The sequence below is a fragment of the Quercus robur genome, chromosome 8, assembly GCF_932294415.1.
Source record: "Quercus robur chromosome 8, dhQueRobu3.1, whole genome shotgun sequence".
NCBI classification, from domain to species: Eukaryota; Viridiplantae; Streptophyta; class Magnoliopsida; order Fagales; family Fagaceae; genus Quercus; species Quercus robur.
Window position 1 is genome coordinate 56558980 of NC_065541.1, and position 119172 is coordinate 56678151.

The window sequence follows — 119172 nt, forward strand, 5'->3', positions numbered from 1 at the left end:
AGGCTACCTTGGTCAAAGCTATGCTACACTCCGTTGAATGGTAACTGCATCAATGGCACACAAGAAAGTAAAGTGGGGAGACTCGAGATAGGAGACAGAAAAATGGCAAAGGAGCCACGTGATAGCCAAAGGAAAAATAAGCTTATCACGGGTCGTCGTATCCTTATAGACATCTATAAGGGAGAGTATAAAGTGAGAAGGAAAGTCAATAGAAAGATTCATAATGAGGGATAACAAAAGCGAGCACGAAGCTCTGTGATAGTGTTATAGTGTGACAAAGGATAAAGAATAAATGTCATCACCATATTAGAGTATGGCCCAAAGGCTATCAGTGAAGTGTGAAATGTCCATTTTTGCTCAAGGTCTGGATTGCATCCAACAAAGATTATAGGCCCCAAAAGTACCTCCTGCAAAGATAAGTTAGCACAAAAGATGGCCCATCACACACATTAAGTGCTTAAATTAATAAATGTCTGGAAACAAGAGAAACTTCTAGTGGTAAACAAGAGAAACGTCTAGCGGTAGATGTCTAGAAAATTAATAAATGTATTCGCATAGTAAAAATTATGCATTTCCTCCTTAATCGGTAAATATAAAAGTGGGCCCATTATAACAAGTACACAAGAGGAAAATGGTCAAGCAGTGAATATGATAAAGCTCCAGTGATAACATTTGATTAGTTAATAAATGTGTTTACATAATAAAAATCGTATATTTTCCTCATTATTATTAACTCAACATGATGGAAAACTTCCATAGTATCCAAGACATTATGACCTTCATTATAATAGGAATAAACAAGGATTACAGGCTTCATAATTACAAGTGAAAGAAGAAAAATTAGGATTGAATGAAGGGAGAGAAAGAGTGTCCATCTAGTGCAACAAATGTTTAAACAAGATCTCTATGTGCCATATTATGTCCATAATGATAAATATATGTGTATAGTAAGTAGTGGGAGTGACTTTATGGAAAGTATGAGTGAATATATGGAATAATTGAAGAGAGATGGTGTGGTGTTTACCCATTTTCGGGTATGGTGTAAAAAGGGGCTATTTATGACTATTTTAAGGTGCTAGGATTTTTTGAGGAGATGAAATGGGATATTTATGGGTAAGTATCCATGAGTATTTATGGATCAAAATTTGATTTATGAACTAAATGACTAATTTATAAGCTGAAAATAACATGATGGGTGAGGAATTTTATGATAAGATATTGTTGTCTTTATGAGTTGATGGTAGTTCCTTTTATAGTGAAGCTTAAGGGATTGATTAGCAAAATTTAGAAGGGACCAGGTCTGATAGTAGCAGAATCCTACAATATCTCATTTGAGATTTGGCCCAAAATGGTGAGACTTGCTTTTAAAGCGTTTTGCTTCTTTGGGTAGTTTCAGCTGGAGGCTAAGATGCTCCTAATCTAGGCATTAAATGCTGGGATTTGGAGGTTAATTTCGTCCAATGGGATTAGAGCATGTATTAGGACTAGAGATCTTGCTTGCTGCAACTAGAATTAGAGCTCAAGAGGGCTGGTTGACACTCCAAGCCAAGTGTCAACCATTGATGCCTTTGCTGGGAGCTTCTGCTAGACACTCTCTTATGCCCTCCAAACCACTTTTCCCTAATTTCCCCCTTTTTGGATTTATGGACTTGGTTCATGAATCAATCACATACAATTTTAGTAAGGAAATAAACTATTTAGTTGAGAATTTCATGAGCTTGGAGGTCTTGGTTATGGCTTCCTTTCCCCTTTGACCAAAACTTGGAGAGGGGGTAGAAAATGAGATCACCTTAGCTCTTATATGTCAGCCCCTAGCCCTTGAGTCTTGTCATAATCAATAGGCTTCAGTTGATGAAATTAAGAAGTAGCTAGCCCCAGCTGTCTCAATTGCTAGAGTACTTCCGCTAGATACTTTCGTTGGGTACTTCCGCTGGGACATGTTTTAGTGATTCTCTTCACTTGGGCTTGCATTCCGCTCCTTGAGTCCTAAAAAATGGACAAGGTTACTATGTGTTGCCATAGATTTTCATCCCACATGAGCTTTGGTTGTTAGTAAAATTGAATACGCTTCAAGGCTTCAATACTCATAATCGGTTTTGGATATTAATTCCCATGGGCTTTAAATAATAGTCTATATAGTTTAATATTTGATATCAATTTGATTACTTTAAAATACTTAATGGATAATATTCGCCATATTCTCATGGGTTTTTAATAGATAATAATAAAGGGCTTGTAGGATGAATAATTACCATGAGTTTTGGAAATAAATGTTATGAATGTTGTGATATAAGATAAATAGTGACCATGAGTTCTTATATAAATTCCATGGGTTTATAATTTGGTATGAAATAAATAAATATTATGGGTTTAAGATAAATAATCATAACTTTCCACGGGCTTTTTGATAAGATGATTGCCATGGGTTTTGAGAATAGATAATTGTCATAGATTCCATGAGTTTTTAATATTATATTAATAGATTTAAGAACTTGAAGCATTTTTCATCATTGGACTTTAAGTGAAATACTTATGATATAGTATTTTGCCAAATATTGATAATTTTGAACTTTTCACTAAATAGTGCCAAGTAGCTAACTCGGGCTTTTAATAGTGCCAACGTAAATTGAGTTTTTGATATTGCCAATAAGAATTGAGCTTTTAATATTGCCAATGAGAATTGAGCTTTTAATATTGCCAATGAGAATTGAGCTTTTGATATTGTCAATGTGAATTAGACTTTTAATATTGCCAATAAGAATCAAGTTTTGATATTGCTAATGTGAATTAGGATTTTAATATTGCCAATTAGAATTGGGTTTTTGATATTGCTAATGAGAATTGAGATTTTAATGTTGCCAATGAAAATTGGACTTTAAATGTTGCCAATGAAAATTGAGCTTTTGATATATTGTCAATGTAAATTGAGCTTTTGATAAATAATTTGCCATAAGCTTGAACCATGGGCTTTGATTATGGGATTTGAATTCCATTGATAAATTGCTATAGGTTTAAACCATGGGTTTCGATTATGGATTTGAATTAAATTGATAAAATTATTTTGTCATGGATTTGAATAATGGGCTTTTGAAATATTGCCAAGTATAAGTAGTAGTCTTGGGCTTTAAAAAGAATAGGATGAGTGCATTAGGCTCGTAGGGCCGGTTTTCATATTATCTAAATAATGATAATGAAATTGGATAAGACATAAGTTTTTTAGGCTTTTTTGTGATAGTTTATATCATGCCCAATTTAGATAATGAGATATGAAATATTTGTAAGCCAATGGGATGAGAAATGTTCATGGAGGCCCAAAATAATTTATGAGCAATATTTTGATATTTTTTGGTGAATAAATAAATATGATTAAATAAGATTGAGGCATGTGGCATGAATGAAAAAATTGTACCTCAACAAAAAGTAAATAAAGAGAACCAAAAATAAATAAATAAATAAATAAATCAACAATGAAAAAAAGGGGGGGGCTCACAGGTTTGGTTATTGCTTAGCACCACTTAAACCATGGTTTTGTATTATGGCGTGGAACCAGTTGGCCACTAATGAGACATGTCGCTACTTGAGCCCAAAAAAAATGACACAAGCCATGGACCGAAAGGGGCTGGGTACCCCCAGAAAAAAAAAAAAAAAAAAAAAAAAAAAAAAAAAAAAAAAAAAAAAAAAAAAAAAAAAAAGCGTTATAAACAATATTAGAGGGACCAGTTAGGTTGACAATATATTAGTAGCCCTAATGGAAAAATCTAAAACTTCCTTCATAATTCAGGTTGGCTATTGATTATTGCTTCTACTACCATCTTAGACTTGACATCAAGTTGCATGTAAATAACATTACTGAATAGCTCGTCTCTTCTCAAAGCCAAAATTTTGTCGATTCAGGGAGAGTTGAAGTTGATTTAATTGTACTTGAGCTTTAATGGTTCTCCAGTCTGCTCCCAAGCAAGCCTACCCTCTCAAACATGCTGCATCAACATAAATTTTGACATCATGGAGAGTGGAGAGTGGAGATCTAGATCCATCATACAATACATGCACTGACACACGTCAAGGCTATGTGACAAAATTAAATTGTGATTGGTGAAACATCATTTTATATAGAAACGAGTGATGAAGGAATCTGTTGCAACATAGAAACGAGGTCAGGATTTTTTTTTGGGCTATAAAGCTAGATATGGGTCCCGAATTATCAATGATGCGGTTGGCTTTCTTGAAGAGTTTTGTCTCATAAATAAGAAGTGGGTCTGTAAACCACACCATCAAATAAGTGTTGAAAATATATCAAAAAATAAAGTTTGATTTAATAAAATAATATCTCAAATAATTAGCAAAAAGTTTAGAATAATCTCAACCTCATAGTGACAATGCTATTGAATAATGTTGCGGTAAATGTTGATTCGTGCTACCAGAATAAAATTCGGTGCAAACGACTTTCTTGACCAAAGTCACCGAACAACTCCCCCATAATTCGACTATAGCATCAACTTTCATGATAGACGCACTTTTACTCACAAATGTTTAAGACAACCTTCTAAGTTCTAATGCCTTGCCTTTTCTTTAATCAAATAAATATAAATAGTAGAAAAAGAAATATTTGGGGAGAGAAAGAGAACAAAAACTGTATGCCTAGAAATGGAGAGCAAAAGAAGAAAAAAATCTAATACAACAAACTATTACATAACTACTTTGTCACAATTGTGATGCAATAGAATGTGAATGGTAAAGAAAAAATTGTCAATCCATATATAAGTGATAGACAATCATTCATAGTTTGACACGTTAAAAATTTGTGGAATAGTTTGTGGTCCTAGAGCCACTCATAAAAGAAATCTAACAAGAAAGTGTATTCTAATGAGGGTATTATATAAGCCACTAATAACAATAATAGTCATTGGTTAGTATTACCCATAAATAACCAACCATTAATTTACTTAGAAATACCCAATGGCTAGAAAAGTGAATATATATAAATATAAAAGTTGATCATGATTGAGAGTCGACTAAGCTGCACTTATTAATTACAATGAAAATGAGGGGTAATCTGGACCACTTCTTGATTAGGCGGATTTGAAAATTGCAACCCCCTGGGACTTGGAGCATCTCCATATATTCAAGTGGTTGCAATTTCTTGCTTCTTATTTTGATCAAAAAAATAAGAAGCAAGAAATTGCAACCACTTGAATAAATGGAGATTGCAGATTGATCGTGGAGCCATAGTTTTGAAACCCGGACCGGACCGTACGGTCCGACCGGAAAACCCTCAAACCGCTCATTTTTACGGTTCTTTAAGCTTCAAGAACCGTTCTATAGAAAAAAACAGGGAACCGTGCGAACCGCGGTCAGACCTCACGGTTCTGAGAACCGTGAACGGTTCTCGCGGTTCTCACGGTTCCTTTTTTTTTTTCATCAAATACCAGCTGAAATGCACTTTGGACTTTTTTCAGATCTGGAACCAGTGAGGGAAAAAAAAACAAACTGAGAAGAATAAGATTACAAAGTACGGACTATGCAAAGTTGAAGCAGTAAGCTAGCAACCCAGCACAGATCGTCAGTTACGGCCTTCATCTTCGTCTTCAGCTTCTATTTCTTCTTCTTTCTTCTTTTTCTCCTTCTTCTCTTTCTTCTTTCCGTCTCCACTTCTGTGGTTTCTGAGTTTCTCACACTTCTCTCTGTTTTACTTTTTGCTGCAAAGAGAGAAAAACTAAAGGATCGGACTAAAGGATAAAAGGAAAAAACTGAAGTGTAAATTAGTGAGGTTAGGTGAGGTAGGTGTGATATTTAATTGGGAGTGTATTTATTAATTAATATTTTTATTTCTTTGTACTTCTTAGACCTAGATACCCACGTTACTTTACAGCTCATATGTTTGCATGCTAATCCTAGAAAACCACAACACTGGCACCAGATTTGAACCGAAAAAGAAAAAAAACAAATGGACTAATTATATAAGTACCAAATATATAAATATAATAATAAACCAACCTCACTACAATTTTATTAAGTGTCCTTCTAATATCTATATTATTACAATATTACTATCACGAATTTAACTAAACAACATATAAATAAATAAAGAAATATTATATCTATGTGTGTTTAGGATATAATATTTTTTATTTGTTTTGTGAAAATTATGATATGAAAAAATACATTTAAAAGATAGATTTTTATATTTAATTGGGTTATTTAATTTAATTTTTCTATTTATACTAATTTAATATATTTATTTATATTTAAATAATTATTAAATTAATTATGACGTCATCACGGTTCGACCCCGGTTCAACCTCGGTTCGACCTTAAAAACCTTGAACCTCTCCCTTTTACGGTTCAATAAACGGTCCGGGTCTGAAAACCTTGCGTGGAGCACGGCAAGGCCGACCTTTTCTTCTCTTTGAGATTCAACTATCTTCTCATTTGAAAAGATTGATTGTGAACCTTGAACTATTTAATTGTTTGAAAAGATATTGTTGAGCACTAAATTATAAAAGAACCTAACTTAAAGGGGGGAAAAAAGAACCCAAGTAAGCCTTACCAAAAAAAGGAAAAAAAAAAAAAAAAAAAACCCAAGTAAGCTGAGGTGAAACTAGTCTCATAATTTTTATTACAAACTAGTTGTAATTAAATCTTAAGAATGTAAACACATGCAATACAATATTTAAATTTTCAAAATATATAGCTATGCTAATATTTACTGTAAGAGTCGTAATTATTGACTACAATCAAATTTGTAACCAAACTTTCTCCTCGCAAAATAGGAAAGAAATAAGGAACATCACGTTGGTAGTCTCTTTCTTCCAAACACTTCTTTGGGAGACCGCCACCATCAAATAAGTGTTGAAAATATATCAATAAATAAAGTTTGATTTAATAAAATAATATCTCAAATAATTAGCAAAAAATTTAGAATAATCTCAACCTCATTGTGACAATGCTATTGAATCATGTTGCGGAAGTATTATCCCTAAATGTTGATTTGTGCCACCAGAACAAAATTCGGTGTAAATGACTTTCTTGACCAAACAACTCCCCATAATTTGACTATAGCATCGACTTTCGTGATAGATGTACTATTACTCACAAATGTTTAAGACAACCTTCTAAGTTCTAATGCCTTGCCTTTTCTTTAATCAAATAAACATAAATGGTAGAAAAAGAAATATTTGGGGAGAGAAAGAGAACAAAAACTGTATGTCTAGAAATGGAGAGCAAAAGAAGAAAAAAATCTAATACAACAAACTATCACATAACTTCTTTGTCACAATTGTGATGCAGTAGAATGTGAATAATAAAGAAAAATATGGTGGATCCATATAAAAGTAATAAACAATCATTCATAGTCTGACACGTTAAAAATTTGTGGAATAGTTTGTGGCCCTAGAGCCACTCATGAAAGAAATCTAACAAGAAAGTGTATTCTGATGAGGGTATTATATAAGCCACTAATAACAATAATAGTCCATGGTTAGTATTACCCATAAATAACCAACCATTAATTTACTTAGAAATACCCAATGGCGAGAAAAGTGAATATATATATATATATATATATATACACATATATATAAAAGTTGATCATGATTGAGAGATGACTAAGCTGCACTTATTAATTACAATGAAAATGAGGGGGTAATTTGGACCACTTCTTGATTAGGCGAATTTGAAAATTGCAACCCCCCGAGACTTGGAGCATCTCCATTTATTCAAGTGTGTTAGGACATGTGATTTGATGTTAGGAACATATGTAAATTTAGAATTGACTAATCCTTTGACAAAACGCACTTTACTTGTAATTGAGTAGATCCAAGATGTGTTTAATGCTTCAAGGAACAAGGTTTCAAGTTCAAGTGTTAAAGTCATGCGAGTCTATCCAAGAAACAAATGAAGAATGCTTGATTTTAAAACTCGACAGCTAGCATTTATCGAGGTTTAAAAAACTGCTGAAGCCCAAAACTCGATAGCTAGCTCGATAGATACCCTATCTGTCGAGGTTTATGAAAAACAAACTTTCAGTTTTGTTTTGCATCACATCTGTGTGTATATGTTTGGGCTTTCTTTTTTCACAACCCTAAACATATATAAGGATTATTTTAAGGATCGTCAAAGGTTGCGCAAGTGTGAAGCAAAGTGGTGTTCATGCAAATTGTGATCGGAGATAGAATTTTCCCTAGATTATCTTTCTCTTGAAGAAGTTGTTGTGTTTGTACACCTTAGGGTTTTGTGACCAAGAAACTTAAAGAAGCTGTTGTGTTTGTACACCCTATTTGTCATGATCTTTATCATGTGATGAATTGAAGAACTTTGCAGCCAACATCTTTCTCAAGTTGGTGATTAATTCGCGTACTGGGATCCGCGCATATATTGGCTAGTCACGTATTAGGAGCCGTGCATTGAAAGGAGAGATTGTTACTATAGAACAAGTCCAATTGGGTATTGGGATAAGGGTTCAACTGTAGGTTGGTATAAGGTACTAGAATTCCTTTACTTGTAACCATTTGTTTTGATAATAGTGGATTCTCGGGAGTGGTGACTTCAAAATCACCCAGTAGAGTTTTTACTGTGTAGGTTTTCCCCATTCGTAAACAAATCACTGTGTTAATTTAATTTTCGCTACACTTTAGTTAATTGGTGATTTGTTTGTGCTACCACACATTTTGCATGTTAATTGAATTAATTAATTAACTTGGCTAAATCAATTGGTTAATTTATCACAAGGAGTCAATGCATTCTTGGCCTATCAAAGTGGTTGCAATTTCTTAATCGTGGAGCACGGCAAGGCTGACCTTTTCTTCTCTTTGAGATTCAACTATCTTCTCATTTGAAAAGATTGATTGTGAACCTTGAACTATTTAATTGTTTGAATAGATATTGTTGAGCAATAAATTATAAAAGAACCTAACTTAAAGGGGGAAAAAAGAACCCAAGTAAGCCTTATCAAAAAAATAAGAAAAAAAAAACCCAAGTAAGCCAAGGTGAAACTAGTCTCACAATTTTCATTACAAACTAGTTGTAATTAAATCTTAAGAATATAAAAAACATGCAATACAATATTTAAATTTTCAAAATATATAGCTATGCAAATATTTATTGTAAGAGTCGTAATTATTGACTACAATCAAATTTGTAACCAAACTTTCTCCTTGCAAAATAGGAAAGAAATAAAGAACATCATGTTGGTAGCCTCTTTCTTCCAAACACTTCTTTGGGTTCTTCACTAGAACATTGCTACGTAAGACAGAGAGTAGAGAAAAGACAAATGAGAAAGAAGCAAAGAAAAGGCAATAAATGAGAGGAAGAAGAGTAAAAAGTAAAGTAGTAGTACCTGACAATATGACATGGATAGGAGAAACAAGTAAAAGAGAAAAGTTAAAAAAGCAAATGCAGCATAACATTGTTCCACTCGAAATTCAAGTTTTGGCAGGAATTGGCCAAAACAGTTCGGAATGGCTGGAATGCACCGAAATTCACTGGAATTGAAGCAGAGGTGGAACAAGGGGGTTTAGTGTGCCAGTTTCATGACTGGAATGGAATATTTCGCTTGTTCTAGTTGGAACGGAACGAAATTCACAACAATGATAAATACTGAAAAAAACGTCTAAAAATCCTAATTCGCACTAATTATGCGATTAGGTGACAAAATACTAAAATTTACCAAAAATGACAAAATTGAGTTAAATGCAAAATCATAAACTACTGACCTTAAGGGTCGTCTCAAAATAGACAGGGCCTTATTCTGACTTTTAAACTAAAAGTTATTAAGAAAAAACAAATATTACTATAAATAGCCAAAACACTATTTTCGAGGCCTTAATGAAAGAATTTGCCTTAATTTTGGCGACATGTATGGCATCATGAATCTAGATTAGAATGTCGTTTCCCTTCAACTTGCCACATTTAATACAATTTCGACACTGTCATCTCGATAGCCCATACTTTTTGTCCTTCAATTTGTTGTAGGTACCAACAGGAAATCTCTCCTTTCTAAGATAGACCAACACTAAATCACCAACATTGAAGATCTTCTCACACCTCTTCTTATCAACAACTTCTTTGCACTTAGCATTAATTTGTAGCTTCAAGTTTCTACCTCACCTCCTCTTGCATGGCTTGAATACGGTCAGCCATATTCTCTACTGCTTGACTCACTCCTGGAAGCGCAAGTAAAGGTACCAAGTTCAAAGTGTGTTTTGTGGGCACGCAATAGACAGTGGCAAATGGAGATTTATCAATTCTTCTGTTGACTGAACTGTTGTAAGCAAACTCTGCTTAGGACATTGCAAGATCCTACTACTTGGGCTTCTCGCCTGAGATACATAGGATCAGATTCCCTAAAGTGCAATTAACCACTTCTATCTAGTCGTCAGTTTAAGGATGACTGGTGCTGCTACAATTCAAGGAAGTGTTAAAACACTTCCACAAAGTCCGCCAGAAGTAACTAATGAACTTGGTATCTCGGTCAGAGGTGATGGACTTTGGCACTCCATGCAAACACACAACTTCTTTAAAGAATAGATTGGCCACTCGAGTAGCATCTAAAGTCTTCTTGATGAGCTTTCATTGAAATTTTGGAATGGGTTTTCACTTAAATGTGTTTAAATCCTCATACATTGTATTACATTAACATTATAATGATATTGTCATGCATTTAGATGTGTGCTATATGTTTGTGTGCTGATACGTTTGGATTGGGCTGAGCCCATGAGGCAATTTCTTTTGCATGTCACATGTTCATGCATTTTCCATGCATACGTACTTCTTTTCAATATACTTGATATATTTGAAACTGCTTGGGACTTTTCTGATTGTCATTCATTCTCTCCCTCTCTGTTAGTTTACGTTAGTCGTGTCTACGGCACCTAAGCGTAAATCCACTCCAACTCGAAATCCTCTTTATTCCGGTGCTTCTTCTTCGTCTGATCTTACTCTATCTCATATTCGGTTTCGTGATGATGATGCCTTTAAGGCATTTTCGGAGAATTTTTCTAGATGAGGCATTCATTCAAAACGCCAAGTCATTTTTAGAGACTTTGCTGACACCGACCTTCCCTCTGTCATTCACAGTAGGGGATGGGAGTCACAATGTGACGTCCCGGTCACCTATCCTCTCGTGCTTATCTAGGAGTTCTACTCCAACATGAACGGGATTGATCGGTCAGTACCTCTTTTCTTCACTCGTGTTCGAGGTACGCGCATTCCTATCACACCCCAGCTGGTTACGGATGTGCTTCGGGTCCCTAGGATAGAGTTTCCTGACTATCCTATTTGTGAGCATCTGAGGACTGTGTCCAGGGATGAGCTCATGTCTGCTTTTTATGAGCGCCCTACTGCTTGGGGTAAGCGTCTTTTTACACCATGTCGACCTTTTGCTAAAGGTCCTAGATTCATGAACATAGTGATGACTTTTGTTTTGCATCCACTCTCTCACTATAACTCCGTCACAAAGCCTCGTGCTTGATTTTTTTTTTTTTTATCACTTCTTGAGCATCTTACCATAGATTTCCCTTCTTATTTCATTTTGTCTATTATAGATGTTCATCTAGATTCGGCGTCCCGTGATAAGCTCATCTTTCCTTCCGCTATCACAAGGATCTTACGCCATTTTTCCACGCCATTTTTCCGTTCCTTTTCCCTCTTACAACCATTTTAACGTCATGTGTGCCATAGATTCCGCTACCATTAAATGTAGCGAGGTCCAGCTTCGGTCGCGGCAGTCAGATTCAGTAGCTCTTTCCTCACATTTAGCTCCATCCCGTTCTGCTCCATCCATATCGGCTCCTCCTTCTTCTTCGGGCGATGTGTCTTTAGGAGATATCATGGCGCAGTTGCAGCGCATATATGCTTGCCTAGATACATTCTCTACGGAATTGTATCAGGTGAACATTCGTGTCGGTCGTATTGCACGACGACAGGCGTCCATGGGTGGTTTTGCTCCTGAGGCTACTCCTTCACCACCTTCTCCGGTGGTTTCTGATTCTGAGAATGAGGATGATGATGATGGTGATGATGATGATGCTTCGAATGATGCTGATGGAGATGCTAGCTCTACCGATGAGATGTCTACTTGACACTCTTACCCTTTGTCATTCGTGACAAAAAGGGGGAGTAGTTTTGGTATGAGAGTAGTCTATCTTAGGGGGAGAATTAGTATAGGACCATTTTGTTAGGGGGAGTGTTAATACATTTTGAGGGATGTAGTAAGGATAATATGTATCTTTTCTTTTCTTTTCTTTTCTTTCTTTTTAGATGCATTATTCTTGTACATGAGGTCTTGTGACCATTTATAGACATACATTGTACTTATCTCTTTTTTTATATTGATGTGTGTTTTTCTTTCACCTACCCCTTCATGTGTTGTTTCTTTTCTCCCTTTATACACATGTTTCTTATACTTGTATACAATCTATTACTTTTGTTTCACACAAAGATGCATTGATGGGTTTTGTTTAAAGTGTTTCAGAAATACAGGTTGTCAAAGTTTACTTGCCATAAACTCTCTTCTTGCAAAGTTTTTCAAGAGTTTGTGTTATGATAGATTTTATTGTATTCAACAAGTAAATATGAGTTGAGTGATTTATGACTTCTCTCATATGTTCATTTGTTTGTTGTGGTTTTGTCACAGATTGCCAAAGGGGGAGATTGTTAGGACACAGGTGTTTCACATGTTAAGAACATATGTCATGATTTTATGTAATTGGCTTATCCTTTGACAAAATGCACTTTACTTGTATTTGGGTAGATTTAGGATGTCTTTAAATACTTCAAGAAATCTTGTTTCAAGATCAAGTGTTAAAGCCTTCAAGTCTGTCCAAGAAAACAAGTTCAGAGTGCAAAATCATTAAAACTCGACAGCTGCATCTATCGAGCTTAAGGAAGCTATTCTACATTCTCGACAGCTGCTCGATACCTGCTATTTGTCGAGATTTAAGATTCTCAGAATTCCAATCTGATTTTCTTGGGATCCGTGAATGTGTCTTTGGGCTTTCTTTTCTCCACCCTAGACATATAAAAGGATCAGTTTAAGGGCCGTCAAAGAGTTCACAAGTTGCACAAGTTTTGAGCAAACTTTGTTCAAGCAAATTGTGACCGAAGACGAAGTTCTTGACCTAGTTCATCTCTTTCTCTTGAAGAAGTTGTTGTGTATGTGCACTATAGGGTTTTGTGACCAAGCATCTTCTTGATCTTCATCATGTGGATGAACTGAAGAACTTTGCAACCAACAACCTTCTTAGTTGGTGATTGAAGTCGCGTACTGGGATTCGCGCAATTGGTTAGTCACGTACTGGGAGTCGTGCATCTAAAAGGGAAACTGTTACTATAGAACAAGTCCAATTGGGTATTGGGGTAAGGTTTCAATTGTAAGTTGGTAAGGTACTTGGATTCCTTTACTTGTAATCGCTTGTTGTGATAATAGTAGAGTTTCGGGAGTGGTGACCTAAAAATCACCCGGTGGGGTTTTTGCCGTTAGGTTTTCCCCATTCGTAAACAAATCACCATGTTATTTATTTTCCGCTGCATATTTAGTTTGTTAGTGATTTGTTTGTGCTACCATGCGTTTGCGTGATAAATTAATTAATTAATTAATTAATTTTTATCACAAAGGGTCATTCAGTTTGTGACTTATCAATTCACACTGCACTGTAGCTCATTCACCTAGTCACACTATAGCTCATATATATATATATATATATATATATATTTATAATTAAAAAAAGGCAAAAATACTACTTTCGTCCCTACATTTTCACCCAATTTTCACTTTGGTCCTTACTTTTTTATTTTACCATTTTTAGTCCCTAAAATGAAAAATATGTTTTATTTTACTCCTTACCATCATCTCACTAATAGAAATTATCTACGTGACAAACGGAGTGCACTATTGGTATATTAAAAGCTAACATGGCCATTAAAATAATAATAATAAATTTTATTTGGCATTAAAAAAAATACCACGTCAACATCGATCTAAAAAAAAATTATTTATCAATTTTAACTAAATTAAAAATAAACAATAGAATTAAAAACCAAAAATTATATAAATTAAAATCTAATTGTATCTTGAACAAAAACACCAAGAACACAGATTTAAATACAAGAAAAACATATTCCTTTTCAGTCTCCTTTTCATTAAACCCACACAATCTCATCCTCTCTCAATCTCTCTTTTCCTCTCTCACATAGCCCGATCCCCTCTCTCACATAGCTCGATCCCAACCATCTTATTTTCCTCTCTCACTCTCACCGAGCCAATCCCAACCATGGCCAAAAGTCAATCACCTTCTCTACCTCGTCCTCTCAAACCCACATCCTAGGCAAACACGAGCAAGAAGAAAGCAGTGGTGGCTAAGAGAGGAGGTGGTTTTGTTGTCAGGTGAGGTTGATTTCGTTTAGGTTTGATAGTTTCGAATCTGAGGTTGGAGGTGATTTGGTTTCAGCTCTAAGGTTTGGATATGAGGTTTGTCTTTAGTTTCCCATAAAGTATAAGAAAATTTGGGTCTTGAGTTTTGTGTTTGGGGGCCAAAAATCTGGGTTTGATTTTTGTGTTTGATGTTTTGGTGGTGTGGGGGTTTGAAATATAGGTTCGAATCTAGGTTTGAATTTAATTTTTTGAATCTAGGTTTGAATTTAATTTTTTGGGTTTTAAATTTGCTGGGTTTGTGTTTTTGTTCAAATGTTTAATGTGTTCAAGTTTAATTTATCAATTTTATCTGGGTTTGTCAAGAATGTTGGAATGAATTCTAATTCTGGGTTTCGACTCTAAGGTTCAAATTTTTTGGGTTTTAAATTTTCTTTTCATCTTTAATTTCTTGTTCATGTTTAATCTGACGTGGATTTGAAGTTTAATTTTGTGTTCTTATTTTTTGGGTTTGTGACTTTTGGTGTTTAATTTTGTGTTCTTAAAACTAGGTTGGTGTTCTTGTTGTTCTTGTTAAAGGTACACTTAGATCTCAATTCATGTGACTTTTAGTTTTTAATTTTGTTTTTAATTTTTTTTATTTAGTTAAAATGGTAATTTAAAAAAAAAAAAAGATGCTAACATGACATTTTTTTAATGCAAAATAATTTTTTTTTTAATTTTAATGGCCACGTCAGCTTTTAATATGCCAACAGTGCACTCCATCTACCACGTAGACAATTTCCGTTAGTGAGATGACAGTATGAACTAAAACAGACGCATTTTTCATTTTAGGGACTAAAAAGGGTAAAATAAAAAAGTAGGGACTAAAGTGGGAATGAGGTAAAAATGTAGGAACAAAAATAGTATTTCCGCCTAAAAAAAATTTATTTTATTGTGTTGTTTATATTATTTTATTGTGTTGAAAACTAAAATAAAACCACTTATATTAGGTGTTTTGTAAAGTGGGAAGGTAAAATAAATAAAGTAACTTTTTTGTGGAAAAATATTGCAAAATTTATGGCTCTACCAATATGGATGCATATGATAAAGAATTTATAGTAGCTACACAGGTGGGAGGATACAACCCATGAACTCCCCTTACCATCAATCATGGACACTAGTACGATTGAGGAGACTAAAGGTTTGTTGCAATTTCCTCCGGTATTAATCATGGGGAAATTATTGGGTAGTCTTAGAGCAATGCTTCGGTCTCTCACATGATGGTGGACCAGACTACATAATAATTTGCCTAATCATAAACCTATGAGCTGTGGGAAGGTGCTTATAATGCAAGAGTAATTTCTAAATATATTATTTAGCAAAAAAATAAGAATTCTAAATATACTAGTGCGTTGTGACACCATGAAAAGGAAAAAAAAATTGAAAGGGTAAATTACCATTTGGTCCATAATGTTTACTTTATAGGTTAAAATGATTTCTAACCATTCAAATATGCCAGTTTAGTTCCTAACTTTTTGATATTATGTCAAAATAGTCAACGATTTTAATTTAAAAATAAAATAACAAAGAAAATATTTGGAGTTAGTTTATTTTCAAACTTAAAATTTGAAACTTATTTTCTTTGTTTTCTCAGGAATGCAAACAACGAGGGAAACATGTCCATGGTGTAAAGCTGAAAAATGATTTAAAAAAAAGTTAATGGAGAGTGGTGAGCATCTGAAACAGCAAGCTCAAAAAGAAGGAAAGGATAAAAATATGATTAAATGACAGGGAGGAAAATCTTAATTAAACGCTAAGGGTAAAAAAAGAAGAGGAATGATCGTATCCAACCGGTACATAAACGAATAAAATGTCTGGATGCCATCATCACGGTCACACTAGCCAGTAGCCACAAGATGCTTATAAATTATAACAGGAAACCTTTCAGTAAACACAGCTAGTACCACCGGCAAGGTCTTTGATCAAAAAAAGAGAGAGATATTTCACTATCGAGACTACTAAGGCAAAGCAATTCGTGCGGCAAAATGGTGAAGGTTGAGGTCACTATCATTTCAAAGGAAACAATGAAACCATCTTCACCAACATTGCACCATCTGAAACCATACAAATTCACCCTCTTTGATTAGGTCACTCCTGCAACTTACGTTCCCACAGTCTTCTTCTACCCCATGAGTACTAATCTCAACCTCGACATGTCCCAAATTATTGCACAGCTTAAAAAATCCCTTTCAGATACCCTCAATATCTTTTATCCATTTTCTGGGAGCATAAAAAACAACCTTTTTATCCATGATTTCTACACGGGTGTTCCCGTTTCGGAAGCTCGTGTTAATTGTTCCATGTTTGAGTTCCTTAAGCACCAAGAAAAAGACTTACTGGCCCTATTCGTTCCGTATCGTGCCTTTTGCAAGGAAACAGATACTACTATAGGTCAAGTAGCTATTCAACTGAATATCTTTGTTTGTGGTGGAAGCTCACATAAGATTGGAGATGCAACAACATCGAGTGCTTTCCTTCATTCTTGGGCTGCCACTTTTACTGGGTTTCCGGAAGAAGTTATACATCCAAATTTCTGTGAGGGATCAACCATGTTTCCACCTAGAGATTCACTTCCTCATAAGTATATAGATACAATGGATAACTTATGGTTCAAAGAAGGTGATTATGTTACAAGAAGGTTTGTGTTCCATGACAAAGCAATAGCCACCCTAAGAGCCAAAGCAAAAAGTGAATTAGTTCCTAAACCTACACGCATTGAGGCACTAACTTGTTTCATTTGGAAACATTGCATGGCAGCTTCTAAAGGCATATCAGCGGGTTTGAAAAAGACATCCATGGCTATGCTGGTCCAAGCGGTGAACTTAAGGACACGAATGAAGCCTCGCTTGTCAGATGCTTCTATTGGAAATATATTTTGGTGGGCACCTGCAGCAGTTGATTTGACTATGGAAGAGAGAGAGTTGCATGAATTGGTGGACCTTGTAAACGCCGCCATCACAGGGTTTGATACCGATTTTGAGGAAAATTTGCAAGGAAATGAAGGGTTTTTGGCTTTCTCTGATTACTTTAACCAGTTAGAATAAATGTTTTCTGCAGAAATAAAACCAGATGTTTGGGCGTTTACATGCTGGCTTAGGAGTACTTGATTTTGATTGGGGGAAGCCATTTTGGATTGGTATCATGGGGAAAGTTGGTTCTGCATTCAGAAATTTAACAATGTTCGGTGAAACCCCATGCGGTATTGGGATTGAGGCATGGTTGACCATGGATGAGAAAGAAATGGCTATATTGGAGAATGATCCTGAATTTCTTGCATTTGCTTCTCTAAATCCTAGCATTTTACTCCCTCTTTAAAATCTTTGGATGTATTTATGTTTGATGCCCAAGATAAGTAAAATAGAATTGGTTGATGGTAGTGTATGAAAATAAATCATTAATAAATTGGTTTATCAGCGCTATACTCTTGATACAAATTAGGGCTTTGACAGTGTTCACATGTTTACACTATTGAATCTAAAAGGGTGTGTGCCCTGTTGAAGGTGAAGTAATAATTAGCCTTAAAATCATAGGAGTACTTGTAAGGCATTTTGCTCAGTATGTAAGTTTAAAGAATTCTCGCACGTATTGAAATTCTTCTCCTTTTTTATTTTTATAATTGTAATTCCTTTTCTGAATCAAATGTATGGAATTCCTTAAGTTGTAATAAGAATTTATATAAGTGCAGTTCATCCACATATATTTTGTTGTGATTCAATTTTTCTAGTCAGAATGACAGCATTTGTCACAGTGATTCGCTATACACAATGCGTGGATAAATCTAGAAATTTGCTATGATTTTGTCTCCATTAAGTATTTGTGAGTTGAAAGCTTATCAAGGTATCAACAACCCGAGATCCATGCTTACAATCCTAATATTTCTTAAATAACCCCTAATGCATGGTAATAAGACAGTAAAATTTTTACATCTGTTAGCCTCCTCATTTATTAGTGCCTTGAGTACAACTTTGTTATGATTTCAGTGTTCTACATGGATTTAGTGTAAGTTTAATTATGTATTTGTAAGTTCTTGAGTACTCTCCTCTTGCAAGCTGGTTTTTAAGGATGACATCTACTCATGAGTTTGTGGAGTATTATGATTAGACAGCAAACCAACTAAGCATTTAGCATCTAGCTCTACACTAAAAGATGTTTGATGTTGAGATACAAAGGCAAGTAAGAGGCCATATTGGAGAGCATGACGTTCAGCTTTGATGCTGGAGGAGTGGCCGAGAAACTGAGAGGATCCTTTTAGTTGAATAATGTCTTTTTTTTTTGTTTTACTCACTTTAATGTCTTTATATATATTTTTAAGCCATCTCTGGTTAGAAATTTATGCCATGCCTTTGTTAAACATATTGGGAAAAAGATATAAAATAAAATAAAATAAAAAATCAAGCACTGCGTTGTTGATTGGGATGGGCTTAATTTTTTTGACTAAAGAGTCCATTACAACAATCACTTATACAAACTCAGAGTCAGAGCAACCCAGTGAAAATGAGCTTCAGATTCAGGGATTGAGACACGTACATTTTCTGACTATATGTTTATGGTGCGCTATTTTTATTGATATTGCTGGTGCATGTGGATCATGTTGCTTTTAGCACTACTGGAGCTGTCGAAGGAACCAATTTTTATTGCAACTGGGAAACTTGTCAATCTTAGTGAACAACAGCTTGTTGATTGCGATAACACCGTTAGCTACTTAGTTCTAACTTTTAATCTCATTTCGATTCATCCTCAAGTTAAAAGCCTTCTTGTATATCTTCACATTGTGCTAAGAAATCAAAAATCTTGGGAGTTTTTTGTTTTTTCTTTAATCAATCATTATATAAAAATAAAAATTATTGATTTGCAGGCATTATATATATGCCCTTAATGATCTCAGATAACTTTTAGATAGATGCTTATAAATAAAATAAAAGAAAAAGAAAAAGAAAAAAGAGCAATCTCCTTATGGTAATATGGTCTAAATTGAGTTATTACAATACCCATATATAATGATTCCAAATAAGTTTTGCTTTTACATAGGGTATTATGTTAACTTAAGCCCAACCTCATCACTGCGGGGCAGCCCCGTCGAGAGCAATGAGTTGCCTCGCTTGGAACTGCTGTGGGCTTGGGAACTCACTGGCAAAGGACAAGCTTGAAAACATTATTCAAGCACAAGATCCCCTTATTGTTTTTTTGTCAGAGACCTGGTCTGAGAGAAAACAATTAGAAAAGATACGGTGTAAGATTTGTTAGGACATATGTGATTCAATGTTAAGAACATATGCCACTATTTTATGTAATTAGTTAATCCTTTGACAAAACGCACTTTACTTGTAATTAGGTAGATCTAGGATGTGTTTAACGATTCAAGAAATAAGGTTTCAAGTTCAAGTGTTAAAACCATGCAAGTCTGTCCAAGAATTAAGTGTGAAAGTGCTACTCATTAAAGCTCAACAGCTAGCATCTATCGAGGTTTAAAAAGCTGTGAAGCCCACGCCTCAACAGCTAGCTCCATCTATCGAGGTTTATGAAACTCAGTTTTTCAGGACTGTTTTTCATCCAATCCATGATTATATGTTTGGACTTTCTTTTCTCACAACCTGAAACATATATAAGGATTATTTTAAGAGCCATAAAAGGTTAGACAAGTTGCACAAGAGCACAATTGCACAAGTGCACAATTGCACAAGTGTGAAAAAGAGTGTAACCGGAAAACCTAGTTTGCCCTAGTTCTTAAAGAAGCTGCTGTATTTGTACATCATAGGGTTTTGTGACCAAGCAACTTCATGATCTTCATCATGTGATAAACTGAAGAACTTTACAGCCAACAACCTTCTCTAGTTAGTGATTGAAGTCGCGTACTGAGATCCGCGTAATTAGTTAGTCACGTACTGAGAGCCATGCATTGAAAGGAGAGATTGTCACTACTAAACAAGTCCAATTGGGTATTGGGGTAGGAGTTCAATTGTAGGTTGGTATAAGGTACTGAGATTCCTTTACTTGTAACTGCTTATTTTGATAATAGTAGATTCTCGAGAGTAGTGACCTTAAAATTACCCGGTGGGGTTTTTGCCATGTAGGTTTTCCCCATTCGTAAACAAATCATCATGTCAATTTAATTTCTGCTGTATACTTAGTTTAATTGATAATTTTTTTGTGCTACCACACGCTTTGCATGTTAATTTGATTAATTAATAAACTTGGCTAATTAATCAATTAATTTATCATAAGGGGTCAATACGTTTTTGGCCTATCAAGATTAAATACGTAGGCCTGTTTACTATTCCTAGTCAAGGTAGGGATGGCGGATTGGCTCTTTGGAAATTGGATGTTACGGTGTGGGTTGACAGCTTCTCAAAGTATCATATAGACGCAATAGTGAATGGAACGACGACTTAACCTTAGCGCTTTACCAGTTTTTATGGAGAACCAAATACTAGTTACAGGGAGGAAGCTTGGAGTATGCTACGTATGTTACGATCCAAACTACACTTGCTGTGGTGTTGTATAGGTGACTTTAACGAAATATTACAGACTGAAGAGAAGAGAGGAGGTAGAATTAGACCACATGCTCAAATGCAAGATTTTCGTGATGTATTGGATTTTTGTAGTTTTATGGATCTCGGTTTCACTGGACCAGAATTTACTTGGCATAGTAGGAGACACAGACATCTAATTTGGGAAGGCTAGACAAGGGTGTGGCCAACTATGATTGGTTAGCAAAATTCTCAACTGCTATAGTTCGCCATCTTAATTGTTTCTCATCAGACCATCGCCCCATTAAGGTGGTCTTTGATCCCAATAGTGAGTCACAACATTGGTTTCGACGGCCTTTTCGTTTCAAAGAGATGTGGTTAGCAAACATGGGATGCAGTGATACGATTCTAAGAGCTTGGGAAACTCAACATGAAGGTACTCTAATGTTCAAGGTGTCTAAGAAACTCAAGAAGTGCAAAAAGATGCTTAAGTCATTGAGCAAAGACCAGTTCAATAATGTAAAGAGACAGATTGCCATGAAGAAGGAGTTGCTTTGGAAAGCTAAAGAAGAAGCGGCCAAGGGTGGGAATTATGGGGTTGTTAGTCAACTTCAGAGAGAGCTTAATGTTTTACTTGATAAAGAAAGTAGAATGTGGCGGCAAAGAGCAAGAACACAGTTGGTGGTGAAAGGAGATAAAAACACTAGTTATTTTCATGGAGTGGCTACTTAAAGGAAGAGAAAGAACTTTATTAAAGGTATAAAAGATGCTGAAGGGGCTTGGCAGAGATATGAAGGTGTTGTTTCCGGCATATTTGTGGAGTTCTATACCAGATTGTTTACCCAATCAAATCCCCATGAGCTTGACCGAGTTCTTGAAGGAGTAAAAAGGGTAGTTACAGCAGACATAAATGCCGAGTTGGTGAAGCCATACACTATGGAAGAAATTGATATAGCTATCAAGCAAATGGCTCCTTTGAAGGCCCCAGGACTAGATGGAATGCCTCCTCTCTTCTATCAATCCTTTTGGCAAAATATCGGTCCGGAAGTGTCAGAAGCTGTCCTTTCTTGCCTAAATTTCGGTACTCTCCTTAAATCCATAAATCACACTTTTATTACCTTGATTCCCAAAGTGAAAATCCTGAAACTGTTTCGGAGTTTAGACCTATCAGTCTATGCAATGTGATTTACAAAATTATTAGCAAAGTTATTGCAAACCGTCTTAAACCCTTTCTAAATTCTATAGTTTCAGAAGCTCAAAGTGCTTTCACTACTGATAGACTTATCACGGATAATATTTTGATTGCTTTTGAGTTCTTGCATTATATGAAAACCCAAAGCTCGAGAAGGGAGGGTTTTATAGCATTAAAGCTTGATATGAGCAAAGCCTATGACAGAGTGGAGTGGAGTTTTCTAGAAAAAATTATGTTACAAATGGGGTTTCAAGATTCTTGGGTGGCCATGGTCATGCAGTGTGTTTCCACAGTGACTTATTCCTTATTGTTGAATGGTGAACGAAAAGGGCTTATTAGACCATCAAGAGGCTTGAGGCAAGGTGATCACCTTTCCCCTTTCTCTTTTTGTTTTATGCGGAAGGGCTAGATGCTCTTCTCAACAAAGCAGCAGATAATGGGGAGATTAGGGGTTTATCTTTATGTCATCATGGTCCAAAGATTACTCACCTCTTTTTTGCAGACGATTGCCTTCTATTTTGCAGGTCTAATAAAGCAGAATGTTAAAAAATCCAACAACTACTTGATTGGTATGAGGCTGCTTCTGGCCGGTTGGTAAACAAGGACAAAACCACTCTTTTCTTTACCTGAAATACACCGGAGAAGGTCCAACAAGAAATCAAGGTCTTGCTATGGGTACCGGCCATCAAGCATTATGAAAAATATTTGGGCTTGCCATCTTTTGTGGGAAGACAGAAAAAAGCATGCTTCAATCAGATTAAAGAGCGGATTTGGGCCAAAATGCATAGATGGAAGGAAAAACTACTTTCTCAAATAGGGAAGGAAGTCATGATTAAGGCAGTGATTCAATCCATTCCTACCTATTTGATGAGTGTGTTCCGGTTGCCTATGGGTTTGATCAAGGATATTGAGGCAATGATCCACAAATTTTGGTGGGGAAGCCAAGAAATTCAAGGAAAATGCAAAGGGTGAAGTAGAGTACTTTATGCTCACTGAAGTCTCTAGGGGACATGGGTTCGGGACCTTAGACAATTTAATGATGCACTTCTTGGAAAACAGGTGTGGAGACTCTACCATGAGAAGGATACACTACTGTATAAAGTGTTTAAACCGAAATATTTTCCATCAAGTAGCATTCTGGATGCTGCTAACAATCCTCGGAGTTCCTTTGCTTGGAGAAGTATCTTACAAGCAAGGGAGGTCATCCTAAAGGGCGCACGTTGGAGAATAGGAGATGGAGCATCCATTAACATTTGGAAACACCGCTGGTTGGACTCCTCAGGGGGTGGTCAGATTGTATCTCTCCAACTTGATTCATCACTGATCACAATAAAGGATCTTTTCATTCCTCACACAAAAATATGGAACAAGGAGCTTATTAATCAAAATTTTTTACCATGGGAGGCAGAGAGCATTCAAAGTATCCTAGTTAGCTTCTACCCGATGGAAGATTTGCTTATTTGGCCTCGAACCACGGATGGGAGCTATTCAATTAAGAGCGCCTACTAGTTGCTATCTGATGAGAACAGAACTTCCCAACGTAGTTCGTCCAATACAGAGGGTTGCAAGCCTTTTTGGAATAGTATTTGGAAGTTGAAGGTTCCAAACAAAGTCAAGCATTTTACATGGAGAGCTTCAAATGAGTTGTTACCTACCAAATGCAATCTGTTTACACAACATATACTTTCTGACAATGTCTGCAGTTTATGTGAAGAGCACCCCGAGGATACAATCCACTGTCTTTGGTTGTGTGATTTGGTCAAATGTATTTGGCTCTCGGATCCTATATTTAGTCTCCCTCGAACAAAAATGTTTAGAAGTTTTGGTGATTTGGTATCAGCTGTACTGTTCGATACAAGTCCAGCCACTGCTGCTTTGTTTTCCATGGTCACTTAGAGTATTTGGATTAGAAGAAACAAATTAAGGGAGAAGCAACAGGTTTGGTGAAAAGGTTTGAACCAAGCTTGTAATTGCTGTAACAATGGAGGTTTTACAGTAAACACTCAAAGAGACAGAGAGAAAATTAGAGAGAAAATATTAGAGAGAGACAAAGAGAGCGTTGGAACTTTCTGGAGAAAATACTCACTGCACTGTTCATTACACACTCAGATCTTTATATATACAGCCCAAGCTTATGGTAACTACCTAACTAACAAGCCTTAAAATACGGAGTTGATCCGTAAAGAGCGGAGCTTAATCAGGGATAAATAACAGACTTAACACCTAATCAAAGCTAGACTGTCACTTAACAAACTCATACAAAACGACAACGTTTAGACATAATTACAGAAAACTCATCAGCACTTAAATAGAACGACATCGTTTGCTTAAGTGTATTAAAGACACATTCCTAGCCGTTGGATGATGCTCTGAGATTGCTCTGTAATTACTCTGTATTCTGCACTGGGTTTTGTATTCTCTTAACATCCCCCCTCAAACTCGAGGTGGAATGAGCCAAGAGTTTGCCACGAAGAAGCAAGAAGGAAGGACCAGGCAACGGCTTAGTGAAAATATCAGCAAAGTTATCACGGCCAAAGATGAATTTGATGCCCAAATCACGACGAAGTACACAGCCCCTGACATAATGATAGTCGACTTCAATGTGCTTGGTTCTTGAATGGAAAACAGGATTAGAAGCCAAAGCAATGGCAAAATTATTGTCACACCAGAGAATAGGAATGTGAGGCAAGAAGAGTTTGAGCTCTCGGAACAAAGTGCGAAGCCAAGCCAATTCTGCAGCAGTGGAAGCCAAGGCACGGTACTCAGCCTCTGTGGAAGACCGTGAGACAGTGGGCTGCTTCTTTGAAGACCAAGATATGGGACTTGAACCAAGAAAGACCAACATTCCTGTAGTGGATTTACGATCTGTTGGGTCACCAGCCCAGTCCGCGTCAGAGAAAGTAGAGAAGGTAAGAGGACCAGGAGCAAAATGAATACCAAAGTGTAAAGTCCCTCTCACATAGCGTAGAACACGCTTAGCAGCTTCCAAATGAGAAGTTTTAGGATGTTGCAGAAACTGGCATAGCTGGTGCACACTGAAAGATAAATCTGGGCGTGTGAAAGTCAAGTATTGGAGAGCACCCACCAAACTCCTGTACTCAGAAGGATCAGGCAAAGCAGTACCATCAAAAGGAGTTAGACGGGAGTTGGGGCAGCTGGGAGTTTTTGTGGGCTTGGAATTCTCCATCTTAAACCTGTGGAGGACATCAGAGGCATATTTGGATTGGCACAAAGTGAGGCCAAACCTGGTAGGCAAGATTTGAATGCCCAAGAAATAAGAGAGAGCCCCTAAATCCTTAAGTTCAAAAGCAGTGCTGAGAGCAGTGACAAGATGATCAACCTGTGAAGTGGAATTGCCAGTGATGATGATATCATCAACATACAAAAGGAGGTAGATGATGGTCTGATGAGAATGAAAGACAAATAATGAAGAATCAGCTATAGAAGCCACAAAACCAAGGTGTAGAAGTTGAGAAGTGAATCTGTCAAACCAAGCCCTTGGAGCTTGCTTTAAGCCATATAAAGACTTGTGTAACCGGCATACATGGTGAGGAAACTGAGCATCCACATACCCCGGAGGCTGCTGCATATAAACCTCCTCTTTCAGAAAGCCATGGAGGAAGGCATTTGAGACATCAAGTTGCCTTAGAGACCAATGGAAGCTCACTGCAATGGCCAAGACAAGTCTCACTGTGGCTGGCTTAACAACAGGACTAAATGTCTCAGTATAGTCTATACCAGCCTGTTGATGAAAGCCCTTTGCAACTAGCCTTGCTTTATAACGAGCAATGGAACCATCACTATGCAATTTCAGCTTATAGACCCATTTACACCCTACCAAATTGATACCAGGAGCAGCAGGTACAAGTGACCAAGTGTGTTGCCTTTGTAAGGCTGAAAACTCCTCATCCATAGCCTTAACCCATTGAGGAAGCTTAGAGGCAACCTTGTATGAGGGAGGTTCAGTAGAAGTGTAGTCAATCACTGCCTTATAACACAGTTTAGGCTTGGAAATCCCATTCTTTGATCTGGTGGTCATAGGATGGGTATTGATAGGAATCAGAACATTGGAAGATGAGGTAGGATGAGAAGAATGAGCTGAAACAGGTGAAAGAGGTGGTGAAAGGTCTAAAGTAGGAGTAGGAATAGATATGGATGGTGAGGGAGAATGAGGAATAGAGATAGAATCATTAATATGAGCAGGGGGAGTAGGATTAGGAACAGGTGGAGAGTGTATGGGACTAGAGATAGGAGGAGATTGAACATCCTGGGAAGAGGAAGATTGTGAGGGTGAGGTATGACTAGAAAAAGGACCTAGAATAGAAGGCTGATTGGAAGAGTGTAAGTACAAAAGATTAGACAGCGAAATTTCTGATTTTGGAGGATTAGGAATTGAAACAGAAGATGTAACAGAAGTAAAAGGGAACTTGGCTTCATTAAACGAAACATGCCTGCAGGTATACAACTTCTTAGTGAGTAAATCAAGACATAAGTAGCCCTTTGACATTGTGGAATAGCCTAAGAAGAGACATTCTGTAGTCCTATGCTCTAGTTTGTGTTTAGTGTATGGTCTAAGAAAAGGGTAACAAGCACAGCCAAAAATTTTGAGGGAAGTGATATCAGGGTGTTGGCCATAAAGTTTGAACCAAGGAGACAAAAAACCTAAAGTTGAAGTTGGAAGAAGATTAATCAAGGTCAAGGCAGACTGAACAGCAAAAGACCAGTAGGTGGAGGGTAAAGAAGCTTGAGACAGAAGAGTAATAATAGTCTCAATTAAGTGTCTATGTTTTCTCTCTACCAACCCACTCTGTTGAGGGGTATAAGGACAAGAGATTTGATGGTGGATTCCATGTGCAGATAGAAAAGACTTAAAGGATTTAGAGGTATACTCACCACCACCATCTGATCTAAGAGTTTTAATGGTTGTAGAAAATTGTGTTTGAACCATAGCATGGAACAAGACAAATTTAGAATAAACTTCTGACTTGTTTGTGAGCAGGTAGAGCCATGTAAAACGGGTGTAATGATCAACAAAAATGACATAATACTTGTAGCCATTTATTGAATCAAGAGGTGCAAGACCCCACAAATCTTTATGTACAAGTTCAAAAGGAGATTTTGCTACAAATCTTGAACTAGGAAATGGTAGTCTGTGCATTTTGCCATGAAGACAATGAATACAAGAATTGACAACATTAGCACTATTATTACAAGACAGACCATTATTTTGCAACAAAAGTCTAAGAGTGTGAACATTAGGATGGCCAAGCCTGCTGTGCCACAAAGACCAGTTAGAAGAAGAAAGCTTGACAGAATTGCACAATTTATTGGAAAGAAGAGCAGTGGCCTTGTGAGGATAGATGGGGTAAACACCACCTTCACTCCTGCCCTTGTAGAGAACTTTCCCCGTGGCCAAGGCCTGAATTGACAAGGTGTTTTCATCAAAATAACACCAACAGTTATTATCATGACATATTTTGTGAACTGAGGCAAGATTAGAGGCAATGGAAGGGACTCTTAACACATTTCTAAGTTGAAGAGTAGAAGAAGTAGAAGGGATTAGAGAGTTACCTATATGAGTGATAGGTAAGTTTTGACCATTGCCCACTGTGAGATGTGTTAAGAGAATACAAAACCCAGTGCAGAATACAGAGTAATTACAGAGCAATCTCAGAGCATCATCCAACGGCTAGGAATGTGTCTTTAATACACTTAAGCAAACGATGTCGTTCTATTTAAGTGCTGATGAGTTTTCTGTACTTATGTCTAAACGCTGTCGTTTTGTATGAGTTTGTTAAGTGACAGTCTAGCTTTGATTAGGTGTTAAGTCTGTTATTTATCCCTGATTAAGCTCCGCTCTTTACGGATCAACTCCGTATTTTAAGGCTTGTTAGTTAGGTAGTTACCATAAGCTTGGGCTGTATATATAAAGATCTGAGTGTGTAATGAACAGTGCAGTGAGTATTTTCTCCAGAAAGTTCCAACTCTCTCTTCGTCTCTCTCTAATATTTTCTCTCTAATTTTCTCTCTGTCTCTTTGAGTGTTTACTGTAAAACCTCCATTGTTAAAGCATTTGCAAGCTTGGTTCAAACCTTTTCATGGTATCAGAGCTTCTTCGATCCAAAGTTATATAGATCCAACAATGACAGATTCTACAACTATGTCTTCAACCTCCACAACTATGCCTTCAACCTCCACAACTATGCCTTCAACTTCTACATACACTTCTATCAATCTCACAAATCAGCCTCTGTTGCTACTGTCAAACATGTCAAACATGATGACAGTCAAACTCGATTCTTCCAATTATATTGTCTGGAAGCACCAGATTTCAATGGTGTTGGAAACCTACTCTATGATTGAGCTTCTTGATGAAGTTCCACTCATTCCTGAGAAATTTCTCAAGGATCTCACTGGTACTGTTACTTCAGTGCTCAATTCGGACTATCTCATTTGGAAATCAAAGGATAGGGCTTTACTTACCTTCATCAGTTCTACCCTCACTCCTTTAGTTTTAGCCATAACTGTTGGTTGCTCATCTGCTCGTGAGGTCTGGAAGGTTCTTGAAAATAGATTCTCTTCAATTTCAAGATCACATGTGATGAACCTCAAGGGTGAACTACATAATGTGAAGAAAGGATCTGATTCTGTGGATGTATATCTGCAGAAAATTAAAGTGATAAGAGATAAACTCATGGCAGTAGGTGTTCTCTTGGATGATGAAGAGCTACTTCATGTAGCAATTAAAGGTCTTCCCAAGGAATTCAGTGCATTCAGGTCTGCAATCAGGACCAGAAGCACAAAGTTAAGTTTTGATGAGTTGACTACTCTGTTGAATGCAGAGGAGGAGTCGTTGAATGAAGGTATGGAGATCAAAGACTCTACCTTTGCAATGTCAGTAAATACTACACCAAGATTCAACAACACTGGTGGTTATAATACCTTCAATCAGTCTAATAATAGAGGAAGAGGGAGAGGCAACAATGCAAGAGGCAGAGGCAGAGGTCCAGGTCTATCATCCAACCAATTCAATCAATTTTCACAATCACATTCTCAAGGTTCTAATGGGAGATCAGAAAGGCCAATTTGTCAAATTTGTGGAAAAGCAGGTCATCTAGCTATTGACTGCTACCACAGAATGGATTATGCCTACCAAGGCAAACATCCACCCACAAAGTTGGCTGCTATGGCTACCTCTTCCAACTCCTTGATGGCTCAGGAGCAACCTTGGCTAGCAGACAGTGCAGCCACTGACCATGTCACCTCTAGCCTCAATCACTTGAGCTTTCCCGAACCTTATACTGGCCAAGAGCATCTTGAAAATTGATTGAATTGGTTGGATGATAAACCTGAACCGGGACGTAGGAGTGACAGTCCAGCAGGCTCAAGAATTATTGCAGGAATATTGGGATGTGCAGGGTCGTCCATCTCGGCCTCTTGCTCGACACACACAGCAAAAGTGGTCGCCCCCAAGTGCAGCAATTTATAAGATAAACTTCGATGGCGCCATCTTTGAAAGTTCGGTGAAAGCGAGTTTGGGGGTGGTAGTGAGGGATGCTAAAGGAAAATTGCTACACTAAGCCAAAACATTCAACTTCCCAGCTCGGTGGACTTGGTTGAAGCCTTGACAGATCGGAGAGCTCTCCTATTCACTCAGGAGATAAGTGTAGCGCACGTGGTGGTGGAGGGTGATTCACTGAAGGTCATTGCAGCAATCAATAATCCAAAGCAAAACAGGACTTAGTGGGGCCATGTAATAGAAGATATTAAAAAAGCTTGTGCTTGTTTGCAACTTTGTAGTTTCTATCATGTTAGTAGGAGGTAATAGTTTAGTCCACTCCCTTGTTAGAAGAGCAGTATTAATTGCTGATATAGATGTGTGATTAAAAGAACTATCATCAGATTTTGATGATATTTTCCAATCTGATTTATCTTAATAATAATGACTTACCTGTTTCTTAAAAAAAAATTAACAAAAAGGCCCAACCTCGCCAAGGTCTACATTAAATTATTATGATATCCTTTTAATTGCGGATGCTAAATTTTTTTTGCGGAAACCTTTTGGCACATTTTGTGCCCATTTTATAATGGACTTACTAAACAAATTACATTGAAGTATAATATCCAATGATAATATATATTTGATCAAAATATATTTATATTATTTATAAATAATAAATATAGCTTCAACTGGTTTAACCTAAGATGTGCTAGATTACATATATGAAATAGAGTATATATGGATCTCTCTAACAATATCCTCTTCCTTACTTATCAAAAAAAAAATATATCCTCCTCCTTATTTTCCCTCATCAATCATCCTCTTATAATTTTTTAATTGCAACTTAAAAAAAATGAAATTATAAAACAGGATTTAGGCCTCATTTGTTTTGGTGTTAAAAAAATTTATTTCCCTTTTTTTTCCGGTGCTTGGGGTGGCTGAAAAAACAGTTAAACCAAAATTATCTTTTGTGCATTTTCTTTGAGGCTGTAATAAATTTTTTTTTTTGACCTATTATTTGTTGAAATAGATATTACTGAGAGTAAATATTTTATATGAATACTATTTCATGAGATGAAAACGCTAATTGAATGATGATTATAAAAATAATAATCATTCCATTTCTAGTCTAATACTATGTTTCAAACGTGCCATAAGCTTCCTTTAGATTCTGTCTTATTTCTTATGTGTCAAACCATATAGTTCTGTAAGGTATATCTATGACTTATATGACATATAAATTACTGTAACAGTAGAAAGCTAAGATTTGTATTTTTTATCATACACACGGGTATGTATGTACGTTTGTGTATATATGTCTCTTACTTTTGTCCAATGGTGTCCCAAAATCACTACACCCTCAAATTTGCCTACCATTTTGTGATCTTAGAGACGGTCGATTTAGTTGCAAAGGTGGAAAAGTTGGAAAATAGAAAATTGGTGGAAGGATAAAAATATAGGAGGATCAAAAAAATTCAGTTTTTCATTGTGTGTATTTGATTGGAATAGTGAAAAAATGAGAGGAATGAAAAATTATTTTGTTTCAATAAGGAGAAAACTTGGAGGATAAAAAATATAATTTATATAAATTTACTCTTATATCTGTATTATATTACATATAAGAAATAATTTATTTTGTATTCTTTATCAATAGTTTTTTTTTTTTTTTAGAGGGTGGACTTTTACTTTTACTTTTTTGAACGTGTTACCACGTTTTTTCTCTCGTGTTACCACGTTTTTTCTCTCGTGTTGCTCTCCACTGGGAAGCCACGATGGTGAAATCCCTAGCCTTTGCATAGGCAGAATCTTTCCCCTGCTCTGGTGGAATCTTGGCTCTCTCATCCCAGTTCCAGTCTTCCTCACCCTTCTATCCCGTGGCTCTCTGTGTCCAGTTTTCTGCCTTCCTACACTCTTTACCCTTCTCATCCACATCGCACCCACCCCTCTACAGCATGGACGATCTCACAGATCGGTGTGCCCGCTTCTCCCTTCACAAAAAGGAACGCCAAACCATCCCTTTAACCCCTGTTTTGGAGAACAATAACAGAGTACTTGTGGCAAAGCTCTTCACCAAACGTCGACTTAACGTGGAGGCGTTGTCACGAACACTTAAAAGCATGTGGAGATTTGCCCAAGACTTCGAAGTTCGTGACTTGGCCTCAAACACGGTGCTGCTTCTGTTCACCCATGAGGCTGATGCGCAAAAGGTGATCTCGCAAGGACCTTGGTCGTTTGACAAGTACTTGATAGGCCTCTACCAACCTAGTGCCTCTGAATCTGTGGACGATGCAAAGTTTGTCACAAGCCCCTTTTGGATTCAAATCCATAACCTTCCTCTCAGTCGTATGAATAAAGTTAATGCTACAGATATAGGGAACACTATTGGCAGAGTTGTACAGGTTGATGCGTCACCATCTGGGGAATGACGAGGACGCTGCATTAGGGTCCGAATCCTTATAGACATTGAGCAACCCCTCTGCAGAGGACGTTACGTGGATTTGGGTGGCTCGGATCCCCATTGGATTTCTTTCCAATATGAACGGCTACCTATATTCTGCTACTGGTGTGGTCACTTAAATCATGATGAGAGGGACTGCAAGATCTGGATTGATAGTGGCGAGTCATTGCAAAAGAGTGACCAACAATATGGCCCATGGTTGAAAGCTTCCTTGACTACCATGCAACAACCACAACTGGTACGTACCAAATCTTCCCAACCAACAGCCCCACCTCAACCTCCACGACCCACACCTTCACCATCTACACGGCCATCACCTCTGACGGAAAACACGCCATCACCATTGCCGAACCTACCCACTAAGACTCAAAATGCAGAAACCGTAACTCAAGCCGATAAACCCGAAACTGCACCAACCCATAAGGAAATTTTATCGGACCCACAACTATTTGACACGTTTATCACGAACCTTGACCATGATCTAAATTACAATCCACTTTCACACACCCCAAATCCACTACCACAGTTGGCGCACGCTCCATTAACTAACATTGCTCAACATTCCTATTCCACCACTAAGTCAACTATCCCTTTAAATGTTAACTCTGACACTTTGACCACAAACCACCCAGATATTCCATTCCCCACACAGATGTCTGACACACCAAAAGCCCCAGAACCCACTACTACTCCCACAGACCAAACTGTAATAGAAAAAACCGTACCTTTGCATGGTACCTGGCGTCGAATAGGACCACCCCACAACACTGTAAGCGTTGGTATCTCTTGTGAATCAGTGTTGGGACCTAAACGGAAGCAACAGGATGGACCATTACCTGATGACCCACCCAATGACAAGAAGCAGAGGCTCTTGGAAATGGAAGCACAGTCACTGGGTAAACTCATGGCAGAAAATTTGGGATCGACGGTGGCTGCTCGGCAGCACCGCCGGACGCAATGATCATCATGAGTTGGAACTGCCGGGGGCTTGGGAACTGCTCGGCAGTTCGGGTACTCGCCGACTTGGTGAGATCAAAAGGACCCAACGTTTTGTTTCTTATGGAGACGAAACTGTCAATAATTGAGATGATTCCAATTAGAGATGAATTAGGGTATCGTTCTATGCTTGCGGTACCAAGTCTGAGACGGAGTGGGGGTCTGGCTCTCCTTTGGAAGGATGACATTACGGTAGATACTCAAACCTATTCTCTTAATCATATTGATGCAAAAATCCTGGTTTCTCCACAGGTAGAATGGCGCTTGACTAGTGTGTATGGCCATCCAAAGGAACAGAGGAAGAAGGAAACCTGGGCTTTATTGCGACATCTCCATTCTAGGGCCTCCATGCCGTGGATTTGCATTGGCGATTTTAATGAAATCTTGTCATCTGATGAAAAAAGTGGTGGTGTGCCTAAGCCACTGGGGCCTATGCAGGATTTTCAAAGCACCTTGTTGCATTGTGATCTAGTAAACATGTTTGTGGAGGAGCGGTTGGATAGAGCTTGTGCGAACCCGAAATGGAGAGAGATGTTTCCGACTGCTAAAGTTAGACATCTAACGGCCTCTTACTCTGACCATGACCCTATTTTACTCGAAACAGAGTTTGCTCCGTTGAGGCGCAGGCGAAGGAGGATCCAAAGGTTTGAAGAAAAGTGGGTGGCCCACGGGGAATGTGAAGAGCAGATAAGAAGATCGTGGACCCAGTCCCACCCAATTGGGAGTCCAATGTTTTGTCTCTTCGAAAAGATCAAGAAGTGCCGCATGGACCTTGTGCAGTGGAGCAGGGGTGCTTTCGGAAATACCCGAGATCGTCTTAGTGCCAAGCAACAAGAGCTGCAACAGTTGGTTCATTCCAACTATGGAGGTAATATGGAACGTATTAACCAGACAAAGAGAGAAGTCAATGAACTCATGCATAAGGAAGAGGTTTTTTGGCGACAACGATCTCGAGCTATATGGCTCCCTATTGGCAACAAAAATACCAGATTTTTCCACCAGTGTGCAAGCCAACGAAGACAAAAAAAACCAGGTTGAAGGCTTGGTTGATTCGAATGGATTGTGGCAAAAGGAGGAAACTAAAGTGGCAGATATTGCAATGGACTATTATCAGACTCTCTTCACAGCATCCGCAACTACTCATATGATCGAAGTGGTGGACAAGGTAGACAGGGTTGTGACAGATGATATGCGACGCACACTAATGCTCCCTTACACCAAAGAGGAGGTAAGAGTAGCCCTTTTCCAAATGCATCCATCCAAGTCCCTTGGCCCCGACAGCATGTCACCATATTTTTTCCAGAAATTCTGGCACATCATTGGCCTTGATGTCACGTCCGTTGTGTTGTCTGTTTTGCATTCTAGACGATGCCTACACAAAATGAACCTAGCCCACATAGTACTCATACCCAAAAAGAACAAACCTGAGCATATGAGTGAATATCGCCCCATCAGCCTTGCAAATGTGGTATCAAGGATGGTCTCAAAAGTCATAGCTAATCGTTTGAAGATGATCCTGCCAAATGTCATCTCAGATGCCCAAAGTGCTTTTGTGCCAAATAGACTTATCATCGATAATACCTCAGTGGCTTTTGAGATGTTACACCGTATGCGGAACCGACGGAAAGGGAAGATTGGGCACATGGCAGTGAAGTTAGACATTAGCAAAGCATACGATCGGGTCAAATGGAGCTTTCTCAGGCAAACAATGCTCAAGATAGGACTTCCTGTACAGTGGGTGGACATAGCCATGGAAATAGTACAAACAGCAACTTACTCGGTCCTCATCAATGGTGAGCCTCGAGGACACATTACTCCAACCCCGTGGAATCAAACAAGGTGACCCTCTTTCACCTTATCTCTTTTTGTTATGTGCTGAAGGTTTGTCCTCTATGTTGCGAAAAGCCACAGACACCAAAGAATTGCATGGCATCACCTCATGTCGGGGTGGAGTCCAAATATCACATCTCCTCTTCGCCGATGATAGCTTACTTTTCTGTGAAGCTACTCCAAGTGAATGCCATCGCTTGTTGGATTTATTGGCTAAGTACGAGGCTGCCTCTAGACAGGCCATAAATCGCCAAAAGACATCCCTTTTCTTTAGCCGAAATACAAGGAATGAGGTGAAGGAAGAGATTCGTGGTTTGATGGGTGCGCAAATTATGACTGGCTGTGAGAAGTATTTGGGGCTGCCAATGGTAGGAGGAAAGTCCAAAGTGTCCACTTTCAGAGAACTACAAGAGAAAGTCACCAAAAGGGTCATGGGATGGAAGGAGAAGCATATCTCAAAGGCGGGTAGAGAAGTGCTAATCAAAACTGTTGCCCAAGCGATTCCCACCTACTCGATGAGCCTTTTCAAAATTCCCAAAACAGTCTGTGATGGTATAAACTCTGCTCTATCCAAGTATTGGTGGGGTCAAACTAGGGAGGAGAAGAAAATACATTGGATTAATTGGGGAAGGCTGTGCACATCGAAAAGGAAGGGCAGAATGGGGTTTCGGGACATCCATGCCTTTAACTTGGCTATGTTGGCGAAGCAGGCATGGCGACTGCTACATGAAACACACTCACTGTTTTACCGTGTGTACAAAGCTCGATATTTTCCCTCATGCTTTTTTATGGATGCGGAATTGGGAGCAAGCCCATCGGTAGTGTGGAGGAGTCTATTACAAGCACATGAGGTGATTAGGGAAGGTTCTATATGGCAGATGGGTAATGGACAAACGATAGGTATTAATACCCATAGGTGGCTGTCTCGACCACCAACCTTTAATAATGGAGCAGATAAAAGCTTGAAAGTGGCTGACCTCATTGATGCAACTACAAACCAGTGGGATCGAGCTAAGGTGCATGCCATTTTTGCCCCGGGTACAAGGGAGGATATCCTAGAGCTCAAGCTAGGTAATATGACCTTGAGGGACAGACTGATATGGAAGGAAAACAAGGCAAAAAAGTTCTTGGTGAAAACGGCCTATCAGGTGGCTCTTCGACTCCACCACCCATAATCAGGAGACCATTCCCAAGCTAGATTGGATCAGAAGATGTGGAAAAAGATATGGTCTATAAACGTCCCTCCCAAGGTACGGACTTTTATTTGGCGTGCATGCTCTAATATCCTGCCTACCAAAGCAAATCTACTCCAAAAGAAGGTGCAGGTGGACCCCACTTGTTTTGTGTGTGGACAGCATGAAGAAACAACGGGACATATATTGTGGAAATGCCCTCTAGCTCGTAACGTGTGGGCACTGGTTAGGGGTAAAGTTCAGAAAACAAGCTCCTGGGTGCCAAGCTTCTTCCTTCTTACGAGACAGATGATGGAGAGACTATCGGGGAATGAATTTGAGCTATGGGCTATGATTGCATGGGCACTCTGGAATGCACGAAACCGTATACACTTCCAAAACACACAGACCCATCCAACTGAGATCCTCAAGCAAGCAACGAACCTGCTGATGGACTACCAGAAACTTGTTCGAGATCTTGTGCAACGGCAGAAGGCACGATGACTCTTATAGTTTTTTATCAAGGACTTTGGTAGTTTATAAGGACTGGTGTTATTTTATTCTTTCTCTTGTACTGATTGGGCTTGTAGAAGGGGTAGGCCACGATGCATGGCTTGCATGGCTTTGTGTATTACAGCTCATCAGCCAAGTCTATATTTGTATACTCTTATTTTTCTTTTGTTTAATATATTTCTATCTTTGACATTAAAAAATAGTAAGGTTTTGAAATCCGGACCGAACCGTACAATCTGACCGATCAGAAAAACCGTGAATTTCTCAATTTTGCGGTTTTTTATCTTCAAGAACTACTCTATGGAAAAAAAGCAAAGATCCGTGCTAACCGTGGTCGGACCATACGGTTCTGAGAACCATAGTTCAACCGGTTTTTGAGGTTCAGATGGTTTCTTTTTGTTTTAGCTTTTCCGGTGAATTTTGGCCAACACACCGGTATGAAGTTAGGATCAGATCTAGAAGAAATGAAAAAGAAATGAAAGAACATGAAGAAGAACAAAGATCGCAAGGTTTCTTTATCAAATATAAGAAAAATGAGGATTGTTTTGCAATTTTTCTCACCCTAAACTTTGATCTAATGCTTGCAGTAAGCCATCAGCCTCAGATCTGTTCATCTTGGCCTCACTTTGGCGGCGATGACGACAACGACTAGCAGTGAACAACAGTACCATTGTTCATTGAGTCAGCAAAACGAAGCCGAATGCCTCACCTGAGAGAGAGCCTGAGAGATATTTGAAAATAAGTGGTTACTGATGGAAAGAGAGATAGATAGTAGTGATGGGAAGAGAGCTGAAATTTTAAAAAATCTTGAAGTGAGAAGTTAACTCAGGTTACCATGTGTGGTGCAAAAAAACTGACAAAAATTACTTGGAACATGTGAAAATTTTAGAAAGACACGCTATTATTTAATTTTGATTCCTTTGGTTTTATCAACAATTACTTTTTCTACGTTTTAAATATTTTTCTACCGAACACCAAACAGTAAACACATACCCCAATGTATTATCATTTAAGACTTCTATATATTATATAAATATATATACATATATATATATAGATATATATTTTTTTTCATTTCTCTGCCATTTATGAGCTTAATAATTAAATTAGTTTTAAGTTTTTTTACCAAATATAATTATTTATATTTTAAATAAATATTAAATTAATTATGACATCATTACAGTTCGATTCCGATTCAACCTTGGTTCGACCTTAAAAACATTGAATCCCTCCCTTTTACAGTTCAATGAACGGTCCAAATTTTAAAACCTTGATCAATAACTGATTGGCATAAATGGCTTGAAATTGTTTTTATAGGATGAAAACATATAAAAATAAGCACAGTACCAGGTCGTTAGTGTCCCATTTAAAATTCAACACCCATTAATGAGCAACTTCTAGCACATCTAAAAACCAATTTATTCTATAAGAATAAATAAATAAATAAGAACAAATTTATTGGTAATATCTAGCCTTTTACCGTTTGAAGATGGAAAATTATTTTGGGAATTCACTATTCAGCAGCCCTATTGTAAAAATTCAAAACATCCTTCCCCATTTATGAGATTCTGGTTGGAATATTGATTGCTTCAACTACCATCTAACATCACTTAATAAATTTCCTTGAACAACCCCTTGCTGAATAGTTTCTCTGTCAATGTCAGGATGCTTATAAAAGGGAACTTTTGAGCAACACAGCTAGTACCACTGAAAAGTGAGGCAAGGTCTTTAGCCAAAGGAGAGAAAGAGAGAGATTACTGAGGCAGAGTAACTAGTGTGGCAAAATGATGAAGGTTGAGGTCACTATCATTTCAAAAGAAACCATCAAACCATCTTTACCAACATTGCAGCATCTGAAACCCTACAAACTCTCCCTCTTAGATCAGGTCACTCCCGCAACTTACGTTCCCACAGTCTTCTTCTACCCTATGAGTACTGATCTCAATCTCAACATGTCCCAAATTATCGGTCAACTTAAAAATTCCCTTTCAGATACCCTCAATATCTATTATCCATTTTCTGGGAGCAAAAAAGACAATCTTTTTATCCATGATTTTGACACAGGTGTTCCCTTTCTGGAAGCTCGTGCTAATTGTTCCATGTCTGAGTTCCTTAAGCACCAAGAAACAGACTTACTTAGTCTATTCGTTCCGTATCGTGCCTTCTGCAAGGAATCAGATACTGCTATAGGTCAAATGGCTGTCCAACTGAACCTCTTTGATTGTGGTGGAATAGCAATCGGATTGAGCTGCTCACATAAGATTGGGGATGCAGCAACGGCGAGTTCTTTTCTTCATTCTTGGGCTGCCACCTTTAGTGGGTCTCCAGAAAAAGTTATAAATCCAAATTTCTCTGAGGGGTCAATCATGTTTCCACCGAGAGAGTCACTTCCACAAAAGTATATAGCTACAATGGATAACTTGTGGTTCAAAGAAGGTGAGTATGTTACAAGAAGGTTTGTGTTCCATGACAAAGCGATAACCACCCTAAGGGAGAAAGCGAAAAGTGAACTAGTTCCTAAACCAACACGCATTGAAGCACTGACATGTTTCATTTGGAAACATTGCATGGCAGCTTCTAAAGCCAAATCAGCAGGTTTGGAAAAGGCATCCATGACCATACTGGTCCAAGCAGTGAACTTGAGGACGCGAATGAAGGCACACTTATCCGATGCTTCTATTGGAAATATATTTTGGTGGGCTCCCGCAGCAGCTGATTTGGCTATGGAAGAGAAAGAGTTGCATGAATTGGTGGACCTTGTAAACGAATCCATCGCAGGGTTTGATAGCGATAGTGCGGAAAGTTTGCAAGGAGACGAAGGTTTTTTGGCTTTCTCCCATTACTTTGACCAATTAGAAGATATGTTTTCTGCAGAACCAAAACCAGATGTTTGTGCGTTTACATGCTGGCTTAGGTTTTTTAACGACATTGATTTTGGTTGGGGGAAGCCATTTTGGGTTGGTATCATGGGGAAAGTTGGCCCTGCATTTAGAAATTTAATAATATTCAGTGAAACCCCATGGGGTATTGGGATTGAGGCATGGGTGACCATGGATGAGAAGGAAATGGCTATATTGGAGAATGATCCTGAATTTCTTGCATTTGCTTCCCTAAATCCAAGCATTTCAATCTCTCTTTAAAATCTTTGGATATGTTTTGTGTTCTTTTAAAGAGAATGGATATGTTTCTATTTGATGCCAAAGTGAAGTAAAATAGAATTGGTCACTGGTACTTATGACTTTGTGTATGACAATAAACCAGTAATAAATTGGTCTATTAGTGTCCTAGTTTTGATAGAAATTAAGGTTGTGATGACTTTACCTTTGTCAATATCCACACGTTTTCACTTTATATGTAAAAATGTGTTAAAAAGTGTTTACATTGTTGAATGTGAAATAATAATTAGCCCTAAAATTATAGGAGTACTTGTAAGGCATTCTACTATTAAGGTAAGTTTAAGCAATTCTCACAATATTAATTTTTCTTTTTTATTCATTTTCTGAATCAAATGTAATGAAGTTATTAAGTTGTAATAAAAATTTATATAAGTGCATAAAAGCTTTATAATTTTCATACATATGTATTTTGGCATCAATCTTTTTGAATGTTTCAATGTTATAAGGTTGGACCAACACCATATTGTGTTCAAAGAATTAAAATATGTTGGTGTGAGTTTTACATTGCTTTCAACAGTAGCCACTGAATAACTCCTTTTATTTTTCTTGATTACAGATGTTGGTGTGAGTTGTACATTGCTTTCAACATCAACTTTTTGAAACTTTGTAGAATCACCATCTTATTGTCACATTCATTTGAAATACCACTGATGTAAGCCTGTCAATAGAATAGGTTGAGAAATCTATTACAGCATATAGAAGTGAAATATCAAATTTGTAATTTTGCTAATTAAACCAAACATAAAACCAAGTTTAAGATAACAAAGAAACTGAAATATGAAATCACATTCCAATTTCAAATTCTTTCTAGAAACATATTACCAATAAATATGCAAGAAACAATACAGAATAAAGGAGAAGACTCGTAAATACCTGGCTTTTCTCATCTTGCTATCGTATTAAGAGTCTTACACAGATAAGGATCCACAGTTCCAAATAACCCAGATAAAAAATTGCCAAATACCTATCTACAAAACAATAAAATCCAATTTTCAGCCAACATTCAAGAAACATTAATAAAATAGAACAAATTAAATAAACCATCTGTAGCAGGAAAAGAACTACAAATGCAGAGGAAAAAAGTACAACAAAAGCATTTAGAACATAAAAATCATCCAAGTCACAGTTAGGAATGGCTAAACACTTCCTATCAATCACATAGGTAATACCTCCCTTCATACCAAATACAATTGAGGGTTGCTACTAAATTTGGGAGCTAAAGTAAAAAGTTCAGTCCAATACATAGAGGAGAGTCCTAGTAATCTAATCATTATTGATTCTGAATATGAAGAAAACAATGTCAAAGGAATTCAAATTAAGATCATCCAAGGCACACACACACATTCAATATGTTCTACATATGTGCTAAGAAATTTAAACAAACACATAGAGAACACACACACATTCAATATGTTCTACATATTTGCTGAGAAATTTAAACAAACACATAGAGAACAAACACAAAGATAACCAAGACAAAACCCTCAAACCCACATTGCTCCTTTTATAGAACTTGACATACAAAACAAAAAATTGGTTATATCATAGGTGCTAAAAAGTACTTAATACAAAAAGTTATTTAAAAACAATGCAGAAAGTTATTCAAAACAATGTAGATTTTATGAAATAGTGCAGTGCAAATTTTTATGAAACAGTGCAGTGCAAATTTTGGTTGTAAAAAAAATGCAGATTTTATGTAGAAAAATAATGCAGAAAAATAACATTTTGAAGAAGAAAACTTTTTAACAAATTGGATCCACAGACCAAATTTTACACATAAAGAACAAACACAAAGATAACCAAGACAAAACCTTCAAACCCACATTACTCCTTTTATAGCACTAGACATACAAAACCTAATTTATTTAGATTCGAATGCATGTTAGAAACAAAAATCCCAAAGCCAAAACCTATTAGTAAAATCACATACCAACCAATACAACAAATTAAATCATAGGAACATATAACAGTGCTCCTTTTATAGAACTTGACATAAATAAAATAAAATAAAATAAATCCTAAAGCCAAAGCCTATTAGTAAAATCACCTATCAAACTATACAAATTTTAAGCTGTGAATTGCGATTGTAACAAATAATCTCTAAAAAAACACTATTTATAATATAGGGTTCTGTATTTGCCTACATACTTGAAAAATGTAGAGGTCCATGGGTAGGAAGTATCGGAATTTGGGGGAGAAATAATTTGGGGGAGATATTAAAAGTCACAAACCAAAACAATGTAGAATTAAAATCTTTTATATAGATAGCAATGCATCAACCACACACTAATAACACTAAAAGAAAATTACACAATTAACTTTTCATATATACATTACTAATTAAATTCACACACATGCTCAATGTTTCGGTATCATATTTCACTAAACAATCAATGAGTAAAATAAGAAACATAGAAATATGATACACATCAACATTGATGTAATACACAAAAAAAAAAAAAAAAAAAAAAAAAAAAAAAAAAAGAACTAACATAGTGATGGCAATGCAAGAATACACAAAAGGTTCATTTCACTTATAAATGGCCTCACTAAATGGTCAACAACAGAAGAGACATATGACAGAGAAAGCACAAGATTAAAGCTACTACAAAAGAAAATGAGCATTTTGAACTTACCAGTTACCAGTACTGCCCAAAAACAATGTAAAGTATGAAAAATCAGCAGATCCAAAGAGAATATATATTGGAAACTTAATTGGATTAGGAATCTTTCCACTTATGACTATCAACCTTAGCATCAAAACTTCTCTCTTCTTGTATCCATCTGGGTTGGAAGAAACACAATGAGAAAGAAACATAAATCTTGCATACTTTCATGAGTTGGAGGACCATAAAATCATCATTAACATATATCACAAATTACAATGAGAAAGAAACATTGTTAAATCTACATTGAAAATTTAAACACTGCCAAAATTCAAACATTTTTTGAGGGCTGAGTTATTGTTTTTCATAATTATAGTTGTCGGATGCTTTGGCTAGGTAATTGACACATATTGATTTGAACTTAAAGCATCTCTTGAAATAGCCACCACTATAGAAGGATCTTATAAATTATGGAGAAACAAAAACTTTTAATTTTTTTTTTCAATCAATTAAACAAATAAATGCATACCTAATAAAATCAATCTAAACCATGATATTAGGTTGAGTACAAAATCAAGGAAGACAATAAGCAAACAATTTTATATTTGAGAATTAAGAAAGAATCTACTAAATTGAATTGATTATATATTATAACTAAGCTTTCTTAGTCCATTAGTTATTCACTGATAAACACAATCCAAAACAAACTTGGACTATGTTAAGGTCAAAAGCTATCTTTATAAGCCATGCCTCCAAGCCAGAAATTTTGTCGAACACTTTGAGGATGATGGGGTTGGCCTCTTTTCTCTTCTCATGCAATGAAGAACTATTAGAGCTACAGGTTTCCATTATTTATTAAACAATCTAAAATTAGAAAAAGAGAGATAGAGATAGACCTGGTGATGCCAACGGTGACAATCGAAAAGGCAACCACACCTCTGCTAGGATTCAGTTGGCGTTGGGACTGAGTAATTGGCATCATCATCATTACCTGAAACCGAAACTCAAAAAATAAGATTTAGAGAAAATCATAGAGAAAGAATTTCTTGAGAAGCAGATCAAATAGGAAAGAGAATGACAGAGGGGGAATTATTTAACCTAATCGGCTCTGTGGTTGAATCCGTCCATGGAGAAAAGAGGCTGAGAGTGGAGACCAAGGAAACTCCTGCATAGGCCTAGCACGTTGGCTACCTTAGGTATAGGGTTTGCTTTGGGGAAGAATATAGGAGATACAGATTGATGATTAAATTTGGTTTCCAAGGGAAGTGAGAAGAGAAGGTTTTAGGGAAGGTTTTAGAGAAGAGAGAGGAGAAGAAAATGGCATTTGGGATTGAAATTCAAAGTTGGGTTTTGGCGAGAAAGGTAGAGAAAGAGAGAGAGAGAGAGAGAGAGGATTCAGCATAGGGTTTGTGGGTATCGGGTTTGCTTTTTATGATTTTGGAAAAAAATTTTGGCTTCTTATTATTATTATTTTTATAATTTAATTAATGTTTTTTTTAAAATTTTATTAATGCTGATGTGGAAAATTGTGGAAGGTTCAAAAGCTTTGGTTATATATATATATATATATATAGACTATATAGTATATACAGATTGCACAGACTATAAGCGTAGCAATTTTTTTTCAAATATATATAAAAGTTATCCTACAAAGAAGACAAGAGTTATGAATACTTTCCCTTTCCCTCCATACTTAGCACCAAAAGCGAAAGATTGTTACAGTTAACCTTCTGAGCATACCAAGTCATCCCTACCTCAAGAACAACGTTTCATGATTTTGGTCACCTAACTAATGTATATTAAACAAAAATAATTTTGATTAAAAAAAATGATAAGTTTGAGCTTAAGTTGGACTTATTAGAGATATAGACTTTCACTCCTTGTTAAATTTGGACTTAACAAAAATAATTTTATTAAAAAAAAATGATAATGATGAGTTTGAGTTTAAGTTAGACTTATTAGAGAGATAGAGTTTTCACTCTTGCTTAAATTTAAACTAAAAAAATAATTTTATTTAAATAAAATGATAATTTTATTTAAATATTGTGCTAACGTGGAAAATTGTGAGAGTTTCAAAGGTTTTGGTTATATATATATATATATATATATATATATATATGTATGAAGTTATTCAGCTGTAATAAAAATTTATATAATTGCAATAAAGCAATATAGTTTTCATACACATGTATTTTGACATAGATATTTCTAAATGTTTCAACGTTATAAAGTTGGACCAACACCATATTGTGACAGTGACAGTGTTATGAAGTTTAGAATAATCTTATCATCAAGAGCGACGCTATATGTTGAAACTATTGGAATATTTTTATAAAGATTACAATATTATTTTTAAATGTTGATTTAAATGTGTTAATTGAAATCAGTTTCTTTCTTTGATGTCTTTCTTATTTTGAGTTGACCAAATTAATGCATATTGATTAGTAAACCTTTCCAAACGTTGGTGCACCTGATGTAATTCCTTATTAAGTATTTTCTTTTAAAACTGAAATGTTTTCACAATTGCTAATTTGATATGTTTCTTTCTTACAATAGCCAAAGAATCAAAGTAATAAACATGAGAATTTATTTCTAACATTTATCTCATTAAATGTATTTTAATTTGGCATGGATTCTTTACTTTTAAATAGTATTCTATATCTAGCCATATGTGGGAGAGAAAACCATTATTCTTATGGGCTCTATTTTCATGTAAAATATAATACTAAGTCAAAATCCTAGTTTTATGAAAATAATATATCCTTGTATATACTATATTTTAGGGTAAAAGAAAGGACTATTGAGAGCTTTAGATCCTTCAAGCGCTGTAGGCTTGTAAGGATAATCAATGAAGGTGGTTGGGTTGTTGTATCCTGGGGGCGGCACGCACAATGTTTTAATCTACTACACCAGAAACCCCGTAGAATCGTAGATGCGTGTATTGTCTCAAGGCAGTGACATGGTCCACGCCTTAACCCCGTCATCTAAAAACGTATATGAATTGACGGTAATTGTTTCTATTGTTATGTTATTAATTTGAAGCATCATTGAGGTAACATCTCTCTATTGTTCTCTAATTTTATGGTAAATTCTAATTTATGTGAATTTTAATCATTTATATGATATGTTGAATGTTATGAAATTCAATCTATTTTATCAACTATTGTTCTTAGGAACAACAGAAACACTAAAAAAGAAAAAAAGTTTAGAATAACCTCATAGTGACAGTGTTATGGAATCATGTTGCGAAAGTATTGTTCTTAAATGTTGATTTGTGCCATTGCCATCAGAATAAAACTCAGTGTCATGGATCTCTTGACCAAACAATTCCCCATGATTAGACTATATCATCGACCTTCATGATGGACGCACTTCTACTCATGGAGGTTGAATTCACACTTCATAGCCAAGAAATTGGGATTGTGATTATTTGGAAGCCAGTGAAGCCACTGGAGGAAAATGTTGGGACCACCGAAAATGGCACAACTTTGTACCATAATTCGCCATGTAGTTCTGGCACAACTCGCCATTGGAGGCCAAGAGCCGCCAAAGTAGTACTACCATAAGAATAATTGAAGGTCTCATTTCCTAGACTAGTACCTATGTGAGATGGAGGAATATGTTGCAACAGAAAAATGAGGTCAGGATTTTCTTTGGCTATAAAGCTAGGAATGGGTCCAGAATTATCAATGATGCGGTTAGCTTTCTTAAATAATAGTCTCATAAATAAGAAAAGAGTTTGTAGGGGTGGTGCCAAGTGCAATTCAGGTCTCATAAATAAGAAGTGGGTCTATAGTGGCAGCACCAAGTACAATTCAGGTCTCATAAATAAGAAATGGGTCCGTAGTAGCGGCGCTATAAGTGCAATTCAGAGTGGTCACTCCGGAACACCCGACTTGAAAAAAAAAAAATTATAAACAAGGAGGCAGTGGGACCACGCACACAATGTTATTCTCATTCTCATGTGCTGGCCTTTACAAATTGTACACAAGGAGGCAGTGGGATCACGCACAGTGTTTTAATTTGAATGTGCCATCCCTAATAGCCCTTAGCACGTTGATGTACTTTGGTTTTTTCACGAGATGCTTGCTGTACAAAAAGGTCTTGGTAACAAGGATGTCAATACCGTACCGGTTTGGCCACCGGTACGATATATTTCGGATACCGGTCAATACCGATGTACCATTTCGGGTTTACCGCTATTTTTTATATTTATAAATATATATATATATATATATATTGAAAGTTCAAAAACGTGTATAAACACCTTTGAACGTTTAGACCCCAAAAAAAAAACAACTTAACCAATTCAAGCAATATGTCAAACAACTAGTGTGCGGAAACTTAACATAAGCTATAATATGGAATTGGTAAAAAACTATCTAAGCCGAAACAAAACACAATCCACAGCAGATAATAAAAAGGCAAAGATAGAGAGGAAGGAAGATGCAAACACAAAGACAACACGCGATGTGTTATCGAAGAGGAAACCGAAGCCCTCGGCGTAAAACCTCTCCGCCGCCCTCCAACGGTAAACAATCCACTAGAAAATATAGTTGGGATACATGGACAGCAATAGACCCTTCAAGCCTAATCTACCCAGTGCACCTAAGCCCTCCAAGCTTCTTGCTCCAACGAGGTTGCGCCGAACCTTTTTCTTTTCTAGCTTCCCAGATTCTGCTACTAGACCGTAGCATCAACCAATGAAGATTGGTTCCTTCCTAACTGCTTCCCAGAAATCCAAACAGCTCTCTCACAGTAATGATAATGGTGAGAATCAGGTTTGGTACAATGCCTCTCAAGGATTTGACAATGGAGAGAAAGAGAGTTGAGGAATTTGAAGAGACTCTAATGTATAGATTGTGGGTGAATCAATCTTGTTTTTCTTTAGGGTTTCTCTCTCAAAATTCTCTCTGGAAGCTCTCTTACAATCGTGGGTAAAAGGAGTATTTATACTAGAGTGGGAGAGGAATGTGAAACGTTAGGTTTTACAAAACAGGGGTGGCTCGCGGCTTGACCTCGCGGCTTGACTAAGTCGCGAGATCCAGTCGCGAGATAACCGTATGGCCAGTTGTCCTGTTTTGTCCTGTAGTGCTCCAGCTTGCATGACTGTTCACCTTCCAGCATGCTTGGCACGTGTGCTGCGTCTGGCGGCTTGAAGCCGCGAGTCACCCGCGAGGCCCAGCCGCGAGTCTCTGTTTTCTTGCACACTCTTGAGCAATCTTCACTCTATCTCACTCACTACCCTTACATCAAACCCACCTAAATACAGGGTTACTAATTGCTGAATTACAAGCAAATTTGACACGGAATAAAGCCAATTAGATGGTTGAATAAATTCAACCTTACAAAAAATATATATATATATATATATATGTGTGTGTGTCTGTGTATATATATATATTATAATAAATATAAAATTTTACCATAAAACATTTCCTCAATTCAGAACTAATTATTCATGGTTTTAGACTTTAGTATCAATTAAAATGGAAAAAAAATAAAAAAGAAAGCTTAAAAGTTACCATTGCATACTAAGAAAACAAATAATATTAATAAGTTAATGCAAATAAGTTACCATTCTGTCCTAACAAAAATTCAAAAATTACAAAACTTAAAAAAAAAATATAAAAAAAAGACTTTTTTCTGTACCAGCCGGTATTGCCCAAAATTGGCCGGTACGGCCGGTATTTTTTCCGGTACGAAACAGGGGGGTCGAGCGTACCGTATTGCTGGCCGGTACGATATATTCCGGCCGTACTGGCCGGTACGGTACGGAATCGATAACCTTGCTTGGTAAGTTAATAAATATTATTATTATTTTCTGTAAGGTTGAATTTAATCAACCATGTGTTGGCTTTATTCCGTGACAAATTTGCTTGTAATACAGCACTTAGAAACCCTGTATTTAGGTGAGAATCATGTAAGGGTAATGTGTGAGGGAGTGTGAAGAAATGCTCAAGACTGTGCAGTGAAGCAGGGCTCGCGGTTGGATCTCGCGGCTTGCAAGTCGCCAAAAGTTGCACATGCGTAGAGCATGCAAGGGATCTGAACAATCATGCCAGCTGGAGCACTACAGGACAAAAATCCAGATTGGCCATTCAGTTAGCTCGCAGCTTGAACTCGTGACTCAATCAAGTCGCGAGGTCAAGTCGCCAGCCAACCCTATTTTGGGAAAAACTAACTCTTCGCATTCCATTATCACACTAGTATATATACTTCTCATTCCCACAAAATATGTGTGGCCATTTAGAAAGAAAAACTCTAAGAGAGGTTTCTTAAAAACGCCCACCCAATTAGAGAGAGCTACTCATTCTTAGAGAGAAATTTTTGTAGTCTCTTCTCATTCCCTCTCTCATTGTCATACCTATTGAGAGGAGATTTCTATCCAAACACTACCCACACCCATTTAGAGTGTTGAGTGTTTTTGAAACTTTGGGAAGCATTGGAAGATGCCAAGGATGGCCAATGCTATGGATTATAGCGGAATTCAGTAAACTAGAAAAGAAAAAGGTTCGACGCAACCTCGTTGGAGCAAGAAGCTTGGAGGGCTTAGGTACATCGGGTAGATTAGGCTTGGAGGGTCTATTACTGTTCATGTATCCCAACTACATTTTCTAGTGGATTATTGACCGCTTGGTGGGTGGCGGAGAGGTTTTACGCCGAGGGCTTCAGTTTCCTCTTCGATAACACATCGCGTGTTGTCTTTGTGTTTGCATCTCTCTTCCCTTTATCTTTGCCTTTTATTTTCTATTGTAGATGTGATTTTAATTGGCTTAGATTGTTTACCAATTCTGTTTTATAGATTTTGTTCATTTTCCGTACACTATTTGTTTGACATAAAGCTTGAATTGGTTGTTTTGTAATTGGGGGTCTAAATGTTCAAGGGTGTTTTATACACTATTTGAACTTTCATTTTCATTGGAAAATTAGTGAGCCATAGCATTGAGATATACTGTTGCATCTCATACAAAATATATTTGATGGGTTATTTTTTGAGGATGTGAAAAATCTCATAAACTTTTATGAAACCCACAAATATGGTGATTCTATTTTCATGAAAATTATTTTGAGAAAAGTTCAAGTACTTGTAATTTTTATGTTAGAAATTGAGATTTTATGAGGTACATTATCTTTAAATTTTCTCAAATAGTGGAGGTATTGAAATTGAAGAATGTGAGAAAAAAAAAGTATTTTGAGAAATATTATTTGGGACTCATAAAATAGTTGATGATAAATTTCAACTATGTGAATTATATTGAGAATTGAGATAAAAATAATTTTTTGTCTAAGTGTGAAAATGTTTATGCTAAAAGGGCACTCCTGTTGTTGTTGTTGTTATTTATTTAAATTTTTTTTTTTTTGACAACAGAAAAGGAAGAAATACAAACAGTTAAGTAACAACATGAGACATATGAGGCCAACAAACATGAGTTGGCACATTAGTAGCTAGACTAGCTACATGGTATACATTTTCGAGGACAACCTTAGGAACAAAAATTAGCTTAAATACTACACCAACTTGTTGTACGCAGCTAAGATCTACCATTATTGTTCTTTCTCTCCAATCAGGCTTAGCACACCCATTAAAGAGAAGGACTAACTTTCTACAGTTGCTGAGTACCAAAACTTGCTGAAAACCAAGGGTCCTTGCCTAGATAGAGGCTTCCACTAGAGCTTCATGCAAAGCCCCAGCAGTTGAGCTTGCTACATAGCTTTTGACCCCCGAAAACACCACTTCACCTTGTTTGTTCTTAGCATCATAAGCAAAAGCACTACCAAAATGACCCCTCCTTCTTGCTCCTATTAGTTTAAGAACTATTTGCCACTGACCCCCAGCAGGATTGAGATTACTTCAGTGTTTGTACTCCTTGAATTGTTGAGACTCTTCCTTGCTAAAAGCTTCCTGGTACCTGCAAGACAAAGTTTGGGCCATTAACAACACACCAAGAGGGTCTGGCCGAATATTGTCATGGACAACCACATTCCTATGGTTCCAAATTGACCACAAAATTGTAAACAGATTTTGCAGAAAACTCATATCCTCTGGATTCAACTTCTTATGTCTGATCAGCAAGGAACAAATCCAATTTTGGACCAAGATGTTAGACAAAGAAGAGGTATGGAAATACAAAGTGGATCCATGCCAGATGGCTCTACCAAACTGACAAAAGAGAAACAGATGCGTGGAGCTTTCTACTTTGGCATTACAAAAGGGGCAATCTCTATTGACATTAATCCCTCTACTGTTCAGATTCAAAAAAGTGGGGAGACAGTCATGCAGCAGCTTCCAAACAAAAGTCCCAACTTTCATAGGAAGCTTAACTCTCCAAATCAATCACCAAACTACCTTAGGAACTGAGACACTAGGCCTAGGGTTAGAATAGGAGGCTTGAAAGTCTTCCAAAAGTAAGGAATAAGCCTTATGAACTTGGAAGTCACCAGAAGATGAGTGCTTCCAAAGCAGTTTATCATTGAAGCATCCTGTTTTGGAAATAGGCATACTGAAAATCTCATTGCAGACCTAGTGAGGATATAAACTCCTAATCAAGTCAGGTTTCCAATCACCTGTGGACTGATTGATAAGATTAGTTACAGTCCTAGGATTAGCTTGAGAACAACTAGAAACTCCAAGGTTGGTTGATGGAGAAAACCAATCTTTGTGAGCTAAGGGAATATCAGAACCCCTCCCTATCCACCATTTACCTTCCTTAAGTTTAATATTTTCTGATTTAATGATGTTCCTCCAAATCCATGAATTATGAGGGTTGGGAGAACAATCGTGAATAGAGCCTCTAGGATAATATTTACCCTTTAAAGTCCTGGCCAAGAGTGATTGAGGGTTGTGGGCAATCCTCCAAAATTGCTTAGCTAGCATGGCCTGGTTCATCAACCTAAACTTTTTCAAACCTAGTCCTCCTCTCTTGGGCTTGCAAACCTCATTCCAATTGATAAAGTGCAATTTACGAGTTCCTGGATCATAACCCCACCAAAAGGCTCTAGTGGTAGCATTTGGTTTATCACAGACTGTGTCAGGTACCCTAAAACAAGAGAAAGTGTATAAAGGCATGGACTACAAGATAGAGGAGATTAGGGTAGTCCTACCAACTTGAGAGAGCAACTTAGCCTTCCACCCTTGAAGTTTTGACTGAAGCTTCGGCACTCCTATTGTTAAGTAAGAACAATGGTGTCATTTTCAAGTTGGTATTCCTATTTTGTAAATAATAAAGATACAATGATGCCCTTGTATAAAGTAGAAACTTGTATTTGTGCCAAAAGTTAAATGAGTATGAATAGAAATATTATACAATTGTTGTATAATGATGCCAAAGTTTTGACAAAAATATTTAGTCCTTTATGCTTGTGAAATTATGGAAATTCTTTTGTTCCTAAATGTAGTTCCTAGTAGTTAGAGACTACTAACCTTATGTAGATGCTAATGAATCTACATTTCTTGCCATATATTTATGAGTTGAGAAATGGTGGAAAACAATTTTTAGTTGTATAAATTTTGTGCTTAAGTAACCACCAAGAGCAAGAGTAATGTAAAAAAAATATGATATATCATGTATAAAGTGGTTTCTACTATACTAGAAACACATGCATTAAAGCATGCTACTATATTGAAAATATAGTGATGGGAAAAAAAAGAAGAAAAAAGAATGTGATTATCACTGGCCATGTATATGATGATACTATCAAAAAGCTAATTAAGTTTAAGCCAGTGAAGAAGCAAATAGCTTACATTTATATTGTTAAAAAAAAGATGAATCTATCTTATATTAGCACTATTTTATTATAATACTGTTATATAAAATAAAGTGCTGCTTCCCGAGACTTTTGAGCTTTTATATAAATGAAATGACGAAATCTCTATTTAGAGTTGAAAGTCTAGATGTACATCGAGAGGGATGAGACTAAAGCCCAAAGAAAATAAATTACCTATGAGGATACCCTACCTAGGGATTGGAGATCCCAAGAACTATGTTCAAAGGGAAGAATGAATCATAGAGTAATTTGTATAACATGCACTAAATTTTGAGTACAATTACTCTTGTCCCTCCCTATGATGCTAGTGCATGTATCTCGTAACATTATGTAGGATGATTTTTATATTAAAAAACTCTTAATGTGATCTATAGCTCTTATGAGTGGGATGTTAGAGTTATGAGTGCATCCTTGATACATACACCTAATTGAGCATGAAAGTGGGGCCACTTCCTTTTGAGAATTGGGCTAATTCTCTAAATTGCTCATGATAGCTGGGATCAAGCACAAGGCCATAATGTGCTGGCTTAGAAGCTCATGGCAAATTACTAGGATATTTTGTGTGTGACGTATTGTCTTGTTTCCACACAAAAGGTCATAGTTCAAGACTTAGCTCTCTAATAACTTCAGAATGATAATGCTGAAACACAAAATGAAGGTTCAAGCCATTGGCACTCTCATTATGCATAATATTCTATCTTTAACCCAGAAATTATGTACCTATGATTTTTATAAAAATAAGTGGGGGATTGTTGGAATATTTTTATAAAGATTACAATATTATTATTAAATGTTGATTTAAGTGTGTTAATAGAAATCAATTTCCTTCTTTGATGTCTTTCCTATTTTGAGTTGACCAAATTAATGCACATTGATTAGCAAACCTTTCCAAATGTTGGTGCACCTGATGTAATTCCTTATTAAGTATTTTCTTTTAAAACTCGAATGTTTTCTAAATTGCTAATTTGATATGTTTCTTTCTTACAATAGCCAAAGAATCAAAGTAGTAAACACAAGAATTTATTTCTAACATATATCTTGTTAAATGTATTTTAATTTGGCATGGATTCTTTACTTTTAAATGGTATTCTATATCTAGCCATATGTGGGAGAGAAAACCATTATTCTTATGGGCACTATTTTCACGTAAAAGATAAAACTCTTTACATATTTGCTAAGTCAAAATCCTAGTTTTATGAAAGTAATATATCCTTGTATATACTATATTTCAGGTTAAAAGAAAGGTACTATTGAGAGCTTCAGATCCTTCAAGCGACGTAGGCTTGTAAGGATAATCAGTGAAGGTGGCTGGGTTGTTGTATTTTGGGGGTGACATGCACGGTGTTTTAGTCTACTACACCAGAAACCCCGTAGACGCAAGTATTGTCCCAAGACAGTGACATGGTCCACGCCTCAACCCCGCCATCTAAAAACATATATGAATTGACGGTAATTGCTTCTATTGTTATGTTATTAATTTGAAGCATCATTGAGGTAATATCTCTGTATTGTTCTCTAATTTTATGGTAAATTCTAATTTATGTGAATTTTAATCATTTATATGATATGTTAAATGTTATGAAATTCAATCTATTTTATCAATTATTGTTCTTGGGAACAACAGAAACTCTTAAAAAAAAAAAAGTTTAGAATAACCTCATCGTGACAGTGTTATGGAATCATGCTATGAATGTATTGTCCTTAAATGTTGATTTGTGCCATCGGAATAAAACTCAATGTCATGGCTCTCTTGACCGAACAATCTCCCATGATTAGACTATAGCATCAACCTTCATGATGGACGCACTTCTACTCATGAAGGTTTAAACAACCTTTAAATGCCTTGCCATTCTTTAATCAAAAATATATAAATTGCACCCAAAAAAAAATGTGGAAGAGAAAAGAGAATAAAAATTGTCTAGATATAGAGAGTAAAAGAACAAAAAATTTAGTACAACAAACTATTATGTAACTTCTTTATCATAAAATTGTGATGTGGCAAAGCGTGAATGGTGAAGAAAAATAAAAAGTTCATATATAAGTGATGTGCAGCCACTTACAATTTACCATATTAACAATAATAGACCATTTGAATTCGCACTTCATAGCCAAGAAATTGGGATTGGGATTATTTGGTAGCCAGTGAAGCTACTGGAGGAAAATGATGGGACCACAAAAAATGGCACAACTTTGTTCCACAACTCGCCACGTGGTCCTAGCACAACTCGCCACTAGAGGCTAGGAGCCACCAAAATAGTACTACCATAAGAATAATTGACAGTCTCATTTCCTAGAGTAGTACCTACGTGAGACGGAGGAATATGTTGCAACAGAAAAATGAGGTTAGGATTTTTTTTGGCTATAAAGCTAAAGATGGGTCTAGAATTATCAATGATGCGGTTAGCTTTCTTGAAGAATAGTCTCATAAATAAGAAAAGAGTCCAAAGGGGCGGCGCCAAGTGCAATTCAGGTCTCATAAATAAGAAGTGGGTATATAGTGGTGGCGACACTAGTTACAATTTAGGTCTCATAAATGAGAAATGGGTCCGTATGGTGGCGCTATTAGTGCAATTCAGAGTGGTCACACAGGAACACTTGACTTGAAAAAAAAATTTATAAACCTTAAAAAAGTAGTTGTAATTTTTTTTCTTCTCTTCCTTTCATTTTAGGGAACAGACTTTCTAAATAATTTTGCTAATTTTTCAAAGCACTAAATTACACAGTCAACTTATTCTTTCTTCTTTTGGAAATGATAAGGATATTTTTGGAATAGGAAAAGAATCCTTACTTTAGAACCCATCAAGAGAATGTACGTCACCACAATTGTGAATCGACGGCACCAATAGCCATCAGTCTCTAGAGGGGTCCTTCTGAAACCTCGTACCCAGCACCCACAGGAGCTAAAGGTCAGGTTATAGTAGTAGGACGATGCTCGCTCCTGATGACCACGCAGACGAGCCCATACCAAGCTGACGGATACATGTCCCATACTAAGCAGACGAATCACAACGAAGGATGGATAGGCTTACTGATAGATCCTACGTGTCCTTGCGTGTTCTCCACACATATTCCTATATGGAAATATCTTGCGCATGCACGCCACACACCAAGACCATACTATGCGATTTAGGAAGATGTCCCAAAGATCTTGGTGACATTAACTCCACCTCCTCCCTATAAGACAAACCCCTGTATTCCCGGGATCTAGGTCTACTCCAAATCACTATATAAACAACAGGTTTTCTCTTTTCCAAGGCACGCAGAAAAATCCCTAACTCTCTCATTATAGAGTTCTTAGAGATTTCTCATTCACTGACTTAACCTTCTGATAGCCCAAGAATGTATTGGCCATTTGTGATGAATTAATTGATTAATTAGCCAAGTTTATTAATTAATCAAATTAACATGAAAAATGCGTGGTAGCACAAACAAATCACCAATTAACTAAAGTGTAGCAGAAATTAAAATGACATGGTGATTTGTTTATGAATGGGGAAAACTTACATGGCAAAAATCTTACCAGAGTGATTTTAAGGTCACCACTTCCGAAAATTTGCTATTATCAAAACAAATGGTTACAAGTAAAGGAATCTCAGTATCTTATGCCAACTTACAGTTGAACCCTTACCCTAATACCCAATTAGACTTGTTCTGTAGTGACAATCTCTCCTTTTAATGCACGGCTCCCAGTACGTGATTAACCAATAGATGCGTGAATCCAATACGTGACTTAGTCACCAACTTGAGAAGGATGTTGGCTACAAAGTTTTTCAGTTCATCACAAGATGAAGATCAAGAAGCTCCATGGTCACAAAACCCTACGATGTACAAATACAGTAGCTTCTTCAAGAGAAACATGAACTAGGACATATGTCTCTAGTTCATAATATACTTGTGAAAAACTTTTACATTGAGTTGCATTCACTATGACGGCCCTTAAAATAATCCTTATGTATGTTTAAGGTTGTAAGAAAAGAAAGCCTAAACACATACTCACAAATTGGATGAAAATCAGCTCTGAAAAACTGAGTTTCATAAACTTCAATAGATAGCCATCTATCAAGCTAGCTGTTGAGTCACGGGCTTCAGCAGCTTTTAAACCTCGATAGATGCTAGCTGTCGAGTTTTAAAATCCAGCACTTTCTCACTTGATTCTTGGACAGACTTGCATGACTTTAACACTTGAACTTGAAACCTTGTTCCTTAAAGTATTAAACACATTCTAGATCTACCCAATTGCAAGTAAAGTGCGTTTTGTCAAAAGATTAGTCAATTACATAAAATAGTGACATATATTTCTAACATTGAATTACATATGTCCTAACAATTTCCCATTTTGCCAATCCGTGACAAAATCACAACAAACAAATAAGATATGAGAGAAGTCATAAATCACTCAACTCATATTCACTTGTTGAATACAATAAAATCTATCCTAACACAATTGAAAAACATTGCAAGAGAGAGTTTATGGCAAGTAAACTTTGACAATCTGTATTTCTGAAACACTTTAAACAAAACTCATCATGGCATCTTAGTGTGAACACATAAATAATAGATTGCATATAATAAATAAGAAACATGTGTATAAAGAGAGAAAAGAAACAACACATAAAGAGATAGGTGACATAACATACATCAATATATATATATATATATATTTATATATATAAACCAAATATAAGTACAATGTATGTCAAATGATCACAAGACCAATGTACAAGAGATAATGTATCTAAAATAGAAAGAAAAGAAAAGATACAAAAATCCTCACTACATCCCTCATGCACACTCCCCCTATCTCCTATACTAACCCTCCCCCTATGAGTATGACTACTCTCATCTCAAAACTATTCCCCCTTTTTGTGACGAGTGACAAAGGGCAAGTATATCAAGTAGACATCTTATCATCACTAGGCGAGCCATCTTCATCATCCTCATCAGCATCATCACTGTTGGAGCCATCATCACTCTCAGCCTCAGATGCCTCAAGAGAAGGAGAGGAAGCCACAGTGAAACCATCTATGACAGTCTATCGTTGCACGATACGACTAACATGGGTGTTCACCTAACACAACTCATCGCTGAGAGTGTCAAGGCGACCATCCATGCACACAAGCTGTGCCATGATGGCCTCAAGTGTCACTCCACCCGTTGAAGGCAAAAGAGCGGAGGTGGATGGAGTGGTAGAAGCTAAAGGAGCTACCGTCTCTGTTCGAGGCTACCTTGGTCAAAGCTATGCTACACTCCGTTGAATGGTAACTGCATCAATGGCACACAAGAAAGTAAAGTGGGGAGACTCGAGATAGGAGACAGAAAAATGGCAAAGGAGCCACGTGATAGCCAAAGGAAAAATAAGCTTATCACGGGTCGTCGTATCCTTATAGACATCTATAAGGGAGAGTATAAAGTGAGAAGGAAAGTCAATAGAAAGATTCATAATGAGGGATAACAAAAGCGAGCACGAAGCTCTGTGATAGTGTTATAGTGTGACAAAGGATAAAGAATAAATGTCATCACCATATTAGAGTATGGCCCAAAGGCTATCAGTGAAGTGTGAAATGTCCATTTTTGCTCAAGGTCTGGATTGCATCCAACAAAGATTATAGGCCCCAAAAGTACCTCCTGCAAAGATAAGTTAGCACAAAAGATGGCCCATCACACACATTAAGTGCTTAAATTAATAAATGTCTGGAAACAAGAGAAACTTCTAGTGGTAAACAAGAGAAACGTCTAGCGGTAGATGTCTAGAAAATTAATAAATGTATTCGCATAGTAAAAATTATGCATTTCCTCCTTAATCGGTAAATATAAAAGTGGGCCCATTATAACAAGTACACAAGAGGAAAATGGTCAAGCAGTGAATATGATAAAGCTCCAGTGATAACATTTGATTAGTTAATAAATGTGTTTACATAATAAAAATCGTATATTTTCCTCATTATTATTAACTCAACATGATGGAAAACTTCCATAGTATCCAAGACATTATGACCTTCATTATAATAGGAATAAACAAGGATTACAGGCTTCATAATTACAAGTGAAAGAAGAAAAATTAGGATTGAATGAAGGGAGAGAAAGAGTGTCCATCTAGTGCAACAAATGTTTAAACAAGATCTCTATGTGCCATATTATGTCCATAATGATAAATATATGTGTATAGTAAGTAGTGGGAGTGACTTTATGGAAAGTATGAGTGAATATATGGAATAATTGAAGAGAGATGGTGTGGTGTTTACCCATTTTCGGGTATGGTGTAAAAAGGGGCTATTTATGACTATTTTAAGGTGCTAGGATTTTTTGAGGAGATGAAATGGGATATTTATGGGTAAGTATCCATGAGTATTTATGGATCAAAATTTGATTTATGAACTAAATGACTAATTTATAAGCTGAAAATAACATGATGGGTGAGGAATTTTATGATAAGATATTGTTGTCTTTATGAGTTGATGGTAGTTCCTTTTATAGTGAAGCTTAAGGGATTGATTAGCAAAATTTAGAAGGGACCAGGTCTGATAGTAGCAGAATCCTACAATATCTCATTTGAGATTTGGCCCAAAATGGTGAGACTTGCTTTTAAAGCGTTTTGCTTCTTTGGGTAGTTTCAGCTGGAGGCTAAGATGCTCCTAATCTAGGCATTAAATGCTGGGATTTGGAGGTTAATTTCGTCCAATGGGATTAGAGCATGTATTAGGACTAGAGATCTTGCTTGCTGCAACTAGAATTAGAGCTCAAGAGGGCTGGTTGACACTCCAAGCCAAGTGTCAACCATTGATGCCTTTGCTGGGAGCTTCTGCTAGACACTCTCTTATGCCCTCCAAACCACTTTTCCCTAATTTCCCCCTTTTTGGATTTATGGACTTGGTTCATGAATCAATCACATACAATTTTAGTAAGGAAATAAACTATTTAGTTGAGAATTTCATGAGCTTGGAGGTCTTGGTTATGGCTTCCTTTCCCCTTTGACCAAAACTTGGAGAGGGGGTAGAAAATGAGATCACCTTAGCTCTTATATGTCAGCCCCTAGCCCTTGAGTCTTGTCATAATCAATAGGCTTCAGTTGATGAAATTAAGAAGTAGCTAGCCCCAGCTGTCTCAATTGCTAGAGTACTTCCGCTAGATACTTTCGTTGGGTACTTCCGCTGGGACATGTTTTAGTGATTCTCTTCACTTGGGCTTGCATTCCGCTCCTTGAGTCCTAAAAAATGGACAAGGTTACTATGTGTTGCCATAGATTTTCATCCCACATGAGCTTTGGTTGTTAGTAAAATTGAATACGCTTCAAGGCTTCAATACTCATAATCGGTTTTGGATATTAATTCCCATGGGCTTTAAATAATAGTCTATATAGTTTAATATTTGATATCAATTTGATTACTTTAAAATACTTAATGGATAATATTCGCCATATTCTCATGGGTTTTTAATAGATAATAATAAAGGGCTTGTAGGATGAATAATTACCATGAGTTTTGGAAATAAATGTTATGAATGTTGTGATATAAGATAAATAGTGACCATGAGTTCTTATATAAATTCCATGGGTTTATAATTTGGTATGAAATAAATAAATATTATGGGTTTAAGATAAATAATCATAACTTTCCACGGGCTTTTTGATAAGATGATTGCCATGGGTTTTGAGAATAGATAATTGTCATAGATTCCATGAGTTTTTAATATTATATTAATAGATTTAAGAACTTGAAGCATTTTTCATCATTGGACTTTAAGTGAAATACTTATGATATAGTATTTTGCCAAATATTGATAATTTTGAACTTTTCACTAAATAGTGCCAAGTAGCTAACTCGGGCTTTTAATAGTGCCAACGTAAATTGAGTTTTTGATATTGCCAATAAGAATTGAGCTTTTAATATTGCCAATGAGAATTGAGCTTTTAATATTGCCAATGAGAATTGAGCTTTTGATATTGTCAATGTGAATTAGACTTTTAATATTGCCAATAAGAATCAAGTTTTGATATTGCTAATGTGAATTAGGATTTTAATATTGCCAATTAGAATTGGGTTTTTGATATTGCTAATGAGAATTGAGATTTTAATGTTGCCAATGAAAATTGGACTTTAAATGTTGCCAATGAAAATTGAGCTTTTGATATATTGTCAATGTAAATTGAGCTTTTGATAAATAATTTGCCATAAGCTTGAACCATGGGCTTTGATTATGGGATTTGAATTCCATTGATAAATTGCTATAGGTTTAAACCATGGGTTTCGATTATGGATTTGAATTAAATTGATAAAATTATTTTGTCATGGATTTGAATAATGGGCTTTTGAAATATTGCCAAGTATAAGTAGTAGTCTTGGGCTTTAAAAAGAATAGGATGAGTGCATTAGGCTCGTAGGGCCGGTTTTCATATTATCTAAATAATGATAATGAAATTGGATAAGACATAAGTTTTTTAGGCTTTTTTGTGATAGTTTATATCATGCCCAATTTAGATAATGAGATATGAAATATTTGTAAGCCAATGGGATGAGAAATGTTCATGGAGGCCCAAAATAATTTATGAGCAATATTTTGATATTTTTTGGTGAATAAATAAATATGATTAAATAAGATTGAGGCATGTGGCATGAATGAAAAAATTGTACCTCAACAAAAAGTAAATAAAGAGAACCAAAAATAAATAAATAAATCAACAATGAAAAAAAGGGGGGGGGGCTCACAGGTTTGGTTATTGCTCAGCACCACTTAAACCATGGTTTTGTATTATGGCGTGGAACCAGTTGGCCACTAATGAGACATGTCGCTACTTGAGCCCAAAAAAAATGACACAAGCCATGGACCGAAAGGGGCTGGGTACCCCCAGAAAAAAAAAAAAAAAAAAAAAAAAAAAAAAAAAAAAAAAGCGTTATAAACAATATTAGAGGGACCAGTTAGGTTGACAATATATTAGTAGCCCTAATGGAAAAATCTAAAACTTCCTTCATAATTCAGGTTGGCTATTGATTATTGCTTCTACTACCATCTTAGACTTGACATCAAGTTGCATGTAAATAACATTACTGAATAGCTCGTCTCTTCTCAAAGCCAAAATTTTGTCGATTCAGGGAGAGTTGAAGTTGATTTAATTGTACTTGAGCTTTAATGGTTCTCCAGTCTGCTCCCAAGCAAGCCTACCCTCTCAAACATGCTGCATCAACATAAATTTTGACATCATGGAGAGTGGAGAGTGGAGATCTAGATCCATCATACAATACATGCACTGACACACGTCAAGGCTATGTGACAAAATTAAATTGTGATTGGTGAAACATCATTTTATATAGAAACGAGTGATGAAGGAATCTGTTGCAACATAGAAACGAGGTCAGGATTTTTTTTTGGGCTATAAAGCTAGATATGGGTCCCGAATTATCAATGATGCGGTTGGCTTTCTTGAAGAGTTTTGTCTCATAAATAAGAAGTGGGTCTGTAAACCACACCATCAAATAAGTGTTGAAAATATATCAAAAAATAAAGTTTGATTTAATAAAATAATATCTCAAATAATTAGCAAAAAGTTTAGAATAATCTCAACCTCATAGTGACAATGCTATTGAATAATGTTGCGGTAAATGTTGATTCGTGCTACCAGAATAAAATTCGGTGCAAACGACTTTCTTGACCAAAGTCACCGAACAACTCCCCCATAATTCGACTATAGCATCAACTTTCATGATAGACGCACTTTTACTCACAAATGTTTAAGACAACCTTCTAAGTTCTAATGCCTTGCCTTTTCTTTAATCAAATAAATATAAATAGTAGAAAAAGAAATATTTGGGGAGAGAAAGAGAACAAAAACTGTATGCCTAGAAATGGAGAGCAAAAGAAGAAAAAAATCTAATACAACAAACTATTACATAACTACTTTGTCACAATTGTGATGCAATAGAATGTGAATGGTAAAGAAAAAATTGTCAATCCATATATAAGTGATAGACAATCATTCATAGTTTGACACGTTAAAAATTTGTGGAATAGTTTGTGGTCCTAGAGCCACTCATAAAAGAAATCTAACAAGAAAGTGTATTCTAATGAGGGTATTATATAAGCCACTAATAACAATAATAGTCATTGGTTAGTATTACCCATAAATAACCAACCATTAATTTACTTAGAAATACCCAATGGCTAGAAAAGTGAATATATATAAATATAAAAGTTGATCATGATTGAGAGTCGACTAAGCTGCACTTATTAATTACAATGAAAATGAGGGGTAATCTGGACCACTTCTTGATTAGGCGGATTTGAAAATTGCAACCCCCTGGGACTTGGAGCATCTCCATATATTCAAGTGGTTGCAATTTCTTGCTTCTTATTTTGATCAAAAAAATAAGAAGCAAGAAATTGCAACCACTTGAATAAATGGAGATTGCAGATTGATCGTGGAGCCATAGTTTTGAAACCCGGACCGGACCGTACGGTCCGACCGGAAAACCCTCAAACCGCTCATTTTTACGGTTCTTTAAGCTTCAAGAACCGTTCTATAGAAAAAAACAGGGAACCGTGCGAACCGCGGTCAGACCTCACGGTTCTGAGAACCGTGAACGGTTCTCGCGGTTCTCACGGTTCCTTTTTTTTTTTCATCAAATACCAGCTGAAATGCACTTTGGACTTTTTTCAGATCTGGAACCAGTGAGGGAAAAAAAAACAAACTGAGAAGAATAAGATTACAAAGTACGGACTATGCAAAGTTGAAGCAGTAAGCTAGCAACCCAGCACAGATCGTCAGTTACGGCCTTCATCTTCGTCTTCAGCTTCTATTTCTTCTTCTTTCTTCTTTTTCTCCTTCTTCTCTTTCTTCTTTCCGTCTCCACTTCTGTGGTTTCTGAGTTTCTCACACTTCTCTCTGTTTTACTTTTTGCTGCAAAGAGAGAAAAACTAAAGGATCGGACTAAAGGATAAAAGGAAAAAACTGAAGTGTAAATTAGTGAGGTTAGGTGAGGTAGGTGTGATATTTAATTGGGAGTGTATTTATTAATTAATATTTTTATTTCTTTGTACTTCTTAGACCTAGATACCCACGTTACTTTACAGCTCATATGTTTGCATGCTAATCCTAGAAAACCACAACACTGGCACCAGATTTGAACCGAAAAAGAAAAAAAACAAATGGACTAATTATATAAGTACCAAATATATAAATATAATAATAAACCAACCTCACTACAATTTTATTAAGTGTCCTTCTAATATCTATATTATTACAATATTACTATCACGAATTTAACTAAACAACATATAAATAAATAAAGAAATATTATATCTATGTGTGTTTAGGATATAATATTTTTTATTTGTTTTGTGAAAATTATGATATGAAAAAATACATTTAAAAGATAGATTTTTATATTTAATTGGGTTATTTAATTTAATTTTTCCATTTATACTAATTTAATATATTTATTTATATTTAAATAATTATTAAATTAATTATGACGTCATCACGGTTCGACCCCGGTTCAACCTCGGTTCGACCTTAAAAACCTTGAACCTCTCCCTTTTACGGTTCAATAAACGGTCCGGGTCTGAAAACCTTGCGTGGAGCACGGCAAGGCCGACCTTTTCTTCTCTTTGAGATTCAACTATCTTCTCATTTGAAAAGATTGATTGTGAACCTTGAACTATTTAATTGTTTGAAAAGATATTGTTGAGCACTAAATTATAAAAGAACCTAACTTAAAGGGGGGAAAAAAGAACCCAAGTAAGCCTTACCAAAAAAAGGAAAAAAAAAAAAAAAAAAAAAACCCAAGTAAGCTGAGGTGAAACTAGTCTCATAATTTTTATTACAAACTAGTTGTAATTAAATCTTAAGAATGTAAACACATGCAATACAATATTTAAATTTTCAAAATATATAGCTATGCTAATATTTACTGTAAGAGTCGTAATTATTGACTACAATCAAATTTGTAACCAAACTTTCTCCTCGCAAAATAGGAAAGAAATAAGGAACATCACGTTGGTAGTCTCTTTCTTCCAAACACTTCTTTGGGAGACCGCCACCATCAAATAAGTGTTGAAAATATATCAATAAATAAAGTTTGATTTAATAAAATAATATCTCAAATAATTAGCAAAAAATTTAGAATAATCTCAACCTCATTGTGACAATGCTATTGAATCATGTTGCGGAAGTATTATCCCTAAATGTTGATTTGTGCCACCAGAACAAAATTCGGTGTAAATGACTTTCTTGACCAAACAACTCCCCATAATTTGACTATAGCATCGACTTTCGTGATAGATGTACTATTACTCACAAATGTTTAAGACAACCTTCTAAGTTCTAATGCCTTGCCTTTTCTTTAATCAAATAAACATAAATGGTAGAAAAAGAAATATTTGGGGAGAGAAAGAGAACAAAAACTGTATGTCTAGAAATGGAGAGCAAAAGAAGAAAAAAATCTAATACAACAAACTATCACATAACTTCTTTGTCACAATTGTGATGCAGTAGAATGTGAATAATAAAGAAAAATATGGTGGATCCATATAAAAGTAATAAACAATCATTCATAGTCTGACACGTTAAAAATTTGTGGAATAGTTTGTGGCCCTAGAGCCACTCATGAAAGAAATCTAACAAGAAAGTGTATTCTGATGAGGGTATTATATAAGCCACTAATAACAATAATAGTCCATGGTTAGTATTACCCATAAATAACCAACCATTAATTTACTTAGAAATACCCAATGGCGAGAAAAGTGAATATATATATATATATATACACATATATATAAAAGTTGATCATGATTGAGAGATGACTAAGCTGCACTTATTAATTACAATGAAAATGAGGGGGTAATTTGGACCACTTCTTGATTAGGCGAATTTGAAAATTGCAACCCCCCGAGACTTGGAGCATCTCCATTTATTCAAGTGTGTTAGGACATGTGATTTGATGTTAGGAACATATGTAAATTTAGAATTGACTAATCCTTTGACAAAACGCACTTTACTTGTAATTGAGTAGATCCAAGATGTGTTTAATGCTTCAAGGAACAAGGTTTCAAGTTCAAGTGTTAAAGTCATGCGAGTCTATCCAAGAAACAAATGAAGAATGCTTGATTTTAAAACTCGACAGCTAGCATTTATCGAGGTTTAAAAAACTGCTGAAGCCCAAAACTCGATAGCTAGCTCGATAGATACCCTATCTGTCGAGGTTTATGAAAAACAAACTTTCAGTTTTGTTTTGCATCACATCTGTGTGTATATGTTTGGGCTTTCTTTTTTCACAACCCTAAACATATATAAGGATTATTTTAAGGATCGTCAAAGGTTGCGCAAGTGTGAAGCAAAGTGGTGTTCATGCAAATTGTGATCGGAGATAGAATTTTCCCTAGATTATCTTTCTCTTGAAGAAGTTGTTGTGTTTGTACACCTTAGGGTTTTGTGACCAAGAAACTTAAAGAAGCTGTTGTGTTTGTACACCCTATTTGTCATGATCTTTATCATGTGATGAATTGAAGAACTTTGCAGCCAACATCTTTCTCAAGTTGGTGATTAATTCGCGTACTGGGATCCGCGCATATATTGGCTAGTCACGTATTAGGAGCCGTGCATTGAAAGGAGAGATTGTTACTATAGAACAAGTCCAATTGGGTATTGGGATAAGGGTTCAACTGTAGGTTGGTATAAGGTACTAGAATTCCTTTACTTGTAACCATTTGTTTTGATAATAGTGGATTCTCGGGAGTGGTGACTTCAAAATCACCCAGTAGAGTTTTTACTGTGTAGGTTTTCCCCATTCGTAAACAAATCACTGTGTTAATTTAATTTTCGCTACACTTTAGTTAATTGGTGATTTGTTTGTGCTACCACACATTTTGCATGTTAATTGAATTAATTAATTAACTTGGCTAAATCAATTGGTTAATTTATCACAAGGAGTCAATGCATTCTTGGCCTATCAAAGTGGTTGCAATTTCTTAATCGTGGAGCACGGCAAGGCTGACCTTTTCTTCTCTTTGAGATTCAACTATCTTCTCATTTGAAAAGATTGATTGTGAACCTTGAACTATTTAATTGTTTGAATAGATATTGTTGAGCAATAAATTATAAAAGAACCTAACTTAAAGGGGGAAAAAAGAACCCAAGTAAGCCTTATCAAAAAAATAAGAAAAAAAAAAACCCAAGTAAGCCAAGGTGAAACTAGTCTCACAATTTTCATTACAAACTAGTTGTAATTAAATCTTAAGAATATAAAAAACATGCAATACAATATTTAAATTTTCAAAATATATAGCTATGCAAATATTTATTGTAAGAGTCGTAATTATTGACTACAATCAAATTTGTAACCAAACTTTCTCCTTGCAAAATAGGAAAGAAATAAAGAACATCATGTTGGTAGCCTCTTTCTTCCAAACACTTCTTTGGGTTCTTCACTAGAACATTGCTACGTAAGACAGAGAGTAGAGAAAAGACAAATGAGAAAGAAGCAAAGAAAAGGCAATAAATGAGAGGAAGAAGAGTAAAAAGTAAAGTAGTAGTACCTGACAATATGACATGGATAGGAGAAACAAGTAAAAGAGAAAAGTTAAAAAAGCAAATGCAGCATAACATTGTTCCACTCGAAATTCAAGTTTTGGCAGGAATTGGCCAAAACAGTTCGGAATGGCTGGAATGCACCGAAATTCACTGGAATTGAAGCAGAGGTGGAACAAGGGGGTTTAGTGTGCCAGTTTCATGACTGGAATGGAATATTTCGCTTGTTCTAGTTGGAACGGAACGAAATTCACAACAATGATAAATACTGAAAAAAACGTCTAAAAATCCTAATTCGCACTAATTATGCGATTAGGTGACAAAATACTAAAATTTACCAAAAATGACAAAATTGAGTTAAATGCAAAATCATAAACTACTGACCTTAAGGGTCGTCTCAAAATAGACAGGGCCTTATTCTGACTTTTAAACTAAAAGTTATTAAGAAAAAACAAATATTACTATAAATAGCCAAAACACTATTTTCGAGGCCTTAATGAAAGAATTTGCCTTAATTTTGGCGACATGTATGGCATCATGAATCTAGATTAGAATGTCGTTTCCCTTCAACTTGCCACATTTAATACAATTTCGACACTGTCATCTCGATAGCCCATACTTTTTGTCCTTCAATTTGTTGTAGGTACCAACAGGAAATCTCTCCTTTCTAAGATAGACCAACACTAAATCACCAACATTGAAGATCTTCTCACACCTCTTCTTATCAACAACTTCTTTGTACTTAGCATTAATTTGTAGCTTCAAGTTTCTACCTCACCTCCTCTTGCATGGCTTGAATACGGTCAGCCATATTCTCTACTGCTTGACTCACTCCTGGAAGCGCAAGTAAAGGTACCAAGTTCAAAGTGTGTTTTGTGGGCACGCAATAGACAGTGGCAAATGGAGATTTATCAATTCTTCTGTTGACTGAACTGTTGTAAGCAAACTCTGCTTAGGACATTGCAAGATCCTACTACTTGGGCTTCTCGCCTGAGATACATAGGATCAGATTCCCTAAAGTGCAATTAACCACTTCTATCTAGTCGTCAGTTTAAGGATGACTGGTGCTGCTACAATTCAAGGAAGTGTTAAAACACTTCCACAAAGTCCGCCAGAAGTAACTAATGAACTTGGTATCTCGGTCAGAGGTGATGGACTTTGGCACTCCATGCAAACACACAACTTCTTTAAAGAATAGATTGGCCACTCGAGTAGCATCTAAAGTCTTCTTGATGAGCTTTCATTGAAATTTTGGAATGGGTTTTCACTTAAATGTGTTTAAATCCTCATACATTGTATTACATTAACATTATAATGATATTGTCATGCATTTAGATGTGTGCTATATGTTTGTGTGCTGATACGTTTGGATTGGGCTGAGCCCATGAGGCAATTTCTTTTGCATGTCACATGTTCATGCATTTTCCATGCATACGTACTTCTTTTCAATATACTTGATATATTTGAAACTGCTTGGGACTTTTCTGATTGTCATTCATTCTCTCCCTCTCTGTTAGTTTACGTTAGTCGTGTCTACGGCACCTAAGCGTAAATCCACTCCAACTCGAAATCCTCTTTATTCCGGTGCTTCTTCTTCGTCTGATCTTACTCTATCTCATATTCGGTTTCGTGATGATGATGCCTTTAAGGCATTTTCGGAGAATTTTTCTAGATGAGGCATTCATTCAAAACGCCAAGTCATTTTTAGAGACTTTGCTGACACCGACCTTCCCTCTGTCATTCACAGTAGGGGATGGGAGTCACAATGTGACGTCCCGGTCACCTATCCTCTCGTGCTTATCTAGGAGTTCTACTCCAACATGAACGGGATTGATCGGTCAGTACCTCTTTTCTTCACTCGTGTTCGAGGTACGCGCATTCCTATCACACCCCAGCTGGTTACGGATGTGCTTCGGGTCCCTAGGATAGAGTTTCCTGACTATCCTATTTGTGAGCATCTGAGGACTGTGTCCAGGGATGAGCTCATGTCTGCTTTTTATGAGCGCCCTACTGCTTGGGGTAAGCGTCTTTTTACACCATGTCGACCTTTTGCTAAAGGTCCTAGATTCATGAACATAGTGATGACTTTTGTTTTGCATCCACTCTCTCACTATAACTCCGTCACAAAGCCTCGTGCTTGATTTTTTTTTTTTTTATCACTTCTTGAGCATCTTACCATAGATTTCCCTTCTTATTTCATTTTGTCTATTATAGATGTTCATCTAGATTCGGCGTCCCGTGATAAGCTCATCTTTCCTTCCGCTATCACAAGGATCTTACGCCATTTTTCCACGCCATTTTTCCGTTCCTTTTCCCTCTTACAACCATTTTAACGTCATGTGTGCCATAGATTCCGCTACCATTAAATGTAGCGAGGTCCAGCTTCGGTCGCGGCAGTCAGATTCAGTAGCTCTTTCCTCACATTTAGCTCCATCCCGTTCTGCTCCATCCATATCGGCTCCTCCTTCTTCTTTGGGCGATGTGTCTTTAGGAGATATCATGGCGCAGTTGCAGCGCATATATGCTTGCCTAGATACATTCTCTACGGAATTGTATCAGGTGAACATTCGTGTCGGTCGTATTGCACGACGACAGGCGTCCATGGGTGGTTTTGCTCCTGAGGCTACTCCTTCACCACCTTCTCCGGTGGTTTCTGATTCTGAGAATGAGGATGATGATGATGGTGATGATGATGATGCTTCGAATGATGCTGATGGAGATGCTAGCTCTACCGATGAGATGTCTACTTGACACTCTTACCCTTTGTCATTCGTGACAAAAAGGGGGAGTAGTTTTGGTATGAGAGTAGTCTATCTTAGGGGGAGAATTAGTATAGGACCATTTTGTTAGGGGGAGTGTTAATACATTTTGAGGGATGTAGTAAGGATAATATGTATCTTTTCTTTTCTTTTCTTTTCTTTCTTTTTAGATGCATTATTCTTGTACATGAGGTCTTGTGACCATTTATAGACATACATTGTACTTATCTCTTTTTTTATATTGATGTGTGTTTTTCTTTCACCTACCCCTTCATGTGTTGTTTCTTTTCTCCCTTTATACACATGTTTCTTATACTTGTATACAATCTATTACTTTTGTTTCACACAAAGATGCATTGATGGGTTTTGTTTAAAGTGTTTCAGAAATACAGGTTGTCAAAGTTTACTTGCCATAAACTCTCTTCTTGCAAAGTTTTTCAAGAGTTTGTGTTATGATAGATTTTATTGTATTCAACAAGTAAATATGAGTTGAGTGATTTATGACTTCTCTCATATGTTCATTTGTTTGTTGTGGTTTTGTCACAGATTGCCAAAGGGGGAGATTGTTAGGACACAGGTGTTTCACATGTTAAGAACATATGTCATGATTTTATGTAATTGGCTTATCCTTTGACAAAATGCACTTTACTTGTATTTGGGTAGATTTAGGATGTCTTTAAATACTTCAAGAAATCTTGTTTCAAGATCAAGTGTTAAAGCCTTCAAGTCTGTCCAAGAAAACAAGTTCAGAGTGCAAAATCATTAAAACTCGACAGCTGCATCTATCGAGCTTAAGGAAGCTATTCTACATTCTCGACAGCTGCTCGATACCTGCTATTTGTCGAGATTTAAGATTCTCAGAATTCCAATCTGATTTTCTTGGGATCCGTGAATGTGTCTTTGGGCTTTCTTTTCTCCACCCTAGACATATAAAAGGATCAGTTTAAGGGCCGTCAAAGAGTTCACAAGTTGCACAAGTTTTGAGCAAACTTTGTTCAAGCAAATTGTGACCGAAGACGAAGTTCTTGACCTAGTTCATCTCTTTCTCTTGAAGAAGTTGTTGTGTATGTGCACTATAGGGTTTTGTGACCAAGCATCTTCTTGATCTTCATCATGTGGATGAACTGAAGAACTTTGCAACCAACAACCTTCTTAGTTGGTGATTGAAGTCGCGTACTGGGATTCGCGCAATTGGTTAGTCACGTACTGGGAGTCGTGCATCTAAAAGGGAAACTGTTACTATAGAACAAGTCCAATTGGGTATTGGGGTAAGGTTTCAATTGTAAGTTGGTAAGGTACTTGGATTCCTTTACTTGTAATCGCTTGTTGTGATAATAGTAGAGTTTCGGGAGTGGTGACCTAAAAATCACCCGGTGGGGTTTTTGCCGTTAGGTTTTCCCCATTCGTAAACAAATCACCATGTTATTTATTTTCCGCTGCATATTTAGTTTGTTAGTGATTTGTTTGTGCTACCATGCGTTTGCGTGATAAATTAATTAATTAATTAATTAATTTTTATCACAAAGGGTCATTCAGTTTGTGACTTATCAATTCACACTGCACTGTAGCTCATTCACCTAGTCACACTATAGCTCATATATATATATATATATATATTTATAATTAAAAAAAGGCAAAAATACTACTTTCGTCCCTACATTTTCACCCAATTTTCACTTTGGTCCTTACTTTTTTATTTTACCATTTTTAGTCCCTAAAATGAAAAATATGTTTTATTTTACTCCTTACCATCATCTCACTAATAGAAATTATCTACGTGACAAACGGAGTGCACTATTGGTATATTAAAAGCTAACATGGCCATTAAAATAATAATAATAAATTTTATTTGGCATTAAAAAAAATACCACGTCAACATCGATCTAAAAAAAAATTATTTATCAATTTTAACTAAATTAAAAATAAACAATAGAATTAAAAACCAAAAATTATATAAATTAAAATCTAATTGTATCTTGAACAAAAACACCAAGAACACAGATTTAAATACAAGAAAAACATATTCCTTTTCAGTCTCCTTTTCATTAAACCCACACAATCTCATCCTCTCTCAATCTCTCTTTTCCTCTCTCACATAGCCCGATCCCCTCTCTCACATAGCTCGATCCCAACCATCTTATTTTCCTCTCTCACTCTCACCGAGCCAATCCCAACCATGGCCAAAAGTCAATCACCTTCTCTACCTCGTCCTCTCAAACCCACATCCTAGGCAAACACGAGCAAGAAGAAAGCAGTGGTGGCTAAGAGAGGAGGTGGTTTTGTTGTCAGGTGAGGTTGATTTCGTTTAGGTTTGATAGTTTCGAATCTGAGGTTGGAGGTGATTTGGTTTCAGCTCTAAGGTTTGGATATGAGGTTTGTCTTTAGTTTCCCATAAAGTATAAGAAAATTTGGGTCTTGAGTTTTGTGTTTGGGGGCCAAAAATCTGGGTTTGATTTTTGTGTTTGATGTTTTGGTGGTGTGGGGGTTTGAAATATAGGTTCGAATCTAGGTTTGAATTTAATTTTTTGAATCTAGGTTTGAATTTAATTTTTTGGGTTTTAAATTTGCTGGGTTTGTGTTTTTGTTCAAATGTTTAATGTGTTCAAGTTTAATTTATCAATTTTATCTGGGTTTGTCAAGAATGTTGGAATGAATTCTAATTCTGGGTTTCGACTCTAAGGTTCAAATTTTTTGGGTTTTAAATTTTCTTTTCATCTTTAATTTCTTGTTCATGTTTAATCTGACGTGGATTTGAAGTTTAATTTTGTGTTCTTATTTTTTGGGTTTGTGACTTTTGGTGTTTAATTTTGTGTTCTTAAAACTAGGTTGGTGTTCTTGTTGTTCTTGTTAAAGGTACACTTAGATCTCAATTCATGTGACTTTTAGTTTTTAATTTTGTTTTTAATTTTTTTTATTTAGTTAAAATGGTAATTTAAAAAAAAAAAAAAGATGCTAACATGACATTTTTTTAATGCAAAATAATTTTTTTTTAAATTTTAATGGCCACGTCAGCTTTTAATATGCCAACAGTGCACTCCATCTACCACGTAGACAATTTCCGTTAGTGAGATGACAGTATGAACTAAAACAGACGCATTTTTCATTTTAGGGACTAAAAAGGGTAAAATAAAAAAGTAGGGACTAAAGTGGGAATGAGGTAAAAATGTAGGAACAAAAATAGTATTTCCGCCTAAAAAAAATTTATTTTATTGTGTTGTTTATATTATTTTATTGTGTTGAAAACTAAAATAAAACCACTTATATTAGGTGTTTTGTAAAGTGGGAAGGTAAAATAAATAAAGTAACTTTTTTGTGGAAAAATATTGCAAAATTTATGGCTCTACCAATATGGATGCATATGATAAAGAATTTATAGTAGCTACACAGGTGGGAGGATACAACCCATGAACTCCCCTTACCATCAATCATGGACACTAGTACGATTGAGGAGACTAAAGGTTTGTTGCAATTTCCTCCGGTATTAATCATGGGGAAATTATTGGGTAGTCTTAGAGCAATGCTTCGGTCTCTCACATGATGGTGGACCAGACTACATAATAATTTGCCTAATCATAAACCTATGAGCTGTGGGAAGGTGCTTATAATGCAAGAGTAATTTCTAAATATATTATTTAGCAAAAAAATAAGAATTCTAAATATACTAGTGCGTTGTGACACCATGAAAAGGAAAAAAAAAATTGAAAGGGTAAATTACCATTTGGTCCATAATGTTTACTTTATAGGTTAAAATGATTTCTAACCATTCAAATATGCCAGTTTAGTTCCTAACTTTTTGATATTATGTCAAAATAGTCAACGATTTTAATTTAAAAATAAAATAACAAAGAAAATATTTGGAGTTAGTTTATTTTCAAACTTAAAATTTGAAACTTATTTTCTTTGTTTTCTCAGGAATGCAAACAACGAGGGAAACATGTCCATGGTGTAAAGCTGAAAAATGATTTAAAAAAAAGTTAATGGAGAGTGGTGAGCATCTGAAACAGCAAGCTCAAAAAGAAGGAAAGGATAAAAATATGATTAAATGACAGGGAGGAAAATCTTAATTAAACGCTAAGGGTAAAAAAAGAAGAGGAATGATCGTATCCAACCGGTACATAAACGAATAAAATGTCTGGATGCCATCATCACGGTCACACTAGCCAGTAGCCACAAGATGCTTATAAATTATAACAGGAAACCTTTCAGTAAACACAGCTAGTACCACCGGCAAGGTCTTTGATCAAAAAAAGAGAGAGATATTTCACTATCGAGACTACTAAGGCAAAGCAATTCGTGCGGCAAAATGGTGAAGGTTGAGGTCACTATCATTTCAAAGGAAACAATGAAACCATCTTCACCAACATTGCACCATCTGAAACCATACAAATTCACCCTCTTTGATTAGGTCACTCCTGCAACTTACGTTCCCACAGTCTTCTTCTACCCCATGAGTACTAATCTCAACCTCGACATGTCCCAAATTATTGCACAGCTTAAAAAATCCCTTTCAGATACCCTCAATATCTTTTATCCATTTTCTGGGAGCATAAAAAACAACCTTTTTATCCATGATTTCTACACGGGTGTTCCCGTTTCGGAAGCTCGTGTTAATTGTTCCATGTTTGAGTTCCTTAAGCACCAAGAAAAAGACTTACTGGCCCTATTCGTTCCGTATCGTGCCTTTTGCAAGGAAACAGATACTACTATAGGTCAAGTAGCTATTCAACTGAATATCTTTGTTTGTGGTGGAAGCTCACATAAGATTGGAGATGCAACAACATCGAGTGCTTTCCTTCATTCTTGGGCTGCCACTTTTACTGGGTTTCCGGAAGAAGTTATACATCCAAATTTCTGTGAGGGATCAACCATGTTTCCACCTAGAGATTCACTTCCTCATAAGTATATAGATACAATGGATAACTTATGGTTCAAAGAAGGTGATTATGTTACAAGAAGGTTTGTGTTCCATGACAAAGCAATAGCCACCCTAAGAGCCAAAGCAAAAAGTGAATTAGTTCCTAAACCTACACGCATTGAGGCACTAACTTGTTTCATTTGGAAACATTGCATGGCAGCTTCTAAAGGCATATCAGCGGGTTTGAAAAAGACATCCATGGCTATGCTGGTCCAAGCGGTGAACTTAAGGACACGAATGAAGCCTCGCTTGTCAGATGCTTCTATTGGAAATATATTTTGGTGGGCACCTGCAGCAGTTGATTTGACTATGGAAGAGAGAGAGTTGCATGAATTGGTGGACCTTGTAAACGCCGCCATCACAGGGTTTGATACCGATTTTGAGGAAAATTTGCAAGGAAATGAAGGGTTTTTGGCTTTCTCTGATTACTTTAACCAGTTAGAATAAATGTTTTCTGCAGAAATAAAACCAGATGTTTGGGCGTTTACATGCTGGCTTAGGAGTACTTGATTTTGATTGGGGGAAGCCATTTTGGATTGGTATCATGGGGAAAGTTGGTTCTGCATTCAGAAATTTAACAATGTTCGGTGAAACCCCATGCGGTATTGGGATTGAGGCATGGTTGACCATGGATGAGAAAGAAATGGCTATATTGGAGAATGATCCTGAATTTCTTGCATTTGCTTCTCTAAATCCTAGCATTTTACTCCCTCTTTAAAATCTTTGGATGTATTTATGTTTGATGCCCAAGATAAGTAAAATAGAATTGGTTGATGGTAGTGTATGAAAATAAATCATTAATAAATTGGTTTATCAGCGCTATACTCTTGATACAAATTAGGGCTTTGACAGTGTTCACATGTTTACACTATTGAATCTAAAAGGGTGTGTGCCCTGTTGAAGGTGAAGTAATAATTAGCCTTAAAATGATAGGAGTACTTGTAAGGCATTTTGCTGAGTATGTAAGTTTAAAGAATTCTCGCACGTATTGAAATTCTTCTCCTTTTTTATTTTTATAATTGTAATTCCTTTTCTGAATCAAATGTATGGAATTCCTTAAGTTGTAATAAGAATTTATATAAGTGCAGTTCATCCACATATATTTTGTTGTGATTCAATTTTTCTAGTCAGAATGACAGCATTTGTCACAGTGATTCGCTATACACAATGCGTGGATAAATCTAGAAATTTGCTATGATTTTGTCTCCATTAAGTATTTGTGAGTTGAAAGCTTATCAAGGTATCAACAACCCGAGATCCATGCTTACAATCCTAATATTTCTTAAATAACCCCTAATGCATGGTAATAAGACAGTAAAATTTTTACATCTGTTAGCCTCCTCATTTATTAGTGCCTTGAGTACAACTTTGTTATGATTTCAGTGTTCTACATGGATTTAGTGTAAGTTTAATTATGTATTTGTAAGTTCTTGAGTACTCTCCTCTTGCAAGCTGGTTTTTAAGGATGACATCTACTCATGAGTTTGTGGAGTATTATGATTAGACAGCAAACCAACTAAGCATTTAGCATCTAGCTCTACACTAAAAGATGTTTGATGTTGAGATACAAAGGCAAGTAAGAGGCCATATTGGAGAGCATGACGTTCAGCTTTGATGCTGGAGGAGTGGCCGAGAAACTGAGAGGATCCTTTTAGTTGAATAATGTCTTTTTTTTTTGTTTTACTCACTTTAATGTCTTTATATATATTTTTAAGCCATCTCTGGTTAGAAATTTATGCCATGCCTTTGTTAAACATATTGGGAAAAAGATATAAAATAAAATAAAATAAAAAATCAAGCACTGCGTTGTTGATTGGGATGGGCTTAATTTTTTTGACTAAAGAGTCCATTACAACAATCACTTATACAAACTCAGAGTCAGAGCAACCCAGTGAAAATGAGCTTCAGATTCAGGGATTGAGACACGTACATTTTCTGACTATATGTTTATGGTGCGCTATTTTTATTGATATTGCTGGTGCATGTGGATCATGTTGCTTTTAGCACTACTGGAGCTGTCGAAGGAACCAATTTTTATTGCAACTGGGAAACTTGTCAATCTTAGTGAACAACAGCTTGTTGATTGCGATAACACCGTTAGCTACTTAGTTCTAACTTTTAATCTCATTTCGATTCATCCTCAAGTTAAAAGCCTTCTTGTATATCTTCACATTGTGCTAAGAAATCAAAAATCTTGGGAGTTTTTTGTTTTTTCTTTAATCAATCATTATATAAAAATAAAAATTATTGATTTGCAGGCATTATATATATGCCCTTAATGATCTCAGATAACTTTTAGATAGATGCTTATAAATAAAATAAAAGAAAAAGAAAAAAGAAAAAAGAGCAATCTCCTTATGGTAATATGGTCTAAATTGAGTTATTACAATACCCATATATAATGATTCCAAATAAGTTTTGCTTTTACATAGGGTATTATGTTAACTTAAGCCCAACCTCATCACTGCGGGGCAGCCCCGTCGAGAGCAATGAGTTGCCTCGCTTGGAACTGCTGTGGGCTTGGGAACTCACTGGCAAAGGACAAGCTTGAAAACATTATTCAAGCACAAGATCCCCTTATTGTTTTTTTGTCAGAGACCTGGTCTGAGAGAAAACAATTAGAAAAGATACGGTGTAAGATTTGTTAGGACATATGTGATTCAATGTTAAGAACATATGCCACTATTTTATGTAATTAGTTAATCCTTTGACAAAACGCACTTTACTTGTAATTAGGTAGATCTAGGATGTGTTTAACGATTCAAGAAATAAGGTTTCAAGTTCAAGTGTTAAAACCATGCAAGTCTGTCCAAGAATTAAGTGTGAAAGTGCTACTCATTAAAGCTCAACAGCTAGCATCTATCGAGGTTTAAAAAGCTGTGAAGCCCACGCCTCAACAGCTAGCTCCATCTATCGAGGTTTATGAAACTCAGTTTTTCAGGACTGTTTTTCATCCAATCCATGATTATATGTTTGGACTTTCTTTTCTCACAACCTGAAACATATATAAGGATTATTTTAAGAGCCATAAAAGGTTAGACAAGTTGCACAAGAGCACAATTGCACAAGTGCACAATTGCACAAGTGTGAAAAAGAGTGTAACCGGAAAACCTAGTTTGCCCTAGTTCTTAAAGAAGCTGCTGTATTTGTACATCATAGGGTTTTGTGACCAAGCAACTTCATGATCTTCATCATGTGATAAACTGAAGAACTTTACAGCCAACAACCTTCCCTAGTTAGTGATTGAAGTCGCGTACTGAGATCCGCGTAATTTGTTAGTCACGTACTGAGAGCCATGCATTGAAAGGAGAGATTGTCACTACTAAACAAGTCCAATTGGGTATTGGGGTAGGAGTTCAACTGTAGGTTGGTATAAGGTACTGAGATTCCTTACTTGTAACTGCTTATTTTGATAATAGTAGATTCTCGAGAGTAGTGACCTTAAAATTACCCGGTGGGGTTTTTGCCATGTAGGTTTTCCCCATTCGTAAACAAATCATCATGTCAATTTAATTTCTGCTGTATACTTAGTTTAATTGGTAATTTGTTTGTGCTACCACACGCTTTGCATGTTAATTTGATTAATTAATAAACTTGGCTAATTAATCAATTAATTTATCATAAGGGGTCAATAAGTTTTTGGCCTATCAAGATTAAATATGTAGGCCTGTTTACTATTCCTAGTCAAGGTAGGGATGGCGGATTGGCTCTTTGCAAATTGGATGTTACGGTGTGGGTTGACAGCTTCTCAAAGTATCATATAGACGCAATAGTGAATGGAACGACGACTTAACCTTAGCGCTTTACCAGTTTTTATGGAGAACCAAATACTAGTTACAGGGAGGAAGCTTGGAGTATGCTACGTATGTTACGATCCAAACTACACTTGCTGTGGTGTTGTATAGGTGACTTTAACGAAATATTACAGACTGAAGAGAAGAGAGGAGGTAGAATTAGACCACATGCTCAAATGCAAGATTTTCGTGATGTATTGGATTTTTGTAGTTTTATGGATCTCGGTTTCACTGGACCAGAATTTACTTGGCATAGTAGGAGACACAGACATCTAATTTGGGAAGGCTAGACAAGGGTGTGGCCAACTATGATTGGTTAGCAAAATTCTCAACTGCTATAGTTCGCCATCTTAATTGTTTCTCATCAGACCATCGCCCCATTAAGGTGGTCTTTGATCCCAATAGTGAGTCACAACATTGGTTTCGGCGGCCTTTTCATTTCAAAGAGATGTGGTTAGCAAACATGGGATGCAGTGATACGATTCTAAGAGCTTGGGAAACTCAACATGAAGGTACTCTAATGTTCAAGGTGTCTAAGAAACTCAAGAAGTGCAAAAAGATGCTTAAGTCATTGAGCAAAGACCAGTTCAATAATGTAAAGAGACAGATTGCCATGAAGAAGGAGTTGCTTTGGAAAGCTAAAGAAGAAGCGGCCAAGGGTGGGAATTATGGGGTTGTTAGTCAACTTCAGAGAGAGCTTAATGTTTTACTTGATAAAGAAAGTAGAATGTGGCGGCAAAGAGCAAGAACACAGTTGGTGGTGAAAGGAGATAAAAACACTAGTTATTTTCATGGAGTGGCTACTTAAAGGAAGAGAAAGAACTTTATTAAAGGTATAAAAGATGCTGAAGGGGCTTGGCAGAGATATGAAGGTGTTGTTTCGGGCATATTTGTGGAGTTCTATACCAGATTGTTTACCCAATCAAATCCCCATGAGCTTGACCGAGTTCTTGAAGGAGTAAAAAGGGTAGTTACAGCAGACATAAATGCCGAGTTGGTGAAGCCATACACTATGGAAGAAATTGATATAGCTATCAAGCAAATGGCTCCTTTGAAGGCCCCAGGACTAGATGGAATGCCTCCTCTCTTCTATCAATCCTTTTGGCAAAATATCGGTCCGGAAGTGTCAGAAGCTGTCCTTTCTTGCCTAAATTTCGGTACTCTCCTTAAATCCATAAATCACACTTTTATTACCTTGATTCCCAAAGTGAAAATCCTGAAACTGTTTCGGAGTTTAGACCTATCAGTCTATGCAATGTGATTTACAAAATTATTAGCAAAGTTATTGCAAACCGTCTTAAACCCTTTCTAAATTCTATAGTTTCAGAAGCTCAAAGTGCTTTCACTACTGATAGACTTATCACGGATAATATTTTGATTGCTTTTGAGTTCTTGCATTATATGAAAACCCAAAGCTCGAGAAGGGAGGGTTTTATAGCATTAAAGCTTGATATGAGCAAAGCCTATGACAGAGTGGAGTGGAGTTTTTTAGAAAAAATTATGTTACAAATGGGGTTTCAGGATTCTTGGGTGGCCATGGTCATGCAGTGTGTTTCCACAGTGACTTATTCCTTATTGTTGAATGGTGAACGAAAAGGGCTTATTAGACCATCAAGAGGCTTGAGGCAAGGTGATCACCTTTCCCCTTTCTCTTTTTGTTTTATGCGGAAGGGCTAAATGCTCTTCTCAACAAAGCAGCAGATAATGGGGAGATTAGGGGTTTATCTTTATGTCATCATGGTCCAAAGATTACTCACCTCTTTTTTGCAGACGATTGCCTTCTATTTTGCAGGTCTAATAAAGCAGAATGTTAAAAAATCCAACAACTACTTGATTGGTATGAGGCTGCTTCTGGCCGGTTGGTGAACAAGGACAAAACCACTCTTTTCTTTAGCTGAAATACACCGGAGAAGGTCCAACAAGAAATCAAGGTCTTGCTATGGGTGTCGGCCATCAAGCATTATGAAAAATATTTGGGCTTGCCATCTTTTGTGGGAAGACAGAAAAAAGCATGCTTCAATCAGATTAAAGAGCGGATTTGGGCCAAAATGCATAGATGGAAGGAAAAACTACTTTCTCAAACAGGGAAGGAAGTCATGATTAAGGCAGTGATTCAATCCATTCCTACCTATTTGATGAGTGTGTTCCGGTTGCCTATGGGTTTGATCAAGGATATTGAGGCAATGATCCACAAATTTTGGTGGGGAAGCCAAGAAAATTCAAGGAAAATGCAAAAGGTGAAGTAGAGTACTTTATGCTCACTGAAGTCTCTAGGGGACATGGGTTCGGGACCTTAGACAATTTAATGATGCACTTCTTGGAAAACAGGTGTGGAGACTCTACCATGAGAAGGATACACTACTGTATAAAGTGTTTAAACCGAAATATTTTCCATCAAGTAGCATTCTGGATGCTGCTAACAATCCTCGGAGTTCCTTTGCTTGGAGAAGTATCTTACAAGCAAGGGAGGTCATCCTAAAGGGCGCACGTTGGAGAATAGGAGATGGAGCATCCATTAACATTTGGAAACACCACTGGTTGGACTCCTCAGGGGGTGGTCAAATTGTATCTCTCCAACTTGATTCATCACTGATCACAATAAAGGATCTTTTCATTCCTCACACAAAAATATGGAACAAGGAGCTTATTAATCAAAATTTTTTACCATGGGAGGCAGAGAGCATTCAAAGTATCCTAGTTAGCTTCTACCCGATGGAAGATTTGCTTATTTGGCCTCGAACCACGGATGGGAGCTATTCAATTAAGAGCGCCTACTAGTTGCTATCTGATGAGAACAGAACTTCCCAACGTAGTTCGTCCAATACAGAGGGTTGCAAGCCTTTTTGGAATAGTATTTGGAAGTTGAAGGTTCCAAACAAAGTCAAGCATTTTACATGGGGAGCTTCAAATGAGTTGTTACCTACCAAATGCAATCTGTTTACACAACATATACTTTCTGACAATGTCTGCAGTTTATGTGAAGAGCACCCCGAGGATACAATCCACTGTCTTTGGTTGTGTGATTTGGTCAAATGTATTTGGCTCTCGGATCCTATATTTAGTCTCCCTCGAACAAAAATGTTTAGAAGTTTTGGTGATTTGGTATCAGCTGTACTGTTCGATACAAGTCCAGCCACTGCTGCTTTGTTTTCCATGGTCACTTAGAGTATTTGGATTAGAAGAAACAAATTAAGGGAGAAGCAACAGGTTTGGTGAAAAGGTTTGAACCAAGCTTGCAAATGCTTTAACAATGGAGGTTTTACAGTAAACACTCAAAGAGACAGAGAGAAAATTAGAGAGAAAATATTAGAAAGAGACGAAGAGAGCGTTGGAACTTTCTGGAGAAAATACTCACTGCACTGTTCATTACACACTCAGATCTTTATATATACAGCCCAAGCTTATGGTAACTACCTAACTAACAAGCCTTAAAATACGGAGTTGATCCGTAAAGAGCGGAGCTTAATCAGGGATAAATAACAGACTTAACACCTAATCAAAGCTAGACTGTCACTTAACAAACTCATACAAAATGACAGCGTTTAGACATAAGTACAGAAAACTCATCAGCACTTAAATAGAACGACATCGTTTGCTTAAGTGTATTAAAGACACATTCCTAGCCGTTGGATGATGCTCTGAGATTGCTCTGTAATTACTCTGTATTCTGCACTGGGTTTTGTATTCTCTTAACATCCCCCCTCAAACTCGAGGTGGAATGAGCCAAGAGTTTGCCACGAAGAAGCAAGAAGGATGGACCAGGCAACGGCTTAGTGAAAATATCAGCAACGTTATCACGGCCAGAGATGAATTTGATGCCCAAATCACGACGAAGTACACAGCCCTTGACATAATGATAGTCGACTTCAATGTGCTTGGTTCTTGAATGGAAAACAGGATTAGAAGCCAAAGCAATGGCAGAATTATTGTCACACCAGAGAATAGGAATGTGAGGCAAGAAGAGTTTGAGCTCTCGGAACAAAGTGCGAAGCCAAGCCAATTCTGCAGCAGTGGAAGCCAAGGCACGGTACTCAGCCTCTGTGGAAGACCGTGAGACAGTGGGCTACTTCTTTGAAGACCAAGATATGGGACTTGAACCAAGAAAGACCAACATTCCTGTAGTGGATTTACAATCTGTTGGGTCACCAGCCCAGTCCGCGTCAGAGAAAGCAGAGAAGGTAAGAGGACCAGGAGCAAAATGAATACCAAAGTGTAAAGTCCCTCTCACATAGCGTAGAACACGCTTAGCAGCTTCCAAATGAGAAGTTGTAGGATGTTGCAGAAACTGGCATAGCTGGTGCACACTGAAAGATAAATCTGGGCGTGTGAAAGTCAAGTATTGGAGAGCACCCACCAAACTCCTGTACTCAGAAGGATCAGGCAAAGCAGTACCATCAAAAGAAGTTAGACGGGAGTTGGGGCAGCTGGGAGTTTTTATGGGCTTGGAATTCTCCATCTTAAACCTGTGGAGGACATCAGAGGCATATTTGGATTGGCACAAAGTGAGGCCAAACCTGGTAGGCAAGATTTGAATGCCCAAGAAATAAGAGAGAGCCCCTAAATCCTTAAGTTCAAAAGCAGTGCTGAGAGCAGTGACAAGATGATCAACCTGTGAAGTGGAATTGCCAGTGATGATGATATCATCAACATACAAAAGGAGGTAGATGATGGTCTGATGAGAATGAAAGACAAATAATGAAGAATCAGCTATAGAAGCCACAAAACCAAGGTGTAGAAGTTGAGAAGTGAATCTGTCAAACCAAGCCCTTGGAGCTTGCTTTAAGCCATATAAAGACTTGTGTAACCGGCATACATGGTGAGGAAACTGAGCATCCACATACCCCGGAGGCTGCTGCATATAAACCTCCTCTTTCAGAAAGCCATGGAGGAAGGCATTTGAGACATCAAGTTGCCTTAGAGACCAATGGAAGCTCACTGCAATGGCCAAGACAAGTCTCACTGTGGCTGGCTTAACAACAGGACTAAATGTCTCAGTATAGTCTATACCAGCCTGTTGATGAAAGCCCTTTGCAACTAGCCTTGCTTTATAACGAGCAATGGAACCATCACTATGCAATTTCAGCTTATAGACCCATTTACACCCTACCAAATTGATACCAGGAGCAGCAGGTACAAGTGACCAAGTGTGTTGCCTTTGTAAGGCTGAAAACTCCTCATCCATAGCCTTAACCCATTGAGGAAGCTTAGAGGCAACCTTGTATGAGGGAGGTTCAGTAGAAGTGTAGTCAATCACTGCCTTATAACACAGTTTAGGCTTGGAAATCCCATTCTTTGATCTGGTGGTCATAGGATGGGTATTGATAGGAATCAGAACATTGGAAGATGAGGTAGGATGAGAAGAATGAGCTGAAACAGGTGAAAGAGGTGGTGAAAGGTCTAAAGTAGGAGTAGGAATAGATATGGATGGTGAGGGAGAATGAGGAATAGAGATAGAATCATTAATATGAGCAGGGGGAGTAGGATTAGGAACAGGTGGAGAGTGTATGGGACTAGAGATAGGAGGAGATTGAACATCCTGGGAAGAGGAAGACTGTGAGGGTGAGGTATGACTAGAAAAAGGACCTAGAATAGAAGGCTGATTGGAAGAGTGTAAGTACAAAAGATTAGACAGCGAAATTTCTGATTTTGGAGGATTAGGAATTAAAACAGAAGATGTAACAGAAGTAAAAGGGAACTTGGCTTCATTAAACAAAACATGCCTGCAGGTATACAACTTCTTAGTGAGTAAATCAAGACATAAGTAGCCCTTTGACACTGTGGAATAGCCTAAGAAGAGACATTTTGTAGTCCTATGCTCTAGTTTGTGTTTAGTGTATGGTCTAAGAAAAGGGTAACAAGCACAGCCAAAAATTTTGAGGGAAGTGATATCAGGGTGTTGGCCATAAAGTTTGAACCAAGGAGACAAAAAACCTAAAGTTGAAGTTGGAAGAAGATTAATCAAGGTCAAGACAGACTGAACAGCAAAAGACCAGTAGGTGGAGGGTAAAGAAGCTTGAGACAGAAGAGTAATAACAGTCTCAATTAAGTGTCTATGTTTTCTCTCTACCAACCCATTCTATTGAGGGGTATAAGGACAAGAGATTTGATGGTGGATTCCATGTGCAAATAGAAAAGACTTAAAGGATTTAGAGGTATACTCACCACCACCATCTGATCTAAGAGTTTTAATGGTTGTAGAAAATTGTGTTTGAACCATAGCATGGAACAAGACAAATTTAGAATAAACTTCTGACTTGTTAGTGAGCAGGTAGAGCCATGTAAAACGGGTGTAATGATCAACAAAAATGACATAATACTTGTAGCCATTTATTGAATCAAGAGGTGCAGGACCCCACAAATCTGTATGTACAAGTTCAAAAGGAGATTTTGCTACAAATCTTGAACTAGGAAATGGTAGTCTGTGCATTTTGCCATGAAGACAATGAATACAAGAATTGACAACATTAGCACTATTATTACAAGACAGACCATTATTTTGCAACAAAAGTCTAAGAGTGTGAACATTAGGATGGCCAAGCCTGCTGTGCCACAAAGACCAGTTAGAAGAAGAAAGCTTGACAGAATTGCACAATTTATTGGAAAGAAGAGCAGTGGCCTTGTGAGGATAGATGGGGTAAACACCACCTTCACTCCTGCCCTTGTAGAGAACTTTCCCCGTGGCCAAGGCCTGAATTGACAAGGTGTTTTCATCAAAATAACACCAACAGTTATTATCATGACATATTTTGTGAACTGAGGCAAGATTAGAGGCAATGGAAGGGACTCTTAACACATTTCTAAGTTGAAGAGTAGAAGAAGTAGAAGGGATTAGAGAGTTACCTATATGAGTGATAGGTAAGTTTTGACCATTGCCCACTGTGAGATGTGTTAAGAGAATACAAAACCCAGTGCAGAATACAGAGTAATTACAGAGCAATCTCAGAGCATCATCCAACGGCTAGGAATGTGTCTTTAATACACTTAAGCAAACGATGTCGTTCTATTTAAGTGCTGATGAGTTTTCTGTACTTATGTCTAAACGCTATCGTTTTGTATGAGTTTGTTAAGTGACAGTCTAGCTTTGATTAGGTGTTAAGTCTGTTATTTATCCCTGATTAAGCTCCGCTCTTTACGGATCAACTCCGTATTTTAAGGCTTGTTAGTTAGGTAGTTACCATAAGCTTGGGCTGTATATATAAAGATCTGAGTGTGTAATGAACAGTGCAGTGAGTATTTTCTCCAGAAAGTTCCAACGCTCTCTTCGTCTCTCTCTAATATTTTCTCTCTAATTTTCTCTCTGTCTCTTTGAGTGTTTACTGTAAAACCTCCATTGTTAAAGCATTTGCAAGCTTGGTTCAAACCTTTTCATGGTATCAGAGCTTCTTCGATCCAAAGTTATATAGATCCAACAATGACAGATTCTACAACTATGTCTTCAACCTCCACAACTATGCCTTCAACCTCCACAACTATGCCTTCAACTTCTACATACACTTCAATCAGTCTAATAATAGAGGAAGAGGGAGAGGCAACAATGCAAGAGGTAGAGGTCCAGGTCTATCATCCAACCAATTCAGTCAATTTTCACAATCACATTCTCAAGTTTCTAATGGGAGATCAGAAAGGCCAATTTGTCAAATTTGTGGAAAAGCAGGTCATCTAGCTATTGACTGCTACCACAGAATGGATTATGCCTACCAAGGCAAACATCCACCCACAAAGTTGGCTGCTATGGCTACCTCTTCCAACTCCTTGATGGCTCAGGAGCAACCTTGGCTAGCAGACAGTGCAGCCACTGACCATGTCACCTCTAGCCTCAATCACTTGAGCTTTCCCAAACCTTATACTGGCCAAGAGCATCTTGAAAATTGATTGAATTGGTTGGATGATAGACCTGGACCGGGACGTAGGAGTGACAGTCCAGCAGGCTCAAGAATTATTGCAGGAATATTGGGATGTGCAGGGTCGTCCATCTCGGCCTCTTGCTCGACACACACAGCAAAAGTGGTCGCCCCCAGGTGCAGCAATTTATAAGATAAACTTCGATGGCGCCATCTTTGAAAGTTCGGTGAAAGCGAGTTTGGGGGTGGTAGTGAGGGATGCTAAAGGAAAATTGCTACACTAAGCCATAACATTCAACTTCCCAGCTCGGTGGACTTGGTTGAAGCCTTGACAGCTCGGAGAGCTCTCCTATTCACTCAGGAGATAAGTGTAGCGCACGTGGTGGTGGAGGGTGATTCATTGAAGGTCATTGCAGCAATCAATAATCCAAAGCAAAACAGGACTTAGTGGGGCCATGTAATAGAAGATATTAAAAAAGCCTGTGCTTGTTTGCAACTTTGTAGTTTCTATCATGTCAGTAGGAGGTAATAGTTTAGTCCACTCCCTTGTTAGAAGAGCAGTATTAATTGCTGATATAGATGTGTGATTAAAAGAACTATCATCAGATTTTGATGATATTTTCCAATCTGATTTATCTTAATAATAATGACTTACCTGTTTCTTAAAAAAAAATTAACAAAAAGGCCCAACCTCGCCAAGGTCTACATTAAATTATTATGATATCCTTTTAATTGCGGATGCTAAATTTTTTTGCGGAAACCTTTTGGCACATTTTGTGCCCATTTTATAATGGACTTACTAAACAAATTACATTGAAGTATAATATCCAATGATAATATATATTTGATCAAAATATATTTATATTATTTATAAATAATAAATATAGCTTCAACTGGTTTAACCTAAGATGTGCTAGATTACATATATGAAATAGAGTATATATGGATCTCTCTAACAATATCCTCTTCCTTTCTTATCAAAAAAAATATATATCCTCTTCCTTATTTTCCCTCATCAATCATCCTCTTATAATTTTTTAATTGCAACCTAAAAAAAAATGAAATTATAAAACAGGATTTAGGCCTCATTTGTTTTGGTGTTAAAAAAAAATTTTTCCCTTTTTTTTCCGGTGCTTGGGGTGGCTGAAAAAACAGTTAAACCAAAATTATCTTTTGTGCATTTTCTTTGAGGCTGTAATAAATTTTTTTTTTTGACCTATTATTTGTTGAAATAGATATTACTGAGAGTAAATATTTTATATGAATACTATTTCATGAGATGAAAACGCAACTAATTGAATGATGATTATAAAAACTAGTCGCTAACCCGTGCGATGCACGGGAAAGCTACCAATTTTTTCCAAATGATGTGACATTAGCTATTGAAATTCAGCATCAATTCTCTAGAAAACAAAGCAAAACTCACAATTTACCAATGTATCTAAAAAGACCCATTCACAACTGATTGAGCTTCCATTTACTTGTGCTTCATTGTTTTTCTCTCCTCAACACCTAAATAGAAGCTTAATTAAAATTTTGAGAATATAATCCAACATGCAAAACCCATAAATATCCCTAAAAAATCACAAACTTGGTCATTCATAAAAAATAAAAACAAATCTGGGTATCAAATAACTAAATATAAGAGTTTAATTCCTCTCTGTTTCAATTTAAAACCAAATTGTGCATAAAAGCAAAAAAAATTTCGTTTGTTCTAATACGTCTTTAGTATCAAAATCACAAATTCATTAAAACCAAATTGTGCATAGAAAATTTTAGAGATTGAAAGACAACTTTAAAATGTTTTTTGTATCTTCTTCCTTTGTTGCTTTGTAGTAGTCCCTAAATATGCCCTTTTGTTTTCCTTGAGTACAGATGTTGGTGTGAGTTGCACATTGGTTTGAACATCAAGTTTTTGAAATTTGGTACAATCACCATCTTCTTCAATTGATAAGTTGTTGCTACATTCATTTGAAGTATCACTGATGTAAACCTGGCAATAGAACAGGTTGAGGAATGTATTACAACATATACGTCTTAAATATCATATTTGTAATTTTTCTAAATTAAAGAATACTTACTTCTGTCATTTTATCAAGTTGAATTGCTTTGTCAGTTTCTTCAAAAGAGTCAAAAAGTTTCTTGACAGTGTAAAATTCCGATCCATAGTTGAGATTATAGTCATTTAGTTGTATTTGGAAAACAAATTGTTTTCCTTTCAGATTTTCTACCTAAGTACAAAGTTAAAAACAACATCTAACTTTGTATTACTTATTTGTACCTTTAGTTAACAACCTCAAACTACTGATAGGCATCCTACATCTACTATCAATTGCATCCTTTCTTTCATGAAATTGAAGGTCTCTATCATTTTTTTTAATATAATCCCTTCTATTATTCAGTCTGTTTGCAAAATCTTGATAATCTTAGTTGTTTATTCTTTGTTCTTGTCATCATCAATGCACTTTAAAAATCACATTTAGGAGTATCATTTGAAAAGTCATATATGGTGCAATTAATAAACAGTAGAAAGGGAGCACAACATGCAAACACAAGAATGCTTTACATATCTTTAAATAAACTACATCCATTTAAATAAATAAAAAAAACATATTAAAAGAAAAACATTAAGGACCTTGAACTTTGTGAAATAAGGTTATAATATTATTACATATAAAGTTATTCATCAGCCTTGTCTCAGTCTTGTGTGCACTGCAAGCAGTAGCTGGAGCATTTGAATCAACTGCAGTCTTTTCTTTTCAAGGCAACACTTGCAGCGGTACCCCACATTCCATCTTGCCTTTGGATGGTTGTCCTCAGAGGTTGCTATTAGAGATATTTGAAATCACGGTAGCAACCATAGCCTATTGAGGTTACAGAGATAGAGAGAGGGGGAGTGCATTATCGGGTTCAAAGTAGTTCTAAGTTCAAACTAAGTAAAATATTTAACTAAAATACCATGCTAAAAATAAAAATTAAAAATATTGTTGAGGTGTAAAATTGTGAAGACTCCAAAGCTGAGGTGGCACACTCTTAAGAGGCCAACTTTTTATTAACATTTGAATTTCCTTGCAACCTTCTATTAACGTGAAGCAAACAAACACAGCCTATGTTAATATTTCTCACTAAGTGCTTTTTTAAGAATCTGCCAATAACTACCAAAACATCCTGGACTTTGCATCAATTCCTAGTACAATGCCAACAATTACCAATTATCACAATACAGCTAACACTAAGTACAATAGAAGCATAATGCATATTAGCATGTACAACAACAACAAAAAAATTTCACAAACAGCAGCACCAGGCCTTAGTATAGCAACACACAGCAGTAATAATGTTAGTTTGAATACTGGAAAATGAAGATTAGCCTTATGACCATAGGAGCAACATAGAAAGCCTATTGACTAAAACCTTATCTTCTTTCCTTTTTTTTGGTAAGTGAAAAACCCTTCCAAGGGTTCAAAAGAATGATGACAGTGAAGCATAAGCAGCTGTGAACAGTTGTCGGCCTAATTAAACCATCAACACAATAATTAGACTACAAATATGAGTTATATTAATAATTATTTTTCACAAAATTAAATCTAAAAAAAAAAAAAAAAAAAACTAACAAATAACAAAACCTAAATAATATTTAACACAATTTTTGTTGTTAAAAATACCTGTACTGGTAGTGGTTCTTGCAGTATATGAAGGTGTCAAGAGGCAAGGTTGAAGATGGGTGATGATTTGACATGGTAGTAGTTTGACAGTCCTAGAATTCCTCTCTTAATCTCTCTCCATCCATCTCTGTGTGCACATTTACAATTACCTTTATCGGCTACAAAATCATAATAAGAAATTATATTAAAAAATTAATGAGATGGAAACAAACGAACAAACACAATTAATTGAACAAATTCTAAGGTGTGATTAGACTATTATAATCCAAATCGACTTTTGAAACCAACAATACTCAAACTAAAAGCAATTCAGATATAAACCAATTAGTAAAACTAAATAAAAGTTAAAACAATTCAAGAATATCTAATGCTATTCATACTAAAATGGATTTAGTCAGAGAGAGAGAGAGAGTGACCTTCTTGGAGGAGCTGGCTCAAATGGGAGTGTAGACTGAGTATTGAGTAGACGGAAAGAACAACAACTCTGACTCTTGCTCGTCCACACTTACGTTGTTTTCTACTTTCATCATTAATGATATATTGTCTACGTCGAATACTCCTTTCAAATGGCTCATCATCTCTTGTTCTTGTTTGGCCTAGGTTACATACTAATTATTAGGTTACATACTAATTATGAGTTTTTTAAAGAAAAATATTTTTTTAATATGTCAATATCGTACCCCTTCCATTTCTCTTTTCAGATAAAATTAATCTTCGTCTCAATCTTGCATAGAAAGCAGACTGTATGCTTGTGGAATAAACTAAAAGCAAAGCATTCACAAAACTTTAATTCATAAATATAACTATATAGCAAAAACATATATTACAAATTAACAGTTAGATGTTATAGAAAGGGGAAAATTTGAAGAAAAATATAGCATTCACATACTAACTTCAGAATTAAAAAAACATAAAGATGTGATTATGGTCATATTCCAATTTCAAATTCTCTCTACAAACATATTACCAATAAATATGCAATAAACAGTACAGAATAAAAGAAAGACTGGTAAATACCTGACTTTCCTCGTCTTGTAGTTGTATTACCAAATAATCCATTACCTGCAAAACTATAATAATCCAATTTTCAGCCAAGAATCATTAATAGAAGACAAATAGTACAGTGCAAAAAAAAAAAAAAAAAAAAACATATTTAAAACAGCAATCATATATTTGCTGCTGTACACATATATACAGCAACTTTTTCATCACAATGATAAAAAAGCATGATTGGGAAAACAGTAGGGGGGGGGTCATCAACCTCAAATGTGCCATTTACAGCATCTCCATATTGTCCAATGCATTGGGCACATCAATTTTACACACCAATACACTGCATTGCTGCCCATTAATTTCATATATATAATATATCCCAAACCAAAGTTAGATCTCAGGATTACAAAAAACCCAGATATATATTTTCAACCCATAAACAGGGCAAAACCCAAGTGGGGGACTTCCATTGAATTTGGTTCAATTTGCAATGAGAGGAATAAGATGATGACATTAGAATTTAAAATGCTAGATATCAAACTAAGATTGGAAAAACTAATAAGGAATTGGGACAAAAGAGCTGTAAGTAGTATTGATTCAACTTTTCACTTTGGTCAACTACAACAGAGCTGTCAAGATGTTTAACCATTAATTAATTAACTTATCTTCATTGCTAATAATGAAAGATTCAATAGCTTCAATGCCAAAAGACAACATAAAACATTATTTAGATCTCACGGAGTATGAAGCTGCTCTAATTTTATTTTTGATAGATCAATAAAAGTTTACAGTTCCTTATAGATAAATGCCATTAATTAGAGGTGTGCAACTAAAACAACCAAAATAATTTAAACTGACAGGACTCCAACAAACCTTTGATTTTACCTAAAACCCTTTTCATAGATCCACCTCAACTTCATAGAACATACCAACTAAGAGGACCAGTCTGCAACAAACCTTTCATATAGTTATATTAAAGTCTGTTGAAGTTAAAACGGAAAAAATATGAAGCTATTTTATCAAACAATTTGCATGCATATAGCAAAAGGCAAAATTTGAGAGAGGGAGAATGGGGTGGTTTTCTAGAGACTCTATACCCATCTAATATTCATGTAGACAAAAAGAAAGCTATTTAAAGAATAAGGAGAAAAGATACCTATATCAAAACTAAGCCAACCAAAACCTATATAACGCACAATTATTTATTTATCTAAATTACTGGTAGTGGTTTTAGGAATATGACATTGACGGAATGGTGTAATGATAACAGGTGGCGGCTTTCGTAGGGGTGACCCTCAAATTTCTCTATGAACCTTAGAGACCCTGTCTCTCTCTTAATTTTGTCTCAAATTTAAACAATGTAAGTAGAACTATCTCCAGCAGAGTTGTTTTTAGAACCCATAAGATGATTAACCAAACAACATAGTGAAGAACAAATAAAAAATAAAAAATCAAGAGCATATCTGAAACCTTAAACATGATTTATTTTAAAGAATTTCACATTCCAAAAATTACATACCCAAACCTAAGCCTAAATCAAAATCAATTCGATCGAAATCCCTAAGCCTAAATCCTATTTAAACGATAAAATTTTAAGACAAATCAAAAAACCTTACCAGTAATGGTTTCGACGTGGTGAAACCTAGTGAAGTGGATATGGGTGAGATCGATGGTGTTAGGCAAATCGGCGGTCTGAGGAAGGAGATATCGGATGCGATGGTGGGTATGGTGGATGCGATGCCGTCGTCGGTGGTCTGATGAAGGAGATTGATGGTCTTAAGCAAATCGCTAGTCTGAGGAAGGAGATATCGGATGCGATGGAAAAGGCAGAGGATTGGGAAAGCCAGAGCATCGTGAAAGGGAATGGGAAAGGACGTTGCGATCCCATCTTCGGTGGTCTGATGAAGGAGATCGATGGTCTGGAAAAGGTAGATGATCGATGGTCGATGGTGGAAAAGGCAGAGGATTTGGAAAAGCAGAGCATCGTGAAATCCATCGTGAAAGGGAATGGGAAGGGATGTTTTTAATACTGTGCTTTTGGTTTTATTTTTATTTTTTTGTTTTGGTTTTGGTTTTGGTTTTTTTTCTTTTTTTATTATTATTTTTTTAATACTGTGCTGACGTGGAAAATTGTGGGAGCTTCAAAAGTTTCGGTTTTATATATATATATAGATAATAATCATTCCATTTCTAGTCTAATACTATGTTTCAAACGTGCCATAAGCTTCCTTTAGATTCTGTCTTATTTCTTATGTGTCAAACCATATAGTTCTGTAAGGTATATCTATGACTTATATGACATATAAATTACTGTAACAGTAGAAAGCTAAGATTTGTATTTTTTATCATACACACGGGTATGTATGTACGTTTGTGTATATATGTCTCTTACTTTTGTCCAATGGTGTCCCAAAATCACTACACCCTCAAATTTGCCTACCATTTTGTGATCTTAGAGACGGTCGATTTAGTTGCAAAGGTGGAAAAGTTGGAAAATAGAAAATTGGTGGAAGGATAAAAATATAGGAGGATCAAAAAAATTTAGTTTTTCATTGTGTGTATTTGATTGGAATAGTGAAAAAATGAGAGGAATGAAAAATTATTTTGTTTCAATAAGGAGAAAACTTGGAGGATAAAAAATATAATTTATATAAGTTTACTCTTATATCTGTATTATATTACATATAAGAAATAATTTATTTTGTATTCTTTATCAATAGTTTTTTTTTTTTTTTTAGAGGGTGGACTTTTACTTTTACTTTTACTTTTACTTTTTTGAACGTGTTACCACGTTTTTTCTCTCGTGTTGCTCTCCACTGGGAAGCCACGATGGTGAAATCCCTAGCCTTTGCATAGGCAGAATCTTTCCCCTGCTCTGGTGGAATCTTGGCTCTCTTATCCCAGTTCCAGTCTTCCTCACCCTTCTATCCCGTGGCTTTCTGTGTCCAGTTTTCTGCCTTCCTACACTCTCTACCCTTCTCATCCACATCGCACCCCACCCCTCTACAGCATGGACGATCTCACAGGTCGGTGTGCCCGCCTCTCCCTTCACAAAAAGGAACGCCAAACCATCCCTTTAACCCCTGTTTTGGAGAACAATAACAGAGTACTTGTGGCAAAGCTCTTCACCAAACATCGACTTAACGTGGAGGCGTTGTCACGGACACTCAAAAGCATGTGGAGATTTGCCCAAGACTTCGAAGTTCGTGACTTGGCCTCAAACACGGTGCTGCTTCTGTTCACCCATGAGGCTGATGCGCAAAAGGTGATCTCGCAAGGACCTTGGTCGTTTGACAAGTACTTGATAGGCCTCTACCAACCTAGTGCCTCTGAATCTGTGGACGATGCAAAGTTTGTCACAAGCCCCTTTTGGATTCAAATCCATAACCTTCCTCTCAGTCGTATGAATAAAGTTAATGCTACAGATATAGGGAACACTATTGGCAGAGTTGTACAGGTTGATGCGTCACCATCTGGGGAATGCCGAGGACGCTGCATTAGGGTCCGAATCCTTATAGACATTGAGCAACCCCTCTGCAGAGGACGTTACGTGGATTTGGGTGGCTCGGATCCCCATTGGATTTCTTTCCAATATGAACGGCTACCTATATTCTGCTACTGGTGTGGTCACTTAAATCATGATGAGAGGGATTGTAAGATCTGGATTGATAGTGGCGAGTCATTGCAAAAGAGTGACCAACAATATGGCCCATGGTTGAAAGCTTCCTTGACCACCATGCAACAACCACAACTAGTACGTACCAAATCTTCCCAACCAACAACCCCACCTCAACCTCCACGACCCACACCTTCACCATCTACACGGCCATCACCTCTGACGGAAAACACGCCATCACCATTGCCGAACCTACCCACTACGACTCAAAATGCAGAAACCGTAACTCAAGCCGATAAACCCAAAACTGCACCAACCCATAAGGAAATTTTATCGGACCCACAACTATTTGACACGTTTATCACGGACCTTGACCATGATCTAAATTACAATCCACTTTCACACACCCCAAATCCACTACCACAGTTGGCCTACGCTCCATTAACTAACATTGCTCAACATTCCTATTCCACCACTAAGTCAACTATCCCTTTAAATGTTAACTCTGACACTTTGACCACAAACCACCCAGATATTCCATTCCCCACACACATGTCTGACACACCAAAAGCCCCAGAACCCACTACTACTCCCACAGACCAAACTGTAATAGAAAAAACCGTACCTTTGCATGGTACCTGGCGTCGAATAGGACCACCCCACAACACTGTGAGCGTTGGTATCTCTTGTGAATCAGTGTTGGGACCTAAACGGAAGCAACAGGATGGACCATTACCTGATGACCCACCCAATGACAAGAAGCAGAGGCTCTTGGAAATGGAAGCAAAGTCACTGGGTAAACTCATGGCAGAAAATTTGGGATCGACGGTGGCTGCTCGGCAGCACCGCCGAACGCAATGATCATCATGAGTTGGAACTGCCGGGGGCTTGGGAACTGCTCGGCAGTTCGGGCACTCGCCGACTTGGTGAGATCAAAAGGACCCAACGTTTTGTTTCTTATGGAGACGAAACTGTTAGTAATTGAGATGATTCCAATTAGAGATGAATTAGGGTATCGTTCTATGCTTGCGGTACCAAGTCTGAGACGGAGTGGGGGTCTGGCTCTCCTTTGGAAGGATGACATTACGGTAGATACTCAAACCTATTCTCTTAATCATATTGATGCAAAAATCCTGGTTTCTCCACAGGTAGAATGGCGCTTGACTGGTGTGTATGGCCATCCAAAGGAACAGAGGAAGAAGGAAACCTGGGCTTTATTGCGGCATCTCCATTCTAGGGCCTCCATGCCGTGGATTTGCATTGGCGATTTTAATGAAATCTTGTCATCTGATGAAAAAAGTGGTGGTGTGCCTAAGCCACTGCGGCCTATGCAGGATTTTCAAAGCACCTTGTTGCATTGTGATCTAGTAGACTTGGGATACCAGGGGTACAAATATACGTGGCGGAATGGCTGGCCAGTAAACATGTTTGTGGAGGAGCGGTTGGATAGAGCTTGTGCGAACCCGAAATGGAGAGAGATGTTTCCGACTGCTAAAGTTAGACATCTAACGGCCTCTTACTCTGACCATGACCCTATTTTACTCGAAACAGAGTTTGCTCCATTGAGGCGCAGGCGAAGGAGGATCCAAAGGTTTGAAGAAAAGTGGGTGGCCCACGGGGAATGTGAAGAGCAGATAAGAAGATCGTGGACCCAGTCCCACCCAATTGGGAGTCCAATGTTTTGTCTCTTCGAAAAGATCAAGAAGTGCCGCATGGACCTTGTGCAGTGGAGCAGGGGTGCTTTCGGAAATACCCGAGATCGTCTTAGTGCCAAGCAACAAGAGCTGCAACAGTTGGTTCATTCCAACTATGGAGGTAATATGGAACGTATTAACCAGACAAAGAGAGAAGTCAATGAACTCATGCATAAGGAAGAGGTTTTTTGGCGACAACGATCTCGAGCTATATGGCTCCCTATTGGCAACAAAAATACCAGATTTTTCCACTAGTGTGCGAGCCAACGAAGACAAAAAAACCAAGTTGAAGGCTTGGTTGATTCGAATGGATTGTGGCAAAAGGAGGAAACTAAAGTGGCAGATATTGCAGTGGACTATTATCAGACTCTCTTCATAGCATCCGCAACTACTCATATGATCGAAGTGGTGGACAAGGTAGACAGGGTTGTGACAGATGATATGCAACGCACACTAATGCTCCCTTACACCGAAGAGGAGGTAAGAGTAGCCCTTTTCCAAATGCATCCATCCAAGTCCCCTGGCCCTGACAGCATGTCACCATATTTTTTCCAGAAATTCTGGCACATCGTTGGCCCTGATGTCACGTCCGCTGTGTTGTCTGTTTTGCATTCTAGGCGATGCCTACACAAAATGAACCTAGCCCACATAGTACTCATACCCAAAAAGAACAAACCTGAGCATATGAGTGAATATCGCCCCATCAGCCTTGCAAATGTGGTATCAAGGATGGTCTCAAAAGTCATAGCTAATCGTTTGAAGATGATCCTGCCAAATGTCATCTCAGATGCCCAAAGTGCTTTTGTGACAAATAGACTTATCATCGATAATACCTCAGTGGCTTTTGAGATGTTACACCGTATGCGGAACCGACGGAAAGGGAAGATTGGGCACATGGCAGTGAAGTTAGACATTAGCAAAGCATACGATCGGGTCGAATGGAGCTTTCTCAGGCAAACAATGCTCAAGATAGGACTTCCTGTACAGTGGGTGGACATAGCCATGGAAACAGTACAAACAGCAACTTACTCGGTCCTCATCAATGGTGAGCCTCGAGGACACATTACTCCGACCCGTGGAATCAAACAAGGTGACCCTCTTTCACCTTATCTCTTTTTGTTATGTGCTGAAGGTTTGTCCTCTATGTTGCGAAAAGCCACAGACACCAAAGAATTGCATGGCATCACCTCATGTCGGGGTGGAGTCCAAATATCACATCTCCTCTTCGCCGATGATAGCTTACTTTTCTGTGAAGCTACTCCAAGTGAATGCCATTGCTTGTTGGATTTATTGGCTAAGTACGAGGCTGCCTCTGGACAGGACATAAATCGCCAAAAGACATCCCTTTTCTTTAGCCGAAATACAAGGAATGAGGTGAAGGAAGAGATTCGTGGTTTGATGGGTGCGCAAATTATGACTGGCTGTGAGAAGTATTTGGGGCTGCCAATGGTAGGAGGAAAGTCCAAAGTGTCCACTTTCAGAGAACTACAAGAGAAAGTCACCAAAAGGGTCATGGGATGGAAGGAGAAGCATATCTCAAAGGCGGGTAGAGAAGTGCTAATCAAAATTGTTGCCCAAGCGATTCCCACCTACTCGATGAGCCTTTTCAAAATTCCCAAAACAGTCTGTGATGGTATAAACTCTGCTCTATCCAAGTATTGGTGGGGTCAAACTAGGGAGGAGAAGAAAATACATTGGATTAATTGGGGAAGGCTGTGCACATCGAAAAGGAAGGGCGGAATGGGGTTTCGGGACATCCATGCCTTTAACTTGGCTATGTTGGCAAAGCAGGCATGGCGACTGCTACATGAAACGTACTCACTGTTTTACCGTGTGTACAAAGCTCGATATTTTCCCTCATGCTCTTTTATGGATGCGGAATTGGGAGCAAGCCCATCGGTAGTGTGGAGGAGTCTATTACAAGCACATGAGGTGATTAGGGAAGGTTCTATATGGCAGATGGGTAATGGACAAACGATAGGTATTAATACCCATAGGTGGCTGTCTCGACCACCAACCTTTAATAATGGAGCAGATAAAAGCTTGAAAGTGGCTGACCTCATTGATGCAACTACAAACCAGTGGGATCGAGCTAAGGTGCATGCCATTTTTGCCCCGGGTACAAGGGAGGATATCCTACAGCTCAAGCTAGGTAATATGACCTTGAGGGACAAACTAATATGGAAGGAAAACAAGGCAAAAAAGTTCTTGGTGAAAACGGCCTATCAGGTGGCTCTTCGACTCCACCACCCACAATCAGGAGAGCATTCCCAAGCTAGATTGGATCAGAAGATGTGGAAAAAGATATGGTCTATAAACGTCCCTCTCAAGGTACAGACTTTTATTTGGCGTGCATGCTCTAATATCCTGCCTACCAAAGCAAATCTACTCCAAAAGAAGGTTCAGGTGGACCCCACTTGTTTTGTGTGTGGACAGCATGAAGAAACAACGGGACATATATTGTGGGAATGCCCTCTAGCTCGTAACGTGTGGGCACTAGTTAGGGGTAAAGTTCAGAAGACAAGCTCCTGGGTGCCAAGCTTCTTCCTTCTTACGAGACAAATGATGGAGAGATTATCGGGGAATGAATTTGAGCTATGGGCTGTGATTGCATGGGCACTCTGGAATGCACGAAACCGTATACACTTCCAAAACACACAGACCCATCCAACTGAGATCCTCAAGCAAGCAACGAACCTGCTGATGGACTACCAGAAACTTGTTCGAGATCTTGTGCAACGACAGAAGGCACGATGACTCTTATAGTTTTTTATCAAGGACTTTGGTAGTTTATAAGGACTGGTGTTATTTTATTCTTTCTCTTGTACTGATTGGGCTTGTAGAAGGGGTAGGCCACGATGCATGGCTTGCATGGCTTTGTGTATTACAGCTCATCAGCCAAGTCTATATTTGTATACTCTTATTTTTCTTTTGTTTAATATATTTCTATCTTTGACGTTAAAAAATAGTAAGGTTTTGAAATCCAGACCGAACCGTACAATCTGACCGATCAGAAAAACCGTGAATTTCTCAATTTTGCGGTTTTTTATCTTCAAGAACTACTCTATGGAAAAAAAGCAAAGATCCGTGCTAACTGTGGTCGGACCGTACGGTTCTGAGAACCATAGTTCGACCGGTTTTTGAGGTTCAGATGGTTTCTTTTTGTTTTAGCTTTTCCGGTGAATTTTAGCCAACACACCGGTATGAAGTTATGATCAGATCTAGAAGAAATAAAAAAGAAATGAAAGAACATGAAGAAGAACAAAGATCGCAAGGTTTCTTTATCAAATATAAGAAAAATGAGGATTGTTTTGCAATTTTTCTCACCCTAAACTTTGATCTAACGCTTGCAGTAAGCCATCAGCCTCAGATCTGTTCATCTTGGCCTCACTTTGGCGGCGATGACGACGACGACTAGCAGTGAACAACAGTACCATTGTTCATTGAGTCAGCAAAACGAAGCCGAATGCCTCACCTGAGAGAGAGCCTGAGAGATATTTGAAAATAAGTGGTTACTAATGGAAAGAGAGATAGATAGTAGTGATGGGAAGAGAGCTGAAATTTTAAAAAATCTTGAAGTGAGAAGTTAACTCAGGTTACCATGTGTGGTGCAAAAAAACTGACAAAAATTACTTGGAACATGTGAAAATTTTAGAAAGACACGCTATTATTTAATTTTGATTCCTTTGGTTTTATCAACAATTACTTTTTCTACGTTTTAAATATTTTTCTACCGAACACCGAACAGTAAACACATACCCCAATGTATTATCATTTAAGACTTCTATATATTATATAAATATATATACATATATATATAGATATATTTTTTTTTTCATTTCTCTGCCATTTATGAGCTTAATAATTAAATTAGTTTTAAGTTTTTTTACCAAATATAATTATTTATATTTTAAATAAATATTAAATTAATTATGACATCATTACAGTTCGATTCCGATTCAACCTTGGTTCGACCTTAAAAACCTTGAATCCCTCCCTTTTACAGTTCAATGAACGGTCCAAATTTTAAAACCTTGATCAATAACTGATTGGCATAAATGGCTTGAAATTGTTTTTATAGGATGAAAACATATAAAAATAAGCACAGTACCAGGTCGTTAGTGTCCCATTTAAAATTCAACACCCATTAATGAGCGACTTCTAGCACATCTAAAAACCAATTTCTTCTATAAGAATAAATAAATAAATAAGAACAAATTTATTGGTAATATCTAGCCTTTTACCGTTTGAAGATGGAAAATTATTTTGGGAATTCACTATTCAGCAGCCCTATTGTAAAAATTCAAAACATCCTTCCCCATTTATGAGATTCTGGTTGGAATATTGATTGCTTCAACTACCATCTAACATCACTTAATAAATTTCCTTGAACAACCCCTTGCTGAATAGTTTCTCTGTCAATGTCAGGATGCTTATAAAAGGGAACTTTTGAGCAACACAGCTAGTACCACTGAAAAGTGAGGCAAGGTCTTTAGCCAAAGGAGAGTAAGAGAGAGATTACTGAGGCAGAGTAACTAGTGTGGCAAAATGATGAAGGTTGAGGTCACTATCATTTCAAAAGAAACCATCAAACCATCTTTACCAACATTGCACCATCTGAAACCCTACAAACTCTCCCTCTTAGATCAGGTCACTCCCGCAACTTACGTTCCCACAGTCTTCTTCTACCCTATGAGTACTGATCTCAATCTCAACATGTCCCAAATTATCGGTCAACTTAAAAATTCCCTTTCAGATACCCTCAATATCTATTATCCATTTTCTGGGAGCAAAAAAGACAATCTTTTTATCCATGATTTTGACACAGGTGTTCCCTTTCTGGAAGCTCGTGCTAATTGTTCCATGTCTGAGTTCCTTAAGCACCAAGAAACAGACTTACTTAGTCTATTCGTTCCGTATCGTGCCTTCTGCAAGGAATCAGATACTGCTATAGGTCAAATGGCTATCCAACTGAACCTCTTTGATTGTGGTGGAATAGCAATCGGATTGAGCTGCTCACATAAGATTGGGGATGCAGCAACGGCGAGTTCTTTTCTTCATTCTTGGGCTGCCACCTTTAGTGGGTCTCCAGAAAAAGTTATAAATCCAAATTTCTCTGAGGGGTCAATCATATTTCCACCGAGAGATTCACTTCCACAAAAGTATATAGCTACAATGGATAACTTGTGGTTCAAAGAAGGTGAGTATGTTACAAGAAGGTTTGTGTTCCATGACAAAGCGATAACCACCCTAAGGGAGAAAGCGAAAAGTGAACTAGTTCCTAAACCAACACGCATTGAAGCACTGACATGTTTCATTTGGAAACATTGCATGGCAGCTTCTAAAGCCAAATCAGCAGGTTTGGAAAAGGCATCCATGACCATACTGGTCCAAGCAGTGAACTTGAGGACGCGAATGAAGGCACACTTATCCGATGCTTCTATTGGAAATATATTTTGGTGGGCTCCCGCAGCAGCTGATTTGGCTATGGAAGAGAAAGAGTTGCATGAATTGGTGGACCTTGTAAACGAATCCATCGCAGGGTTTGATAGCGATAGTGCGGAAAGTTTGCAAGGAGACGAAGGTTTTTTGGCTTTCTCCCATTACTTTGACCAATTAGAAGATATGTTTTCTGCAGAACCAAAACCAGATGTTTGTGCGTTTACATGCTGGCTTAGGTTTTTTAACGATATTGATTTTGGTTGGGGGAAGCCATTTTGGGTTGGTATCATGGGGAAAGTTGGCCCTGCATTTAGAAATTTAATAATATTCAGTGAAACCCCATGGGGTATTGGGATTGAGGCATGGGTGACCATGGATGAGAAGGAAATGGCTATATTGGAGAATGATCCTGAATTTCTTGCATTTGCTTCCCTAAATCCAAGCATTTCAATCTCTCTTTAAAATCTTTGGATATGTTTTGTGTTCTTTTAAAGAGAATGGATATGTTTCTATTTGATGCCAAAGTGAAGTAAAATAGAATTGGTCACTGGTACTTATGACTTTGTGTATGACAATAAACCAGTAATAAATTGGTCTATTAGTGTCCTAGTTTTGATAGAAATTAAGGTTGTGATGACTTTACCTTTGTCAATATCCACACGTTTTCACTTTATATGTAAAAATGTGTTAAAAAGTGTTTACATTGTTGAATGTGAAATAATAATTAGCCCTAAAATTATAGGAAAACTTGTAAGGCATTCTACTATTAAGGTAAGTTTAAGCAATTCTCACAATATTAATTTTTCTTTTTTATTCATTTTCTGAATCAAATGTAATGAAGTTATTAAGTTGTAATAAAAATTTATATAAGTGCATAAAAGCTTTATAATTTTCATACATATGTATTTTGGCATCAATCTTTTTGAATGTTTCAATGTTATAAGGTTGGACCAACACCATATTGTGTTCAAAGAATTAAAATATGTTAGCATTAGTAGTAGTGAAATCTACACAAAATATGATTTTTAGCATTAGTAGTAGTGAAATCTACACAAAATATGATTATTTGGTAATTGCATCAACGCAAGACGAAAGTTAATAAGCAAAAATAATGGGCACCGACACATGAGGTTTGCTTTTGAGAGATAGTGTAGCACCCCAACCCAATTTTTATAATTAAATTATGTGTTTAAGTGGTTAAGTATTATTAATATTTTAAGCCACTTACTTACCAAGTATTTAATAAACATATTATTTTATAATGTTATTGAATAAGAATTGTAAAGATTATAAATAATTGAAATGGCTATTTGTATTATAAATATATACTTAGTATGTGCAAAACTATATTAAGTGGTTAAGTTATGAGATATATATATATATATATATATATATAGTTGTTGGTGTTTTCACTATGTATGATGCATGAGATATTATAGAATATATATGCTCTTTTAATGTGATGGATATAACTTTATAAAGGTAAAGATATATATGTGTGTGTGTAAAGTGATATTATTCTTTGTAAATGAGTGTGAATGCAAAGAAAAAAAATAAGTGTGAATGCAAAGAATATATATATATATATATATATATATAAGTGTGAATGCAAGAAAGTTGAAAGTGGGTGTGATTTTCTTCCCTAGCATCCCACGTATCCCACCCCAATTTGTCCACATTTCTTGTCTTCTTTTTGTGCCCCAAAAGTCTCCTTCTTATCCTATTTTGCTGGCTGCCTCAGACCAGAAAGTCCAGCAGCTCCTTTTCTTCTTTCTTTATTCCTCTTTCCTTCTTCTTGTTTCCTTCTTCTCCCCTTCTTACATGGCAGCCTTCCCTCTCTCACCAAAGCAAAATATTCCTCTCTAAAGAAGAAATTAAAGGGTTAACACTAAAATTTCAGCTTCAAATTGTTGGGGTTAAGTAATCAAAAATTCATTTATTTATTTTTACTTCTTTATCCTCTATCCTGGTTTTAGAGGCTGAACTATGATTCTGTGTTAGTGATTGAAATTTTGATAATATTTTGATCAATTAATTGCTTATTAACATATTTTAATATGTACACTATAGGTATAAAAATACCCAAATGAAATTAAGGCCTATTGCTATTTTTATGATGATTTTGTAAGAATATGTACTGAAGCTGTCTCTGTGACAGATTTGATGTTTACGACAAGAAAAATATGTATTAAATCATATTCTGTGAATTAGGATGTTAGGAGTAGTTTTTATGAATTCTAAGATACACATGGTTGTTATAGAAGTGGTCTCACAGAATTTGGAGGAACATAAAAATAATGGTTTAATTTGTAAGTTACAAGAAATTCTGTCAGGACATATTTGAGTATACTGTCTTGTGTGATTTTTAATAAATCATGGGTTAATTTTTTGACTCCGAAATTTTTATGGTTTATACTGGACATACAGAGGAGTAGTTTGTAAAATTTCATGACAATTGGAGGTGTCTGGACAGCCCGTTTGTATTTTACAAATGGAGCATATGCTGCTGGAATGAGCAGTGAACAACATATACTACACCCGACTTTGTGGATTTAATTCTCAAGTTAGGGTGAATGTTTTGAGCTATAATTTAATACGCTTATCTTTTGGTATGTCTCGATCATAGATTAATTTTTGTGTAACTTTTTTTGAGGTTTAGTACTCAAAGGAAGGGGTTCTAAACCATGCAATGGTTGTATTTTTGAAGCTGTTTTACCCGATGTGTTGTATGTTATCATATGAATGTATATAGTTACATGATCATGTTTAAAAGATTTTATATTTATGCATGCATTATTGCCCTAACCTTAAATCACCTTTTGAAATAAAGTTAGCTCTTTTAGAGATATGAGATTAATATAAGAATGTCAGTTTCTCTAGGATTTTGTACTTGTTGTTGATGAATGTATTTTTGTTTGTGGGAACCTCGTTGAGGTGGGATTAAGATTTCCTTGATTCTAAGAGATAGGCTTTGAGATTAATGTGTAAGTTTATGACAAGAAAATTATGGATAGTAATAAACTTTGACTTATGGTTTAGGTGTTACTAGTATCCAAGTCTAAACTCCTTCAACTATAGGCTCTCGATTCCTCTGCTTTCAGGTAAGGGATAAGTTATATGGGCATTTGGTAAGTCATAAGGTTATTTTAAAATATATTATACATTAAAATGTTTTTTATTAGAGATATGGCATGTAATCATTATTCTGACAAAGATATGTTCGTGAGCTTTCGAAAAATTTATGTATATGATTTAAGCATATTGATGCTATTATTGATTCCATGAACATGATGTTTAAAGAAAAGAATGGAAATGCTATTATTATGAAATGTTATATAAAATAAGAAGTTTTAGTATGACGTAAAGTATGAAATATTTTTGGGTTATATGCTTTGGTGATTTGAACTTGGCTAGTAAGGGTTAATTACTGACTTTCCATGGAAAAATATTATCTATTTGGCCATTTAAAATAGAGAAAATGGGGCTGCCTGTAACTCTAGGCCATTTAAAGTAAAGGAAATGGGATTGCCCGTAACTCTAATCTGAATAAGGCCTTCTCCCCAATGTGTACGGACAGCAGGGAGGAATAAAACCTGGAGGGGATGTGCCATCAGGCCTCCCAAAGGGGATAATATCATACACACGGGGGCACCCAAATGTGATGAGGCCTTCTCTGTACAAACTTATCAGATATGGACTAACCAATAAGTTATTTATGAACAGCTATGTTATGTTATTAATTATAAGAGAATTATTTTGTTAAAATGCATTATGAAAAGTAAAAGCTCTCATGGCAAAAAGAAGTTTCTGATGACAAGAAAAGTTGTTCATCAAAGATAAAAGTTTCTAAAGTTCTGTTGTACTATAAAGATAAAGTTTCTGATGAAAGTACAAGTTTATGTTTAAAAGTTATCAGATATCTGTTTCTATGAAACGTTAAGTTTTATGACCATGAAAGATATAGTATTTTATGAGAAGAAGTTTATAAAGAGAAGTTTTCTTATTAGTCAGGATGTTTCTAGTTTAATACAAAGTTGTCGATTATCTGATTTAAGTTAAAATAATTATTTTGTAATGAGAATATATATATATATATATATATATATATATATATATGGCAACTTTGTAGGAAATGAAAGAAGTTTAGGAAGAAAGGTTTTGATAATATTAATCTGATAAGAAAAAGGAAAACAATTATTTTCCTACGAAGAGCGTACAAGTTATTATCATAAATAGTATAAATACTATGCATGAAAAGATGTTCTCCTATCTGAATAATCATAAAATGAAATGATTTACATGTATCCTTATTAAATTCTCATATATCTTACCTTTACTGAGCTGTGTAGCTCACCCCTTTCACTCTTTCAGTTAGCAGATTTTATTTTAGAGCAGAGGGAGCCTTAGTCGAGTTTTGAAAGGAACTGGTTTTAATTTTATATGTATAGATCCTAAATTAGCAATATGATGTTTAGATTTGTAGCATTGTATATTTTAGGATCTAATGAAAGTGTATACCTTAAAGTATTAAGAGATGTATTATGTAAAATTCAGAATTTGAGTAACTGGTGAATTATGTTATTCTTTGGAGTACAATATAGATGCTCTGAATGTCAAGTGAAAGGTTATATCATTTAAGTAAAAAAACAAAAATAAAAAGAAAGAGGAAAGATTTTGTAAAAGTTTTCAAAAAGTTAAGTTGGTTCTTGTTAATATCAGGTTTAGGCTTGATATTAGCATGCTGGTCATGGTCACAAATCCGAGTACCAGGTTTGGGACATGACAGATAGAGTTGTAAATGAACCAATTTAATTATGAACAACTATATTGCGACTGAGGAAAAATTTTGTTTATATTAATTTATTTAACAAATGAAAGCTTGAAATCATATTTAGGCCTAATTGTTAATTTAATCAAGCTTCAACATAATAATGTGTTTTTAAATAATCTCATGAGTATAAGACTCATTTTCATGTATAATGTTATATATTTATATATTTACATGCATAAAAATATACATAGATAGATCTGATTTGATTGTGTAAGTTTGTAAACAAGCTCCTAAGATATTAAATTATTATTTATAATTTATTAATAATGTAAAAATTCCATTTCTTAGTAAAAGTTTTATATCTTTTTAGCAATACAAGGTTAGTGAATCTACTTATTAATTCATAAATAAAAATTATTTTATCTAAACTCAAATAATAGGTCCGTTTGAACTGACCTTATTTTTGCTGAAACTGAAAACTAAAACTGAAAACACTGTAGCAAAATAATTTTTAAATATGTGAATAGTACCGTGGGACCCATTTTTAATGAAAAAGTTACTGAAAAGTGATATTTGTGGGTCTATAAATAGTGCACTATTTACGGTTAAAAAGTCAACATTTTGCAACTACTATTCATGAATAGTGTATGAATAGTAGCCGCATTACTCTCTAAAACACATGAAAACAAAAAACAAAAAAAGTCAGAAAACTCAAACGCAAAACGTAAACGTTGAATCCAAACCAATACAATATGTTTTCAATATATGTTTAACAGTACAAGCTTGAACATATAATCAAGTTTGTTGGTGAACTCAAGCTTGGATTTTGTTCGAAATAAAATAAAAATAACAATTTTTAATGTTCTACTCAATTCAGCTCATTTACAATTTACAGTCCTAATAAACAGTGCATTGAAAAATCAAGCATTAACTCCAAGAAAGAAAACCTGAATGAAAGTGGGTAGGCTAGTAGAAAAAAAAAAAAAAAAATGAAAAGGGGTAGTTGTACCTAGTTTCATGGTAAAAGAAGAAGGGTTGAGAACCACGTACAATGCCTCAATGTGTAGATTCAAACATCAAAGGAATAGATGTATGTGTGTATATACATATCTATTTATTTATTTTAATAATTCAATAATGGTAGATTCTCAAAAAAAAAAAAAAAAAATCAATAATTGCAGTAAGAGGATTCGAACCATAAACATCTCAATTATAAATACTAAAAAAACAGTTGAGTTACAAGACTCTGACAAAATAGATGTGTAGATTTAAAACATTATAATTAAAGGTGTTGGACAGGTATAGATTTACAAAATCATAACTAAATATTTTTTTTTAAAGGGAAATCTTTTAAATTTTTTTTTTTTTTTAGGGAAATCATCATAACTAAAGTTGATATCAATTTTCTCAAAAAAAAAATTGATGTCAATTTATTCAACTCTTGAATTTTTTTTTTTTTTTTTTCTCAGAAGAAGTTGACTGAGTAAGTGTTTATAAAAATTGGCAAAATTAATTTAGAAAGCCTATCGCTTTTTTTGTTGTTAATATACCGATAGTTAGCGGAGAGATTTGGACCTTAAATTTTTTAGTCCATTGCTCCAGATTATAGTTGACACAATTTTTTTTTTTATCCAGTGACAACTGGCAAATTACTTTTTTTCTCCTTTGTTTTTAGCTTTGACTATTCTTTTTTCTTTTTTCTTTTTTTTTTGGTTGAAAAGGATGATATGCATTGATTAGCTAGCCATAAAAGGCGAAGTATTGGCTACAAGCCTTAAAGAGTACAAACCATAAGCATCAGATTCTAATTTGATACAAAGCTCATCTGAGTTAGGAGCATCTAAAACTACAAAAGTCCCTATCATGTTGCAGCCTCCTTTTGCGAGATGATCGACGCATCTATTCACTTCCCGGTAAACATGGCTGATCCTGACTTGGCTGAAATGGCGAAGAAGGTACCTGCAGTCATTGAGCAGAGCAGAGTAGGAGTTATTGACTATTCTCACAAATCAAATACACGTTGTACCTTTGTATTAGTTGTTAGTGACACATATAAGGCCCATCAATCTTTTTTTTTATAGATACTCATCAATTTTGAAAACAATGGCTATTTGACGGGGTAATTATTAGGTATTCTTGAAGTATTATAAATATGTATTTTCTCCTTTCACATAACTATGGGTCTCACTAATTAAATTTATGGTGAGACTCACAATTTATATGAGAGAGAAATACGCATTTATTGTGCTCTCGGAATATTCAATAATCTTCCCAGCTAGAGACTAGCTCTAATAGTTTTTTCTTATGGATATGTGTGCTCTAATTTAGGCAACACTGCAGTATTAATAAAGGACAAGGATTTCCTCCAAACATGTTTGGAGGAACTGCTGCAAATAGGGATAAGTGTCAAGCACAAAAAGAAACACATAAGCAAGGCTCATATGCGTTGTACATGACCCATTTTAAGTTGAGTGTTGTTAACCCTAATGTTAACAGCGTTAGCCAAAAGGACACGCCTCACTACTCCCTCATCTCCTCCACAGAGCTTCCTCTCTCTCAACCTCCAGCCACCTCTGTTTTTCTTCAACAACCTCAGACCGGCAAGGGCATCTACTCTCTCAATCTAACCCAGACGGCACACAGCCAAACCAAGCCCCTCTCATCCTCCTCCACCTCTATTTTTCTCATGTCCACCGTTGTTTCCTCAGCAACCTGAGACCCACAAAAGCTTCCTTTCTCTCAGCCTCCGGCCACGTACTGATGGGAAGAAAATACTCTCTCTTTAAAACACAATCAATGCCTCTCTCATCCTCATTCTTTGTTCTTCTCAAAAACCCCAACCACTGCCACAGGCTCCACCTTTCCCATCCCCCACCCACCTCTCCGACACCAAGGACCACCGATTCTAAAAAATCTTTTCAAGGCTTCGAATTCTTTCCAGGTTTCTTATCGAATCCCTCTATATTTGATATGATTTTGGTTTGTTTTGTGTGATATATTTGGATGATTTAATTCTGGTTTTTTCTTGTTGTGATAATTAGATTTCTTGTTTGTAATTTTTTTTAAAATTATCATTTTGGCTAGCTTGAGTTCTTGCTGTGATATATTTGTAATTCTTGTTCTGTAATTTTTTTTTTTTTTTGGAGTGGGTTTTGAGCAATGAGAAAAATAGAGGTGGAGGAGGATGAGGATGAGAGAGGCATTGATTGGGTTTTAAAGAAAGAGTATTTTCTTCCCATCAGTACGTGGCTGAAGGCTGAGAGAGGGGAAGCTCTTGCTGGTCTCAGGTTGCTGAAAAAACAATGATGGACATGAGAAAAACAGAGGTAGAGGAGGATGAGAGGGGCTTGGCTTGGCTGTGTGTCGTCTGGGTTAGATTGAAAGAGTAGATGCCCTTGCCGATCTGAGGTTGCTAAAGAAAAACAGAGGTGGCCAAAGGTTGAGAGAGAGGAAGCTCTGTGGAAGAGATTAGAGAGAAATGAAAGGCGTGTCCTTTGGTTAACGCTGTTAACGTTAGGGTTAACAGCATTCAACTTAAAATGGGTCACGTGCAGCGCACATAAGCCTTGTTTATGTGTTTCTTTTTGTGCATGACACCTGTCCCTATTTGTAGCAGTTCCTCCAAACATGTTTGGAGGAAATCCATGTCCATTAATTAATATTCAATCAAGCAGTTACGTACACATTTCTTTTTCCTCATCAAGTGCGATGACTCTCCAAGCATTTCAACCTGTTGCTCAAGCTTTGGATTCTTGGCCATGCTCTTTGGAGTTGTCACTGCTGGTATACTTGTCCACAGTCCACACTTGTTGTTTTCGTGTAGTTGGTGTTGGATAGAATTGAATATCTTTTGAAATTTATATATATATATATATATATAGAAAGAGAATTTCAACCCATTAGCTAATAACCAAGATACCAAAATTATCATTTACTATTAGTGTAGGCCATCCATAGTAGTTTATTTTTTGAATAGATATTCGAACTCCAAATTTCTTATTCAAAAATAAGGCCAGTTAAGCTGGCTAGAACCTACTACTATAAATAGATATTGAATCTTAACATAATACATTCTTTTGAAAAATATGGAATGCTATTATGTTAAAATTCTTTTTAAAAAATTTATGATGAATAAAATGTCTCTTTTTCTTTTCTTTTCTTTTTTTTTTTTTTTTTTTTTGATACAAGTTAAGATAGAAATTCTACTCTAACCTAATCTAAGTGTATATATGTGTAAAACTCGCTTCTAGAGACCTAATCCCTATCCCTTGCCCCTCACATCCCATAAACACTTATACTTGTGGAATGACCATTACACCAAGGGTATGCGGTGGTAGAAGTAGATGAACTAAATGTCTTTAGTTATGGAAAAAAAAATTGCAACGGATGGAAAAAGCATTTTCAAACCTAAACCATTTAAATATTTTACATTACACACCAAAATTACACTAAAATTTTTAGAATTCCATCTCAAACCCATTATGCATATAATTGAAAATTCTAGCCCTTAAAACTGTGTTTATCTAACTATGCATTGGATCGTTTTAACCTAAATATTAATATTAAAATACTATTTAACTATATTTAAAGGGTTATGCGAAACTATGCTTGATTCTTTTTTATTATTTGTAATAAAATATTTGAATTGAATTTTAAATGGGAGTGGAAATCCATCATGCATTGTAGTACTCAAACACACTACAGAAGAAATTATGGATGTTCTTTGAAAATGTACTCTTAGGCCATTCGGATTCATTGCATCACAACTAGATTTTGTACTAGTCTTGAATCTTGATTCTTCTTTATTGTGGGACACACACATGACAGGTTTCGGGAAAAATGTCCTGACACTCCTTAAACTTTCGGGTAGTCGCCATGATATTGATACCCCTTAAACTTTTGTTTTAGCTAGTTTACTCTATAAACTTTACACAATAGCCAAATCAATACCTTAGTTAGTTTTCCATTAGAATACTGTTGAGGTCTAAAAAAATCATAGTAAAATAAGCCCAAGAAAGAATAAGCTAAGCCCAAAAAGAATGAGTTAAGCCCAGAAGGAAAAACCAAGCCAAGTCCAAAGGGATTATACGAAAGGTCCAGAGGATCCCGAAGCCCAGAAAAGAAAAGCATCCAAAAAAGATCACGGTAAAATATAAGAAGCAAGGATCCTCAGGCACCATCAATAGACGCGGATCCTTTCAGGCACAAAGAAGAAGGAAGATCGGGACAGCTCGATAGAAAGAAGACAGAGAAAAGAAAAAAAAGAAAAACAAGAAAAACAAAAAACGCGAGCGACTTCTCACGGCACAGACAGAAGAGTCCTCGGGGAACCAAGACAGGGAAGAAGGATGACAACAAACGATCTTTAAAAAAGGCAGGATGGGATTCCGCCCAAATAGGAAAGAAAAGGAAAAGCTGAAGGCACCAGAAGTGGGGATGCCGAGAAGGGCATACCTCAGCACTCCCAAAGAAGATAGCCAACAAGAAGCTTTCAAAAGAATCAGAACTGAGAGAAGGAAAGAATAAGAAGAAGAGGAAAAGGGACTTACCAAGACAACAGGGACAAGACGTGCTCTGTTCGCAGGAAAGCAAAACAGGGGAACCAATGGTTCCCCGGGACGCCCAGAAAACTCCATTATAAAAGGAGGGGATGGGTTGTGAAGAAAGGAGCGAGAAAAAAAGAAAGAAACATAAGAAAGAAGAAATTCTCTAGGAAAAAACTATCAGAAAATCTGTGCAGAAAGAAAATACTAAAGGAAAAACAAATACTGCTTCCCGATATCCTGTAAAAGCAACTATGGTACATACTCGGATTCAACGAGAATCAAACTTCGCAAGTTTTGAAGGCTGAAATAGCCATTCAAGGCTGCAATTTTTGAGCTCGATTGGACCTTGTATCACGTCCTAGTGAGTTTTCTGTAATCAAACAGATAATGCCTTAATGAAATACTGTTTCATAATTCCCAGGATCCCCACAGTACTTTCTTTTTATCGTCTTGCTAATCCTGCTTTTCTTTCTTTCTGAACTTACGTTGTTAATTTTTGGCACTCCTCGATATCCTTGTTTGTCATTTTTTCTGTATGTTGTCAGGAGTATTCTCTGCATTCACTTGATTCTTAAACAGCCATTTAGCTGCGGTGAGTCAAGGCCCAGTCCACCAAATCCTTTCTTTTTCATTCAGGCTCTGGATCCTTGGGCCTGAGTATCCCGAAAAAGACACTCTCACATTTTGGCGACTCCGTTGGGGACTAGGCAAAGAAGAAGGAAGAAACAATCCCTTCACAGAGAATGCCTCCAAGACAAAGAAACAGCAAAGGAACTAATGTGCCACCTACGGCCTCTGAGCCTGTAGGAGAAAACGAGGAAGTCTCCAGGCAAGGAGGTGGGATACCCTTAGTGGAACAGGAGGTTGTGTCGGAACAAAGACACGCAAGACAGAAACTAGACCTAATGGCCAGGATGACAGCAATGTTAAAGGATCTGGAGCAAGAAGTTCGTCTTCTCAAAGAAGGCAGGACACAGGAAGTCAGAGACAACATTCCTCCTACTGGCCACCAAGATGGGACACAGCCAGAAGGAGGGTCAGCAGTGGGAGGAAGAGCCAACCCTCAGTATTTGACACTGGCAGACGTCAATGCCCTCCTGGAGCAAGAAAGGGAAAAACTCTCAGGGATCCCCAAGCAATTCTCTCGGGATCCCCCGTTCCCTCCAGAACTTCTTGGCAAACCATATCCTAAGGGATACGAACCCCCCAAAGTTCCATCCTTTCGATGGGAGGAATGGAAGTGCCGTGGAACATGTGAGCAGGTTTGTCCACACTATGGGCCCTTATGCAGGAGACAAAGAATTATGTCTAAGGGAATTTGCCAAATCTTTGGTGGATAGGGCATACACCTGGTACACCATGCTGAGACCCGGGTCCATCAAGACCTGGGATGAGATGATGGAAAAATTCTGCTCCAAATATTACCCTGGTGAAGACAAAATCACTTTCCAGAACCTGTAGATGGTGAGGCAGAGACCTGGAGAAGATCCTGTTCAGTTTATTAAAAGATTCGAAGATGTGTCTCTAGACTGCTATGGAGACCATGAAGAAAAGGAGCTCGTGGAAACCTGTATAGCCAACATGCTTTTTGATTACAGGCTCAACCTTGAAAATTTATGTATCACACAGTTTGCTGACCTGCTACAGAGAACCAGAAGGACAGCGCAAACCATGAGAACAAAAAGGCTGCCCGCGTCCCAAGCTATGACAGCATCAGCAGGAGAGAAAAGGAAGAGACCAGATGGGAAGGTGTTTGAGGAACCACCAGTGATCCCATGCACAGCTGAGGAGTTAAGCCATGTCCTAGACAAATGGATTGGAGATGGGATTGTCAGACCATTCACTGTGTCCAGGCCACCAACCGAGGAAGAAAGGAAGAATCCTTTATTTTGCAGAATCCATAATTATGTGAAGCACTCCACTAAGGACTGCTGGACCCTTCGCAGGCTCTTCCACAAAAAGTTGAGGGAAGGAACCTTGGAACTCACTCAGAAGGAGCCAGAAGTGCAGAGAAACCCCTTGCCTAACCACAAAGGGAAAGGGGTGGTAGCAGTAGTAATACACGGGAACCCGGCAGAAGCAGGAGAATCTGAAAGATCCTTCCACCCGAGCACAGTCAGAACCCTCCAAAAGAATCCTAAGTTCAGGTCACTATTCAATCAATTAGGATTCGGACCAGAAGCAAGAAAGGTGGCCACAGAGTCTCTCATGAGCATAGCAGCAGATTCAGGGATGGAATGCTTTACAGCTGAATCACATGCTAGTCGAGCTTTCCTGGAAACAACCAATGCAATAACCTTCACTGATGAAGACATGGAAATTGAGCACCCAGACCACCGTAGACCCCTTTATCTCATGGCCATCATAAACGGTGTTCAAGTCAGAAGAGCACTGGTGGATACGGGGGCATCACTCAACCTCATTGCCTTAAGTACCCTGGAAGCTGTTGGCTTAGTTGACAGAAGGATCCTGGGGACCCCCATGGAGATAACAGGATTTGGAGGATCGGTGGAATCAACAGAAGGATACGTGCAGCTAGCCTTAAGGGTAGGGCCAATAGTAGCTTTGACAAGGTTTCATGTGATTAATGCAGAAGTTTCTTATCACGTGCTGCTGGGACGCCCGTGGCTTCATAAACATTGCCTTATTCCATCCACGTTCCATCAATGCATTAAAGGGAGACTGAATGGGAGGCCCATAAGGATCCCTGCCAATCATAATCCTTTCAGCCAGGGAGAAGTGAACTTTGCAGAAACGATGTTTTATGATGAGTTAGAGCCAGATGATGAGAACCCCACCCGGGGACCCCGGGGCCACCTATCCTAGAAGAAGAAGAAGGAGGAAGGGGCACCCGTGACCTGAGAAACCTTTTAGAAAGAAAAAGACAAAAGAGGGAGCCCAGCTCTTCAGGATCCCGAGAATGTGTGGTGGTGCGGGAACCTGGGGAAAGGCTAATTTATCGTTTGTGAAGGTGCGCGGGACCCGAATGCATTGTGCAGGAAGGTCCCGGACCACCAAGCTGCATGATGGCCCAAGAAGAAATCCCAGAAGAACCAGTTAAGGAGGCCCAGATTCAGCCTGAGGAAGAACTAAAGGAAGTAGACCTGGGAACAGAACCAGGATCCCGAAGGCCTGTTTTCATTAGCAGTCAATTGGTGGCTCAAGAAAGAGAACAACTGGTAACCTTACTTCAAAAATACAGAGATGTGTTTGCATGGACCTATGATGAGATGCCGGGTCTAGACCCGGAGTTGGTAGTCCATTCTCTTAATGTGGAACCAAGGGTGAGGCCAGTAGTCCAACCAGCCAGGGTCTTCCACACTGAGGTAGAAGCTCAAATAGTCCAAGAGGTCAAGAAATTACTAACAGCTGGCTTTATCAAACCCATCCAACACCCAAAATGGCTTTCCAACATTGTACCTGTGAAGAAGAAAAATGGTCAAATCCGCTGCTGTGTAGACTTTCGCAACCTGAACAAGGCATGTCCTAAAGATGAGTTCCCCTTGCCCAATATCGACCTCCTTGTAGATTCAGCTGCAGGAAACTCAATGTTCTCGTTTATGGATGGGTACAGTGGATACAACCAAATCCGCATGGCAGCCAAAGATGCAGAGAAGACGGCATTCAGAACTCTGATTGGGAACTTTTACTACACTGTAATGCCCTTTGGCCTCAAAAATGCGGGGGCTACGTATCAAGGGACCATGACAGCCATTTTCCATGACATGATGCATGAGGAGATGGAAGATTATGTAGACAATATTGTGGTCAAGTCAAAAACCAGAACAAGACATTTCCAAGTACTTGAGCAAGTTTTTGAAAGATGCAGGAAATACAAGCTACGTATGAACCCCATGAAGTGCGCCTTTGGAGTGTCTGCTGGAAAGTTCCTTGGGTTCCTGGTACATCACAAAGGCATAAGCATGGACCCAGCCAAGGCCACAGCTATTGCCACGATGAGAAGACCAACTACTGTTAGGGAACTCAAAAGCTTCCTGGGAAGGGTCTCCTATATCAGGAGGTTTGTACCTGGTTTAGCCTCAGCTACAGCAGGCCTATCCAAACTATTGAAAAAGGGAAATGAATTTACCTGGGGAACAGAGCAGCAGGAAGCTTTTCAAAGAATTCAGGGCATTATGAACCATCTGCCCACCCTCCAGGCACCAGTACGTGGGCGACCTCTGTTGCTATACTTAGCATCAAACTCTCAGGCAATAGGAGCTTTGCTGGCACAAGAAGATGACCAAGGAAATGAGCAGCCCATATATTATGTAAGCAGAACACTCAAGGATACCGAGACCAGGTACCCCAGAATAGAGAAAGCCTGCCTAGTAATCGTTTATGCATCCCAAAGGTTGAAGAGGTACTTCTCAGCTCACCAAATCCTCTTGGTAACCAAGTCCCACCCCATAAAAGCACTCCTGCACCAGCCCCTTCTCACGAGAAGAATAGCACAATGGCTAGTGTTGCTCTCACAATATGATATAGGTATAAGAACCCCCAAGGCTGTCAAGAGCCAGGCCATAGCAGATTTGCTAGCTCAATTCCCAGGAAAGGAAGAAGGCCCACTGAGCGAAGAAATCCCTGGTGAGGTAGCAGTGATGGAGATCCCAGGGAAGAAATGGACCATGAGGTTTGACGGGTCAGCTACAGCAACTTCAAATGGGGTAGGAATTGTACTGAGCTGCGAAAATTGGGATATCATGCCCCTGTCTTTCAAGCTTGGTTTCTCATGCTCTAATAATGCAGCTGAGTATGAGGCATACTTAACTGGGTTGGCTATAGCACTCAGCATAGGAGTGAAACATATGAGAGTGCTGGGAGATTCTAATCTTGTAGTCTCCCAAGTGAAAGGTGACTTTGCATTACGGGAGCAAATTTTAGCAGCCTACAGGACTTGGGCACAAAGGCTGGAGATGGAATTTCAAACCTTCAGCATAGAATACACTCAAAGAAGTGAAAACAGGTTTGCAGATGCTCTCGCCACCCTGGGATCCCAAATACCATTTAATGAGAGGGATACGCTGATAAAAATAGGAAGGCAGGAATATTCTATTGTAAGGATCCTCCAAGGGATGTACCCCGGGGAATCCAAACAGTGGGACTGAAGGGACGAAGTCAAAGAAAGGATGAAAGAGGCGAGCCCTAAAGGGAACATCAAAGAACTAATGGATTACACTCAGATAGAAGGAGAATTGTATAGAAGACTGCCAGGAGGAATACTGTCCCGGTGTATCACCGAGAAGGAAGGAAAGTTGAAACTGGAAGAATTACACGCCCAAGCATGTGGAGTTGCAGAAAAAGTCAGCCTATACAGAAGGATGCAACGCATGGGGTATTACTGGCCAGATATGGACAAGGAAGTAGCAATCATACAGGGGAAATGCAAGGAATGTCGTTTGGCAATCGATAAAGAAGAAAGTTACGCGGTGTTTATTGCAGAAGATTGGCGGGTTCCTTTCATAGGATACCTGGCTCAGGGGATCCTGCCAACCGACAAGGAACTGGCCCACAAGCTCAAAAAACTAGCGTGCAGGTATTTCTTGCAGAACGACATTTTGTTCAAAAAAGGATACCATGGGGATCCCCTCAGGTGCCTGGGACCAAAGGAAGCTAGAGAAGTAGTCAGAGAGGTGCACTCTGGAGATTGCGGAAGTCACCCAGGAAAGAGAAGGCTGTACAAGCAGTTACTGTTGTTGGGGTATTACTGGCCAACGATGAAAAGAGACTCTGAGGAGCTGGTCAAAACATGTCATGCTTGCCAAGTCCTAGGAGATGCAATTCACACTCACCCAAATGTCCTACAGGATATGACGACGCCATGGTCTTTTCATACTTGAGGGCTCGATCTCATAGGGCCCATAAATCCTCCATCCAATGGTTATATATGGATCCTGGCAGCCACGGAGTACTTTACAAAATGGGTAGAGGCCATCCCTTTGAAAAAAGCTACTGGAGCAGTTGTAGCAAATTTCATTCGAGACCACATCATTACAAGATTCGGGATCCCCAGAAGATTGATCAGCGACAATGGAACCCCATTCATAAACAAAGATGTGAAGGGATTAACTGAAGCATACCACATCAAGCATGGAAGATCTACCCCATACTACCCACAAGGAAACGGCCAAGCTGAAGCTACTAATAGGGTAATATTAAAAATCCTTAAGAAAATGAAGCATGAGTATGGAGGAAAATGGAGTGACCATCTGGCAGATGTGCTTTGGGCATGTAGGAGCTCTGTAAAGACAACCACAGGATTCTCCCCATTCTCCCTGGTTTATGGAACAGAAGCCATCAGCCCTATGGAGTTAATCATTCCTACACCAAGGGTAGTTCTCGAGGAAAATCAGGGAGAAAGTGAGGACTCAGGCAATGAAAAGAGGCTAGTAGATCTAGAAGGAGTAGAAGAAGAAAGAGAACTGGCCAAGAAAAGGAGCCAAAGATACCAGCAAAGAATGACCAGAGCATATGCATAAGCAGTACGCCCAAGAGTGTTCACCAAAGGGCAATTAGTGCTAAGGATGGCGGAGCACGTGAGGAGGAACCTGCCAGGGCCTTCCAAGTTCACCCCAAAATGGGAAGGACCCTACATCATCAGTGCAGCTCATGAAAGTGGATATTATTACCTGGCCAAAGAAGATGGAACAGTCCTGACAGAGCCCATAAACGGGAAATGGCTGAAGCAATACTATGCATAAGGACAAGGGGATCCCCAGTACCTCAGGGTCCTTTCACCAGCTTCACTATCTGCTAAGTTCCTTTTTTATTTTTGTCTTTTTATTTTTCAGCCTTTATCAAGAATTCTGGTCTAAGATAATTTTGTTCAAGAACATGTGATAAATTGACACTTTGTGGTCAATGCTGCACCAAAAGACTTTTTCTATGTTCCTTAAAAAAAAAAATGACCATGTTTTAATGAAATTCTTGTTTCTTCAACATTTAAGTTTTTCTTTAAATACTGCAAAGACCAAATGTGGATAAATTTAAGGAAGGATACCTGAGTCAAAAAAAAGGGGGAGAATATGTAACACCCTTTTACATATGGCCCAGGATCCACCTCACAAATAATTTCAGATATCCCACAAACAGTCCCAAGTGCATAGGTCTAGGATCACAGAATAAAAGTAAAATATCTAGGATACCTAGCCTAGCACTTGGCAAAAGGGGAACCTGTCAAAGTTCATGAACTGGGACCGTATCTCAAAAAAAAAAAACATACATAGAGAAGGATACTAGTGTACCCAGTTCAGTACTTGCACAATAAATCACCAGGTACCTGGACCAGAACTTACAGTGAAGCCTGTGGGAACCATGGTCCAGGACTCAGGAAAGAAAAGAGTCACGAGAAAGTAAAGACAATATATATCCAAGGAAAAAGGCAGATTCACATACTAAGAAATAAGAAGCAGTTTTGAAACACAAAAGAGAAATCAAAGAGCAGAGCAATGTTCAAAAAAAAACTTATACAACCCCAAATTGTTCATGTAAAAAAAAAAAGCTAAGGAATGAGGCCGGCCAACAGAGAGGCATCT

At 37.0% G+C, this 119172-nt stretch overlaps 1 protein-coding gene, 2 long non-coding RNA genes and 1 pseudogene across 3 annotated transcripts; 3 read left to right on the plus strand and 1 right to left on the minus strand.

Annotated features, from left to right (window-relative positions):
- The first annotated feature begins 16221 nt into the window (after positions 1-16221).
- Positions 16222-17742, plus strand: LOC126696519 (stemmadenine O-acetyltransferase-like; annotated as a pseudogene).
- A 20493-nt stretch (positions 17743-38235) lies between these two features.
- Positions 38236-101942, plus strand: LOC126697188 (stemmadenine O-acetyltransferase-like). The gene is made up of 2 exons (XM_050394076.1): positions 38236-38329; positions 100436-101942. The coding sequence occupies exons 1-2, from the start codon at positions 38321-38323 to the stop codon at positions 101780-101782; spliced, it is 1356 nt and encodes a 451-aa protein (XP_050250033.1). The 5' UTR covers positions 38236-38320; the 3' UTR covers positions 101783-101942.
- On the minus strand, positions 42354-43609 carry LOC126697189 (uncharacterized). Its single transcript, XR_007646160.1, has 3 exons — positions 43417-43609; positions 43215-43309; positions 42354-42496 (listed from the first exon to the last, which is right to left on the minus strand). It is a non-coding gene; the product is annotated as an uncharacterized LOC126697189 (long non-coding RNA).
- On the plus strand, positions 62330-63106 carry LOC126697191 (uncharacterized). The gene is made up of 2 exons (XR_007646162.1): positions 62330-62407; positions 62482-63106. It is a non-coding gene; the product is annotated as an uncharacterized LOC126697191 (long non-coding RNA).
- Positions 101943-119172: the final 17230 nt, after the last annotated feature.